The sequence below is a fragment of the Salmo salar genome, chromosome 16 (genome assembly GCF_965601325.2).
Source record: "Salmo salar chromosome 16, fSalSal1, whole genome shotgun sequence".
In the NCBI taxonomy this organism is placed as follows: domain Eukaryota; kingdom Metazoa; phylum Chordata; class Actinopteri; order Salmoniformes; family Salmonidae; genus Salmo; species Salmo salar.
The window spans coordinates 53,247,736-53,358,966 of record NC_138306.1 but is presented as its reverse complement, the minus strand read 5'-3'; the positions used below and the strand labels follow the sequence as shown (position 1 = coordinate 53,358,966).

General features: G+C 41.6%; 4 protein-coding genes across 8 annotated transcripts; 3 read left to right on the top strand and 1 right to left on the bottom strand.

Moving 5' to 3' along the window:
* Positions 1 to 38,587: 38,587 nt before the first annotated feature.
* On the bottom strand, positions 38,588 to 96,064 carry dynlt2b (dynein light chain Tctex-type 2B). Of its 5 annotated transcripts, none has more exons than XM_082962334.1 (5): positions 95,762 to 96,064; positions 47,519 to 47,652; positions 44,410 to 44,479; positions 39,332 to 39,435; positions 38,588 to 39,248 (listed from the first exon to the last, which is right to left on the bottom strand). In XM_082962334.1, exons 1-4 carry the CDS (start codon positions 95,965 to 95,967, stop codon positions 39,366 to 39,368), a joined length of 480 nt encoding a protein of 159 aa, XP_082818460.1. In that variant the 5' UTR covers positions 95,968 to 96,064; the 3' UTR covers positions 38,588 to 39,248; positions 39,332 to 39,365.
* LOC106574172 (uncharacterized) lies at positions 59,494 to 72,801 on the top strand. Its single transcript, XM_014149841.3, has 5 exons — positions 59,494 to 59,710; positions 63,112 to 63,447; positions 63,803 to 63,967; positions 69,634 to 69,671; positions 69,889 to 72,801. Exons 1-5 carry the CDS (start codon positions 59,650 to 59,652, stop codon positions 70,084 to 70,086), a joined length of 798 nt encoding a protein of 265 aa, XP_014005316.1. The 5' UTR covers positions 59,494 to 59,649; the 3' UTR covers positions 70,087 to 72,801.
* rtp3 (Receptor-transporting protein 3) lies at positions 82,227 to 87,154 on the top strand. Its single transcript, NM_001141116.2, is given in 2 exon segments — positions 82,227 to 82,430; positions 86,145 to 87,154. Coding segments are annotated over 2 exon segments (498 nt in total). The 5' UTR covers positions 82,227 to 82,281; the 3' UTR covers positions 86,494 to 87,154.
* Positions 96,065 to 107,533: 11,469 nt separating the features above from the next.
* On the top strand, positions 107,534 to 109,427 carry LOC106574173 (receptor-transporting protein 2). The gene is made up of 2 exons (XM_014149842.3): positions 107,534 to 107,826; positions 108,745 to 109,427. The coding sequence occupies exons 1-2, from the start codon at positions 107,672 to 107,674 to the stop codon at positions 109,091 to 109,093; spliced, it is 504 nt and encodes a 167-aa protein (XP_014005317.1). The 5' UTR covers positions 107,534 to 107,671; the 3' UTR covers positions 109,094 to 109,427.
* Positions 109,428 to 111,231: the final 1,804 nt, after the last annotated feature.

Sequence of the window (111,231 nt, the reverse complement as noted above, 5' to 3'; positions counted from 1 at the left end):
TGACTGAGTGCGGTCTTAGTGCCAGCATCTGTCTGTGGTGGTAAATAAACAGCCACGAAAGTATAGCTGAAAACTCTCTAGGCAAGTAGTGTGGCCTGCAATTATTCACAATATGCTCCACTTCAGGCGAGCAAAATCTAGAGACTTCCTTAGATTTCATGCACCAGCTGTTGTTTACAAATATGCACAGACCGCCCCCCATCGTCTTACTGGAGTGTGCTGTTCTATCTTACCGGTGCAGCATATATCCCGCTAGCAGAATATCCATGTCGTCATTCAGCCATGATTCTGTGAAACATGGGATATTACAGTTTTTGATGTCCCGTTGGTAGGATTTTCGTGATCGTACCTCATCTAATTTATTGTCCAATGATTGTACGTTGGCGAGTAGTAATGATGGTAATGGCAGCTTTCCCACTCGCCTTCTCCGGGTCCTGACCAGGCATCCGGCTCTTTGTCATCTGTACCTGCCTCGCTTCCTCTTGCAAATAACAGGGATGTCGGCCCTGTGGGGTGCTTGGAGAATGTGAATGCGTTCCTCCTTGTTGAAGAATAAATCTTCGTCTAATCTGAGGTGAGTGATCGCTGCCCTGATGTCCAGAAGCTCTTTTTTGCCATCAGATACGGTTGCAGAAACATTATTACAAAGTAAGTTACAAATAACGCAAAAAAACCCACATAATAGCACAATTGGTTGGGCACCTGTAAAATTGCTGCCATTTCTTCCAGCGCCATTTTATCATTATTTTTTAAAGAAAGCAATTGTCCATTAAAATAACAGGAAAATGATCAGAAATACAGTGTAGACATTGTTAATGTTGTAAATGACTATTGTAGCTGGAAATGGCTGATTTTGAATGGAATATCTACATAGGCGTACAGGGGCCCATTATCAGCAACCATCACTCCTGTGTTCCAATGGCACGTTATGTTAGCTAATCCAAGTTTATCATTTCAAAAGGCTAATTGATCATTAGAAAACCCTTTGCAATTAAGTGGGAAAAGAAAAAGCCATATCTCAGACTGGCAAAAAAAGAAAAGATTAAGATGGGCAAAAGAACACAGACACTGGATAGAGAGTCTGAGATATGGCTTTTTCTTTGCAACTCTGCCTAGAAGGCCAGCATCCCGGAGTCGCCTCTTCACTGTTGACGTTGAGACTGGTGTTTTGCGGGTACTATTTAATGAAGCTGCAGTTGAGGACTTGTGAGGCGTCTGCTTCTCAAACTAGACAATCTAATATTTCTGATTTGTTTAACACTTGTTTGGTTACTACATGATTCCATATGTGTTATTTCATAGTCTTGATGTCTTCACTATTATTCTACAATGTAGAAAATAGAAAATAATAAAGAAAAACCCTTGAATGAATACATGTTCTAAAACGTTTGACCGGTAGTGTATATAAATAAATAAAAAATGGCTTAAAAATGGCAAATAGTTAAAATGGTAAAAACAAGGACTAAAAGATGAAGACCAAGAATAAAATAATAATCTTCGCTGTTCTAGCCCTGCTTTTTTTTATGTACAGGCACCAATACATCTTCTCCTTGACACAGTCAAATTTATATTAAGGGTCTTTATCCGGGAGTTTAAAATACAGATTATTCTTCAAATTCTCATCATTACTATGAGTTGTGTTAATGTGTTGTGTTATTAATGTGTTGTGTTAATGAGTCGTGTTAATGAGTCGTGTTAATGAGTTGTGTTAATGAGTCGTGTTCTGTTTTATTGTATGTAACTGCCTTGGCAGGAGTTAATGGGGATCCGTAATAAAATACAAATTACAATGACAGCATTCCCCATGTGAGAGTTGTCTTAATTGCGCTGCCCTTCAATCAAATAACTGTCCTTATACAGTTCCTGACGTACAGATCTCCTATCTTAATTGGATAACTGCAGTGTATTCGAGGTTTAAAAAGGCTTGCAATTTAATATTTCAGACATGATTTTCCCTAATGAAAAATCTATCAACCCCTGCAAAAAATGTCCATTAATTACGATCCACATAATAATTCACATTTCCTGTTGCTGCAGATTTATTTTCGGGCTGTGAGAAACTGGTCTAATTAAGATAGGATATCGGTAGGTTTGTCCGCGCAGAATTGAGGCTCTGATCTTGTGTATTACTTCAAAGGCTTGACCTCTTGGCCTCTTTATCTAACCGCCCCAACATTCACCCCCTCAAAACTATGTCAACCATGTCAACTGTTCGTGTCTCAGTGAGAGATTAGATACAAAGTTGGCATCTATACTTTCTCCAAGGACCGGGACTGTCATTAAGAGGCCTTTATCGCCCTATGACATCAGATCGTTCACTCACGACTGCATGGTCAGGCACGACTCCAACACCATCATTAAGTTTGCCGATGACACAACAGTGGTAGGCCTGATCACCGACAATGACGAGACAGCCAATAGGGAGGAGGTCAGAGACCTGACCGTGTGGTGCAAGGACAACAACCTCTCCCTCAACGTGATCAAGACAAAGGAGATGATTGTGGACTACAGGAAAAGGAGGACCGAGCACGCCCCCATTCTCATCGACGGGGATGTAGCGGAGCAGGTGGAGAGGTTCAAGTTCCTTGGCGTCCACATCACCAACAAACTAACATGGGCCAAACACACCAGACAGTCGTGAAGAGGCCACGACAAAACCTATTCCCCCTCAGGAGACTGAAAAGATTTGGCTTTGGTCCTCAGATCCTGAAAAGGTTTTACAGATGCACCATCGAGAGCATCCTGACTTGTTGCATCACTGCTTGGTATGGCAACTGCTCGGCCTCCGACCACAAGGCACTACAGAGGGTACTGTGTACGACCCTGTACATCACCGGGTACAAGCTTTGTGCCATCCAGAACCTCTATACCAGGCGGTGTCAGAGGAAGGCCCTAAAAATTGTCAAAGAGTCCAGCCACCCTAGTCATAGACTGTTCTCTCTGCTACCGCATCTCAAGCAGTACCGGAGTGCCAAGTCTAGGTCAAGAGACTCCTAAATAGCTTCTACCCCCAAGCCATAAGACTCCTGAACAGCTAATCAAATGGCTACAAAAACTATTTGCATTGCACCCCCACGCGAACGCTGCTGCTACTCTCTGTTATTATCAATAACTATATTACCTCATTTACCTCGACTAACCGGTGCCCCCGCACATTGACTCTGTACCGGTACATCCTGTATATAGCCTCCGCTGCTCTTTAATCATTTGTGATTCTCATCTTTTACCTTTTTTTGTTGTTGGTATTTTCTTAAAACGGCATTGTTGGTTAAGGTCTTGTAAGTAAGCATTTCACTGTAAGGTCTACACCTGTTGTATTCGCCACATGTGACAAATACAATTTGATATCGGGGACGATCATCAGCAGCTCAGAGGATCATCTGGGATGACAACCTACAGCCTTTGACAGAGACTTAGGAGCTTCAGCCAGGTCAACCTTCACCAAACATTCTCTGCTGTCACTGCAGAATCTATTCTTACCTCCCTGAGCGTATTAAAGGTTTCTGCCCCCTAACTGGAGAAAACTATGCAACTATGCCCTCTTGAATGCAGACACACAGTGCTGAATGGGATCCGTCAGTAAACATTAAAAAAAAAAATGCGTAACAATATTAGGATTTGGGACGCTAGTGACAGCCATCTTCCAGAAATCTCCGGAGTGCAACTGCAAAAGTATACAAACCATGTTTGTTTACCTGCTGGAAAACGCTGTGGTCTAAAAATGTACCAAAAACGTTCTGTTTTATGAATGAATTACACACAGCTGTCTGTTTATTTATATACACATTGGCCACTGACTTTCCAAATAAATACCAATATGTTGTTATCATTGAGCTCAGACTACTTATATATCGTAGAATACCTTACTCTGGGAAAAATGTATTTGCTATAGGCCACAATTCATACATTTTATTTACATTGAGGTGCAGCATGTTTCAGTGTGAAGTTGGGAGTAAGTAAAAACTACAGAGGGCTGGGTGAGTCCAAAGGGGAATTAAATAAAAAGTGACACAGGTGAGGTCACCACATGAGTGGTTTCCGATTCGGCCCAGCAAAAAAAATGTGCTAACAATCTGCCAACACAATTGAGACACCCTGATGAAGGCATAATCCTGGTGTATTTTAATCAGGTCTTAGCCCGTACATGAAATGCTTTTTAACTTTCAAACCCAAAAGAGCACCTGGACTTGGATTTGTTATGCCACTTTTTGTAGTTTGAATTTTTCTGCTTTTCAATTCTGATTGCCCTCCAGGAGCACCTGTGGTTGTTTTGGAATGAATGAAGCACCCCTCTGCTATTTATTTTCTTCAAGAATCTGGCAACACAATTGGCCACATACACCAGCCATCTGGATAAAAAGAAACACCAAAATTTCCATCATCAAAGGGGCATGCTTCAGAAACAAACAAGTTGATTAAACCTTGTGCCTTGTGTACTTCGGCACCATGGTGATTTATTAGGGAGCCACTACAATGCAGTCCCCTGTGGCCCCAAGAGGTCTATTCAGTACATTGGGCTACATTGTTCTGTGTAGCAATGCTTTGTCTCTGCTCCTAGAAAGGTTGACTCACATCTATATAAATTAAAATGCACCCTACCAATGACACACCCTGTTTAACAACGACATGTTAGACAAATATAGAAGGACAGAGGTCTCTGAGCTCCTTTGACTCAAACGCTGCCAGTGCCTGCTTGGACAAACTCTTACGGAACCATAAGAAAATGACAGCAGGGCGGACTGGGCATCGGGTATATTGGGAAAATGCCAGATGGGCAAGTAAATGTTTAGTCCTGTGGGCCTGTCTAACAAATGATAATTTTCTGCCTCATAATGGAGGCCTCAAGGGGGGGGAAATGGTTGATGTATGGGCCTCCAATTTTTTTTTTTAAGTGTCTGGTCCCAGTCCGCCCCTGTCATGGTGTATTTGTCATCATCATCACACCATGGAGGTTACATGTGGGGCCAACTGTGATAAAGAGACAGCAATCTATCCCAATGCAGAGGCTTAGAGGATAGCGGGTGGTGATGTTTGTTGCAAATGATCAGAATGAGTTAAGTGTGCGCCAGAAGCTAGACTGAAAAAAAATAAAAGGTTAGCTCTTAAGGTTCTTAAGAGGACTCTTGCCTGATAAATAACCTTTGAGCTAAGCGTGTAGTTCTTGACATTACATGGCATCTATGGTTCTTTAGAATTCTAAAAGGTTCTGGAAGTCTGCCGATGTGTCCCTTTCATAGCACACAGCAAAATGGCCAGTGTTAACTAGTGTTGATTTTTCAGTGTAACATTTCTAGTGTTGATTCAAGAGTTAAATTAACACTGTAAAGAGTTCAATTAACACCCAGTGGTGTAAAAAAAAAACCAGTGTTGGTGTTAATAACCAAAGTTGAACCAAAACCATGCCCATCATATTTCCCAGCATGCTCTATTGCAGGTAGATTTTTTTGGGAATTGCTTGTTTCAATATCTGTGTGTTTGCATGTACATTGATTGATTAATTAATCTTATGCAACTCAAAAATAAATAACATATTTTTCTAAACTATTCCAATGTTACTTGGACTTATTGCATCCGCTACTGAACTGGTTGGTCCAGTTTAGATGTTTAAGGTAGTCTTAAATCGTAATCTTCCCAATCCTGGCAGTAATTATAAATGCACCTTGCGGGTGAATAAAACATTTTAAATGTTTATTACGCTCACTCCAGCTGGATTCTAATTGGAATTATTACACATCACTTTACAAACCAGCAGAATGTGCTTTGCAGGACTGATGTGGCCTGTAAACTATGACTTTCAGGGCCACTGTATTAGGTAAAAACTAGTAGTGATGGGAATTTATTTTCACTTGTTCAGTCAAAATAATTAATCTTTCAACTAATTTACTTTATTTGAGTCAGTAATGCCCAGAGCATGCAGCACCGCCTACCGGCAAACGATGAACTGAAAACTCAAAATAGTCATGATTCTACCAGTAGCGGCGTATGGGTAAAATCCCTTAGGAAGCCAAGCCAGTAATAATAAAGCCATATTACAACATATGTTGTGTTGTTTGCTCTATAATCCATTCATTTATTTTTATTTAACTAGGCAAGTCAGTTAAGAACAAATTCTTATTTACAATGACGTCCTACTCCGGCCAAACCCTAACCCGGACGACACTGGGCACCGCCTTATGGGACTCCCAATCATGGCCGGTTGTGATACAGCCTGGAATTAAACCAAGGACTGTAGTGACACCTCTAGCACTGAGATGCAGTGTCGTAGACCGCTGCACCACGTTCATACACCGTGATATACAATAAGGCCCGTGACAACAAAAAGACAACTGTCACGCAGTGGTGGAATAAAATCAACAACACATGTTTGTTTCATCACATTGTTAGTGTCAGCTATATATAGTACTCTGCATTTGTGTAAAGGTTAGGTTACTCGGTCCAACACTCAAGGGTGGGGGGTCGACCAGCCTCATTATTGCAATAATTAATCGATACTAAATAAAGATGATTGGCTGAAGAAATGACCAAATCTCTCTCTGTACTGAACTTCCACGACACACCCAAAGGACATCCAGCCAACTTGACACAATTGTGGGATGCATTAGAGTCAACATGGGCCACTATCGCCGTGGAACATTTTAGACACCTTGCCTAGACGAATTGAGGCTGTTCTGAGGGCAAAAGGCGGGGTGCAACTCAATATTTGGTAGGTGTTCCTAATGTTTTGTACATTGTATATAAACTCAGCAAAAAAAGAAACGTCTTCTCACTGTCAACTGCGTTTATTTTCAGCAAACTTAAAATATGTAAATATTTCTATGAACATAACAAGATTCACAACTGAGACATAAACTGAACAAGTTCCACAGACATGTGACTAACAGAAATTGAATAATGTGTCCCTGAACAAAAGGGGGGTCAAAAGTAACAGTCAGTATCTGGTGTGGCCACCAGCTGCATTAAGTACTGCAGTGCATCTCCTCCTCATAGACTGCACCAGATTTGCCAGTTCTTGCTGTGAGATGTTACCCCACTCTTCCACCAAGGCACTTGCAAGTTCCCGGACATTTCTGGGGGGAATGGCCCTAGCCCTCACCCTCCGATCCAACAGGTCCCAGACGTGCTAATTGGGATTGAGATCCGGGCTCTTCGCAAGTCGTCAGTGAAGAGCACTTTTTGCCAGGCCTGTCTGGTCCAGCGGCGGTGTGTTTGTGTCCATAGGCAACGTTGTTGCCAGTGATGTCTGGTGAGGACCTGCCTTACAACAGACCTACAAGCCCTCAGTCCAGCCTCTCTCAGCCTATTGCAGACAGTCTGACACTGATGGAGGGATTGTGCTTTCCTGGTGTAACTCGGGCAGTTGTTGTTGCCATCCTGTACCTTTCCCACAGGTGTGATGTTCGGATGTACCGATCCTGTGCAGGTGTTGTTACACGTCGTCTCCCACTGCGAGGACGATCAGCTGTCCGTCCTGTCTCCCTGTTGCGCTGTCTTAGGCGTCTCACAGTACGGACATTGCAATTTATTTCCCTGACCACATCTGCAATCCTCATGCCTCCTTTCATCATGCCTAAGGCACATTCACACAGATGAGCAGCGACCCTGGGCATCTTTCTTTTGGTGTTCTTCAGAGTCAGTAGAAAGGCCTCTTTAGTGTCCTAAGTTTTCATAACTGTGACCTTAATTCCCTACCATCTGTAAGCTGTTTAATGTCTTAACGACCGTTCCACAGGTACATTATCATTAATTGTTTATCGTTCATTGAACAAGCATGGGAAACAGTGTTTAAACCCTTTACAATGAAGATCTGTGAAGTTATTTGGATTTTTACGAATTATTTTTGAAAGACATTGTCCTGAAAAAGGGACGTTTCTTTTTCTTGCTGAGTTTATGCTTTGGTTAATACACTGAAAACAAACTTAAAGATACCAAAAACTGTTTAGTCCAATCAATGTTGCTAAAGGTTGTTATTACTGGCTGTGTGTGCGCGTGCAAGTAAAAAACCTTTTGGGGACTTGCAGACTAGTTGATCGCCAATGCTATTCTCCTCTCTTTCATGTTGGCAAAACGGTCTGTGGCTCTGTCATACGTTTTTAGTTTTTGTTGTCATAGGCTACCTAGCTAAAATGCTTGCTAGCTTAACTTTTTCGCATGGGCAACAATGAACCAACTAAGCTAGCTAGCTAGTTAACGTGAGCTTACTAGGCTACATCTAGGCTACATATTGAACTTCAATCGTCTCAGGACAGTGGCACAATATGTGAATTGATGGTTAGATCAGAATCGCCGTCATAATCATTGGCCTGTACAGAGAATTAATTCATAATCCCCATCTCCATCCATGGCTTAGGAAAGGATTGATTTAGCAAGTTAGCTACTGCTGCGCCAGGACAACACACAATTGAGCTCAGCTCAACACTGATTGGCTAATTATTTCATTATTCATTATTCATTATTTCATTGTATCAAGGGAGGCCAAAAGCTTGCTGGCATCAATCAATCAAATGCTATGGCGGCAACATGTCCAACGCTTTTGTTCCAGACAGTATCAGATACATGGTCTACCTATAATGAGACAGAGGGGCGCTGTTTCCCTCGCTCAGATGATTTCTCCGGTGAGATTCAACCACTGAAAATTTACGGAAAATTATAAAAACACAGACGGACAAAAGATACATTATTTAATCAATTGTTATTTTTTGAATTGGTCAAATATTTGGGGGAGCCTGGCTTCCCTTGTCATCCATGAATACACGCCACTGGATTCTACAAGCCTCTCATTCACGTCTATCACCATAAAGAGCTCATTGGAGTAATTTGTGACTGCGACTTACAAAAGCGTTCTTTAAACAATGTTGATTGTTTAAATTGCTAGGCATACAAATAATATTATTTCTTGTACATTTGAAACGATGTCTAGTTGTGGCCGCAACTGGACCAGATTGTGAACGATTCTTGGAGGGATGCATTGCTTGACTGCCGTGAGGGTGGTAAGCACAATATCATTCCAACTGCAGCACTCCAAATTATTCCTTCTGGAGTTTGAGTTTGTTGAGCAGTGGCTGTGTATGTTTTGGTTCTACAAAGCTGTGTACATCATAACATTCAATGTTCTGATGGCTGTATATCTATCTGTACAGGGCCGGCTCCAGGCATAGGCGACATAAGCGGTCGCTTAGGGCCCCTGGCCGCTAGGGAACTCAGTTGGAACTTACTGTTGAGAGTTACAATAGTAGAATACACAAGATGCGAGTTTGAAATTTGGTTGTGCGTAAGTCACTGACTGTCAGTCACTGACAGTCACTCAATTAACCATGTCAGCTAAACATTTTTAGATTGGTAAGTTAGTCTTGCCAGCTATCTAAACTCGTTGTAATCATAGCTGAATACCGACCGGGGGGTCCTGACCTCCAGGGGGCTCCCATTGATTTTGTTAGTCACTCTCTCAGATATCATTAACATGGCACTAGTCATGGCAAAATTTGTAGAATTGCAGGAAATTAGCTTTAAAACTGAAAAGATATTCTCTGCCCCATGGCAAAATTAGTAGAACTGCAGAAAATGTACATTAAAATGTAAACATTTTCTCTACGCCACATGGCAAAAAGTGTAGAATTGCAGGAAATGTACTTTAACATTTTTCTCTCCACCATCAAGAGGGGGGCCACCAAAAAATTTGGTATATCTGTACATTATAGTATTATCACAAAATTTCTAAACCTAGAGACGCAACATTGCGAGACTTCCAGGAACGCTTGCGAAGCAGACTAAGGGTGTGTTCGTCAATTGCCACCAGCGTGTCAGAGTGGCCATTTGTAAATTCAGAGTGTTCTCTCGGAGCGTTCAGAGCGCACACTGGACGCTTTGGTCGAGGAGTAGGGTTTATCCGAGGGTTCTGACCTCATCAGGGGTGATTTTAGCATGTAGGGTTGATCCGAGGGTTCTGACCTCATCAGGGGTGATTTTAGCATGTAAATCTTGGTGCGGAAAACCAAAAAAGAAAATGTGGGATGCATGCCAGCAAAGCCATTACACAACACAACACTAAACAATACATGAATTGCACTATGACGGTCAACAAACGGTGCCCACAAACTGTTAGGGCCTACATAAAGCTGTACCAACAGCAGAATCCCAACAGCAGCAAGGCTCCGCTCATTCAGCCTCATTTACTGCCTTTTTAAAAAAACATAGTTGATATGGCTGACTTGCTTAAAACAAAATGTGGTTTCTACTGACAATTGAGATGTACAAACTATGGCATAAGGGGACGACAAGCGGATAAGAGGCAATCCGTAATTTCGATTAAGACATTAATGAGCGAGCTAGGATGGACAAGGTCAGCTATCTGTTCAGCACTTTTGAAATGGACAGCGACAGAATTCATAACATTGGCCGTCCTTACAGTGTTCTCCCTGTACACCAAGTCAGAACCGTAGGATAAATAAATCAGACAATGAAAGCTCTTACAATATTTGATGATTACATTTCTCTAAAACAGGTTATAGGCTACATGTGCACCACCAACTCAGAACAATAGGCAAAATTAAGAGGGAAAAATAGACCAAATTATTAGGGTGAGGCACATGGGCTACTAACAGCTTACTAGACAACATACACTTAGTATGACTTTCTTAGCTACAGTATACATATCTCCCTGGCATATTACATCATTAATACAGCAGCATACAATACATTTTTGGACTCACCTTGTTGTGCTGTGCTCACTTGAACAGGAAGGTGTCGCAGCGATCCTTCGTGGGCAAATTTTGCCATCAAACTTTGTCGTCAAAGTCTGGCATTCTCTGGATTTATGGTGCTTTCAAGACGACTGTGAACTCTGAAAAATACAAGGTTGAATCATGATGATGTCAGTGATCTTTAGGTCGCAGCTCTAGAAAGAGGCCTGAGGTCCCAATTTACAATTCCGATTTGGATGGCCGCTCAAAACGTATTTTCCCAGGCTGAAACACCTGCATTTTGGAGCTGCCTTACTCAGGAAAGCAAAAAAGACATGTTTGTATGCGGCATTATTAACCGAATGACGGGTCGCCACTGGACCTCACAATAGCTGTCAAGCACCCAAGCTAACTGGCTAAAGTTGGCAAGCTAGCTATCTATTACCAGACACAAATTTGAGAACACCTCACTGACCATTTTACTCACCCTAGCAGAGCTGTTTAGACTGTGTTCATGTACGTTAGTGACTAACTGTACTGCTAGGAAAAATTTAATTCAATTTTTTTGCAGACCTTCACTAACTGACACCTGCCATATTCAATGGGGGTTGAGCAATCTTAAATTCATCAGTTTTCTGCGATCTGCTCTGAAATAGACGTAGATAGCCAGGCCGGGTTTTGGGGTTTGAGAAGTCAATGAGAGAAGTGACAAATTCTTCCTTAGTTGTTCATTTTCTCCAAATCTAAAGGCACAACCTAGATTTGAGCCAATGTCTTAAGTATTTCAACATGTTATTACTCCTACTTCGTGAAAATGACACCGACACCGATGGTAGCTAAATGTATGGAGTCATGCTATTCTTTATTCGTATGCATTTGTGAATGAATGTATGCATAACATTTTGGACACAACATTCTCTTTTCTGTATTTTACAACAAAAAATAATATCTCACAAAAGATTCAATACAATACTCCTGGTCTTTATTGGGAGTTGTAAACTGTCTGCCAAGCTTTATACTTACGGTACACATATTGAGGGCAGAATTCAATAATCAATTCATTCTTGCACCATGAGATCAATTATCAGTTCTAAACATGTCGATTTCTTCTCTACGTTGCCTGCAGCATGATCTATTTTGCATGCACGCATATGCAGTATGACAGACAGCACGTCTTCGCAGGCACTGGAGGAGTGCGTATTAAACCTACTGTAGAATTCATTGCGGCCAGCAGGTCAAACAAATGACTAAAATGAACAAGTGACTCTGGAGAAACAAAATCATGACTCGAGTCAGTAAAAAGTAAAAAAAGAATGAATCGTTGGCGAACTGCACAACACTAAAAACTAGGCCCTCAAAATGAGGCCTTCTAAAATGTATTGTTAATCATTTTATTTGAATGACAACATATACGCTTTGGCTCTCACTTGGTGAAGGCCACAGGACTGAAAATTAACCATGTCTCTGTCGTTAGCAAACAGTCACGGGTGGTACTGGTAACTCCCCATAAAAATCACTTGAAAGGCACCCTGGGAAATATGCAAATAAGGTTTAAAACCCTACAGCAGGGCTTTTCAATTCCAGTCCTGGAGGGCCGTAACATTTATGGGTTTGGATTTTTCTTTCTTTCTTCAAAGAACCATTCCATTTATGTCTCTTCAGAGACCATAAAATGATACCCTTACGGCATCGCTCCCAAGAAACTTATTTGGATCCAACTTGCACCTTTATTTTTAAGAGTCTACAGTAAACCTGCAAAACAAAAGAAGTGAAAAGTGTACAGAATGGATGTTTGTGTGTGCATATATATGGATTCAGGTTTATTTGTGCATACATGTGTTTTTGATTGGAGGAGGGAGATAAGCAGCTGTGCTGTAACTTGTCTGTGGATGTGTAAACCTGAAGCCAGGAGGTGTGTGGGCATGGATGGGAGGATACTGAATGACCGTGCAGGGACACCTGGACCCAGCCACTCAGTAGTCAGAGAACAAGAGCCCACTTGTTCCCAGTGGCAGAATTTCAAAAAACACATTACAGTGCTCCTCAGTCTCAAAGTGATGCTTCCACCCACTCTGCTGGAACGGAATGGCAGAGGAGGGAGGTGTCATTAAGAATATCTTTAATCCATAAGGATTATCAGACTGCACGGGGAGCAGGAGAATTGATGGATTATTAGACAAACTTCATAACAGCGTTTGGCCCACATGAAAAAATGCTACAGTTTACTATAGAATACTAAAGTACTTACTTTACAGTTCTCTAGTAAACTGTAGTATACTCTACTACACACTGTAGCGTGTAGAACACTACAGTAAATACTACAGTATACTACAGACAGCAAAAACACTACAGTAAATACTACAGACAGCAAAAACACTACAGTAAATACTACAGACAGCAAAAACACTACAGTAAATATTAGACAGCAAAAACACTACAGTAAATACTACAGTACACTACAGACAGCAAAAACACTACAGTAAATACTACGGTAATGTCCTCAAAAAAACACTACAGTAATTACAATACTATATACTACAGTATTCAATTTGCATATAACCTGTCCATTCCCCTCCACCATATCCCAAATTGGGCCACCCATAAGTGAGAAACCTACAGTGCCTTCAGAAAGTATTCACACCTCTTGACTTTATCCACATTTTGTTGTTAGAGACTGAATTTAAAATTGATTAAATTAAGATTTATTTTGTCAATGGCCTACAAACAATACAACATGATGTCAAAATTTAAATAGGGTTTTTGCTTCTTTTTTTAAACAAATTAATTCAAAATGAAAAGCTGAAATGTCTTGAGTCAATAGGTATTCAACCCCTTTGTTATGGCAAGCCTAAATAAATTCAGGAGTAAAAATGCTGCTTAACAAGTCACATAATAAGTTGCATGGACTCACTCTATGTGCATTAATAGTGTTTAACATGATTTTTGAATGACTACCTCATCTCTGTACCCCACACATACAATTATCTGTAAGGACCCTCAGTCAAGGTTCAACCACAAAGACCAGGGAAGTTTCCCAATGCCTCTCCTACTTTAAAATTTTTTTTTTACCATGTACCAATATGTGCATTCCTTGCAACATATATTGAATATCCCTTTGAGCATGGTGAAGTTATTAATTACACTTTGAATGGTGGGGGGGGGGGAATGGAGTTAAGCACAGGCAAAATCGAGTTACAGTTTGGAGTTACTTAAAAATCTATGGCAAGACCTTAAAATGGTTGTCTAGCAATGATCAACAACCAATTTGACAGAGCTTGAAGAATTTTGAAAATAATCATGGGAAATGTTGCAGAATCCAGGTGTGGAAAGCTCTTAGAGACTTACCCAGAAAGACTCACAGCTGTAATCACTGCCAAATGTGCTTCAACAAAGTAGTGACTCTAACATGTATTAACCCAGGGGGTTGAATACTTGCATTACAGAGTATTTTGTGTAGATCGTTGACAACAAGAAGACAATTAAATAAATTTTATCCCACTTTGTAACACAACAAAATGTGGAAACAGTCAAGGTGTAAATACTTTTGGAAGGCACTGTAATTGTATATGTGGGCTACAGAGATGAGGTAGTCATTTGAAAATCATGTTAAACACTATTATTGCACACAAAGTCCAAGCGACTTGTTATGCACGTTTTTACCCAAAAAAGGGGTTGAATACTTATTGACTCAAGACATTTCAGCTTTTCATTTTTTATTAATTTGTAAAAACGTCTGAAACTATAAATCCACGGGTATTGTGTGTATGTTGCACAATCCAATTGTGGAAAGCTCTAAGAGACTTACCCAGAAAGACTCACATGTGAATGTGAATCAGTGGAGGCAGCTGAGTGCCCAAGAACACAAAGGTAACCTGCCTAAATGACTACCGATCAATAGCACTCACGTCTGTAGCCATGAAGTGCTTTGAAAGGCTGGTCATGGCTCACATCAACACCATTATCCCAGAAACCCTAGACCCACTCCAATTTGCATACCGCCCTAACAGATGCACAGATGATGCAATCTCTATTGCACTCCACACTGCCCTTTCCAACCTAGACAAAAGGAATACCTATGTGAGAAAGCTATTCATTGACTACAGCTCAGCATTCAACACCATAGTGCCCTCAAAACTCATCAATATTTTTTTTGTTTAACCTTTATTTAACAAGGCAAGTCAGTTAAGAACAAATTCTTATTTACAATGACAGCCTACTGGGGATAAGTGGGTTAACTGCCTTGTTCAGGGGCAGAATCCAGGTGTGGAAAGCTCTTAGAGACTTACCGAAAAAGACTCGATTCGATCCAGCAACCTTTCAATTACTGGCCCAACGCTTTAACCACTAGGCTACCTGCTGCCCAAATAAGCTAAGGACCCTGGGACTAAACACCTCCCTCTGCAACTGGATCCTGGAATTCCTGACAGGCTGCCCCCAGGTGGTAAGGGTAGGTAACAACACATGCAGATCCTCAACACAGTGTTCCCTCAGGGGTGCATGCTCAGTCCCCTCCTGTACTCCCTGTTCACTCATGACTGCACGGCCAGGCACAACTCCAACACCATCATTAAGTTTGCCGATGACACAACAGTGGTAGGCCTGATCACCGACAACGATGAGACAGTCTTTACAGAGGAGGTCAGAGACCTGGCCATGCGGTGCCAGGACAACAACCTCTCCCTCAACGTGATCAAGACAAAGGAGATGATTGTGGACTACAGGAAAAGGAGGACCGAGCACGCCCCCATTCTCATCAAGTTCCTTAGTGTCCACATCACCATCAAACTAACATTGTCCAAGCACACCAAGACAGTCGTGAAGAGGGCACGACAAAACCTACTTCCCCTCAAGATCATGAAAAGATTTGGCATGGGTCCTCAGATCCTCTAAAGGTTCTACAGCTGCACCATCGAGAGCACCCTGACAGGTTGCATCACTGCCTGGTATGGCAACTGCTTGGCCTCCAACCGCAAGGCACTACAGAGGGTAGTGCGAACGATCCAGTACATCACTGGGGCCAAACTTCCTGCCATCCAGGACCTCTATCCCAGGCGGCCCTAAAAATTGTCAGACTCCAGCCACCCTAGTCATAGACTGTTCTCTCTGCTACCACACGGTAAGTGGTACCGGAGCGCCAAGTCTAGGTCCAAGAGGCTTCTAAACAGCTTCTACCACCAGGCCATAAAACTCCAGAACTTGTAATAAAATGTCTACCAAGACCCCCCCCCCCCCCCCCCCCTATTCTACGCCACTGCTACTCTCTGTTATTATCTATGCATAGTTTAATAACTCTACCTACATGTACATATTACCTCAATTACCTCGACTAACCGGTGCCCCCGCACATTGACTCTGTACCGGTACCGCTGTATATAGCCTCACTGTAGTTATTTTACTGCTGCTCTTTAACTACTTGTTACTTTTATTTCTTATTGTTATTTGTATTTTTTAAACTGCACTGTTGGTTAGGGGCTTGTCAGTAAGCATTTCACTGTAAGGTCTACATCTGTTGTATTCGGCGCATGTGACTAACAACATTTTATTTGACGGGAGAATGGCTCATAATAATGGCTGTAAATTAGCGAATGAATGGCATCAAACACATTGAAGCCATCCATGTGTTTGATATTTGATACCATTCCACTTATTCCGCTCTAGCTATTACCACGAGCCTGTCCTCCCAAATTAAGTAGACACCAACCTCCTGGGGTATGAATACCTATGTAAATGAGATTCTGTTTTTAATTTTCAATAAATCTGCAAAACATTCTGAACACATGTTTTCATTATGGGGTATTGTGTGTAGATGGTTGAGAAAAAGAAAATAAATATATATTCCATTTTGAATTCAGGCTGTAACAACAAAATGTGGATTAAGTCAAGGGGGCTGAACTCTCTGTTCAGCCCTCAGTCCTACTGGTCAATTTTCATTTTTTACATTTCTCCAGTAGGTTTCAATTTAAGAAGAAAGCCCCTACTACTATGTCAAAGATAATAAAACACTACATTGAACGCAACAGTATACTACAGTCCACAAAAACACTACAGTAAATACTACAGTCTGCAAAAACATCAATAATTACTGTAGTATATACACTAGTTTTTTTAATACGGTATTTATACTATAGTAAACTGTAAATACTACAGTCATATCCGCAACACAACAGTCAATACTACAGAATTGACTGTAGTGTTTTGCGGACTTCAGTCCACAAAAACACTACAGTGAATACTAGAGTATTTATATTATAACATTTCTTTCATGTGGTGGGGCGATAATGTATTCTCTTCGCATACCATTTCACCAATAGCACGATTTCCATCAGACATGGGAGAGAGTTCAGCTAGTTTGATGATGCTAATAGTGACAATGGCAAGGGGGTTAGTATTTTTATCTTTACATCCCAGCAGCCTCCTGAAATTGCGATGTTCTACTGTTTCTCCTACCTCCTGCGATGTTGTTCTGTCTCTCCAACACTGCTAAAAATGTCCTCTGGCCTTTGAAATCCTTTCTACTGTGAATCGAGTTCTCCCAAAATCAAGAGGAGTTACAGAGCCAACTTGTGATAAGGGCATACAATTGACAAAATGCCAGAATGAAGTAAACAGACGACTTGGCTTCTTCAGTTTAAATGCCACATTAAGAATATCTTACTTTGAAAAGCTGGTTTACATATCATCTTGAGGGAAAGTGTCTGCCATTTTAGTTATTTGAGAGGAATTTCATGGACCTCAGTGGGGACTGTGTGCGTTAAGTAAATAATGCCAAGCAAGGTCCCCATTCATCAACTAACAAATATTTAGATAACCTGGTTAGTGACAGCCAATTTAAATTTTTCCAACCTTTTTATGCGAGTAAAGCACACTACATGACCAAAAGTATGTGGACACCTGCTCGTCAAACATCTCATTTCAAAATCATAGGCATTAATATGGAGTTGGTGCCCCTTTGCTGGTATAAAAGCCTCCACTCTTCTGGGAAGGCTTTCCACTAGATGTTAGAACATTGCTGCAGGGGATTAGGCCTGGTTTGCAGTCAGCGTTCCAATTCAAAGGTGTTTGATGGGGTTGAGGTCAGGGCTCTGTGTAGGCCAGTCAAGGTCTTCCACACCGATCTCGACAAACCATTTCTGTATTGACCTCGTTTTGTGCATGGGGGCATTGTCATGCTAAACAGGAAAGGGAGGAAAAAAATTAAAAATAAAATGCCACAAAGTTGAAAGCACAGAATTGTCTAGAATGTCATTGTATGCCTTAAGATTTCCCTTCACTGGAAATAAGGGGCCTACCCCGAACAATGAAAAACAGCCCCAAACCATTATTCCTCCTCCACCAAACTTTACAGTTGGCACTATGCATTGGGGCCTGTAGTGTTCTCCTGGCATCCTGCGAACCCAGATTTGTCCGTCAGACTACCAGATGGTGAAGCGTGATTCATCACTCCAGAGAATGCGTGTCCACTGCTCCAGAGTCTACTGGCGGCGAGGTTTACACCACTCCAGCCTACGCTTGGCATTACGCGTGGTGACGAACAGTTCTTGTGCTGACGTTGCTTCCAGTGGCAGTTTGGAACTGGGTAGTGACTGTTGCAACAGAGAACATATTATTTGTATGTGCTACTCGCTTCAGCACTTGGCGGTCCCGTTCTGTAAGCTTGAGTGGCCTACCACTTTGCAGCTGAGCTGTTGTTGCTTCTAGACATTTCCATTTCACAATAACAACACTTACAGTTGACCGGAGCAGCTCTAGCAGGGCAGAAATTTGACAAACTGACTTCTTGGATAGGTGGCATCCTATGATGGTGCCACATTAAGCACTTCAGTAAGGCCATTCTTCTGCAAATGTTTGTCTTTGGAGATTGCATGGCTGTGGGCTCGATTTTATATACCTGTCAGCAACGGGTGAGGCTGAAATAGCCGAATCCACTAACTTGAAGGGGTGTCCACATACTTTGTATATACAGTTGAAGTCGGAAGTTTACATTCACTTAGGTTGGAGTCATTAAAACTCGTTTTTCAACCACTCCACAAATTTCTTGCTAACAAACTATAGTTTTGGCAAGTCGGTTAGGACATCTACTTTGTGCATGACACAAGTAATTTTTCCAACAATTGTTGACAGACAGATTATTTAACTTATAATTATCACAATTCCAGTGGGTCAGAAGTTTACATACACTAAGTTGACTGTGCCATTAAACAGCTTGGAAAACTCAAGAAAATTATGTCATGTCTTTAGAAGCTTCTGATAGGCTAATTGACATAATTTGAGTCAATTGGAGGTGTACCTGTGGTTGTATTTCAAGGCCTACCTTAAACCCAGTGCCTCTTTGCTTGACATCATGGGGAAATCAAAAGAAATCAGCCAAGACCTCAGAAAAAAGATTGTAGACCTCCACAAGTCTGGTTCATCCTTGGGAGCAATTTCCAAATGCCTGAAGGTACCACGCTCATCTATACAAACAATAGTACGCAAGTATAAACACCATGGGACCACACAGCCGTCATACCGCTCAGGAAGGAGATGAGTTCTGTCTCCTAGAGATGAACGTACTTTGGTGCGAAAAGTGCAAATCAATCCCAGAACAACAGCAAAGGACCTTGTGAAGATGCTGGAGGAAACAGGTACAAAAGTATCTATATCCACAGTAAAACAAGTCCTATATCGACATAACCTGAAAGGCCGCTCAGCAAGGAAGAAGCCACTGCTCCAAAACCGCCAGTTTATTAGGCTACAGATGAAATATGTTATGATGAACTTCACATGGTGGTGAAAGCGCACGGTGACGAGCTTGATGCCGCTTTCCCATAAATAGGGTCTTATTCTGGTGACATGATGATCGATGCTGCTGTTTGACAAATAAAAATAATCTAGCTCTTTTGTCCATAATAGTTATGTCATGGTATACGTAGCCTTCCTGCACTGTCTGCGAGCTGTTGGCTAGAACAGGGTTTCCTAGGGGCAGGACCGAGTTTGGGAAAACCTTGGGCTAGAGCGCATGTGCAAAGACCATTCACTTGTTACAAAACCATCAGTAGAGTGTAAAATTCGATGGAAACACATTTACTTGTTTGTTTTTTTATTCGGTACATGGGAATTTAATCGCAAACGTTATTTTCATGTGCATAACGTCATCACACACTGCTTGTTATCCGCAACAAGTACATTTTATGGAAAATGTGCATATTGTTTTTATGCAGATTTTTTTCATAATTCTCATGAAAATCTGTCACCAATTGGATGGAAACCAACAAACAAGTGAGTGTATTTTGTAATGGTTTCTCCATTCATCATATTAAATATTTGTTCATACAGCCAGCACTCCGTCTCAGCCCATTCTCTGCCATAGTCCAGACTTTCTCTGTGGCATCAAGATACAGTAGAACCAAACAGTGTGCTTGTCCCTATTTTTCAATTGTTCTTTTCCTCCAGATAGTGTCAGGGCAATACTTTTCAACCAGAAATCCAACTTACTGATTGCCTTTTTAACTATCTAAGGCTTTACATGCTTGTGGGAAATAAGAAACTGGGAACTGTAAAGTCTGACATGATTGTGTTCAAGTGCTTTTTGAACTCGGAACAATTATTCAACCAATAGGATTTTAGCTAGCTTGATAAGCTTGCTAACATTGCTAATAATAAAGTTAGCTAGGTTGCTTAACATTGACAATATGGTCAGACCTAGCTACATCATCCATAATGATAAGGTTGTAATTGTCAAAAATGTATTTGTCATCTTTAGGTTGAAAAGGTAAAAAATAAAATAAAAGGTCAATGGTGAAATATCACAGCTCGGCAAATCGGTAACAACATTTTCTCTGAGTTCCCCCACTTGTAATTACAACTTTGAGGGTCATTCAAGTGAAATAACCCACTGGGAACTAGGAGCTTCTGATATCTCTGATTAGCATGTGAATGCAGCATTACACTTCTACTCTCTACTCCAGTGTTTCCCAACTCCAGTACTCGACTACCCCCCCAACAATACATATTTTTGTTGTGGCTCCGGACAAGAACACCTAATTCTACTTGTCAACTAATCATCAAGCCCTTGACAAGTTGAATCAGGTGTTTTTGTCTGGGGATACAACAATAATGTGTGCTGTTGGGGGAATTTATAAAATGTTTATTTAACCTTTATTTAACTAGGCAAGTGAGTTTGGAACAAATTCTTATTTACAATGACGGCCTACCAAAAGGCCTCCTGCGGGGACAGGGGCCTGGGATTAAAAATAAAAAATAAATACAATATAAACATAGGACAAAACACACATCACAATGAGACAACACTACATAAAGAGAGACCTAAGACAACAACATAGCAAGGAAGCAACACATGACAACACAGCATGGTAGCAACAAAACATAACAACATGGTACAAACATTATTGGGCACAGACAACAGCACAAAGGGCAAGAAGGTAGAGACAACAATACATCACTCAAAGCAGCCACAACTGTCAGCATGAGTGTCCATGATTGTCTCTTTGAATGAAGAGATTGAGATAAAACTGTCCAGTTTGAGTGTTTGTTGCAACTCATTCCAGTCAATAGCTGCAGTGAACTGAAAAGACGAGTGACCCAGGGATGTGTGTGCTTTGCGGACCTTTAACAGAATGTGACTGGCAGAACGGGTGTTTTATGTGGAGGAGGAGGGAGTGAGACCTAAGAGGGTTTTATAAATAAGCATCAACCAGTGACTGGCAGAACGGGTGTTGTATGCCGTCTTGCGACGGGTATACAGAGATGACCAGTGTACAGAGGAGTATAGAGTGCAGTGATGTGTCCTATAAGGAGCATTGGTGGCAAATCTGATGGCCGAATGGTAAAGGACATCTGGGTAGTGGAGCACCGGAGTTGGGAAACACTGCTCAACTCAATAGCTCAACAACTATCTGTGTCCAGACCTATAATGCATCCTGTGTAGAGAATGTCACCATCCTTTTTGTCAAAGCAAGAATTATGAAACAACAGCTCCTTGGGCTGTATAATCTCTCCGTGCAGAAAAAGCTTTTGATAGACTAGAATGGTGATACAGTGAGCTCCAAAAGTATTAGGACAGTGGCAAATGTTTTGTTGTTTTGTAATTGTACAGTCAGCTTTAATTTCAGGGTATTTCATCCATATCGGGTGAACCATTTAGAAAATCACAGCAGTTTGGGTTCCCCCCATTTTAGGGGACCAAAAATATTGGGACAAATTCACATGTGATTTAAAGTATTGAAAAGTTGTTTTATTTGTTTATTTTACAACAAATGTGTCACTGTCCCAATACTTTCAGCTCACTGGATCTCTGGTCTGTCTTGGAATATATGGGAATTGTCTCCAATTTAATTAATATGATTAAAATACTATATGCCAATCGCTCAGCCAAAATTATAACAGGCAACTCCATTCAGAATCACTAGAAGCAGAGAATCTAGACAATGTATCAATCGCTCCCAAACGCAATGAACATCGTAGATAAATGCAGCTTTATCTCAAGTTATAAAATGAATCTAACCAAATCAGCTCTACTGCCTCTCAAGACCCCGATGGAGGACTTCATCTCTACTTATGGAATCATAATTGTTTCCCCATTTTAAATATTTGGGAGTAGATTCTCCTTCTTTACATAAAACCTTTGCAAGAAACTTTAACAGAACGCTCAAATCATTTCAATCCAACCTCAGTAAATGGATTAATATCCAGTTGTTTTAACCCGGCACAATATCTATTGTCAAAATGAATATATTGCCAAGGCTGAATTTCAGTATTTCAATGCTTCCCATGGCTACCCCTTCAGGCTGTTGGGAATGCATACGCAAGGTAAACGATCCCAGATAAAATGTATGCATTTCTAAAAAGGGAAAGACATAGGAGGACTATCGGTACTGATGGATTCTGGGTACTAACTCCTCAACTAGGGATAGGGTTAATGATCAGATATCCTGTTGAAATATTGAGTGCTTAGGTTTAGAGGGTCTACACCAGAAGTTAATGGTTATCTGTAGGAGGAAGGTATATGGTGGGTGAAATTAAGCCTGGTATATGCTGAGTGCAGGGAAAGTGATCATGTGGCAGGCAGGGATAAAGGGAGAGAGCCATGGATTAGTGAGGTCAGGTCACATTAAGAGAGAAAGAAAAGTTTATGGCCATATCACTTAGTTTCCTGCCTAGCAGTAAAGATATGTTTGTTCAGATGTGTAGGAGGAGACTCAGCCTAAGAGAAAGGGTTTTAAATATCAGTGCTTGTGTGAACAATATCATTGTCTAATGCAGCTGTATTGATCCTCTGGGAAGAATAAACTTGGTTTAAGCTTTCATAGTCTCCGTCAAGTTTTTACTCTGAGAATTAGAACCTAACCGTACCAAACTTTAAATTGTATTTCCAGGCGCTAGCGTTTCCAGTAGCGGTGCGTGCAGCACTGGCAGGCAGGACTGCTGCAAATGTTTTGGTGGGACTAAGATGGCGACCACCTCACTCTCTCCCATTTAACCAGTGGATACAGTTACTGTTAGAAGCTCTAACATCAGAACTATCGACAGTGAGAATGAATGGTGCCAGTCAAGGAACAATTGAGGCCTGGACAAATATACTTGACTCTGTAAAAAACATTCTCAAGCCCCCTCCCCCACACACACACACAGTACCAGTCAAAAGTTTTAGAACACCTACTCATTCAAGGGTTTTTCTTTATTTTTACTATTTTCTACATTGTAGAATAATAGTGAAGACATCAAAACTATGAAATAATAACACATTCTTCAAAGTAGCCACCCTTTGTCTTGATGACAGCTTTGCACACTCTTTGCATTCTCTGAACCAGCTTCATGAGGAATGCTTTTCCAACAGTTTTGAAGGAGTTCCCACATATGCTGAGCACTTGTTGGCTGCTTTTCCTTCACTCTGCGGGCCAACTCATCCCAAACCATCTCAACTGGGTTGAAGACGGGTGATTGTGGAAGCCAGGTCATCTGATGCAGCACTCCATCCCTCTCCTTCTTGGTCAAATAGCCCTTATACATTTACATTTACATTTACGTGATTTAGCAGACGCTCTTATCCAGAGCGACTTACAAATTGGTGCATTCACCTTATGATATCCAGTGGAACAACCACTTTACAATAGTACATCTATATCTTTTTGGGGGGGAGGGGGTTAGAAGGATTAATTAATCCTATCCCAGGTATTCCTTAAAGAGGTGCGGTTTCAGGTGTCTCCGGAAGGTGGTCTTTGTGGCTCAGTTGGTAGAGCATGGTGTTTGCAACGCCAGCATGGTGTGTGCAACGCCAGGGTTGTGGGTTTGATTCCCACAGGGGGCCAGTACAAAAACAAACAAAAAAAATATATATTTTTTTATTTTTTAAATGCATGAAATGTATGCATTCACTACTGTAAGTCGCTCTGGATAAGAGTGTCTGCTAAATGACTAAAATGTCAAAATTTGGTGATTGACTCCGCTGTCCTGGCGTTGTGAGAGAGCTTGTTCCACCATTGGGGTGCCAGAGCAGCGAACAGTTTTGACTGGGCTGAGCGGGAACTGTGCTTCAGCAGAGGTAGGGGGGCCAGCAGGCTAGAGGTGGATGAACGCAGTGCCCTTGTTTGGGTGTAGGGCCTGATCAGAGCCTGAAGGTACGGAGGTGCCGTTCCCCTCACAGCTCCGTAGGCAAGCACCATGGTCTTGTAGCAGATGCGAGCTTCAACTGGAAGCCAGCGGAGTGTGCGGAGGAGCGGGGTGACGTGAGAGAACTTGGGAAGGTTGAACACCAGACGGGCTGTGGCGTTCTGGATGAGTTGTAGGGGTTTAATGGCGCAGGCAGGGAGCCCCGCCAACAGTGAGTTGCAGTAATCTTATGATAGACCCACAAAGCGCTAGCAAGATAGGATGGCGTATTGCTGCAGAATGCTGTGGTAGCCATGCTGGTTAAGTGTGCCTTGAATTCTAAATAAATCACCAACAGTGTCATCAGCAAAGCACCATCACACCTCATCATCCGTTAACCTACTCTGCGTCTCACAAAGACACGGCGGTTGGAACAAAAAATTCTCAAATTTGGACTCATCAGACCAAAGGAAAGATTTCCACCAGTCTAATGTCCGTTGCTTGGGTTTCTTGGTCCAAGCAAGTCTCTTCTTCTTATTGGTGTCCTTTAGCAGTGGTTTCTTTGCAGCAATTTGACCATGAAGGCCTGGTTCACAAAGTATTTTCTAAACAGTTGATGTTGAGATGTGTCTGTTATTTGAACTGTGATGCATTTATTTGGGCTGCAATTTCTGAGGCTGGTAACTCTAATGAACTTATCCTCTGCAGCAGAGGTAACTCTGGGTCTTCCTTTCCTGTGGCGGTCCTCATGAGAGCCAGTTTCATCATAGCACTTGATGGTTTTGATACTGCACTTGAAGAAACTTTCAAAGTTCTTGAAATCTTCCGGATTGACTGACCTTCATGTCTTAAAGTAATTATGGACTGTCGTTTCTCTTTGCTTCTTTGAGCTGTTTTTGCCATAAAATGGATTTGGCCTTTTACAAAATAGGACTATCTTCTGTATACCACCCCTACCTTGTCACAACACAACTGATTGGCTCAAACCCATTAAGGAAATAAATTCCACAAATTAACTTTTAACAAGGCACACCTGTTAATTGAAATGCATTCCAAGTGACTACCTCATAAAGCTGGTTGAGAGAATGCCAAGAGTATGCAAAGCTGTCATCAAGGCAAAGGGTGGCTACTTTGAAGTATATAAAATATATTTTGATTTGTTTAACCCTTTTTTGTTACATGATTCCATATGTGTTATTTCATAGTTTTGATGTCTTCACTATTATTCTACAATGTAGAAAAAAATTAAAATAAAGAAAAACCCTTGAATGACTAGATGTGTCCAAACTTTTGACTGGTACTATATATACACACACTGAGTGGACAAAACATTTGGAACACCTTGCTAATGTTGAGATGCACCCCCCAATTCGTCGGGACTCCACAAGGTGTCGAAAGCTCATGTTGACGCATATAGGCCTTGTCAGTATTAGATAGAATGTTGCGACCCTGCCTAACTGTGGGGAGAACAACCTGTGGTTACAACAAAAACGTAACCTTTTTCAAACAACATTTTCTTGTTGTCTGCTTGTTATAGTCATTTACAAAACTACATAAGGAAAGTACAACATGTCTAAAGATGACTTTTTAATATTGCCTGCTCCCTAGCGTTCTCACTACTTAGAAAACATCGTATTGTAGGGCTTCCCTCATGCCCCTTTTCATGACGATGCTAGCAGCCACTTGAGTGCTAGCTAGCTACTGACCAGAACATTAGGCTAGCCAAGACCAACATCACTTACAAACGGGCTATACAGCTACAAGTAGTGAGTGGAGTTCCACATACATAGCTACGTGTAGTCTACTTGGACACCGGGTCCCCCCATTTCGCATTTTGAATAGCCTGTAGCCACAGGGCTCTTCTCGCAAGCTCCATATCCCTACGTGGGAGCGTTGAGAACCGTAGGTTGGGATTTTTGACCTGGCTACATATACATTGAACACCACGGCAGCTTTTCGGCATGTTTTTCTATATAACAAAACATTTTTTATTGACAACGAAGTTGCCTCTATTACAATGGGGGTCAATAGAAAACAGTGTTGGTTTACCCCAATTTGTGAGCGTGGTCGAGGGGAATTGCTTATTATTACGTGAATATCGACTGGGACTATGCTTCCCACAGTTGTGTCAAGTTGGCTGGATGTCTTTTGGATGGTTGGCCATTCTTGATACACACTTGAAACTTTTTTTGAGTGTGAAAAAGCCAGCATCGTTGCAGTTCTTGACACACTCTAACCGGTGCGCCTGGTAACTACTACCATACCCCGTTCAAACGCACTTTAATATTTTCTCTTGCCCATTCACACTCTAAATGGCACACATCAACAATGATTTAAGTTGATTTAACAAAGTGATATCAATAAGGGATCTTCGCTTTGAGCTGGAATCACCTGGTCAGTCTATGTCATGAAAACACAATGTTCTGTATACTCAGTATTTTACTTTTATTTTATACTTTTTTTGTTGTTTTTCTTAAAACCGCATTGTTGGTTAAGGGCTTGTAAGTAATCATTTCACTGTAAGGTCTACACCTGTTGTATTTGGCGCATGTGACAAATACAATTGAATTTGATTTGTGTCTGGATTCACCTGGTCAGTCTATAGAAACACAATGTTTTCAATACTCTGTGAATTTAGACTTCTGCTACTTTCTTTCCTTCCACCTGGAAGGGGCAGTATGGGGGGGGGGGGTCTAACGGAGACTCAGGGAATGGATGGCTGGGAGTGGGACTGATAAACAACCTCAGTTGCTGGGTGGGTGTGTGTAAATTCAAAGCTGAGCTTCTGTTGTCATGGCAAACTGCCAGTTGCCTTACTGCCTCCCTGGCAAGAGTGGCCTTTGAATGATTAGCTTGGTCAAAATACGTGCAATGTGAACTGAATAAGCAGAGTTTCAACAATGGAAGAGGTCATGGGGTGTTTTGTCTTATTGGAAAAGCCATGATTCATATTTTGAATTTCAATGATTTTCCCCTCTAGTGGCATTAAGGCCAGACTTTTGAATATTGAATGATCTCTGATTTTCATTCAGCTAGATTTAAGGCCTTGTGAGTTTTGAAAATGGATTTAATTTCACATGGAAGTTATGTAAAGATATTTTCTAAAGGAAAAGGGAATTACATTGACCATCTCAGTTAAAAACCGATGCCCTTGTCTACAAAAAATAAATACAAAAATTATATTATTTACATTTATTCTAAAGCTCCTGGAAACAACAGGTGTGGATTATGAGAGAAATCCAACCCAGTGTCAGTAATCCACATTAATAATGTTTACATACTGCGTTACTTATTTCATATCTACAGTACATTCCGAAAGTATTCAGACCCCTTGACTTTTTCCACATTTTGTTGCGTTACAGCCTTATTCTAAAATTGATCAAATTATCCCCCCCCCCCCCTCAATCTACACACAATACCCCACAATGACAGCGAAATCAGGTTTTGACATTTTTGTAGATGTATTACAAATAACAGAAAAACCTTATTTATATAAGTATTCAGACCCTTTGCTATGAGACTCGAAATTGAGCTCAGGTGCATCCTGTTTCCATTGATCATCTTGGAGATGTTTCTACAACTTGATTAGAGTCCACCTGTGGTAAATTAAATTGATTGGACATGATTTGGAATGGCACACGTCTGTCTATACAAGGTCCCACAGTTGACAGTACATGTCAGAGCAAAAACCAAGCCATGAGGGTCGAAGGAATTGTCCGTAGAGCTCCAAGATCGGATTGCGTCGAGGCACAGATATGGGGAAGGGTGCCAAAATTTTCTGCAGCATTGAAGGTCCCCAAGAAAACAGTGAACTCCATCATTCATGAATGGAAGAAGTTTGGAACCACCAAAAGTGTTCTTAGAGATGGCCGCCCAGCCAAACTGAGCAATCGGGGGAGAAGGGTCTTGGTCGGGGAGGTGACCCGATGGTCACTCTGACAGAGCTCCAGATTTCCTCTGTGGAGATGGGAGAACCTTCCAGAAGCACCACCATCTGTGCAGAACTCCACCAATCAGGCCTTTATGGTAGAGTGGCCAGATGGAAGCCACTCCTCAGTAAAAGGCACCACTGCCCACTTGGAGTTTGCCAAAAGGCACCTAAAGGACTCTCAGACCATGAGAAACATGATTCTCTGGTCTGATGTAACCAAGATTGTACTCTTTGGCCTGAATGCCAAGTGTCACTTCTGTCAGAAACTTGGCACCATCCCTACGGTGAAGCATGGTGGTGGCAGAATCCTGCTGTGGGGATGTTTTTCAGCGGCTGGGACTGGGAGACTAATCAGGATCAAGTGAAAGATGAACAAAGCAAAGTCCTTGATGAAAACCTGCTCCAGAGCTCTCAGGACCTCAGACTGGGGCATAAGTTCACCTTCCAACAGGACAATGACCCTAAGCACACAGCCAAGACAACGCAGGAGTGGCTTCGGGACAAGTCTCTGAATGTCCTTGAGTAGCCTAGCCAGAGCCAGGACATGAACCCGATCTAACATCCTGAAAATAGCAGAGCAGAGATGCTCCCCATCCAACCTGACAGAGCTTGAGAGGGTCTGCATAGAAGAATGGGAAAAACTCCCCAAATACAGGTGTGCCAAGCTTATAGCGTCATATTCAAGACGACTCGAGACTAATCGCTGTCAAAGGTGCTTCAACAAAGTACTGAGTAAAGGGTCTGAATACTTACGTAAATGTGATTTTAGTGTATTTTTTTATACATCTGCAAAAATGTATAAAAACCTATAATAAGAAATGGCATTGGTCTATTGCTGGGAACATGTCGGTTGAACCTTTACTATTTGGACATTTGAGATTAAAGAGGGCAGGATTTTGCTTGGTTGAACCTTTACCATTTGAACAGTAGTGATTAAAGAGGGCAGGATTTTGCTTGGTTGAACCTTTACCATTTGAACAGTAGTGATTAAAGAGGGCAGGATTTTGCTTGGTTGAACCTTTACCATTTGGACATTAGAGATTTAAGGATGGGGAAGATTTTGGGACAGCTAGCTAATTTTAAAAAAAGCAGTTGTAGTGTTCAATCTCACATTGTGTCAGGTATCCTGCTAATACTTGCCAATTACCTATGCCAGAAATAAAACTATACTGTCACATTGTATTTACACTACATTGCTCAGGACATCTCACAAAAGTGTAGCTATTGGTTAAGTTAAAGTGTGCAGAAATGTGCATATTAAATGAGCAGTGGGTGATTGAGCTAGCTCTGTTCTCTGAAGCTTCCATAAATTGGTTAGTCAGCACTGCCTAGTGAACCATCACAGACCTGAACCGAGGAGACAGTTTCATAGAATTTTCAAGGGCCCTGCGTTACGGAGAATTCCCTTAACACATAAGGTCTTCAGAAGGTGAGTCCTTACAGGATAGAATGCATTTAGGGTCACATAGTAGAACTCACAATCCATATGGCCATACAAGGGCAACACAATAGGTAACACACTTCAATCTAGGGGGAATGAGATCACTGAACCCAGTGTTCTGTTACAGATACAGATTAGGTCAAATGTATTGATACTCTTGCACTTGTGCATTGGAGCAGAATGCTCTGTTTTTCCGATTTAAAAGTTGAATGTATTGGGGTTTTTTTACCCTGTAGACCCTGCTGCAACTTTGCACAGGTGAAATAAATTACACAGTTAACCAGTATCATTGCCTCCAACCAAATTCATCTGAATTTTAAATAATTTAGTCCAGGCCATTTAGCTTTTTTTATATATATTCTTAGTGCTGTGCAATACACATGTAAACACAAAAGGTTTTTTCCAATTTCAACTTATTTTAGAATAAATAGGGAATCATCAAGGATGCCTATATATTTGATCGCATCTGAAGGTAATTTAATCCTCAGAAAAAATCTGTGATGTAAGAGAGACATTTAGTGCTAAACACATTCACACTATTGACTACAACCGCACAGAGGCAGTGTTCCATTCCCAATTAGGACTATCACATGCATCAACGTCAAAATAGCTCCATTACGTGACAAATGTAAATACATTTTTTCTAAAAGAATAATAGTTTCCCAGAAAATAAGCTACAGAAGCACACCATAACGATACTAAAAATGTATGCACACGACTGTAAATTGTATTGGATAAAAGTTTCTGCTAAATGGCATATATTATTATGGAACATAAATAATAATTTATTTTTATTATAATGCATTATTATGATATTACAACCTTTGTTTAAACAATAATTGAAAGAAGGCTAAATAATTAGGCTACATTGATTTCTGTGTAAAAAGGGAAATGAAGGTGATTGGTAAAGGAAACATAAAACAGTTTACCTAATTGTGGTTCTGTGGTGGTGTGGGCGGGGCTTGAATTGAGATTCTTAGTCATGCATCAATCTCAGAATGAGTGCAAGAGATAGATGGGGAGATAAATGGAGACCAAACTGGAGGGTTGGAAAATGTCATCATAGAATCAATTTGACAGTGCTATGTGATGGTATTGCTCATCTGCATTGTAAATTCCCAATGAGAAACTCAAGGAGAGAGAGCTATGCATTTTGATTTAAGACTGAGTACGTGTCATTCTTTCCACCAAGGGAGATTAGCTCCTATTTTTTGAATTTGAAAATAAAACCACTGCCATCTGCCCTTAGGGTAATTGCTATTCAGTGAGACTATGATCTGTTTTCTGAAATGTTATTTATGACTAACTTGAGTTGTGTGCCAAAATTGTCAACCAAAATAAAAGTGCTTTTAGTAGTTACTTGGCATTTGCAGTACATCCAACAGCAATTTGTCTAATTGTCTTAAATGTCCTGCTCTTTAAAAGGAGCTTCCTTACGGCTCACCGTTACACCTTTTCTATCCGAGTCGTCTGACTTTCCAATTCCACCTAGAAATAACGGCAGTGTGAAACGTGTTATCGTCAGTCAGCAATTATAAAAAAGGCACAGAACTAGTTGGAGGATGACCTCGCTCATGATTGAGACAACGCTGAAATCATTGTCTATTTGAGAAACAAATGATATGGATGAAAGGATGCGCAATCCATTTGCAGAGAACATACTAGGTTTCATTTTATTTGTAATCAGAAAGAGATAGGTGCTAATGGTGTTTGCTCATGTGCAAATATTTTAACTATAGGATTTAACATTGTTATCAAATTAGAGTGCAAAATATTAAATCATCTGAACAGAGCAAGAGTGTTTCTTACATTGTCCTCCTTTACATGCCTCCTTTAGATACAACACTCAAAACCAATCCTCAAAAAGGCAGCCGTTTAAAAAAAAAACTCAGCACATTTTCACTTGACTAAGAAGAACACCACAAAAAAAAAACATATTCACCAAACTTGACCAGTGTTTGTTGAGATTGCGAACATACATTTTAATTCTGTTGTTCGCAAAGTATAAACATATAGCATGACAGAGGATGACTGTAATGCGCAATTATGATTAGGACTCTACTCTCTGATATTGACAAGAACAGATATGTACTGTATGTAACAAATGCATAATCCAAAATGAATTGCTGTGGGGGGGGGGGTTCTCTTCTGCTTTGCTAATATTCCATTGTCTAATAGATTACTGTAATACATTCCATTTACGTGAAAAATAACACTTGTATCCAAAGGGTAATCAACCCTGACATTGGCCATGCCAAAATATTTTTTCCCCAGGTGCATGAACATTGGATGAGAACCTCTGGCCAAATGCTAAACAGGCTTGATGCAAACTAGAACTTCCTAAACGTTCTATTTCTTTCATTTGATTACACTACACCTATGTTGTACTTATCTGAAAAATATATTATTTTCATCAATGATTGTGGAAGACGTCTTCAATGATCACACCTGGGATAGAAATGATGGAAATGTGATTCAATCAATTTTGATGGGTAGTGCAAAGGGTATAGCCTAATCTGAAAACAATTTAATGTACTATAATATACAGTACTTTGGCATATCACTTTCAGCACTTCAAAAGGGCAATTTTGAAACATGTATCTTGCATTTTTTGCTATTGGATTGTGTTTTGTTGATTAAACCAAAATGTTCTCATTATATTTCACAGTTAACTTGTATTTTTGATCAATGGTTGTGTGGTGAAAGATGTCTCCAAAGAAAAGGAATGCACAATGAAAAGTTTTGAATGTAAGACGCTACGTTACAAGAGAAACTGTAATAAGCTTAGAAACCACGAGGGTCACAATACATTAGTCTGCCATATACAGTTGCTTCCATTCTAATTAGTATGCAGCTGGTTCTCTACAGACGAGTGGTAGCTCCTACTGTTCCACACCAGCTCCAACCTACAAAAAAAAACTGACTTTTGAAACATTGAGGAATAATATTAAGCATTACTTATTTCTTTAAGGATCACACCCCACACACACGCCACTGTGTTCTTGGGGACCTTCAATGCTGCAGACATTTTTTGGTACCCTTCCCCAGATCTGTGCCTCGACACAATCCTGTCTCAGAGCTTTACAGACAATTCCTTCGACTTCATGGCTTGGTTTTTGCTCTGACATGACCTGTCAACTGTGGGACCTTATATAGACAGGTATGTGCCTTTCCAAATCTTGTCCAATCAATTGAATTTACCACAGGTGGACTCCAATCAAAGTTGTAGAAACATCTCAAGGATGATCAATGGAAACAGGATGCACCTGAGCTCAATTTTGAGTCTCAAAGCAAAGGGTCTGAATACTTGTGTAAATAAGCTATTTCTGTTTTTAATACATTTGCAAACGTTTCTAAAAAACTGTTTTCACTTTGTCATTATGGGGTATTGTGTGTAGATTTATGAGAAAAAAAGTATTTAATCCATTTCAGAATAAGGCTGTAATGTAACAAAATGTGGAAAAAGTCAATGGGTCTGAATACTTTCCGAATACACTGTACACTGTACACTGTACACACACACACACACACACACACACACACACACACACACACATAGTACCAGTCAACAGTTTTGACACACCTACTCATTCCAGGGTTTTTCTTTAGTTTGACTATTTTCTACATTGTAGAATAATAGTGACATCGAAACTATGAAATAACACATATGGAATCATGTAGTAACCAAAAAAGTGTTAAACAAATCAACATATATTTTATACTCTTCAAAGTAGCCACAGCTTTGCACACTCTTCGCATATATTGGAAAATAGTAAAAATAAAGAAAAACCCTTGAATGAGTAGGTGTGTCCAAACTTTTGACTGGTATTCATACAGTTGAAGTCGGAAGTTTACATAGACTTAGGTTGGAGTCATTAAAACTCATTTTCCAACCACTCCACAAATTTCTTGTTAACAAACTATAGTTTTGGCAAGTCGGTCAGGACATCTACCTTGCACATGACAAGTTATTTTTCCAACAATTGTTTACAAACAGATTAATTCACTGTATCACAATTCCAGTGGGTCAGAAGTTTACATACACTAAGTTGACTGTGCCTTTAAACAGCTTGGAAAATTCCAGAAAATGATGTCATGCCTTTAGAAGCTTCTGATGGGCTAATTGACATAATTTGAGTCAATTGGAGGTGTACCTGTGGATGTATTTCAAGCCCTACCTTCAAACTCAGTGCCTCTTTGCTTGACATCATGGGAAAATATAAAGAAATCAGCCAAGACCTCAGATAAAAAAAAATTGTAGAACTCCACAAGTCCAGTTCATCCTTGGGAGCAATTTCACCTGAAGGTACCACGTTCATCTGTACAAACAATAGACAATACAAACAGTACAAACTATACAAACAGTAAGCAAGTATAAACACCATGGGACCACAAAAGCCATCATACTGCTCAGGAAGGATTCTGTCTTCTAGAGATGAACGTAATTTGGTGCGAAAAGTGCAAATCAATCCCAGAACAACAGCAAAGGACCTTGTGAAGATGCTGGAGGAAACAGGTACAAAAGTATCTATATCCACAGTAAAACTATATCGACATAACCTTGAAGCAACATCTCAAAACATCAGTCAGGAAGTTAAAGCTTGGTCGCAAATGGGTCTTCCAAATGGACAATGACCCCAAGCATACTTCCAAAGTTGTGGCAAAATGGCTTAAGGACAACAAAGTCAAGGTATTGGGAGTGACCATCACAAAGCCCTGACCTCAATCACATAGAAAATGTGTGGGGAGAACTGAAAAAGTTTGTGTGTGCAAGGAGGCCTACAAACCTGACTCAATTATTCCCGCTCTGTCAGGAGGAATGGGCCAAAATTCACCCAACTTATTGTGGGAAGCTTGTGGAAGGCTACCTGAAATGTTTGACCCACGTTAAACAATTTAAAGGCAATGCTACCAAATACTAACTGAGTTTAAATGTATTTGGCTAAGGTGTATGTAAACGTCCAACTTCAACTGTACTGTATGCATGTATACACACACACACACACACACACACACACACACACACACACACACACACACACACACACACACACACACACACACACACACACACACACACACACACACACACACACACACACACACACACACACACACACACACACACACACACACACACACACCGCACACTAAAGTCTCTGAAACAGTTCTTTGCAACACAGTCCAACAGGATTCCACTGGCAACACACACAGATGAGATTCTGTCAATTGGCATATAATCTACAGATGGTATTGTTCCTGTACAAATCCATGTGTCAAGTCTTGGTGCAAAACAACAATTCACTTAGTGTATTTCAGCAAATGGTGACCTCAAATCAAGTTGCACTGAAATCCTCACTTATGGGTATACATTCCTTTTGTTTTGTTTTTTTACCTCTTTTTCTCCAATTGGTAGTTACAGTCTTGTCTTGACGCTGCAACTCCCGTATGAACTCGGGAGAGGGGAAGGTCGAGAGCCGTGCGTCCTCCGAAACACAACCCAGCCAAGCCGCACTGCTTCTTGACACAACGCCCGCTTAACCCAGAAGCCAGCCACACCAATGTGTCGGAGGAAACACCGTACACCTGGCGACCATGTCAGCGTGCATTGCACCCAGCCCGCCACAGGAGTCGCTAGTGCGCGATGGGACAAGAACATCCCTGCCGGCCAAAACCTACCCTAACCCGGACGACACTGGGCCAATTGTGCGCCACACCGTGAGTCTCCCGGTCGCGGCCGGCTGCGACAGAGCCTGGACTCGAACCAGGATCTCTAGTGGCACAGCTGGCACTGCGATGCAGTGCCTTAGACCACTGCGTCACTTGGGAGGACCATGGAAATACATTTCTATTAAACATCATTATGTGCAGTCAAATTGTTTTAAAAGTCCAAGACCAACTCACCAATATTGCAATCCTCATCCCCGATCATTTTCAGTTCCACATCCTCCTCATCTTCACGGTCATTCTCCTAGTGAACTGACGAAACCTCCTTTAATGGCAACTAGTTAGGGCTCATTTAGTCTAGACTAGAGCAAGTGCACCAAAGGGATTGCACACAGTTGAACTGACAGAAAAAGGTCAGACAAAAGTCCCCTTTTCAAAGACAAGCATGTCACACATTTACACAGGTGCAGTCATAATATAAATACATTTAACAAAACTGTTAAAAGAATTGTATATCTTGATGATAATAATCAATAATCAATAAGCCTTGACTAATTCCCAAAGTTTGTAAGACAATGGGTTAAATAATTAGGCAAGGACTCAGCTTTCTGCAAAAGGTTCATTCAGCTTTATTTAGAGAACGTTCTGAGGTCAAGATAACAAAACAGTCATTATATAGTTTCTTCCTTACTTATGCACATGCATTTACACAGAAACTGTTGGTGAACTGCATCCCCCTTTGACTTCCCACACTCTTTATCACTATCCAGCTCAGCCTGTTCCTTTCCCTCAAGGTTAGGAACCCCTTGACGTTTCTACTCCCTTTACCATCTGGCCCCTGCCCTCTTGGGCCCACTACATACTCACACACATTTCTCTCCCTCTCCAGCCTCTACTAGACTTTCTGGGACTAATCGATCATTACATTGATTATTCATTAAGCATGCTACATGACTTATAATTCATAATGGTTTATTGATTAATTTACCTTTATTAGATCATTCTCTTATCAAAAAAATAAATAAAATAAATAAATAAATTATCCAGTTTTTCCCCACAGCATAGACAGGTTAGCTGACAACGTCAATAAAACAATACCGAAGCTTAAAAAGTATGTGTGTTGTTGTGATTCTGGATGGCCAGATAGCTAGCAACAGTGACAAGAAACTGCCCTGATTCTGAATGGCCAGACAGCTAGCAACAATGACAAGAAACTGCCCTGATTCTGGATGGCCAGACAGCTAGCAACAATGACAAGAAACTGCCCTGATTCTGGATGGCCAGATAGCTAGCAACAATGACAAGAAACTGCCCTGATTCTGGATGGCCAGACAGCTAGCAACAATGACAAGAAACTGCCATGATTCTGGATGGCCAGACAGCTAGCAACAGTGACAAGAAGCTGCCATGATTCTGGATGGCCAGATAGCTAGCAACAATGACAAGAAACTGCCCTGATTCTGAATGGCCAGACAGCTAGCAACAATGACAAGAAACTGCCCTGATTCTGAATGGCCAGACAGCTAGCAACAATGACAAGAAACTGCCCTGATTCTGGATGGCCAGACAGCTAGCAACAATGACAAGAAACTGCCCTGATTCTGGATGGCCAGATAGCTAGCAACAATGACAAGAAACTGCCCTGATTCTGGATGGCCAGACAGCTAGCAACAATGACAATAAACTGCCCTGATTCTGGATGGCCAGATAGCTAGCAACAATGACAAGAAACTGCCATGATTCTGGATGGCCAGACAGCTAGCAACAATGACAAGAAACTGCCCTGATTCTGTATGGCCAGACAGCTAGCAACAATGACAAGAAACTGCCCTGATTCTGGATGGCCAGACAGCTAGCAACAATGACAAGAAGCTGCCATGATTCTGGATGGCCAGATAGCTAGCAACAATGACAAGAAACTGCCATGATTCTGGATGGCCAGATAGCTAGCAACAATGACAAGAAACTGCCCTGATTCTGAATGGCCAGACAGCTAGCAACAATGACAAGAAACTGCCCTGATTCTGGATGGCCAGATAGCTAGCAACAATGACAAGAAACTGCCATGATTCTGGATGGCCAGACAGCTAGCAACAATGACAAGAAACTGCCCTATGGGGATTCAGCTAGTTACATCTTGTTCTTGATAGCATGTTTTGAGGTGTTTTTCCTGATGTCACGTATATTCTAATATGGCTAAAATTCCATGTACTTGAGAGACAAGTGCTCATTGTACAAATGTATTTGTTTTCAATAAGAATTGGAGACAAACTATAGTTAATCTGTTGTCAACAATCTAAGCCAACCCCTTCTGTTTTGCCCCATAGTTGTGCATGCATAGGTTGTGTTGCTAAACAACCAACCCGTGTATGTGCCACTTTGTGTTTATACGTTTCCATTGGTGCACTTCCCACACCTGACACACCGGTCTCCTTTAAAGTCAGGTGTTCCAATGCATCACTCCACCACCTCATTCACAACCAACACAAATACTTAATCTTGTAAAGAACGGGCGAAAAAAACAAACATATTTGGGATGGGTTAAAAAGAGCCCAAACACATAACCTAATCGTTTCAACGGTGGTTTCTAGATGTGAAGCTACTATACAGTTTATTAGGTACACCACCACGAAAATGGTTCGCTCCTACAGTGAGTCACGTGGCCGTGGCTTGCTATATAAAGCAAGCAGACAGGCATTGAGGCATTCAGTTACTGTTCGATTGAACGTTAGAATGGACAAAACGACTGACCTAAGCAACTTTGAGCATGGTATGATCACCGGTGCCAGTATCTCAGAAACGGCCTCATGGGCTTTTCATGCAGTATCTAGGGTTTACCGAAAGATAAGAGCAACTCACCTGTGTTACTACATTTGAGACATTTAGCAGATGCTCTTCTCTAGAGTGACTTTCAGTAGTGAGTGGATAAATGTTTTTTTCCTATACTGGTCTCCCGTGGGAATCGAACCCACAATCCTGGTCTTGCAAGAACTGTGCTCTACCAACTGAGCCACACATCTGAGTGGTGAGAGAGAGACAATAATTCAAAGTCGAAAGTGTACTGAGGACCCAGCTGCAAAGTACGCTTCCAGGTAATTACCACAGAACATTTTCACTGGGGAACTAGCTGGATAACTGTAAACCTAGCTACATAAAGTGCATGCATCTATGGCTACAAGATAGGAAGTTAACAATTGCTCATTTGTGCCTTCCTCATTAGCAAGGACGTCTGTATAAAATTGGAGAGTCAATTACAGTACCCAATGACAAGTCAAATAGCCAATATATTTGAAATGAATTAAATTTAATAAACTAATCTTGTATACAAATAGCAATAAGGTTGATTGATGTAAAATGACATAGATTAGAAAGAAAACATTGGTAGACAGAATTTAACACCATGTTACAGCTACAGTCTGTGTGTAGGTTATGCATGTTTTATTGTCAGGTTGACCTGACATTAGTATGAATAAAACAGTGCCTGTCTCGTTGCAGTGAAGCATGGCCACAGTCCTCTTTCTGTCAGAGTATTTAACTGTAATTTGCTGCTACTTTCAAAAAAAAAACACAACAGAGATTGCACAGTGCATCTTCTCCGGGGAAAGGGCAAGTTCATGGCTAGAATCCACAAAGCATCTCAGTGTAGAAGTTCTGATCTAGGATCTGCCCATGTAATCCTATTCACTATGATCTAAAAAGGTTAAACCGATCCCGGATCATCACTTCTTCTCGGAGATGCTTTGTGGACCTTTTTCTGTCTTTGTGGATGTTTTATGTGGAGCACTCTCATTTTAAAGTTCTTGTGTCAAAGTAATTATGCAATTACTGAAGTCATGACTGCAAAAGTGCTTTTAAAAATAGCAAAGCTATTGCAACATCTTCCCATCTTTTTTTGTCCTCAGTAGAAATAACTGCCAAAAGCAGCCGCCACACAGAACAAACTGTCCTAGAGGAAGGAAAATAGTAATTATCACGGACTATCAAAAAAATTACAATTCCTCATAACAGACTGGAAGATAAAATGCTTACATTCATGAAAATGTCCTGAGCGTAGCTGTCTGTGTCAGCATCCCAGAAACACCTGGCAGCCATCCTGGTGAGACAGGAAGAAGTCATCAGATCCTTTTAATGAACTTTAACACAAAGAAAGAAGCTTTGGAAATCACAATACAACAACCACAGAGACCAACATAATGCATTTTGACATTAAAGCCACCACTAGGTGTCATGCACGCTCCCCGATAAAAAGGTACAGGACACAGAGCATAGTCCCTTACAGTCTAGTTATGTTTTAGCCTGTAAGGGTTCACCCCTTCCATTACAACTAAAAGCTTTAGGGTACCTTTGTTCACTCTAGTGCTCAACAATGTTTCTATGAGGATAAGTGGGGTCCATAAGACTTGTGAACTAAAAAGATGGTCAGAGATGGCCTTGAAATTGGGCACACAAATAGTAGCTTAGGAGAAAGGAAAACAGACATCCTCCGTGCATATTATGTAAACGGTATAGGAGCTAGTGCCACATCCTCCGTGCATATTATCTAAACGGTATAGGAGCTAGTGCCACATCCTCCGTGCATATTATCTAAACGGTATAGGAGCTAGTGACACATCCTCCGTGCATATTATCTAAACGGTATAGGAGCTAGTGACACATCCTCCGTGCATATTATCTAAACGGTATAGGAGCTAGTGCCACATCCTCCGTGCATATTATCTAAACGGTATAGGAGCTAGTGCCACATCCTCCGTGCATATTATCTAAACGGTATAGGAGCTAGTGCCACATCCTCCGTGCATATTATGTAAACGGTATAGGAGCTAGTGCCACATCCTCCGTGCATATTATCTAAACGGTATAGGAGCTAGTGCCACATCCTCCGTGCATATTATCTAAACGGTATAGGAGCTAGTGCCACATCCTCCGTGCATATTATCTAAACGGTATAGGAGCTAATGCCACATCCTCCGTGCATATTATCTAAATGGTATAGGAGCTAATGCCACATCCTCCGTGCATATTATCTAAACGGTATAGGAGCTAGTGACACATCCTCCGTGCATATTATCTAAACGGTATAGAAGCTAATGCCACATCCTCCGTGCATATTATCTAAACGGTATAGGAGCTAGTGACACATCCTCCGTGCATATTATCTAAACGGTATAGGAGCTAGTGACACATCCTCCGTGCATATTATCTAAACGGTATAGGAGCTAATGCCACATCCTCCGTGCATATTATCTAAACGGTATAGGAGCTAGTGCCACATCCTCCGTGCATATTATCTAAACGGTATAGGAGCTAGTGCCACATCCTCCGTGCATATTATGTAAACGGTATAGGAGCTAGTGCCACATCCTCCGTGCATATTATCTAAACGGTATAGGAGCTAGTGCCACATCCTCCGTGCATATTATCTAAACGGTATAGGAGCTAGTGCCACATCCTCCGTGCATATTATCTAAACGGTATAGGAGCTAATGCCACATCCTCCGTGCATATTATCTAAACGGTATAGGAGCTAATGCCACATCCTCCGTGCATATTATCTAAACGGTATAGGAGCTAGTGACACATCCTCCGTGCATATTATCTAAACGGTATAGGAGCTAATGCCACATCCTCCGTGCATATTATCTAAACGGTATAGGAGCTAGTGACACATCCTCCGTGCATATTATCTAAACGGTATAGGAGCTAGTGACACATCCTCCGTGCATATTATCTAAACGGTATAGGAGCTAATGCCACATCCTCCGTGCATATTATCTAAACGGTATAGGAGCTAGTGCCACATCCTCCGTGCATATTATCTAAACGGTATAGGAGCTAGTGCCACATCCTCCGTGCATATTATCTAAACGGTATAGGAGCTAGTGCCACATCCTCCGTGCATATTATCTAAACGGTATAGGAGCTAGTGCCACATCCTCCGTGCATATTATCTAAACGGTATAGGAGCTAGTGCCACATCCTCCGTGCATATTATCTAAACGGTATAGGAGCTAATGCCACATCCTCCGTGCATATTATCTAAACGGTATAGGAGCTAGTGCCACATCCTCCGTGCATATTATCTAAACGGTATAGGAGCTAGTGCCACATCCTCCGTGCATATTATCTAAACGGTATAGGAGCTAGTGCCACATCCTCCGTGCATATTATCTAAACGGTATAGGAGCTAATGCCACATCCTCCGTGCATATTATCTAAACGGTATAGGAGCTAATGCCACATCCTCCGTGCATATTATCTAAACGGTATAGGAGCTAGTGCCACATCCTCCGTGCATATTATCTAAACGGTATAGGAGCTAGTGCCACATCCTCCGTGCATATTATCTAAACGGTATAGGAGCTAATGCCACATCCTCCGTGCATATTATCTAAACGGTATAGGAGCTAGTGCCACATCCTCCGTGCATATTATCTAAACGGTATAGGAGCTAATGCCACATCCTCCGTGCATATTATCTAAACGGTATAGGAGCTAGTGCCACATCCTCCGTGCATATTATCTAAACGGTATAGGAGCTAATGCCACATCCTCCGTGCATATTATCTAAACGGTATAGGAGCTAGTGCCACATCCTCCGTGCATATTATCTAAACGGTATAGGAGCTAGTGCCACATCCTCCGTGCATATTATCTAAACGGTATAGGAGCTAGTGCCACATCCTCCGTGCATATTATCTAAACGGTATAGGAGCTAGTGCCACATCCTCCGTGCATATTATCTAAACGGTATAGGAGCTAGTGCCACATCCTCCGTGCATATTATCTAAACGGTATAGGAGCTAGTGCCACATCCTCCGTGCATATTATCTAAACGGTATAGGAGCTAATGCCACATCCTCCGTGCATATTATCTAAACGGTATAGGAGCTAGTGCCACATCCTCCGTGCATATTATCTAAACGGTATAGGAGCTAGTGCCACATCCTCCGTGCATATTATCTAAACGGTATAGGAGCTAGTGCCACATCCTCCGTGCATATTATCTAAACGGTATAGGAGCTAGTGCCACATCCTCCGTGCATATTATCTAAACGGTATAGGAGCTAGTGCCACATCCTCCGTGCATATTATCTAAACGGTATAGGAGCTAATGCCACATCCTCCGTGCATATTATCTAAACGGTATAGGAGCTAATGCCACATCCTCCGTGCATATTATCTAAACGGTATAGGAGCTAGTGCCACATCCTCCGTGCATATTATCTAAACGGTATAGGAGCTAGTGCCACATCCTCCGTGCATATTATCTAAACGGTATAGGAGCTAGTGCCACATCCTCCGTGCATATTATCTAAACGGTATAGGAGCTAATGCCACATCCTCCGTGCATATTATCTAAACGGTATAGGAGCTAATGCCACATCCTCCGTGCATATTATCTAAACGGTATAGGAGCTAGTGCCACATCCTCCGTGCATATTATCTAAACGGTATAGGAGCTAGTGCCACATCCTCCGTGCATATTATCTAAACGGTATAGGAGCTAATGCCACATCCTCCGTGCATATTATCTAAACGGTATAGGAGCTAGTGCCACATCCTCCGTGCATATTATCTAAACGGTATAGGAGCTAATGCCACATCCTCCGTGCATATTATCTAAACGGTATAGGAGCTAGTGCCACATCCTCCGTGCATATTATCTAAACGGTATAGGAGCTAATGCCACATCCTCCGTGCATATTATCTAAACGGTATAGGAGCTAGTGCCACATCCTCCGTGCATATTATCTAAACGGTATAGGAGCTAGTGCCACATCCTCCGTGCATATTATCTAAACGGTATAGGAGCTAGTGCCACATCCTCCGTGCATATTATCTAAACGGTATAGGAGCTAGTGCCACATCCTCCGTGCATATTATCTAAACGGTATAGGAGCTAGTGCCACATCCTCCGTGCATATTATCTAAACGGTATAGGAGCTAGTGCCACATCCTCCGTGCATATTATCTAAACGGTATAGGAGCTAATGCCACATCCTCCGTGCATATTATCTAAACGGTATAGGAGCTAGTGCCACATCCTCCGTGCATATTATCTAAACGGTATAGGAGCTAGTGCCACATCCTCCGTGCATATTATCTAAACGGTATAGGAGCTAGTGCCACATCCTCCGTGCATATTATCTAAACGGTATAGGAGCTAGTGCCACATCCTCCGTGCATATTATGTAAACGGTATAGGAGCTAGTGCCACATCCTCCGTGCATATTATCTAAACGGTATAGGAGCTAGTGCCACATCCTCCGTGCATATTATCTAAACGGTATAGGAGCTAGTGCCACATCCTCCGTGCATATTATCTAAACGGTATAGGAGCTAGTGACACATCCTCCGTGCATATTATCTAAACGGTATAGGAGCTAGTGCCACATCCTCCGTGCATATTATCTAAACGGTATAGGAGCTAATGCCACATCCTCCGTGCATATTATCTAAACGGTATAGGAGCTAGTGACACATCCTCCGTGCATATTATCTAAACGGTATAGGAGCTAGTGACACATCCTCCGTGCATATTATCTAAACGGTATAGGAGCTAATGCCACATCCTCCGTGCATATTATCTAAACGGTATAGGAGCTAGTGCCACATCCTCCGTGCATATTATCTAAACGGTATAGGAGCTAGTGACACATCCTCCGTGCATATTATCTAAACGGTATAGGAGCTAGTGACACATCCTCCGTGCATATTATCTAAACGGTATAGGAGCTAGTGACACATCCTCCGTGCATATTATCTAAACGGTATAGGAGCTAATGCCACATCCTCCGTGCATATTATCTAAACGGTATAGGAGCTAGTGACACATCCTCCGTGCATATTATCTAAACGGTATAGGAGCTAGTGCCACATCCTCCGTGCATATTATCTAAACGGTATAGGAGCTAGTGCCACATCCTCCGTGCATATTATCTAAACGGTATAGGAGCTAGTGACACATCCTCCGTGCATATTATCTAAACGGTATAGGAGCTAGTGCCACATCCTCCGTGCATATTATCTAAACGGTATAGGAGCTAGTGCCACATCCTCCGTGCATATTATCTAAACGGTATAGGAGCTAGTGACCGTTCACTCACTTGACACCTTCTCCTCGCTGCTCTCCAATTACCACTTGTACCACCAGCTTGTATCGATCAAAGCCCACATCTGTCATTGGAGAGAGAGAGACCATTATCATTAACTGTATTTGTTACAAGGTAAATTGAGAAAAATAAATAAAAAATAACAGCAAGATACAGGATTCTTACCGGGTCCAAGTTCAATGTCAAATTATTTTGTGTTTTTAATTAACCTTTATTTTGACAGGGAAAACATATTGAGACCTAGATCTCTTTTCCAAATGTGGAAAGGCACCAGACCATCAACATTAAATGTATTTTGAATTTTGTTCTAGCAACACTGTGCATTAAAACTAAAAGCAGATTTACCCAGCTCTGTGGAGACCCTAGGAACCTCAACAGTTAACCAATCCTGTGAACGGGTTAGGAACCTCAACAGTTAACTAATCCTGTGAACGGGTTAGGAACCTCAACAGTTAACTAATCCTGTGAACGGGTTAGGAACCTCAACAGTTAACCAATCCTGTGAACAGGTTAGGAACCTCAACAGTTAACCAATCCTGTGAACGGGTTAGGAACCTCAATAGTTAACCAATCCTGTGAACAGGTTAGGAACCTCAATAGTTAACTAATCCTGTGAACAGGTTAGGAAACTCAGGTGTCTATACTTCAAACAACAAAGTTAGATAAGACGGAAGTTTATGAAGGGCCTTGTAAACAAAAAGAAAGTAATGTAGAGATCTATGGGTTTTTAGTGAAGTCCAACCAACCTTTTGATACAGGATACAGTGATGAGTATCAAAACTGTCACATGTAACAAAATTACGGCCACTATGGGAGATGGCATCCAAAGGTTTAATTGTAGTAGCAGCTGCACTTCGATAAATAATATCACAATAATCAAGAACAGATAAAAAAAAAAAGGTTGACTGAATAATCTGCTTCCTACTGCTTAGAGAAAGGCACCATCTGTTTCTGTAGAAAAAGACAACTTTAAATCTTAGCTTCTCAACCAGCTCATCTATATATGTTTTTTAAACGTCAAATCCATATCAATCCAAAAGCCTAAGTATTTATATTCGGGAACACGTTCGATTGGAGAACCATCTAATGAGTGAACATGTAGTTCATCTGAAACATTCTTACGAGAGTTTAAAAACAACATGTATTTCGTTTTGCCCATACTAAGCACAAGTTTTAAAAATCAGCAAGGGATTTCTGCATAGATATAACATTTGACTGTAGTTTTGACAAAGCCAGATCAACAGTCAGGGTAACAGCATACATAATAGTATCATCCAAATATAGATGAAGTTTACTATTTTTCGCAGATAGACCAACGGTGTTTATATAAATAGTGAATAGGTCCCAAAATCGACCCCTGCGGTAGACCTTTATGTACTTCTAGACTTAACACCATCAATCACGATGGTCTGAGTTCTGTCACCAAGATAATCATGAAACCATGAACAGGTGTCAGAGCTCAGGTCTATCGAGGACAACTTATTCAATAAAATGGCATGATCAACTGTGTCAAAAGCTTTTGACAAGTCCACAAACAAAGCAGGACATTTAATTTAGTGTCTAAAGCATTGACAAGTTCATTGACAACTGTAGTGGTAGTTGTAATAGTACTATGTCCAGGACTAAACCCTGACTGTAGTGGTTGTTGTAATAGTACTAATGTCCAGGACTAAACCCTGACTGTAGTGGTTGTTGTAATAGTACTATGTCCAGGACTAAACCCTGACTGTAGTGGTTGCTGTAATAGTACTATGTCCAGGACTAAACCCTGACTGTAGTGGTTGTTGTAATAGTACTATGTCCAGGACTAAACCCTGACTGTAGTGGTTGTTGTAATAGTACTATGTCCAGGACTAAACCCTGACTGTAGTGGTTGTTGTAATAGTACTATGTCCAGGACTAAACCCTGACTGTAGTGGTTGTTGTAATAGTACTATGTCCAGGACTAAACCCTGACTGTAGTGGTTGTTGTAATAGTACTATGTCCAGGACTAAACCCTGACTGTAGTGGTTGTTGTAATAGTACTATGTCCAGGACTAAACCCTGACTGTAGTGGTTGTTGTAATAGTACTATATCCAGGACTAAACCCTGACTGTAGTGGTTGTTGTAATAGTACTATGTCCAGGACTAAACCCTGACTGTAGTGGTTGTTGTAATAGTACTATGTCCAGGACTAAACCCTGACTGTAGTGGTTGTTGTAATAGTACTATATCCAGGACTAAACCCCGACTGTAGTGGTTGTTGTAATAGTACTATGTCCAGGACTAAACCCTGACTGTAGTGGTTGTTGTAATAGTACTATGTCCAGGACTAAACCCTGATTGATTTATATTCATAATACATTAGTCAGAATGAAAGAAAAATAGCTGTACATTTACCAAGGATTCTAGAATCATAGACAAGGAAGCCTTGGAATGGGGTGATAGTTATTGAGATCACTACTTTCCCCGTCCTTACAGAGCGGCAGCACAAGAGCTGATTTCCATACTTTTGCCATATTTCCTGATAACAATGGTCAAACTAAAACGTGCGTTATTGAGCCAACAATGGCCGCTGCACATTTAAGCAGACCAGGATCCAATTTGTCGGCCCCTATGGATTTCTTGTTGTCTACTGATAGCAAAGCATCCAGGACTTCTTTTAAACTGATGCATGCTTAATATATGGTTTAAGGCCAAACAACACTGCTATAAATGCAAGGTAAGAAAAGTTGTGTTTAATGTCAAACGATTTTGGACAAATCTGTCAAGACACCAACCATGAGAAAGGGTTAAACATAGTTTCTAAATCAACTCGTGAATTGTATTAAATGTAGCCATGTTTTCCCCTTATATCTTAAAATAATGGCAAAATAGACGGCAAAAAAATGTGGCAGAATATTATCAATGACTTAACAGCTGTAACAAGTTGTCCACCGCAGGAAATCCTCACTGACGCCCAGGTTTATAGACAGATCTATAAGTTATTTAAGATTGAGTTGGGAGGGGTGAGAGAGACAAAGACACTCATTACTATACATTTACTAATCTTATTAGGATAAGAGTTGCTTCACAACGTCAGCCGCAGTTAGAGGCTTTGTAACGGCTGAGTAGTTTCTCACCCTTTAGTTTGTCCTTTATGCAATCTGCTAATGAACGGGACAGAACGCCGACCTCATCCGGATCATACTGCACCCCAGACAGTTGTTCTCTCAGGATATCACGAATGCATTCCTTCACAACAGCTGCTTTGAACCTGAAATAAAAACAAAATGATAGATAGAGAGGGAAAGACAGAGAGACACACCAGGCTGCCCTGCTAACTAACGTTAGCTAGCTAGATATTAGATAGCCAACTAATTTTGTTTCATAGCTAGCTATATATCTAGTCTACATAACAGTAAATTGTGCAACAAAATGTCTTGAACGTTGACTGGTGCAGCAGCATAGCTAAAGACTGTATATTATATTGGCAAGATATTTGAGTGACTGCTCTAACAATGTGAAATATGTACTCAAATATGGAAGGCAGGTGGGAGGCGAGATCCGATAGGACAATTCTAGCCAATGAGAGGGCAGATACGCATGTAAACTGCAGGCCATAGGCATAGATAGAGGAATCATCTGTGTAGCTGTACCATTATAGCGTCTGTGACAGTATGGGCAGCACCATTAAGGCTATCGCCATTTTAAAGTAGTCAATTGTATTCTAATTCATTGGCTGATTGCTCCCAACTCATGAATCCCCACACAGTTGACTACTTTAAAATGGTGGAAGCCCTCAATGGCGATGCTAAAATGGGTTATATCCATGATGAGTCATCTATCAGATCTCTATGACAACAGGAACAACTCCAATACAAAGTCGTTTTTGGGGTAAGTTGCCGAAATGCCACGTGCATCCACTTATCTCAGTAACAACCTAACCATTACCAAACTTCTATTTGATAAAATAAGCCTCATGTACTGAATTAGCAATTCAGTGTTTTTGGTGACCTATTTTGACACGCTCTCATTGACCGCCAAAGAAAAAGGTGACTCTTCATCAAATTATTTTAGAGTAGCAGGTAGCCTAGAGATTAGAGCCGAACGGTCGCTGGTTCCATTACTGGAGCTGACAAAGTGCATTCCACCACCTACTGTGTGGGTGAATAATAAGGATCCCAAAAAAGGAAATGATGTAAGTTTAAAAAAAATCTAATATCATACAAACTATCAAAAAACAGATTAACAATAAAAAATAAAAAAATGTATACAAATAAAATCAGGTCCCTACAAAGGCTCAATGGACTCCTGTGAGGGCAGAACATTTCCTAGCAACAATAGTCCTTGCAGTGCTTCTGTCGTTTAGTCTTGGAGCCCCAAAAACTTCTCGGCTGCAGATATAATCATGTCCAGCTTCTTGGACTTCTTTGACAATTGTGCTGTACAATTAATCACTGTGGATAAACTCTTCACAATGAGTGAATCCAGATCACCCAATTGACTTAAAACAACTGGTTGCAATACATCCACCACCATATCTTCAACACTATTGCCTCTTGCTCCTTCGACTCTCTTCACCGCCTCCACATAAGAGATCTGCTGTATAGCCCTGACACCTCAACCTCCTTCACCCTAACAGGATACTCAGAGAAGGAAGTCCAGAGTATGATCCCACCACAGTTGCAATGTTTTCCCATTGACAGATTCTTCAATACTATACTTCTCCTGTCTGAAAACATTTGACACGTGACCATATCCTTTACAATTCCCGCATTGTAATGTTTGGACACAAATGCTCTCACTGCATACCTCTCATTAGGTAGAGGTCTCCTCAAACGGTGGGTATACTTTGTGGAACGTTCCAACAGGAATCTGTTCCAAAAACTTCGTAAAGTACAAGAATGCTAACAAACAATGCATACAAAGTAGCATGATCAATTCAACTAGCTGACGAATAGGCATCAATTTACCACGTAGCTTATTCTTAATGTTTGTCCATAGGCTACCAGAGTGAGGGCAGACATATTCCAGAATAAAAGTGGTGAGTGAAAACCTTAATTAAATAGCCGACTCCCTACCTGGTATCTTATTCTGCCGCTATACAACTTTGTATGCGTTGTTTGTTGACAACCTTGTCGTTTACAAAGTTTTTGGAACAGATTCCTTTTGGAACGTTCCACAAATTATATCCACCCTCCTCAAACAACAATAACATCGATAGGCTTTTCTCCTTCCTTCTATTTACCATACTGGTCAGACGACGTACACTGACCACTCCTCGGATTTTCTGACTAATGTATTCGTCATCTATATCCAACGAGACTCCAGCTATAACTCATTTGGCAGGCGCCCTACTCCGAAGATCAATACATGTTACTTCTGACGTGGACAGCTTAACCAGGTCCAGTGCACACTTCTTCGGTTCTTCATCAACACAATTAACCAAAACTCGGCCGCTTCTAGTCACCTTGATTCAATCCACATTTCTTCAGTCCTATAACGTTATATTACAAATGGAGTTCCCAAATGAATCTCCTAACGCAGTGCATTATTGGACCGGTCCTTGTCTTCTACCACAACTTTTTCTCGTTTTGTTCCATTCTTTGATTTCACTATTTTACATTCATTGTCACACACTTCACTTTTGGACACTTTCAGATTCAAACAGTCGCCATTTCCTCCCAACCACTACTACCGTACTCCTTCGAACCTCCAACGACCATCCAAATTATTTTCGTGGGCGCAGTAAAACCTCTCACTTTGCCTCTTACTCTCTTGAATAGCTAACGTTAGCTAGCTAACTTTACCGCTAGCATTGAGTGTGGCAACTTACTTGTGATGATAATTCGGTCTAATGAGGTAAGTATTTCCTCCGGTATCTGCTCCCTCCATTTTAACTGCGTATGTATTATGGTGCGTTGGATGGTAAGAAAACTAATTTAGCAAATAATACATAAAAACATGGAGCTTGAGATAAAGCCTCAAGAGGACAGATTAAACGTTTGCTTATGTTACCATAACAACATTTCCGCTTCCGGAAGTGTATCGAACCAAGCGTATCCTTCTCTCAACGATTGTTGGAACTTGGAAGATGTTGTCGTAACAACGTTCAACATTTGAAGTCTCGTTCAAGACTTCAAATGTTGAACGTTGTTACAACATCTTCCAAGAGCCAATTTGAGGTCAAAATAATCAGCCAAAAAGAAAAAAATACGTAAGTAATAGTATTTATATTGTAATCGACTGTGAAGTAATGCACATTGGGAGATTTTATTTTTTTTACAAAAAATTGTGATTTCAATTGTATGAAAAATGTTGAAACAATTCAGTTGATATTTGCATCCAATCTTTCTTTGGTCAAACAACTTATTTTCACAAGGTTCTTGTTCTTTTTTTCACCTTCAAATCATCTTTTCTCTCAATTTAGGATTGGTAGTTTTGACATGGAGGCGAGGTTAGGGGGGATGGGTAATAAAGGTCATGATGAGACTGAAATAACTTGTTCTTTAGTATCCTAAACAACAAGTTTCCATCCCCTACTTTCTATTTTTAATAAAGTTATTTACCCCTTCCCCCAACCCAAGTTCCTTTACCTTAAACCAGGTTTGTATCCTATTCACAACCCTTCCCTTTAAATGTAAACCCTTACCCTAAACCAGGTTCATATCCTCTACCCAACCCCTCCTCCTTTTATTATAATTTGTATTTATTTATTTTTACTTTAATTCTTTACATTTTAATTCCATAAAAGTTTGTTTTAATCAAATCAAACTGAGGAAGAAAAAATGGAGAACCACCCTGTCCCACTTGTACCTTGGTAAACCTGACCTTCACCAGACCGATACATTGAGAAGAGATTGGAAAACTCTAAACAAACAACAACACGAAGAGTTATCTATCCAAAACCGAAGCTGTATGGGTAAACCACTTCTCCAACTTTTTGGCTCTATAACAAAGAACAAACATCAAAAACATATACATGATCAAATAGAATCAACTATTAAAGACTACCAGAACCCACTGGATTCTCCAATTACATTGAATAAACTACAGGACAAAATAAAAAACCCTCCAACCCTAAAAAACCAGTGGGGTTGATGGTATCCTAAATTAAATGATAAAATATACAGACCACAAATTCCAATTGGCTATAGTTAAACTCTTTAACATCATCCTCAACTCTGGCATATTCTCCAATATTTGGAAGCAGAATACCTGGGTAGAGGATATGAACCTGGTTTAGGATAAGGGTACAGGTTGGAAATAGGATACAAACTTGGTTTAGAATACCTGACCACTGTGACTGACTCAAAATTAAGGAAATATTTGACTATGTACAGCCTTGCTATTGAGAAAGGCCGCTGAAAGCAGACCTGACTCTCAAGAGAAGACAGGCTATGTGCACACTGCCCACAAAATGAGGTGGAAACTGAGCTGCACTTTCTAGCCAAATGTATGACCATATTAGAGACACATATTTCTCTCAGATTACACAGAACCACAAAGAATTCAAAAACAAAACCAATTTTGATATATTCACATATCTATTTTAGTTTATTTAGCAGACATTCTTATCCAGAGTTAGAGTTAGATAAACTAATTAATGTTATACATTGCTACAGGACACGAGTCAACAACAGTCTATTGCATTATCAACTCTTACATATTTTATTACATATTTACCTTTAATGATATTATTACTATGATGAATAACTATAACTACATTATCCAGAGCGACTTACATACATTTCATTTTCATTTCATGCATTTTTTTAAATTATTTGTTTTGTACAGGCCCCCCGTGGGAATTGAACCCACAATCCTGGCGTTCCACACACCATGCTCTACCAACTGAGCCACAGGAAATAGGAAATACCACAGTGTGCAATCACAGCAGCAAGATTTGTGACCTGTTGCCACAAGAAAATGGCAACCAGTGAAGAACAAACACCATTGTAAATACAACCAATATTTATGTTTATTTATTTTCCCTTTTGTACTATTTGCACATCATTACAACACTATATATAGACATAATATGACATTTGAAATGTCTTTATTCTTTTGGAACTTTTGTAAGTGTAATGTTTACTGTAACATTTTTATTGTTTATTTCACTAAGTGTTTATTATAGAGTTCACTTGCTTTGGCAATGTTAACATGTGTTTCCCATGCCAAAAGCTCTTAAATTGAATTGAAATAGAAGAGGGCATGAAGTCCTGAGATGTCACTACCAGTCCCAAAGGTCGTCGTTGCTCAAATAAGAACTGAAACGCACTATGAGACCATCAGGACCCACGCCTCACCCCATTGGTCATTTAATAGCAAATGGGCTCTAAGCAACGCTTCCACCACCGTGTCCAAGGATAAGCTGTCCAAAGTGGCAAAGTAGTTAGCTAGCTAGCTAGGTACTGTCGACGTAGCAGAACTAGAAACAATTCAGCCAGCTGTGACTGACTGACAGATATCGAGCTATATACCATGCTGTATGTAAACTGAACAGGTTAGCTAATGCACTGCTCCAAAACCGCCAAAGAAAGTCACACTACAGTTTGCAACTGCACATGGGGACATAGATCGTACTTTTTGGAGAAATGTCCTCTGGTCTGATGAAACAAAAATAGAACTGTTTGGCCATAATGACCATCGTTATGTTTGGAGGAAAAGGGGGAGGCTTGCAAGCCAAAAAACACCATCCCAACCGTGAATCACGGGAGTGGCAGCATCATGTTGTGGGGGTGCTTTGATGCAGGAGGGACTGGTGCACTTCACAAAATAGACGGCATCATGAGGAAAGAAAATTATGTGGATATATTGAAGCAACATCTCAAGACGTCAGTCAGGAAGTTAAAGCTTGGTCGCAAACGGGTCTTCCAAATGGACAATGACCCAAAGCATAATTCAAAAGTTGTGGCAAAATGGCTTAAGGACAACAAAGTCAAGGTATTGGAGTGGCCATCACAAAGCCCTGACCTCAATCCCATTGAAAATTTGTGGGCAGAACTGAAAAAGTGTGTGCGAGCAAGGAGGCCTACAAACCTGACTCAGTTACAGCTGCTCTGTCAGGAGGAATGGGCCAAAATTCACCCAACTTTTTGTGGGAAGCTTGTGGAAGGCTACCCGAAACGTTTGACCCAAGTTAAGCAATTTAAAGGCAATGCTACCAAATACTAAGTGAGTGTATGTAAACTTCTGACCCACAGGGAATGTGATGAAAGAAATCAAAGCTGAAATAAATCATTCTCTCTACTATTATTCTGACATTTCACATTCTTAAAATAAAGTGGTGATCCTAACTGACCTAAGCCAGGGAATTTTTACTAAGATTAAATGTCAGAAAATGTGAAAAACTGAGTTTAATATTTGGCTAAGGTGCATGTAAACTTCCAACTTCAACTGTGTGTATATATATACTGCTCAAAAAATAAAGGGAACACTAAAATAACACATCCTAGATCTGAATGAATGAAATAATCTTATTAAATACTTTTTTCTTTACATAGTTGAATGTGCTGACAACAAAATCACACAAAAATAATCAATGGAAATCCAATTTATCAACCCATGGAGGTCTGGATTTGGAGTCACACTCAAAATGAAAGTGGAAAACCACACTACAGGCTGATCCAACTTTGATGTAATGTCTTTAAAACAAGTCAAAATGAGGCTCAGTAGTGTGTGTGGCCTCCACCTGCCTGTATGACCTCCCTACAATGCCTGGGCATGCTCCTGATGAGGTGGCGGATGGTCTCCTGAGGGATCTCCTCCCAGACCTGGACTAAAGCATCCGCCAACTCCTGGACAGTCTGTGGTGCAATGTGGCGTTGGTGGATGGAGCGAGACATGATGTCCCAGATGTGCTCAATTGGATTCAGGTCTGGGGAACGGGCGGGCCAGTCCATAGCATCAATGCCTTCCTCTTGCGGGAACTGCTGACACACTCCAGCCACATGAGGTCTTGCATTAGGAGGAACCCAGGGCCAACCGCACCAGCATATGGTCTCACAAGGGGTCTGAGGATCTCATCTCGGTACCTAATGGCAGTCAGGCTACCTCTGGCGAGCACATGGAGAGCTGTGCGGCCCCCCAAAGAAATGCCACCCCACACCATGACTGACCCACTGCCAAACCGGTCATGCTGGAGGATGTTGCAGGCAGCAGAACGTTCTCCACGGCGTTTTCAGACTCTGTCACGTCTGTCACGTGCTCAGTGTGAACCTGCTTTCATCTGTGAAGTGCACAGGGCGCCAGTGGCGAATTTGCCAATCTTGGTGTTCTCTGGCAAATGCCAAACGTCCTGCACGGTGTTGGGCTGTAAGCACAACCCCCACCTGTGGACGTCGGGCCCTCATACCACCCTCATGGAGTCTGTTTCTGACCGTTTGAGCAGACACATGCACATTTGTGGCCTGCTGGAGGTCATTTTGCAGGGCTCTGGCAGTGCTCCTCCTGCTCCTCCTTGCACAAAAGCGGAGGTAGCGGTCCTGCTGCTGGGTTGTTGCCCTCCTACAGCCTCCTCCACGTCTCCTGATGTACTGGCCTGTTTCCTGGTAGCGCCTCCATGCTCTGGACACTACTGACAGACACAGCAAACCTTCTTGCCACAGCTCGCATTGATTTGCCATCCTGGATGAGCTGCACTACCTGAGCCACTTGTGTGGGTTGTAGACTCCGTCTCATGCTACCACTAGAGTGAAAGCACCGCCAGCATTCAAAAGTGACCAAAACATCAGCCAGGAAGCATAGGAACTGAGAAGTGGTCTGTGGTCCCCACCTGCAGAACCACTCCTTTATTGGTGGTGTCTTGCTAATTGCCTATAATTTCCACCTGTTGTCTATTCCATTTGAACAACAGCATGTGAAATGTATTGTCAATCAGTGTTGCTTCCTAAGTGGACAGTTTGATTTTACAGAAGTGTGATTGACTTGGAGTTACATTGTGTTGTTTAAGTGTTCCCTTTATTTTTTTGAGCAGTGTATGTATATATATATATATATATATATATATATATATATATATATATATCATCCGATTAATTGGTACCGGGGGTTTTTTTTGTCCTTTTTGGTCCTCCAATAATCGGTATCGGTGTTGAAAAATCATAAATCGGCCGACCTCAAATATACACTGTACAAAAGTACTATGGACACTCTTTCAAATAAGTGGATTCTGCTATTTCAGTCACACCCGTGGCTGACAGGTGTATAAAATCGAGCACACGGCCCTGCAATCTCCATTGACAAACATTGGCAGTAGAATGGCCTTACTGAATAGCTCAGTGACTTTCAATTTGGCACCGTCATAGGGTGCCACCTTTCCAGCAAGTCAGTTCGTCAACTTTCTGTCCTGCTAGATCTTCCCTGGTCAACTGTAAGTGCTGTTATTTTGAAGTGGAAACGTCTAGGAGCAACAACGGCTCAGCCACGAAGTGGTAGGCCTCACAAGCTCACAGAAGGGACCGCCCAGTGCTGAAGCACGTAGTGTGTAAACATCGTCTGCCTTCGGTGGCAACACTCACTAACGAGTTCTAAACTGGCTCTGGAAGCAACAGCAGCACAAGAACTGTTCGTCAGGAGCTTCATGAAGTGGGTTTCCATAGCCGAGCAGCCTCACACAAGTCTAAGATCAATATGCGCAATGCCAAGCGTTGGCTGGAGTGGTGTAAACCTCGCCGCCATTGGACTCTTGAGCAGTAGAAACCTTTTTTATGGAGTGATGAATCATGCTTCACCATCTGGCAGTCCGACAGACAAATCGGGATTTGGCGGATGCCAGGAGAACACTACCTGCCCAAATGGGCTAGGCCCTTTAGTTCCAGTGAAGGGAAATCTTAACGCTATAGCATAAAATGACATTCTAGATGATTCTGTGCTTCCAACTTTGTGGCAAAGGTTTGGGGAAGGCCCTTTCCTGTTTCAGCATGACAATGCCCCCGTGCACAAAGCGAGGTCCATACAGAAATGGTTTGTCGAGATCGGTGTGGAAGAACTTGACTGGTTTGCACAGAGCCCTGACCTCAACCCCATCAAACACTTTTGGGATGAATTGGAACGCCGACTGCAAGCCAGGCCTAATCGCCCAACATCAATGCCTGACCTCACTAATGCTCTTGTGGCTGTATGGAAGCAAGTCCATGCGACAATGTTCCAACATCTAGTGGAAAGCCTTCCCAGAAGAGTGAAGGCTGTTATAGCAGCAAAGGGGGGACCAACTCCATATTAATGCCCATGATTTTGGAATGAGATGTAGTGTATTATTAAAAACATTGAGGAGTGTGAAATATGGCCTACTAAACCAAATGTCAAAGGTGTTTAGGCCTATGTGTTGTTGTTTAGGCCTATGTGTTGGTATAAGAGAAGAGCATAGCATACCAAATATTTTTAGGCAGTGGATACATACATTCTTTGTGAAGAAGAAACAATAGTGGAAGTGTTGTTTTGGTCAGTTTGATGTGGATGGATAGTCAGACTAGATCCCATCTGCACTGAGGGGGAACTTCAAGCCGGGGCGTGAAAAATAAACCTTCAAAGTAGGTATGTTTCCAGCGAGTGCATTTGTTACAGTCCAAAATGATAAAGAGACTGCTGATAAGTCAGTCAGTTAACAATTGTGGTCTCAGTTTAAAGTGACAAGAAGAAGGTAGGATTCACACAGCAGAAGGATGTCAGCAGGACCACAAAAAACAGCTGAAGAGGACGCCCTCCCAACGACCACAGATACCACAACAAAACCCTTTGTTTTGATTCCTCCACTACTGTAGACCACCGGCAACTCTCTCTCTCTGACATATTCTCATAGAACCCCCCTACATCCTCCAGTAAGCTTCAAACTGCTGTTTTGGCAACTGATTACCTCATCTAATGTCATACTTACTGTTTATGCAAATGGTACTCATGAAAATATATGTTTTGATTCTTGATTTCATGATCAGAGGAATCCCTCATCATTTGTTGCTGGTGAACCATATATACTCTCACTGTAACGGCTGTCGTATAGAAGGGACCAAGGCGCAGCGTGTTGAGTGCTCATAATTACGTTTAATTAAACTCAGAACATTAAAGAAAATAACAAAGAGAAAACGAACAGCTAACAGTTCTGTCAGGTACTTGAAGTCTACACAGAGCACAACTAAACAGAATACAACTGCCCACAAACACACTAGAAAAAACCCCCAACTTAAATATGATCTCCAATTAGAGACAACGTGAACCAGCTGCCTCTAATTGGAGATCATCCCAAAAACCTCCAACATAGAAATAGAATACTAGAACAAAACATAGAAAACATAGACAAACCACCCAAAACACGCCCTGACCTACTCTACTATAGAAAATTACATCTTACTAGGGTCAGGACGTGACAGTACCCCCCTCCAAAAGGTGCAGACTCCGAATGCAACTAAAAAAACAAAAACACAAAACAAAAAAGGGAGGGTTGGGAGTGTGACAATTGTCTATGGCGGCTATAGTGCAAGACCCAGAACCTTACTATCCAGCAGATCCTCCAGCAGCGGAGGCGGCTCCGGTTCGGGGCGTAACCCCCGCTCCGCCCGCAGATCCCTCTGCTTCTGTACCACCAGACCGTGGATCGTCGTCGGAGGAACCGGACTGTAGATCATCGCCGGAGGCTCCGGGCTGCAGGCCAACCTCAGGGGGTTCCGGGCTGCAGGCCGCCTCAGGGGGTTCCGGGCTGCAGGCCGCCTCAGGGGGTTCCGGGCTGCAGGCCGCCTCAGGGGGTTCCGGGCTGCAGGCCGCCTCAGGGGGTTCCGGGCTGCAGGCCGCCTCAGGGGGTTCCGGGCCGTGGACCGTCACTGGAGGCTTCGTGCCGTGGATCGTCTCTGGAGGCTTCGTGCCGTGGATCGTCTCTACAGGCTCCGGGCCATGGATCATCACTGGAGGCTTCTTTCGTGGAGCTGGAACAGGTCTCACCGGACTGGGGAGACGCACTAGAGACCGGGTGCGCAGAACTGGCACAGTGCGTACTGGGCTATGGAGGCGCACTGGAGGGAGAGTGCGAGGAGCAGGCACAGGACATACTGGGCTATGGGGGCGCACTGGAGGGAGAGTGCGAGAAGCAGGCACAGGACGTACTGGGCTATGGAGGCGCACTGGAGGGAGAGTGCGAGAGGCAGGCACATGCTCACCACGATAAACACAGGGAGTTGGCTCAGGTCTCACCCCTGACCCCGCCAAACTACCCGTGTGCCCCCCCAAAACATTTTTTGGGGGGCTGCCTCTCGTTCTTCCCCGGCAGGCGTCGATATCTGTCCAATACCTGGCCCCAAGTCCAATTTATCCTTTCTTTCCACTCCTCTATAGACCAGGTATCCATCTCCTCCCAGGCACGCTGCTTGATCCAATTGTGGTGGACAGTTCTGTAACGGCTGTCGTATAGAGGGGACCAAGGCGCAGCGTGTTGAGTGCTCATAATTACGTTTAATTAAACTCAGAACACTAAAGAAAATAACAAAGAGAAAACGAACAGCTTACAGTTCTGTCAGGTACTTGAAGTCTACACAGAGCACAACTAAACAGAATTCAACTGCCCACAAACACACTAGAAAAAAAACCCAACTTAAATATGATCTCCAATTAGAGACAACGCGAACCAGCTGCCTCTAATTGGAGATCATCCCAAAAACTTCCAACATAGAAATAGAATACTATAACAAAACATAGAAATAGAAAACATAGACAAACCACCCAAAACACCCCTTGTCACGCCCTGACCTACTCTACAATAGAAAATGACATCTTACTAGGGTCAGGACGTGACACTCACCCCAAATGTTTTTTTTTTATCTTGCCATATATTTTTATACATCAGAAGTGTCATGGAATAATTGTATTCTTTATTTCTTACAATTTGAGTGGCTCACAGGTGCTGTGGCATGGACCCAGCTTGGCTTTGGTTCCAAAACAGTTGTGAGGTATGACAATGTCTGACATAGGCTACTTTTCTTTTAAGGTGAACTTTCTCTTAACTGAAACATTATTCTGACTTTTATTGGCACGCTTGAGACACTCACAAGTCTGCACCACAAGTCCCAGAACCCCTTTGAAGCCTTTGTTCACAGGAGGTGCTTGTAGTTGCACATACATATGGGTTCAAGCTAGTTCCTGTCAGCATTTCTCTCTTTACTATGAGCTCAAGTTTGAGGGAAAGAAGAAACAGATCAGGTGTTAGACGAGTGGAGACAGACGGGGCAGACACATAATTTAAGCCAAGGATAGAAGCTCCATTCTTCTGATCCAGTCCTCGTGTATCATGTTCTACTACTCTAGATCAAAGCCTCTCTTACTGGTTGTCCTCATCGTGCTGTTCAACGGTAGGCCATCTTCCTCTGTCTATGTACTGTAGATGTAGCCTACTAGAATGGCAGTGACTGTGTATGTTCGGATCAAATGTTGAAGGATTATTATTTATAAAACATTCCTGATCTGTAAAGTTATGACTTAAGCTATAGGAAAAGGAACTTTAGTAACCCAACTCTTTTATCATCGAACTCACAAGTCAGAGGAGGTGATACTCAGTAGCACAGAGTATTTATGGTATGTCTCTGAACAACCAAGACTGTATTTTTATTTCATTTTTTTAATTTCACCTTTACTTAAGCTGGAAGGCCAGTTGAGAACAAGTTCTCATTTACAACTGCGACCTGGCCAAGGTAAAGCAAAGCAGTTCGACACATACAACAACACAGAGTTACACATGGAATAAACAAAACATACAGTCAATAATACAATAGAAAACATTTCTATATACAGTGTGTGCAAATGAGGTAGGATAAGGGAGGTAAGGCAATAAATAGGCCATAGTGGTGAAATGGGCTGTATAATTAATCCAAAGTTTTTGACTTTTTGCTTGTGGAATATGTGACAAGGTGACAAACGTTTTCCATAGCATTTATTTGAATTGGGGTACAGTAGGCCTATATACAGTGCCTTCAGAAAGTATTCACACCCCTTGACTTTTTCCACATTTTGTTGTATTACAGCCTGAATTTAAAATGGATTAAATTGAGATTTGTGTCACACACAATACCCGTGGATTTATATTTTTAGACATTTTTACAAATTAATGAAAAGCTGAAATGTCTTGAGTCAATAAGTATTCAACCCCTTTTTTGGGTAAAAACGTGCCTAACAAGTCGCTTGGACTCTGTGTGCAATAATAGTGTTTAACATGATTTTCAAATGACTACCTCATCTCTGTAGCCCACATATACAATTACAGTGCCTTCCAAAAGTATTTACACCTTGACTGTTTCCACATTTTGTTGTGTTGCAAAGTGGGATAACATTTATTTAATTGTCTTCTTGTTGTCAACGATCTACACAAAATACTCTGTAATGCAAGTATTCAACCCCCTGGGTTAATAAATGTTAGAGTCACTACTTTGTTGAAGCACATTTGGCAGTGATTACAACTGTGAGTCTTTCTGGGTAAGTCTTTAAGAGCTTTCCACACCTGGATTCTGCAACATTTCCCATGATTATTTTCAAAATTCTTCAAGCTCTGTCAAATTGGTTATTGATCATTGCTAGACAACCATTTTAAGGTCTTGCCATAGATTTTTAAGAAGATTTAATTCAAAACTGAAAATAGGCCACTCAGGAAGATTTACTGTCTTCTTGGTAAGAAACTCCAGTGTAGAGTTGGCCTTGTGTTTAAGGTTATTGTCCTGCTGAAAGGTGAATTCATCTCCCAGTGTCTGGTGAAACGCAGACTGAACCAGGTTTTCCTCTAGGATCTAGCCTGTGCTTAGCTCCATTCTGTTTCCCTATTTATCCTGAAAAATTCCCCAGTCCTTAACAATTACAAGCATACCCATATCATGAGGCAGCCACCTCTATACTTGAAAATAGGGAGAGTGGTACTCAGTAATGTGTTGTATTGGATTTGCCCCAAACGTAACACTTTGTATTCAGGACAAAAAGTGAATTGCTTTGCCACATTTTTTGGAGTATTACTTTAGTGCCTTGTTGCAAATATTCCTTTGAGCATGATGAAATTATGAATGACACTTTGGATGGTGTATCAATACACCCAGTCACTACAAAGATACAGGCATCCTTTCTAACTCAGTTCCAGAGAGGATGGAAACTGCTCAGGGATTTCACCATGAGGTCAATGGTGACAGTTACAGAGTTTAATGGTTGTGATAGGAGAAAACTGAGGATGGATCAACAACATTGTAGATACTCCACAATACTAACCTAATTGACAGAGTGAAAAGGAAGCTTTTACCAAACACAAATATTCTAAAACATGCATCCGGTTTGCAATAAGGCACTAAAGTAAAACTGCAAAAAAATGTGGCAAAGCAATTCACTTTATGTCCTGAATACAATGCGTTATTTTGGGGGAAAATCCAACATAACACATCATTGAGTAGTACCACTTCATATTTTCAGGCATGGTGGTGGCTGCATCATGTTATGAGTATGCTTGTCATCAGGAGTTTTTTGATGGGTAAAAAGAAACGAAATAGAGCTAAGCACAGGTCAAACCTGATTCAGTCTCCTTTCCAACAGACACTGGGAGACAAAGGCACCTTTCAGCAGGACAATAAGCTAAAACACAAAGCCAAATGTACACTGGAGTTGCTTACCAAGATGACATTGAATGTTCCTGAGTGGCCTAATTACAGTTTTGACTAAATCGGCTTGAAAATCTATGGCAATACTAGGAAATGGCTGTCTAGCAATGATCAACAACCAACTCGACAGAGCTTGAAGAATTAAAAAAAATAACGATGTGCAAATATTGTACAATCCAGGTGTGCAAAGCTTTTAGAGACTTACCCAGACAGACCACAGCTGTAATCGCTGCCAAATGGGATTCTGACATGGATTAACTCAAGGGTGTGAATACTTACGTAAAGTAGATATTTCTGTATTTAATTTTAAATACATTTGCCAACATTTCTAAAAGCATGTTTTTACTTTGTCATTTCAGGGTATGGTTGAGAAAAAAATAAATTCAATACATTTTGAATTCAGGCTGTAACACAACAGAATGTGGAATAAGTCAAGGGGTATGAATACTTTCTGAAAGCACTCTCATACCTTCTAAAAGGCATTCTAATTTTTGTAATATTTTTATTCCACTTTGATCATAAAATATTTTTGTATTGCTTTGTTTATTTCTTCTATATCCCTATGAATACATTTTTGTCCAAGGAATATTTGTGGATCATATCTCTAGTCAATGAAAACTGGTAACTGGGTTCCTGGGATAAGACAAATATACCTGAAATATAAACAATACTGTATGCACAGTGATGAAAATATACACAACACTGTGTATATTTGATGACGTATATTTTACTTCTCTTTTCCTACTAGCACTGACTTTGCTGATAACTTCTTAATTAAAGGAAAAATGTACTTACTACGACTGTGATATGTGGTTGTCTCAACTAGCTATCTTAAGATGAATGTAAGTTGCTCTGGATAAGAGTGTCTGCTAAATGACTAAAATATGAATTATATTAATAATATTAAAATAAATATAAATGTAATATTAGTAATATAGAACATCGTTTTTTTTGTTGTTGATTAAAAGGTAAAAGATGTTAAAGGTCCATTACAATATTAATTTACAATATGTGTGTGTTATGCTACAGGTGAAGGTAGAAGTCATAGGACAAAAAAACAACATCTTGTGTACCTAAATCATCAGGTCATGTCCTAACTTGTTGACAACTTCCTCTCTCTTTTTCAGGACACAACTGGGCAGATAAAGTGGTAGGAATCATTGGTCATGAGATCACCATCCCCTTCTCATTTCATAACATGTCCAAAGCATCTGGTAATGTGCAAATTGGTCTTTACAAAAATTCTAAAAAGATCAGTGAATGTAATAATGATGTGCACAGCTGTTGCTCACAAAGCCACCTCTGCTTCTCTGGGAAGAAAGTGGCCTCTTTCTTCATCCGAAATCTGACATCAGTTGACAACGGAACATATTGGATCACGTTGTTCCAAACCAGTAGAGATCCTCCCATGCTACAAAGCAATGAGGTGACGCTTATCCTTCAATCGGATGGTAACACCACAGGTAGGCTATAAGATCGCTCTCTTCACAGTATAATGTATATAACTATTCAAAGTCAATGTCTAGCACAAGGGTTTTCATGATACGTCACATTATGTTTTTTATTTATCTATAAGTAGTGTCCGTCCAGCCTGTATTGAACCCAGCTAAATGTACAACCTTTTTACAAGTACTATCCGTTAACAATTCAAAACCAACACAAGCCACCGTTTTAAATGAGCTAACTATGGACCTTTAAAGCCTTTGGTCAAGATTGTGGTCCTTGAAGATTGACGTTCTAGACAGCATGACCCTACTCTGCTTTACCTTAATTCACTGTCTCATCTAGTTTCACCTAAGGAGCCATTTTCTATTCCAGAATCCCCATCATGCACCTCTAACGCCGAAGATGATGATATCAGCGACAGTGGAAAGGCCAACAATGTCTATGTCCTGATCATCTTTGCTGTTTTGGGGGTATCCATCATAGCTCTGTTAATCGGACTGCTTGGTTGGTTCTGCTGGACCTACAACAGGAGCCCAGGTATTGAAGGGGCCTATCATTATCCCTAACCATACATATCATAAGCAGGTGGTTGGTGGCACCTTAATTAGGGAGGAAGGGCATGTGGTAATGCTGGAGCGGAATTTGTGGAAAGGTATCAACAACATCAAACACATGGTTTCCATAACGCCATTCCATTTGCTTATGTTCCAGCCATTATTATGAGCCGTCCTCCCCTCACCAGCCTCCACTGATACCATAGTATCTCTTGTAGTTGTAATTCTATGCAATCCAGTTAGATTAAGGCCTTGGTTCTTGTCCATCAACTTCTTTCCTGCACTTAATGTCGACACCTGGACCAAAGATATGTCTTTATTATCTGAAACTTAGCTTTACAGTCTTAAATCAGTCAAATAATTTTTCTTGATCAAACTGACAAATGGAGAAATTCTTAAGGGAGCTGAAATCAATAGCGTTTTTTTTTTGTTGGGGGGGGGGGGGGGGGCATCAGCAGTTCGGTTTCCATCCAATTGGTGATAGATTTGAAATGCAAATATTCTAAAATCCGCATTAAAAAAGTATGCGCATTTTCCCATCAGAGATGTGTTTCCATCCAATTGACTTTTTGCAGATAAAACGCTGTGCGTAATCAAATTAACCAAAAGTAAAATTATCTGGTGTAAGTTTGTCATTTCCTGTTTTACTTCTGGGGGAAATGCTGTTAACAATTGTGATTACCTTTGTGCAAAGGAAAAAAGTGAAGACTCCTCCCTCGCAAACGGAAACTCTCTGCAAAACCTCTCCCTTCCGCTAATTTCACCAGTTTTTATCATGGCCAAAAAGGACATTTTTGTTTTCATGAATTTTTACGATATAGACAATTTTGACTTTGTGGCTGTAAAATCTAGTGAAAACCGTTTATCATCTGCACAAAGGCTTGAAAATCACCACCCAAGTTTAAGAACCGCCTTCGCCCAATCCTGATTCGTCCAAATAATCAATGACGAAAACCCAAAACCAGGAACTACTGCTGCTTGTAATCACATAATTCTACTTGTGCCTTGACAGATTCTCACTGTTTCATCTATCCACGAGAATCTGTCCACGAGTGATTAGACTGTGCATGATGATGTAGTGCACATAAAAATAACTTTGCAATTAAATTCCCATGTGTCAAATAAAAAATACAAGTTAAATTAGTTTCCATCATATTTTCAACTCTACTGATGCTTTTGTAAAACAAATGCCTCATTATATATACTGCTCAAAACAATAAAGGGAACACTTAAACAACACATCCTAGATCTAAATGAAAGAAATAATCTTGTTAATTACTTTTTTCTTTACATAGTTGAATGTGCTGACAACAAAATCACACAAAAATAATCAATGGAAATCCAATTTATCAACCCATGGAGGTCTGGATTTGGAGTCACACTCAAAATTAAAGTGGAAAACCACACTACAGGCTGATCCAACTTTGATGTAATGTCCTTAAAACAAGTCAAAATGAGGCTCAGTAGTGTGTGTGGCCTCCACGTGCCTGTATGACCTCCCTACAACGCCTGGGCATGCTCCTGATGAGGTGGCGGATGGTCTCCTGAGGGATCTCCTCCCAGACCTGGACTAAAGCATCCGCCAACTCCTGGACAGTCTGTGGTGCAACGTGGCGTTGGTGGATGGAGCGAGACATGATGTCCCAGATGTGCTCAATTGGATTCAGGTCTGGGGAACGGGTGGGCCAGTCCATAGCATCAATGCCTTCCTCTTGCAGGAACTGCTGACACACTCCAGCCACATGAGGTCTAGCATTGTCTTGCATTAGGAGGAACCCAGGGCCAACCACACCAGCATATGGTCTCACAAGGGGTCTGAGGATCTCATCTCGGTACCTAATGGCAGTCAGGCTACCTCTGGCGAGCACATGGAGGGCTGTGCAGCCCCCCAAAGAAATGCCACCCCACACCATGACTGACCCACCGCCAAACCGGTCATGCTGGAGGATGTTGCAGGCAGCAGAACGTTCTCCACGGCGTCTCCAGACTCTGTCACGTCTGTCACGTGCTTAGTGTGAACCTACTTTCATCTGTGAAGAGCACAGGGCGCCAGTGGCGAATTTGCCAATCTTGGTGTTCTCTGGCAAATGCCAAACGTCCTGCACGGTGTTGGGCTGTAAGCACAACCCCCACCTGTGGACGTCGGGCCCTCATACCACCCTCTGACCGTTTGAGCAGACACATGCACATTTTTGGCCTGCTGGAGGTCATTTTGCAGGGCTCTGGCAGTGCTTCTCCTGCTCCTCCTTGCACAAAGGCGGAGGTAGCGGTCCTGCTGCTGGGTTGTTGCCCTCCTATGGCCTCCTCCACGTCTCCTGATGTACTGGACTGTCTCCTGGTAGCGCCTCCATGCTCTGGACACTACGCTGACAGACACAGCAAACCTTCTTGCCACAGCTCGCATTGATGTGCCATCCTGGATGAGCTGCACTACCTGAGCCACTTGTGTGGGTTGTAGACTCCGTCTCATGCTACCACTAGAGTGAAAGCACCGCCAGCATTCAAAAGTGACCAAAACATCAGCCAGGAAGCATAGGAACTGAGAAGGGGTCTGTGGTCCCCACCTGCAGAACCACTCCTTTATTGGGGGTGTCTTGCTAATTGCCTATAATTTCCACCTGTTGTCTATTCCATTTGCACAACAGCATATTAAATTTATTGTCAATCAGTGTTGCTTCCTAAGTGGACAGTTTGATTTCACAGAAGTGTGATTGACTTGGAGTTACATTGTGTTGTTTAAGTGGTCCCTTTATTTTTTTGAGCAGTGTATATAGATTATTATGGACCAACGAGCGAGATAATTTTTATTTGTCAAACGGAAGCCAAGTATCGATCATCATGTCACCAGAATAACAATTGAAGACCCTCAATATTTATTTGAAAGGAGCATCAACCTCATCATTGTGCACTGTCACCACCCTGTGAAGTTCATAATTTATTTCATCTGTAGCCTAATCCTTAAGAAGAGTCTTTTGATGCACCCGTGCTTCAATCTAAGTAACATAATTAAAGAAAATCCCCATAGGGCCTACTGAGTGGCGCAGCGGTCTAAGGCAATGCATCACAAGGCTAGAGGCGTCACTACAGACCCGGGTTCGACCCCGGGCTGTATCACAACCGGCTGTGATTGGGAGTCCCATAAGGCAGCACACAATTGGCCCAGCGTCATCCGGGTTAGGGGAGGGTTTTGCCGCGTGGGGGGCTTTACTTGGCTCATCGCGCTCTAGTGACTCCTTGTGGCAGGCCGGGTACCTGCAGGCTGACTCCGGTCATCAGTTGAATAACGTTTCCTTCGACACGTTGGTGCGGCTGGCTTCCGGGTTAATCAGGCGGGTGTTAAGGAGCCATGAAACATCCTAAAAATCTGTCTCCTCACAAAAAACATCTGTAGCGTCTGAGCTACAAACTAATGCGACCACACTGTGGAAAGGGAAGACTCTCACGAAAGTGATGGTGTTCTTCATTTTTCTCTACGACCCCCACAAGTTTCATGGGAATCGTCTGAAGGTAACCCATCCAAATGAATGGAAGTAGTGTATGGAGATAGTTTTGTATCGTAGTAATGGCGAATTTCCATAGATTTTGTTATACCTAATGGAGTACTACATTTCAAAATATAATAGCCAAATGATCCCACTGGTAGTGGGAGGACCACACAACATATCATTGTGTGACTCAAAGTTTTCTTCAATATGATGGTTATTATATCAACACTGCCATTTTTTGCATAATACATTTTACAGACACAAAAAGATCCCACCATATGTAGCGTATTTTGTATTGTCGACATTTGAAAAACTGACAAATTTGCTCTTTCCATCAGGCCTGTCGTGACATTTTTTATCAGACATGTACTTTACTTGCATGAAAATGCTGGATGGAAACCTTGTTAGTGAGATGAATACATCCCTTCGAATGAGCCACTGTTGCAGTTTCATATGCATGACTCACGCTCATTGATATGAGCCTTCTTTAACCAGAGGAAATAACCACCTACACAGAGAATTCAAATTAGCACAGAGACGGGGAGAAAAAGTGCAAACTGTTTGTTTTCACAAATGCTGTCTCAAACTCTCATTTTCTTCTCTCCTGACCCACTTCAGAACAGAGCATCATGTTTCTTTGATGTGTTTTTTGGTATCCCCCCACATGTCATGTTTTGTACCTCTTGAACAAATGCCTTCTCAAGCACTACTATGTACCAGTAGAAAAGGCTATCTTTCCATCCAGCGACTTCATCTGACTTTGAGGAAAATGTCACTGACTCAGGTTGATTGCAGATACAAACAGCACAACACTGTAAAGATGATCTGGACTACTAAAATCCTTGGATATGAATAGAATAACTTTTCCCATCTTCAACCCCTAATACTATAGGCCATGATCTTATATCATCTTGTATCAGTGGCGGTTGGTGCCGTTTAAGATGAGGGAGGATGTTGTTGTTTTTTTCTTCTTGAACACTGGCCTTATTTCTATTTCAGCATATCAGATGACTCCCATTCAAATTCCATTCACCCAGTTCAATGTAACATTGATAGATTTAGGCTACTACATGATACTCTAATTTTCCCTATGCCCCATCATATGAGGTTGCTACAACCTAGGCTATAAATGAAAGTTTACAACGTAAGTGCACACAGGTCAAGAGACAAATTTGATGTGACAGACAGTGACAGACTTGCCTGCATGTAGCTGATATAGGGTGTAATCATTAGTCCAACAGTTGCAAACAAGAGTTTTTATTGGATAAATTCAGGTATGTTTAGCCCCGTTTTGTTCCATTTGCTTCCGTTTCAGAAACCTTTTTCAACAGAATCTGATGAATGAGTACACCCCTGATCACACGTAAACACAGTTCACTTTCATGGAAGCCACATCCTATGCGCTCTCCTTCTCTCACCTCTTCCCTTCGCTTGTGGATTTCAATGCACAACACATCAGCTGTATGTGACCAGGCCAAAATAACTTTCCAAGTCAAACCACTACACACAGCCTACATTGTCACCATATTAGCTAAAGTAATGTCATAGTCAGCATAGCTAATAGAACTAACGTGTCAGTAAACCCGCTACAATCATGCAGTAACGTTAGTGTACAGTCAGTAAGCAGTTACATCAGCTGCAATAAATTAGTTATACCAAAAGCTGACCTTGACTTCCAGTGCTGTGTAGCCAGCTAGCTAACATAGCATACCTCTGTTTGTGCAGGGTGTTTCAGTAGGCTGAAAGTGAAAAAAATGACTCTCTCTCTCTCCATTTCTCTTTCTTCTCCTTCATTTTGGAAATGTATTTGTTCAAAACTGTTAAACTATTGGCTTTCTTTATCTTTGAGTCAACTACTCACCACATTTTATACACTGCAGTGCTAGCTAGCTGTAGCTTATGCTTTCAGTACTAGATTAATTATCTGATCCTTTGATTGGGTGGACAACACTTCAGCTCATGCTGCAAGAGCTCTGATAGGCTGGAGGACGTCCTCCGGAAGTTGTCATAATTACTGTGTAAGTCTATGGAAGGGGCTGAGAACCACGAGCCTCCTAGGTTTTGTGTTGAAGTCAATGTACCCAGAGGAGTTTAAGATAAGTGACAAAATGCAGGATCATTTGTCTATGATTAACACATAATAAAATCTTTATCTTGTGTCCAGAAGGGGACCAGCAAGAGAACCTCAAGGCCAAGCAACAGGTAAGATCACACTCTATTGGTGTCACTCAGAGTCCTGGCCATTCTTTGGTTTGTTAGAATTTTGACACATTTGCTTAGCAACAACCACAAGACAAATTCCTAATACAAAGTTTAAAAAATAATGCTTAAATGTTTGTATTTTGACAGATTTATTAGATCAAATCCAATAAATTGCACAGGTTCTGTTTTATAAAATGCATACTGTATACATTTTCAGGGGTCAAGAGAGGCGTCCACCTCAATGTCTGTGTATTCTGTAGAATACGGCGTGCTGGACTTCAACCGTAGACCCAGTGGAGAAGAGGGGAACAGGCATGGGAGGGAGAGGGAGGGAGGAGTGGTGAGGTCTGCAGAGACAGTGGAATATGCTGCAATCACCTTTCCCCCACAACAAAGGGTGTCATATGGGAGATAGTGAGTCAACTGAAACTCTATTAAATACAAACAGCATTGGCTGATTTGAACTGGATTCTATCAACATATGGAACAGTTGCTGAGAGAAGGATGCTGAAAACGGTTGATGTGTCACTCTGAGGTGATAGATACCGTAAGAATGGAAATACTGAAGAAAGGTGTTGAATCACGTAGTCACGTATTAATAAAAACAACCTCCCTGTGTGGCTATGCGTGACTGTACCCTACTGGAAATACAACAACAACAAACAACACAAATACGTTGTAGATACAATAACCCATTTGACTGTAACACAAATTGAATTTTAACATGCTTTTTAAAATGTTATTTTTATAAAGTCATGGAACATTAAATTGTGTGTAAAATTTCCGGTAGGGTTTGCACAGATAAATACACCTTTTATAGGGTTTTTCTTTTTCACAAAGTGTCATGTTGTTTATTTACTCTGACACTATTTGGATTACCAGAAGTATCTGGGGGGATTTTTACAAAATAATTAGCATGGTCCTCTGCAATCCAACTAAGTTCTCATTAAACACAGTTTACTTGACAGATGTTTTATTTTCATCCCTCAATGGTTTGAAATTCACAATGATTGACATACATGTATACTGGGAAAATCAAGTTTCAAATAAATTATTTTGCATAATAGGTGATAATTAGGTGATTACATTCTGATCTAATTGAGCTCTTTCACGGATGTTGTTTTTAGACTTTCAATGGCTCTAATTTTAACAGCTTTACAGACAAATGCAGTGCATCAAGTGCTGTAATCTTGACACGATCGGTCTAGCTGACGCCTCGAAGCATGGAGGATTTGAAGGATTTTCATTTGGATGTATCATTGGCAATTGCTATTAGGCAATGTTTGTGCAGAGTTACTCTGTCCAGTGTCTGTGTTCTTTTGCCCATCTTAATCTTTTCTTTTTATTGGCCAGTCTGAGATATGGCGTTTTCTTTGCAACTCTGCCTAGAAGACCAGCATTCCGGAGTCGCCTCTTCACTGTTCATGTTGAGACTGGTGTTTTGCGGGTACTATTTAATGAAGCTGTCAGTTGAGGACTTGTGAGACATCTGTTTCTCAACTAGACACTCTAATGTACTTGTCCTCTTGCTCAGTTGTGCACCGGGGCCTCCCACTATTTCTTGCATGGGATAGCCTTCATTTCTCAGAACAAAAATAGACTGACAGATGCTCCAGATACTCAACTAGTCTAAAGAAGGCCAGTTTTATAGCTTCTTTAATCAGAACAACAGTTTTCAGCTGTGCTAACATCATTGCAAAAGGGTTTTCTAATGATCAATTAGTCTTTTAAAATTATAAACTTGGATTAGCTAACACAACTTGCCATTGGAACACAGGAGTCATGGTTGCTGATAATGGGCCTCTGTACGCCTATGTAGATATTCCATAAAAAATCATCCATTTCCAGCTACAATAGCCATTTACAACATTAACAATGTTTACACTGTATTTCTGATCAATTTGATGTTATTTTAATGGACAATTTTTTTTGCTTTTCTTTCAAAAACAAGGACATTTTTAAGTGACCCCAAACCTTTGAACGGTAGTGTATTTTAATAGCACTCAACACAAATCGCATTTCATAAATCTTTTGTTCATCTCATGATCTTAACCCACTTAACCCCAAAATGTCTCCAAGTTTTCACCATCATTGTGAAGCTCTAGTTATTTTGTTGCTTTGACGAAGTCATTTCTGAAGATTTTATTTATTTAATGTGATTAGTGATTCATTTACGTCTGTCCCTCATTTTAAGGTCAACCCTGTTGAACTGAACCCTCATTTTATTATGGTGAAACTATTCCCTTTTTCTTTTAAAATCTAAACAAAGAAATATCTAATAGTCCAATCACAGTGTAAAAGCAGGTGAGCTGGTTCTTCTCGTTGTGTCCATTTTCTGGTGTTTTGTGGTGGAAAACTAAGCGTGTCTACCCATAGATAGACAGATTATAAGTTTTTGTGAAGTTTGCATTAAATTGCCACTTCCTCATAGCAAATGCTCCAGTGTTAAATCAACACTGAGTGTTAAATTTAACACTGTTCCAGTGTCCATACGAGTACACACTTTCAGTGTTAAATTAACACACTCCTTATTGTAAAGCCTTATTTGCATATTTCCCAGAGGGCATTTTAAAGAATTGTAGTTACCACCCATGACTGTATTTGCTACACGGAACCCAAAACGGCTGCATGCGTGTGCCATCGTGCGCTATCGTGCATAAATGTATTTTGTCCCCCTACACCAAACGCGATCACGACACGCAGGTTAAAATATCAAAACAAACTCTGAACCAATGACAATAATTTGGGGACAGGTCGAAAAGCATTAAACATGTATGGCAATTTAGCTAGTTAGCTTGCACTTGCTAGCTAATTTGTCCTATTTAGCTATCTTGCTGTTGCTAGCTAATTTGTCCTGGGATATAAACATTCAGTTGTTATTTTACCTGAAATGCACAAGGTCCCCTACTCCGACAATTAATCCAAACATAAAACGGCCAACCAAATCGTTTCTAGTCATCTCTCCTCCTTCCAGGCTTTTTAATCTTTGAAATTATATGGTGATCGGCATCTACACTTTTACCACAACAACCGGCAAAACAGTTCGTCTTTCAATCACCCTCGTGGGTATAACCAATGAGGAGATGGCACGTGGGTACCTGCTTCTATAAACCAATGAGGCGATGGGAGAGGCAGGACTTGCAGCGCGATCTGCGTCAGAAATAGAAAGGAGTTTTATTTTAGCCCTTGGCATCGCAGACGCTCGTTGGCGCGCGAGAGCAGTGTGGGTGCAATAATTGAATAACATGGATTTCTACATTTATTTTGCGGCGCACGTGACATGTCCGGTCTGGTCAGCATGTTAGTTCTTGCATTCATTCAATTTCAGGGTGTGTGGCCTTCACCAAGTGAGTTCCTCTTATCTCAGGACTAGCAGCCTGTCCATGAGGTGTACTTGTACATCAAGCTACCTTGCGCTACAGAAACAGGATTTAAGCTCCTGTCCCGACCATTCTGGCTCAAAGAAGGCTTAAGATAGATTTACTGTATCTCAGTATTTAATTTATACAGTATGGGCGTTATTTTAATCCGGTGGGCATAAACATAACATCATGTCAGCATATTACCAGTCAGATAGAAGGGCAATAAAGACAATAGTAGGCACAAAGATAATAGGAGAGAGTGAAAGGGGGTTTCTTGCTTTCATACACAATGTGTGGTCAATGTCATTGTGTAAAATTACCACTGGAGACTAGCAGTAGATTACAGTATGGCTCTAGCTACGGTGCCTTGGGAAAGTATTCAGACCCTTTACTCAGTACTTTTGTTGAAGCGCATTTGGCAGCTATTACAGCCTCAATTCTTCTTGGGTATGACACTGCAAGCTTGGCACACCTGTATTTGGGGAGTTTCTCACATTATTTTCTGCAGATTCTGTCAAGCTCTTTCAGGTTGGATTGGGAGCGTAGCTGCACAGCTATTTCAGGTCTCTCCAGAGATGTTTGATTTGGTTCAAGTCCGCGCTCTGGCTGGGCCACTCAAGGACATTCAGAGACTTGTCCCGAAGCCACTCCTGCGTTGTCTTGGCTGTGTGCTTAGGGTCGGTGTCCTGTTGAAAGGTGAACCTTCGCCACAGTCTGAGGTCCTGAGCGCTCTGGAGTAGGTTTTCATCAAGGATCTCTCTGTTCTTTGCGCCGTTCATCTTTCCCTCGATCCTGACTAGACTCCCAGTCCCTGCCGCTGAAAAACATCCCCACATCAAGATGCTTCCACCACCATGCTTCACCATAGGTATGGTGCCCAGTTTCCTTGAGACATGACGCTTGGCATTCAGGCCAAAGAGTTCAATCTTGTTGTTTCTCAGGGCGTGAGAGTCTTTAGGTGCCTTTTGGCAAACTCCAAGCCGGCTGTCATGTGCCTTTTTACTGAGTGGCATCCGTCTGGCCCACTCTACCATAAAGGCCTAATTGGTGGAGTGCTGCAGAGATGGTTGGCCTTCTGGAAGGTTCTCCCATCCCCACAGAAGAACTCTAGAGCTCTGTCAGAGTGACCATCAGGTTCTTGCTCACCTCCCTGACCAAGGCCCTTCTCCCCTGATTGCTCAGTTTGGCCGGGCAGCCAGCTCTATTAAGAGTCTTGGTGGTTCCGAACCTCTTCCATTTAAGAATGATGGGGATCACTGTGTTCTTGGGGACCTTCAATGCTGCAGAAATGTTTTGGTACCCTTCCCACAGTTCTGTGCCTCACCACAATCCTGTCTTGGAGCTCTACGGACAATTCCTTCGACTTCATGGCTTGGTTTTTTGCTCTGACATGACCTGTCAACTGTGGGACCTTATAGACTGGTGTGTGCCTTTCCAAATCATGTCCAATCAATTGAATTTACGACAGGTGGACTCCAATCAAGTTCTAGAAACATCTCAAGGATGATCAATGGACACAGGATGCACCTGAGCTCAATTTCGAGTCTCATAGCAAAGGGACTGAATACTTATGTAAATTAGATATTTCTGTATTTTGTTTTTAATACATTTGCAAAAATTCTACAAACCTGTTTACGCTTTGTCATTTATGGGGTGTAGATTGCAGAGTATTTTTATTTATTGAATACATTTTAGAATAAGGCTGTAACATAACATAATGTGGAAAAAGTCAAGGGTTGTGAATGCTTTCCAAAGGCACTGTAAATAGCACCCATCCTTTTGTTTCCCTACCAAGTTCTATATTTCCATCACCTTCATGAGGGGTGTTACCAAGTGTTTGTCGCTCGCAGCTTGTGATGCTTACTGAAGCGTTAAAAACCACCACCTCTGGCTCTGCACAAGATCTCAGGCGTGCAGATTGCATATCTCTTTGACAAGAAACTGTTGCCCCATCAACCCACAATCTAACCACACCAGACTCCATAGCTGTATTGTCAGTATGTTTACCACAAGATTTTTTCTCTCTTACTGTTAGCATTAGCAAACAGGTCTAATTTTCCTAATACAAACCTGACCTTGATAACTACAGAGTATGCTGAGATGGCATGGCAGCGAACTAGTTGAGGTCAACATAAAGCATCTGAATTTCCAATTGGCGTCACCAGAAAATGCAGAGCAACACAACACAGAGCAATATAGTACAAGTTGGGAACTTTTCATTAGTCATTTCAGTACGGTCTGATCATGTGTTGATCAGAGTGTTGATCAGAGTGTTGTACACCACAGACTACAAAATAAAAAAAATAAAAATGTAATATCAGATGACAAGATGGCGCCGACAGAGATGGTCGCCTCACTTCAGGTCCTTACGAAACTATGCAGTAATTTGTTTTTTATGTTTTATTTCTTACATTGTTAGCCCAGAAAAGCTGAAGTGTTATTACATACAGCCGGAAAGAACAATTGGATATAAAAGCGACGTCAATTTACCAACATTACGACCAACAATACGACTTTCCCGAAGCGGATCCTTTGTTCGGACCTCCACCCTGGACATGGGATCTAATCCCAGAGGCCGACCCAAAACAATGCCGTCGCCGCAGTTCGAGGCAGACGGAGCGGCCTACTGGTCAGACTTAGAAGGCGAGCCCACCATCCACCACTTCCGAGCATATTACTCGCCAATGTCCAATCTCTAGACAACAAGGTGGACGAAATTAGCGCACAAGTTGCATTCCAGAGAGACATCAGAGATTGTAACATTCTCTGTTTCACGGAAACATGGCTCACTTGGGATATGTTGTCAGAGTCGGTCGGACAGCCACCTGGTTTCTTCATGCATCGCACTGACAGAAACAAGCATCTCTCTGGTAAGAAGAAGGGCGGGGGTGTATGCCTTATGATTAACGACTCATGGTGTAATCATAACAACATACAGGAACTCAAGTCCTTTTTTTCACCTGACCTAGAGTTCCTTACAATCAAATGCCGACCGCATTATCACACAAGAGAATTCTCTTCGATTATAGTCACAGCCGTGTATATCCAGCCGTGTATATTGTCATGCTGGAATACCCATCCACGACCCATTTTCAATGCCCTGGCTGAGGGAAGGAGGTTCTCACCCAAGATTTGACGGTACATGGCCCCGTCCATCGTCCCTTTGATCTGGTGAAGTTGTCCTGTCCCCTTAACAGAAAAACACCCCAAAAGCATAATGTTTCCACCTCCATGTTTGACGGTGGAGATGGTGTTCTTGGGGTCATAGGCAGCATTCCTCCTCCTCCAAACACGGCGAGTTGAGTTGTCAAAGAGCTCCGTTTTGGTCTCATCTGACCACAACACTTTCACCAGTTGTCCTCTGAGTCATTCAGATGTTAGTTGGCAAACTTCAAACGGGCATGTATATGTATTCTTGAGCAGGGGGACCTTGCGGGCACTGCAGGATTTCAGTCCTAAACAGCGTAGTGTGTTACCAATTGTTTTCTTGGTGACTATGGTCCCAGCTGCCTTGAGATCATTGACAAGATCCTCCCGTGTAGTTCTGGGCTGATTCCTCACCGTTCTCATGATCATTGCAACTCCACGAGGTGAGGTCTTGCATGGAGCCCCAGGCCGAGGGATATTGACAGTTCTTTTGTGTTTCTTCCATTTGCGAATAATCGCACCAAATGTTGTCACCTTCTCACCAAGCTGCTTGGCGATGGTCCTGTAGCCCATTCCAGCCTTGTGTAGGTCTACAATCTTGTCCCTGACATCCTTGAAGAGCTCTTTGGTCTTGGCCATGGTGGAGAGTTTGGAATCTGATTGATTGATTGCTTTTGTTCTGCCTGCGGCTATGGAACCCTGACCTGTTCACCGGACGTGCTTGTTGCACCCTCGACAACTACTATGATTATTATTATTTGACCATGCTGGTCATTTATGAACATTTTAACATTTTGACCATGTTCTGTTTTAATATCCACCCTGCACAGCCAGAAGAGGACTGGCCACCCCTCATAGCCTGGTTCCTCTCTAGGTTTCTTCCTAGGTTTTTGGCCTTTCTAGGGAGTTTTTCCTAGGGAGTTTTTCCTAGCCACCGTGCTTCTTTCACATGCTTTGCTTGCTGTTTGGGGTTTTAGGCTGGGTTTCTGTACAGCACTTTGAGAATATCAGCTGATGTACGAAGGGCTATATAAAAATAAATTTGATTTGATTTGATTTGATTCTGTGGACAGGTGTCTTTTTTACAGGTAACAAGCTGTGGTTAGGAGCACTCCCTTTAAGAGTGTGCTCCTAATCTCAGCTCGTTACCTGTATAAAAGACACCTGGGAGCCAGAAATCTTTTTGATTGAGAGGGGGTCAAATACTTATTTCCCGCATTAAAATGCAAATCAATTTATAACATTTTTGAAATGCGTTTTTCTGGATATTTTTGTTGTTATTCTGTCTCTCACTGTTCAAATAAACCTACCATTACAATTATAGACTGATCCTTTCTTTGTCAGTGGGCAAACGTACAAAATCAGCAGGGGATCAAATACTTTTTTCCCCCCACTGTAAACATTGAGTTGTTATTTTACCTGAAATGCACAAGCTCCTCTCGCCAATTAATCCACACATAAAACGGCCAACCGAATCGTTTCTAGTCATCTCTCTTCCTTCCAGACTTTTTCATCTTTGAACTTATATTGTGATTGGCATCTAAACTTTCAATGTATTACCACGACTACTGGCAAAACAGTTCGTCTTTCAATCACCCACGTGAATATAACCAATGAGGAGATGGCACGTGGGTACCTGCTTTTATAAACCAATGAGGAGATGGGAGAGGCGGGACTTGCAGCGCGATCTGCGTCAGAAATAGAAAGGAGTTCTATTTTAGCCCTTGGCATCGCAGACGCTCGTTGGCGCGCGCGAGCAGTGTGCGTGCAATAATTGAATAACGTACTGCCAAATTCTTTAAAATGACGTTGAAGGCGGCTTATGGTCGAGAAATGAACATACATTTTTTTGGCAATAGCTCTGGTGGACATTCCTGCAATCAGCATGCCAATTGCATGCTCCCTCAAAACCTGAGACATCTGTGGCATTGTGTTGTGTGACAAAACTATACATTTTAGAGTGACCTTTTATTGTCTCCAGCACAAGGTGCATCTGTGTAATGATCATGCTGTTTAATCAGCTTCTTGATATGCCACACCTGTCAGGTGGATGGATTATCTTGACAAAGGATAAAATGCTCACTAACAGGGATGTAAACAAATTTGTGCACACATTTTGAGAGAAATAAGCTTTTTGTGCATTTGGAACATTTCTCGTATCTTTGATTTCATCTCATGAAACATGGTACCAACACTTTACATGTTGCGTTTATATTTTTGTTCAGTGTATAAACCATTATTCAGCCAAGCTTAATCAGCGTACAATTTGGCAAGCACGAATGACTATCTCATAATTTTAACCATAGCTGTTTATTTTAATGTGTCTAAAAATGTTTCATTGATGGTTAAAGAAATTGACCCAAAGTGACGTTTGTAAGGTTTTTTTGTTGATGTGAACAGTTTGTGAACCCATTTTGACACTGTGCTTGGGCATGAGACCCCAGATTTTTATTGCAGAGTTGTGTCAATGAGGTGGTAGGTTTTCAATTGGCTAACACTTATCAGTGTAACTTTAACATTTGTAACAAGCACGGTAACAAGCATTCGTTGTTACACCCCTGTAATTTCAGACTGCAATTACCACCAGTTACATGTTATTACAGTGTAACTATGAATTGTTACAATTAATTACAATACTTGTTACAGTGTAATTACATTTGTAATTACAATGTAATCAGGACCCCTTATAAATTAAGTGTTACCAAGAGTTTATATTTTGCAATCATATCACACAAAGGATGACTTGAAAATTGACCTGACATGTTGACCATGTTGCTCTGCAAAGACTCCAGTAGGTGGCAGCATGACCTTTAGCACAAATTTCTATCATTCTGGGTGAGTTTTATTTTTTTCAGGTCTCAAATGTCACTACAGTGAAATGCCTTTCTTGCAAACTCAAAACCCAACAATGCAATAATCAATAACAATGTATTACTAGAAAAAAAGCACATGAGAAATAAGAATAAAAAATATGAAATACACAATAAAGTAAGTAAGTAATGTTTTAAGAAGTCTGTTCCAATACCATATGTACGATGTGCAGGGATACTGGAGTGATAGAGGTAGATATGTATAGGGGTAAGGTGACTAGGCAACAGGATATAAGATAAACAGAGTAGCAGCAGCTTGTATGTGATTGGGTGTGCGGGTGTGTAGAGTCAGTATAAATGTATGTGCATATTATGTGTGATCGAAAAAATGACGGAGTGTGTGTGTGTGTGTGTGTTGGAGTGACAGTGTGTGTGAGTGTGTAGGGCCCTGTGAGCGTGCATAGAGACAGTGCAAATACTGAAATAAAAGGTCAATAAAGATACGGGGTAAACTCAGTCCATGTACTGTAGCTATTTTGTTAGCTATATATCAGTCGTATTACTGGGGATAGAAGCTGTTCCTGAGCCTGTTGGTGTCAGACTTGATGCACCGGTACATCTTGCCATGCAGCAGCAGAGTAATGGCTTGGGTGGTTGGGGTCTTTGTCGATATTCCGGGCCTTCTTTTCACATCCCCTAATATATTTCAGCGACTGTCTGCATCTTGAGAGCTTTTTATTGTGTAAGCTAGATAAAGAAGGCCCTATTCACCTTCATCTGATTGCCAGCAGACATTAGCCCCGTTGATACCTAGTGCTAACATGAGTCATTTGTCCTGATCTTGTCTACATTCTGATTATGCCCACATTTCCTGAAATATCTCAACACATGTCTCTGATCTGCTGTTGCATCTACACATGGTAGTAAACTGTGTCTCTTATCCGTCCACTTTGTCTGCATTGTGACCATATTTTCTGGTCCGTCCCTTTATTCAAATAATTTCACAGCTATTCTTTCAAAATATTATTTCTTTATTGTTAAACACATATTTGTCACGGCTTCCGCCGAAGTCGGTTCCTCTCCTTGTTTGGGCGACATTCGGTGGTCGACGTCACCGGTTTTCTAGCCATCGCCGATCCACCTTTCATTTTCCATTTGTCTTGTTTTCCCACTCACCTGGTTTACATTCCCTCATTACTTGACGTGTATATAACCCTCTTTTCCCCCCATGTCTGTGTGTGGAATTGTTTGTTGTGAAGTGTATGTGCACTTCAGACTGGTTTGCGACGGGTTATTTCAACCCATATTTTGTTGTTCTGGGTGATTTTGCCTCATTAAACTGCTCTGGTTATTACCCAGTTCTGCTCTCCTGCGCCTGACTTCCCTGCAGCCAGTTACGCACCTCTTACAATATTGATGTAATCACTCACCTATCAATGATTTTATAGGGCGGAATAATTATCATTTAAAATGGTTTCCCTGTCCAGATCTGTCTACACTGCTTGTTGCTTCCTGACGACCTACCCACCGAGCCATAAGACTCCTGAACAGGAATGGCTACTTGGACTATTTGCATTGTGTGCCCCCAACCCCTCTTTTACGCTGCTGCTACTCTCTGTTTATCATATATGCATAGTCCCTTTAACTATACATTCATGTACATACTACCTCAATTGGCCCGACCAACCAGTGCTGCCGCACATTGGCTAGCCGGGCTATCTGCATTGTGTCCCACCACCTGCCAACCTCTCTTTTACGCTACTGCTACTCTCTGTTCATCATATATGCATAGTCACTTTAACCATATCTACATGTACATACTACCTCAATCGGCCTGACTAACCGGTGTATATAGCCTCGCTACTGTATATAGCCTCGCTACTGTATATAGCCTCGCTACTGTTATAGCCTCGCTACTGTATATAGCCTCGCTACTGTATATAGCCTCGCTACTGTATATAGCCTCGCTACTGTTTTAGCCTCGCTACTGTATGTAGCCTCGCTACTGTATATAGCCTCGCTACTGTATATAGCCTCGCTACTGTTATTTTTCACTGTCTTTTTACTGTTGTTTTATTTCTTTACTTACCTATTGTTCACCTAATACATTTTTTACACTATTGGTTAGAGCCTGTAAATAAGCATTTCACTGTAAGGTCTACCTACACCTGTTGTATTCGGCACACGTGACAAATACACTTTGATTTGATTTGATCCCCTGAACGCAGCTCACTCTCCAGATCCCAATCACCTGAATTCTGATCACCTGTTCACACACCTGTATGTCATTTACACACACTATTTAATTCAGTTCATTGCACCCCATCATTGTGAGGTATTGTTTATTTTTGTACACATTCTATTAGGAGTACTGTTAATTTCCATATTAGTCCTCCCGTGTACCGTAGTTTTTTTGCATATTCCCTGCCTGTACTTTTGCCTATCAGTTTTCCTGTCATCAACCTCTTGCCTGATCTCCAGGACTACATTATTAGCCTTTTCCCTGGCTGAACTGTTGCCTTTTTGGATTCCCTGTGTATGACCTTCTGCCTGCCCCTGGATCCAGCTACCTGCCTCCTCCTGTGTATGACCTTCTGCCTGCCCCTGGATCCAGCTACCTGCCTCCTCCTGTGTATGACCTTCTGCCTGCCCCTGGACCCAGCTACCTGCCTCCTCCTGTGTATGACCTTCTGCCTGCCCCTGGACCCAGCTACCTGCCTCCTCCTGTGTATGACCTTCTGCCTGCCCCTGGACCCAGCTACCTGCCTCCTCATGTGGTCCTTTTCTAAATAAACACCTACTGCGCCCTGCGCTTGAAACCAGCACTGTCTCCCATCATACTCAATACAGATAGCTTGCCATCGTCCATGTAAGATGCTGGGGAAAGGAAATTGAAAGTTTACGCCATAGCACATACAGTATTCATATTTGGTAGTTGAGCAGTGCCGTTATCACATTGTACATGCCGGATTATTGCGCTGGACTTTGTAGAGACATGTCATAATGAAAGTAATTTCAGCAGCAAATCGAAACTTAACGGAAAACAGAGAGCAAGCTTTCAGTTTCATTTCTCTCTTCTTTTTGTATCTCTAGCAACAGAGGTATTGATGTCAGTTGTCCAAATGCAGAGCCAATCAACAATCAGCTGTGATGATTGACAGCCCAGTCATTGTAGATAGCATATATAAAGCCCAGTGAGTAGACACAATCTCAACAGACAGACATACGTTTCGAAAAGCTACAGCTAAACTGTCCGTTTCGGAAAGCTACTACTTCCTCTGCTCAGAAGCAATGGATCTTCAGGAATGGGCCAGCATTCTCCAGAACACGATTGAGGAGCATGACATAGAGGACACCTGGAGCATTGAATTTGATAACACCATCATTCCTGATTGCCCAGCGAGAGGTTGGCAGAAGTACATCAGTGGGGCATTTGCAAGGTAGGCTCTTTGAATAAAGTGTAAATAGGCGTATATCAATTCAGAACATAGAAATGTGTTTACAAATGTACATTAATCGTTGTAGGTGGACCAAAATGCAGCGGGTATATTTATCATCTTCTTACTTTATTTAAGAAAAACCACTTCAACAAAACAAACGCCGAAAACAGTCCCGTAAGGTGCACAGACTATACAGGAGACAACCACCCACAAACACAAGAGAAAACTAACCCACTTAAATATGGCCTCCAATTAGAGGCAACGACAACCAGCTGGCTCTAATTGGAGGTCGGTCCAAAACCCCAACATAGAAATATAAAAACTAGATAAACACATAGAAATAGAAAATATAGAACATAAACCAAAAACCCAGAAACACACAAACCAAACACCCCCTGCCACGCCCTGACCAAACTACAATAACAAATAACCCCTTTTACTGTTCAGGACGTGACAATTAAACCTGATTAAATGTTAAATTACTGTATTGAAACGGATAGGGACTTAATAGATTACATTCAGAATTAAGACATGAAATATACTTATTACTGAAATTAGATATTTACATACAGTTGAAGTTGGAAGTTTACATACACTTAGGTTAGAGTCATTCACTCGTTTTTCAACCACTCCACAAATTTCTAGTTAACAAACTATAGTTTTGGCAAATCGGTTAGGACATCTACTTTGTGCATGACACAAGTAATTTTTCCAACATTTGTTTACAGACAGATCATTTCACTTATAACTCACTGTATCACAATTCCAGTAGGTCAGAAGTTTACATACACTAAGTTGACTGTGCCTTTAAACAGTTTGGAAAATTCCAGAAAATGTCATCGCTTTAGAAGCCTTTGATAGGCTAATTGACATAATTTGAGTCAATTGGAGGTGTACCTGTGGATGTATTTCAAGGCCGACCTTCAAACTCAATGCCTCTTTGCTTGACATCATGGAAAAATCTAAAGAAATCAGCCAAGACCTCAGAAAAACAATTGTAAACCTCCACAAGTCTGGATCATCCTCAGGAGCCAAATGCCCAAAGGTACCACATTCATCTATACAAACAATAGTACGCAAGTATAAACACCATGGGACCACGCAGCTATCATACCGCTCAGGAAGGAGACACGTTCTGTCTCGTAGAGATGAACGTACTTTGGTGCGAAAAGTGCAAATCAATCCCAGAACAACAGCAAAGGACCTTGTGAAGATGCTGGAGGAAACAGGTACAAAAGTATCTATATCCACAGTAAAACTAGTTTTATATCGACATAACCTGAAAGGCCGCTCAGCAAGGAAGAAGCCACTGCTCCAAAACAGCCATAAAAAAGCCAGACTACGGTTTGCAACTGCACATGGGGACAAAGATTGTACTTTTTGGAGAAATGTCCTCTGGTCTGATGAAACAAAAATAGAACTGTTTGGCCATAATGACCATCGTTATGTTTGGAGGATAAGGGGGAGGCTTGCAAGCCAAAGAACACCATCCCAACCATGAAGCATGGGGGTGGCAGCATCATGTTGTGGGAGTGCTTTGCTGCAGGAGGGACTGGTGCACTTCACAAAATAGATGGCATCACGAGGGAGGAAAATGATGTGGATATATTGAAGCAACATCTCAAGACATCCGTCAGGAAGTTAAAGCTTGGTCACAAATGGGTCTTCCAAATGGACAATGACCCCAAGCATACTTCCAAAGTTGTGGCAAAATGGCTTAAGTACAACAAAATGGCTTAACCTTTCCGGCGCAGGCATTCCGCTAGCGACCCACCTCGACAACATCTTGTGAAATTGCAGAGCGCCAAATTCAAAATACAGAAATAGTCATAATAAACATTCATAAAAAATACAAGTGTTATACATCGGCTTAAAGATGAACTTCTTGTTATTCCAGCCGTTTTGTCAGATTTCAAAAAGGCTTTACGGCAAAAGCATACCATGCGATTATCTGAGGATAGCGCCCCGCTTACAAAAGCATACAAACATTTTACAACCAAGTAAAGGAATTACAGAAGTCAGAAATAGCGATAAAATTAATCACCTACCTTTGAAGATCTTCATATGGTTGCAGTCACAAGAGCTACACAATAAATGTTCATTTTGTTTGATAAAGTCCCTCTTTATATCCCAAAAACAGTTTTGTTGGCGCGTTTTCAGTAATCCACTGGCTCAAAGGCGGTCAAAACATGCAGATGAATACATCCTAATTGTCACGTTCTGACCAGTAAAGGGGTTATTTGTTATTGTAGTTTGGTCAGGATGTGGCAGAGGGTGTTTGTTTAATGTGGTTCGGGGTTTGTTGGGCCATAGCCCAACAATGTAAGAGGGGTGTTTGTTTAGAGTGTTTCGGGGTTTGTTGGGCTATGTTCTTGTTAGTTTATTTCTATGTTAGTCTAGTCTTTCTATTTCTATGTTTAGTTTATGGGGTTGACCTTCAATTGGAAGCAGCTGCTCCTCGTTGCTTCTAATTGAAGGTCTTATTTAAGAGGGGTGTTTTTTCTATGGGATTTGTGGGTAGTTATTTCCTGTTTAGTGTATGTTGCACCTGACGGGACTGTTTAGTGTCGTTCGTTTGTTTTGTATACGTGATTTGTTTTCCTTCTTCACATAAAAAAAAGAAGATGCGTATACACGTTCCCGCTGCGTTTTGGTCTGATCATTACGACACCCGTTACACTAATAGTACCGGTAAAGTTTGTCGAAACATGTCAAACGATGTTTATAATTAATCCTCAGGTTGTCAATTGTCTAAATAATCGATAATATTTCAACCGGACAATAGCGTATTCAATAGAAAGGAAAAACAACGAAGGGCGCGCACTTGGTCACGCGCAAAACCAGCACTGCATGATTCTACAGTCCACTGAGAGAAAGGTCTCATTCGTCTTTATTTTTCAGAAAACAAGCCTGAAACAATGTCTAAAGACTGTTGACATCTAGTGGAAGCCATAGGAACTGCAATCGGGGTCGTAACCCATTAGATACCCTATAGACATTCAATTGAAAATAACCACATCAAAAAAATCCCACTTCCTGGATGGATTTTCCTCAGGTTTTTGCCTGCCGTATCAGTTCTGTTATACTCACAGACATTATTTTAACAGTTGGAAATGTTAGTGTTTTCTATCTGAATCTATATGCATATCCTAGCTTCTGGGCCTGAGTAACAGGCAGTTTACTTTGGGCACGCTTCTCATCCAGACATCGAAATACTGCCCCCAAGCCATATTAAGGACAACAAAGTCAAGGTATTGGAGTGGCCATCACAAAGCCTGACCTCAATCCTATAGAACATTTGTGGGCAGAACTGAAAAAGTGTGTGCGAGCAAGGAGGCCTTCAAACCTGACAGTTACACCAGCTCTGTCAGGAGGAATGGGCCAAAATTCACCCAACTTATTGTGGGAAGGTTGTGGAAGGCTACCAGAAACGTTTGACCCAAGTTAAACAATTTAAAGGCAATGCTAACAAATACTAATTGAGTGTATGTAAACTTCTGACCCACTAGGAATGTGATGAAAGAAATAAAAGCTGAAATAAATCATTCTCTCTACTATTATTCTGACATTTCACATTCTTAAAATAAAGACCTAAGACTTGGAATTTTTACAAGGATTAAATGTCAGGAATTGTGAAAAACTGAGTTTAAATGTATTTGGCTAAGGTGTATGTAAACTTCCGACTTCAAATGTATCACTTATCTCTCCCTGCAGGTTCATGTGTTCAAAGTGTAGAAGGACCTGGCCTTCGAAAAGAGTTCTGGTGGTGTTTCACATGCGTCTGTTGGAAGACAAGGGGATGGTTAAAGTGAAACGCTACAGACAGGAGTGCAAGAAGTGTGTACAGAGTACAATGGAGGAGCCTCATTTTAAGACAGACAACATTGAGGTGCTGCTGGAGAAGCTTGTCGAGAAGATCCTCGTCAAGTGCTACAATAAGGACGCAGGTGAAAAGAATATCCCATTCCATTTGGATGGGAGGAGTGATGGACCCCATGAGGCTGCCCATTGTGAAGCCTGTAAACATGGCATCTGCAGACAGGTGACCACAAAAGAAACATAGAAGGGAAAATATGGAAACATCTGGGAAATGTTTAATTCCTATATGTATTGTATAATCAATGAACAATTTTGAGGAGAGTTGGATGTGGAACTGGATATAATAATGTAGAGAGAATTTGATTTCCTGAAAGCTATATCCTCTGAATCAAGATGTGGGGAAAAAAGAAGCCAGTAACTGAATTGTCCACCATTTAATCCAGACAAAATGTACTTGTTTTTTTTATACAAAAGTTGATATTTGATTGAGAAAGTAGTTTCCGATCTGCATTAAAATCTCTTACTCTTAAAAAGAGTTCAAGGAATTTCTTCTCAACAGATGTCCTCACCTGACATGGGATATGATTTGTACATCACCTTTTATGGTGCTACAACTCCAGCTAATACAATGCAAATGCATACAAGCAAGGCAACATTGCTTTAGAAACCCATTTGCATCGATTACAAATATTTGTGGGACTTTACACAGACCTTTGTCTGCAAAACGTGACAATTTTTTAAAATAATATTCAGTGTGTGTGTGTGTGTGTGTGTGTGTGTGTGTGTGTGTGTGTGTGTGTGTGTGTGTGTTCTTCTCTTTGCATATGGCGTCAGCAGGGAGTAAAACACCCTTTTATGATGTTTAACTTTGAGTCAAATGTCCTGACCTGCTATAAAACTGCTTTAAAAATCTAATTTCACTGTTGTCGAGTTACTTCATCAGAAAAACACATAGAAACAATGACTACGTACAACCAGGGGTTAAATTGGACCAGGTCCCACCCGGTCCGAGACCCTGTACCTATGATCCAAATGAGTGCCAGGCGGAGCTGAGATCCGGTACCTTTCGTTAGCCTATTTGAATTATGTAATTTAAAAAAAATGGTTATCCACGTTTTAAATTTTCCACAGTCAACAACATGAGTGGGAGTGGGAAAAAAGGTGCTTGTGGTTGTGCATTGATAAGCATTACTAATAACAGTACTAGAAGAAACCATGAACAGGATACAGTACGACAAGAAGCAGAGCCCTGCCTAACCAGAGTACAGGAGGTCTCTAATGTAAACTGGATCTCTTTCCTCCATTGGAAAAGCCTATAAGACTGTCCCACTTTAGCTACTCCATGCTGTCCTACTCCAGCTAGCTGTGGTTGGTGAAATGAGACAACAAATTACAGAATTACAACATTTTAACATAATATTGGCAACTTTTTATGTATTTTAATGCACAAGTACAAGGTACGCAGATTTATATCACAGTTTGGCACTGTGCGTTATTTATGACAGTTTTATAATCTTAACATCAAAACAGAAGAAAAACGATGTCACTGATATTATTGTGTCCTTCACGGGGTGAGCTTCTTGTTTGAAGCTTGCTTTGCCCGCCTCTCTGATGTCACAGTCTTATAGGCTTTTCCAATGGAGGGAAGACATGTAATCAATAGCGTTTTTTAACCGTGGGTTTGAGCCCACCTTGCATCAAGCTTTTTTTGTTGTTGAGGAAAAAAACAATTCAATTTTGGTCATTGATGCTCGATTCAAAACGCATGTGACGAAGTGGATTATTATAATAATGTATAAACTGTAAAACATTGTAGTCCTGCATGTAAGTGTAGCCTTCATAAGAATATACTAATGACAGCCAACTGTCTTCCTGAGGAGTATGTATTCTTTTTTTAGTTTTGCTCAATCTGATTGGGTGGGCCTGGCAGGGCCTGGCTCCCCAGTAAGTGTGCCCTAGACCCCACAGTCCCACCCATGCCTACCAGAGGAGGCTGGTGGGAGAAGCTATGAGGACATGCCTATTGTAATGGCTAGAATGAAATAAATGGAATGGAGTCAAAAGTGGTTTCCAGACATGTCGCCCACCAGCCTCCTCTGATGCCTTCGCCCCTGGTACCGGTACCTATTTTACTACACACTAACACAATAAATATACATCTACATTTCAAATCCACTTTTGAGTCAACTGTAAATATATAACATTATTCATGAACAAAACACTGTGGATATGACTTTTGTACTTAAAGTAATATAACTTTTCCCGAAGACGACAGAAAAAGAGTTCCTACTTCTCCTAGTGCATCAAATTGATTTGAGCACGGCATAAATGCTCGCTCCCCTATTCCCCAGGATTCAGGCATGCATAATAACAAATCAACATGCTATATTAATATATGAACCTAGTGAAATTCACAAAATATTTGAATAACTGTTACATTTACCCCTCCTGAATTTCACCAACCAAAAATAATCTACCAGGCTCAAGGCATCATTCTGAACTCAGCTCAAAGCTACCCATAGGGTTCAGGGCAAGTGATGGTTGATCAGGCCTTCAACTGCCCCAAGATGCATAGGGCCTCTTACACTATATCTTCCTTCTTAGCAGTTTAAGAAACAAACAAACATTTTTTACTAAGTCTCTGTATTATTTCAGCACTATGTTAAACTTGCACCTTCTGGGGGATTGAATTAGTCTCTTGTTTTAGTCTCACTGGTTTATCTACCCTCCACGACGTTGCGCAATCATCTGCCACTGGGCTGCTTTCATCAGGTGCATTACATTAGACTGGGCTAGGGGCCATGGTGACTAATAGTGGTGCTGGCCTTAGATCAGTGATCAGGGGACAGTTTGAACGAATCAGCTTCAGGATTTCAGAGGTGCTTCCGAAGTCATTTTCCTCAGGGAGGTTGTTCTGGTTCTGTCTATCAGGATTTCAGAGGTGCTTTCCAAGTCATTTTCCTCAGGGAGGTTCTTCTGGTTCTGTCTTTCCATCCGATGTCCAGAGCTCAGAGCAATTGCTTGAATCCTCTGCCATCCAAAATGCACTTTCCTCCCCAGAGTCCTCCATGTCTTTCCTGTCCAGTCCATCGCCGGAGTGCGTGGCCTCTCCTGCATCTACATTGATCGAAGGTCCTGCAGCATCACTGTCATTGAAGTGCTCTGAATCACATTTACATTTACATTTAAGTCATTTAGCAGACGCTCTTATCCAGAGCGACTTACAAAATGGTGCATTCACCTTATGATATCCAGTGGAACAACCACTTTACAATAGTGCATCTAAATCTTTTAAGGGGGGGGGGGGGGGGGGTTAGAAGGATTACTTTATCCTATCCTAGGTATTCCTTAAAGAGGTGGGGTTTCAGGTGTCTCCGGAAGGTGGTGATTGACTCCGCTGTCCTGGCGTCGTGAGGGAGCTTGTTCCACCATTGGGGTGCCAGAGCAGCGAACAGTTTTGACTGGGCTGAGCGGGAACTGTGCTTCCTCAGAGGTAGGGGGGCCAGCAGGCCAGTGGTGGATGAACGCAGTGCCCTTGTTTGGGTGTAGGGCCTGATCAGAGCCTGAAGGTATGGAGGTGCCGTTCCCTTCACAGCTCCGTAGGCAATCACCATGGTCTTGTAGCGGATGCGAGCTTCAACTGGAAGCCAGTGGAGAGAGCGGAGGAGCGGGGTGACGTGAGAGAACTTGGGAAGGTTGAACATACATATATAATCACCATAGCAGCACCCACCTGTAGTACGCGGTCCAGCAGGTATATCTCTCTGGTCACCCCCATAGCCAATTACGCCTTTGGCCGTCTCTCCTTCCACTTCTCTGCTGCCAATGACTGGAACGAACTACAAAAATCTCTGAAACTGGAAACACTTATCTCCCTCACTAGCTTTAAGCACCAGCTGTCAGAGCAGCTCACAGATCACTGCTCCTGTACATAGTCCATCTATAATTTAGCCCAAACAACTACCTCTTCCCCTACTGTATTTATTTATTTATTTATTTATTTTGCTCCTTTGCACCCCATTATTTCTATTTCTACTTTCTTCCACTACAAATCTACCATTCCAGTGTTTTACTTGCTATATTGTATTTACTTTGCCACCATGGCGTTTTTTGCCTTTACCTCCCTTATCTCACCTCATTTGCTCACATTGTATATAGACTTATTTTTCTACTGTATTATTGACTGTATGTTTGTTTTTACTCCATGTGAAACTCTGTGTTGTTGTATGTGTCGAACTGCTTTGCTTTATCTTGGCCAGGTCGCAATTGTAAATGAGAACTTGTTCTCAACTAGTCTACCTGGTTAAATAAAGGTGAAATAAAAAATAAATAAAAATGTAAAAATCATCGATTTCAAATGGAAAGAAGTTGACCTGCAACAATAGATTTCTGTGAACCACCTTTTCTCTGCCGTCGCGGTCTTGGATTCTGTACGTGTGAGTTTGTGGATTGACTGAAGTCACTGTGAAAACCTTGGGATTATGCTTGTCAGCCAACTTGCAGTGGCCCCTTTCGCCCTTGTTGGCAATTAGGACACGATTCCCCCTTTTGTCATACTTTCAACCTTGTTGTCTCTGTTGCTTGTCTTTGGGAAAAACTCATAACTTCCTTTAGCCCAGTGAGCAAAGTCTTGACATACTTGTTGTAATCCACAACACTGGAGTCGTCCACGACATTGTGGAACATCACATCCACTGGTAGCTGAGGGACCCTACCAAACATGAGAAAGAATGGAGCATAGCCCGTAGTCTCGTGAACAGTGGCGTTGTAGGCGAATGTCAAATGACTGGATTTGATCATGCCAATGTATTTTGGTTTTCAGGGGTAGACTACTGAGCATGCTGACTAAAGTCCTGTTGAAGTGTTCAGTCTCTCCATTCGTCATTGAGTGATACGCCGTGGTTCTTGGCTTTTGGACACCGGCGAGCTTAAGCAGTTCTGCTATTAGCTCGCTCTCTAAATTTTCACCCTGACCAGCATGGATCCTTGCAGCAAATCCTTAGACACAGAAGACATGATCCCACACTTTACGAGCTACTTGCTTGGCTGTCTGGTTTCTGCATGGCCATGCCTGGGAAAGTTTAGTGACGTGGTCAGTCACCTACTAGAACTTCAATTGAGTTCTTATTAGTGTCTTCCTTTGTCCAAAAATCCAAACATACCAACTACATGGGAGAGCAATTTTTGATGCTCTCTAACGGGGCTCTAGCAGCTGGCTCTGGAGTCTTTGCTAGAACACATCTCTGGCAGCAGCGTACATACTCCTTGATGTCTCCCTCCAGTGCAGGCCAGAAAAACGTCTGTCTGGCCAGTGCTAGAGTTCTAGCTTGGCCTTGATGTCCTGCAAGGTCGTGAATGCCAGTCATTACTTTGAGTCTCAACACCTCTAGTAAGACGTACTGGAACGTTCTCTGGTTTGTGTGACTCTCCTTAATGACATGATACAGAACTCCGTCTTTTAGGATCAAGCGCTCCCACAGCTTGATCAGCAACAACACTTTAGAAGAAACAGCATATCGGTGTTGTCTAGTGGGCCGTTTCTTTTTGAAGATGAAAGGGATAACCTTGGAAATAACAGAGTCCTGCAGCTGGAGATCTCAATGTTCTTCACGCGATAGTTCAGGCAAAGTGTCAATACCAGGAGAAAACAGCTGTTGGAACTGGAACTGTGTACGAAATGTTTGATGTATTATAATAATTGTTTGATGTATTATAATAATTGATTATGCTTATGTTGTATTGACATTTGCCTACAATGCCACTATTCACGAGACTACAGGCTATGCTCCATTCTTTCTCATGTTGTGATTCTTTCTCCAGTGTTACATTTCTAGGGTCCTAGACTTCAGTTTCACAATATATATACACTGCTCAAAAAAATAAAGGGAACACTTAAACAACACAATGTAACTCCAAGTCAATCACACTTCTGTGAAATCAAACTGTCCACTTAGGAAGCAACACTGATTGACAATACATTTCACATGCTGTTGTGCAAATGGAATAGACAACAGGTGGAAATTATAGGCAATTAGCAAGACACCCCCAATAAAGGAGTGGTTCTGCAGGTGGTGACCACAGACCACTTCTCAGTTCCTATGCTTCCTGGCTGATGTTTTGGTCACTTTTGAATGCTGGCGGTGCTTTCACTCTAGTGGTAGCATGAGACGGAGTCTACAACACACACAAGTGGCTCAGGTAGTGCAGCTCATCCAGGATGGCACATCAATGCGAGCTGTGGCAAGAAGGTTTGCTGTGTCTGTCAGCGTAGTGTCCAGAGCATGGAGGCGCTACCAGGAGACAGGCCAGTACATCAGGAGACGTGGAGGAGGCCGTAGGAGGGCAACAACCCAGCAGCAGGACCACTACCTCCGCCTTTGTGCAAGGAGGAGCAGGAGGAGCACTGCCAGAGCCCTGCAAAATGACCTCCAGCAGGCCACAAATGTGCATGTGTCTGCTCAAACGGTCAGAAACAGACTCCATGAGGGTGGTATGAGGGCCCGACGTCCACAGGTGGGGGTTGTGCTTACAGCCCAACACCGTGCAGGACATTTGGCATTTGCCAGAGAACACCAAGATTGGCAAATTCGCCACTGGCGCCCTGTGCTCTTCACAGATGAAAGCAGGTTCACACTGAGCACGTGACAGACGTGACAGAGTCTGGAGACACCATGGAGAACGTTCTGCTGCCTGCAACATCCTCCAGCATGACCGGTTTGGTGGTGGGTCAGTCATGCTGTGGGGTGGCATTTCTTTGGGGGGCCGCACAGCCCTCCATGTGCTTGCCAGAGGTAGCCTGACTGCCATTAGATACCGAGATGAGATCCTCAGACCCCTTGTGAGACCATATGCTGGTGTGGTTTGCCCTGGGTTCCTCCTAATGCAAGACAATGCTAGACCTCATGTGGCTGGAGTGTGTCAGCAGTTCCTGCAAGAGGAAGGCATTGATGCTATGGACAGGCCCGTCCATTCCCCAGACCTGATTCCAATTGAGCACATCTGGGACATCATGTCTCGCTCCATTCACCAACGCCACGTTGCACCACAGGTCCAGGAGTTGGCGGATGCTTTAGTCCAGGTCTGGGAGGAGATCCCTCAGGAGACCATCCGCCACCTCATCAGGAGCATGCCCAGGTGTTGTAGGGAGGTCATACAGGCACGTGGAGGCCACACACACTACTGAGCCTCATTTTGACTTGTTTTAAGGACATTACATCAAAGTTGGATCAGCCTGTAGTGTGGTTTTCCACTTTCATTTTGAGTGTGACTCCAAATCCAGACCTCCATGGGTTGATAAATTGGATTTCCATTGATTATTTTTGTGTGATTTTGTTGTCAGCACATTCAACTATGTAAAGAAAAAAGTATTTAATAAGATTATTTCTTTCATTCAGATCTAGGATGTGTTGTTTAAGTGTTCCCTTTATTTTTTTGAGCAGTATATATTCATTATAAAGGTTTAATATTGTTCCGCAGTCTTTTCTAGTCTCTGCCTCTTATAAAGAAACGGTCTGAGAAATGTGTGACAGTGAGACAGAACTCTGCAGGGGAGTGTAAGAGATAAGAGTCTAGTCAGACATCCCACTACAAATCACCTTGGGGAGTGGACATTCACTGCTGAGCCTTTAGATAACACTGAAACTCTTGTTTACATAGCTGTGTAGGCATGGGTTTGGTCTCATGAGTAGAAGGTAATGATGTAGGCAGTGACATCACTGAGATATGTGACTCCAGGCACAATAAAACAACTCGGACCCTTTTCTATTTTGCAGAACTTACTCGGAAACGTGCGTGCTATGTTCCTGTTGTAAACTTCTGTCTGCAATTGCATTAATAAAGGTTTTTGATTGATTTAACCTCTCTAGGCTAGGCGGGACGAATTCGTCCCACCTACGTAACAGCCACGGCTATCCTGTGGCGCGATTTTCAAAACCTTAAAAATCCTATTACTTCAATTTCTCAAACATATGACTATTTTACAGCCATTTAAAGATAAGACTCTCGTTAATCTAACCACACTGTCCGATTTCAAAAAGGCTTTACAACGAAAGCAAAACATTAGATTATGTCAGCAGAGTACCAAGCCAGAAATAATCAGACACCCATTTTTCAAGCCAGCATATAATGTCACCAAAACCCAGAAGACAGCTAAATGCAGCACTCACCTTTGATGATCTTCATCAGATGACAACCCTAGGACATTATGTTATACAATACATGCATGTTTTGTTCAATCAAGTTCATATTTATATCAAAAACCAGCTTTTTACATTAGCATGTGACGTTCAGAACTAGCATACCCCCCGCAAACTTCCGGGGAATTCGCTAACATTTTACTAAATTACTCACGATAAACGTTCACAAAAAGCATAACAATTATTTTAAGAATTATAGATACAGACCTCCTCTATGCACTCGATATGTCCGATTTTAAAATAGCTTTTTGGTGAAAGCACATTTTGCAATATTCTAAGTACATAGCCCAGGCATCACGGGCTCGCTATTTAGACACCCGGCAAGTTTAGCACTCACCATAATCATATTTACTATTATAAAAATGTCATTACCTTTTGTTGTCTTCGTCAGAATACACACCCAGGACAGCTACTTCAATAACAAATGTTGGTTTGGTCCAAAATAATCCATCGTTATATCCGAATAGCGGCGTTTTGTTCGTGCGTTCCAGACACTATCCGAAATAGTAAAGAAGTGTCACGCGCTTGGCGCAATTCGTGACAATAAAATTCGAAGTATTCCATTACCGTACGTCGAAGCATGTCAACCGCTGTTTAAAATCAATTTTTACGACATTTTTCTCGTAGAAAAGCGATAATATTCCGACAGGGAATCTCCTTTTCGGCAAACAGAGGAAAAAATCCCAAAGGCGGGGGCGGTCGGGGTCACGCGCATAAGCTAGTGTCTCTTGATGGGCCACTTGAGAAAGGCGATAATGTGTTTCAGCCTGGGGCTGGAATGACGACATTCTGTTTTTTCCCGGGCTCTGAGAGCCTATGGAAGACGTGGGAAGTGTCACGTTAGAGCAGAGATCCTTAGTAAATGATAGAGATGGAAAAGAAGTTCAACAAATGGTCAGACAGGCCACTTCCTGTAAAGGAATCTCTCAGGTTTTGACCTGCCATTTGAGTTCTGTTATACTCACAGACACCAATCAAACAGTTTTAGAAAATTTAGGGTGTTTTCTATCCATATGTAATAAGTATATGCATATTCTAGTTACTGAGTAGGAGTGGTAACCAGATTAAATCGGGTATGTTTTTTATCCAGCCGTGTCAATGCTGCCCCCTAGCCCTAACAGGTTAATTAAAGATATTGTCTGAATGCTAATTTCACCAATGAGCCAATGATTGACAAGGAACAAGGAACGAACCCCAACAGAACCAAGCTGGATTGCTTGCATCTCAGTTAAACTTTCCCAGTCGATATGAAGCTGACATATGGCTTTCACTTCAGCAGTGGTCAAGGAGGTTATGTCCTGGGGATAAGAAGCCCACCTGGAACGATCTTGGACATCATCATTCACCATCCCAACAGCCTCAGACAGAAGTGCTTGGTAGGACTCCCTCATCAGTCTCTGCTTGACAGTCACTGTGAAGGAGTCACGGCTCAGTGCATCTGATACTGTATTCTTGCTGCCTGGGTTACGCTTTTGTTGGGTCGCGTCAATTCGAATCTGGTGTCGGAACAAAATAGTCAGCATAGAGTAACTTCTGATTTCTTTGTACTTTAATTAATGCAAACACTTGAGTGGTAAGTATGTTGTTCGTATATACGGGCTCACTGAAACACCACGCAAGGCAGACAGAGAACTGAAATGTCATCACAAGTTCTTCTTTAAATACTTCTTGACAGACGTAGTTCCCAGTCCTTGCTGGGCCTGTCAGTGTAGAGACTGGGTGTGGTTTAGACTTACTTCAGCCTATCGTTGGCGTGCAGGTTGGTCCCAACCTCTTGACGCATCACATGTTGCCAGGCGTTGGATCTTATCTTCTTAGTGTATACTCAAGAGTCAGCAACCACTCAATTTCCAGTGATTTACTTATACTGTTGTTTCTCCACTCTACCTGTTCCTCACATGCTCCCCTTGTGATGGGTTTCACAACCTCCTATCACTAAGTCAGCTGCCTACACCCTGTTACACAATGCACAGTTCTCTAAAACCCCTACATTGCACCCATTATCTTGTTATTGCTGTTGTTCAGCAAAAAGCTCTTGCAAAACCCTGTTTTAAAGCATCATCATTCTGGCCACATGACCCACCATCACATGAGCCACTTTCTCTAAGATATAGCAGTGTTCAATTATCTATAGTTTATATACTTAATATTGTGGCATAGCTTCTCTGTTATTTTATATAGGTTATGCTAACAAATAGTTGATTAACCTCTTACATCTAGACGTTCCGCTAGCGGAACACCTGCTCCAATATCCAATGATAGGCGTGGCGCGAATTACAAATTCCTCAAAAATACATTTATAATCCGGGAGACAGAGTCTGGCTCTCGACCCGGAACCTGCCCCTCCGCCTGCCCTGCCGGAAGCTGGGTCCGCGATTTGTGGGGCCGTTCAAAGTCCTGAGGAGAATAAACGAGGTGTGTTATAGGTTGCAACTCCCATCATACTACCGTATTAAACCCTAACACTTTGAATCAAAGTTGTACAGTTTCAGCCCCGAGACCATCCAAAGAAGCTACAGTGAAGAGAATGAATGACCTCAGTTCAAAAGACACAGTTCAGAAGAGCATACTTCAGCTTCTGGAATGCAACAACACACTCCTCAGTCAAATCCAATAGCGTCTGCTTCCGGAAAATCCCACTGTTGCCCTTCTTCTTCCCATCTCTTCCCCTTCTCTTTTGACCCCCGGTGAGTGCAAGCAAAAGCTTGGTTATGGCGGAACAGTCAGGATTGAGGTGCTGGTAATATAATACCATACCCAAGAAAGATTTTAGCCTCTGAGCAGAGGGAGTGCTTCCATCTGCCTACATCAGCTGAGCTTGGCTCATCTTGGCAATGGACTCCACCTTATCAGCGTCTACTGACACACCGTTATCTTTAATTATATGTCCGAGGAATTTCACTGTTCTTTGTAGGAAGTGACATTTCTTGGGTGCTAGTTTGATGTTGTTGGCACTTAGACGGCTAGTCACAACTTCAAGTCGCTACAGAGCCAGGTAACAAAGGAGATTTTTCTTCCATACCATGACTAAAGGGGAGGCATACTCACTAACCGACTTCCGTATAAGGCCTACTTCCTCCATATCTGTTAACACCTTCCTCAGCTTCAGGTAATGAGCAGGCGGAACCCTTCTGTATGGTAGTTGGAAGGGATTGTCATCAACCAGGTGGATACTGTGAACGTAACCCCTGGCTTCTCCGCAGTCCAGGTTATCTTTTGAGAAGATGTCTTCATATTTTGTGATGGAATTCACAAGCGTCCAATGGTCAGTCACTTGGCATCACAAGCTTCTCCGTCCACTGGTCAGTCACTTGGCATCCATCAATGTCTCCTAGTCCTAGATAACACAGTCTTTGTTTCAGGTTGTGGCAGGTCTTTGTTTCAGGTTGTTGCACCAATTGTCATCCTGCTTCTGTTCCATTGGGGTTTTCTCCCACCTCGTGAAGGCCCTGAAAGATTGTTGCATCCTCAACAGCCAAGCATGTAGACACGTCAGCCAGCTTCATATTATGTCTTAATGTGAGCTGTTTATCTGAACAGTTTACTTCCTTTAAAGGGACCCAGCCATCTCCCCACATGGAAGTAATACAGTGCATTCGGAAAGTATTCCGACCCCTTGACTTTTTCCACATTTTGTAACGTTACAGCCTTATTCTAAAATTGATTAATAGTTTTCCCCCCTCATCAATCTACACACAATACCCCACAATGACAAAGCAAAAATAGGTTTTTAGAATTGTTGGCAAATTTATAAAAAATAAATAAAGGAAATATTACATTTACAGAAGTCTTCTTAGATATAACGCTACAAGCTTGGCAAACCTGTATTTGGGGAATTTCTCTCATTTTTCTCTGCAGATCCTGTCAAGCTCTGTCAGGTTGGATGGGGAGCGTCACTGCACAGCTATTTTCAGGTCTCTCCAGAGATGTTCGATTGGGTTCAAGTCTGGGCTCTGGCTGGGCCACTCAAGGACATTCAGAGACTTGTCCCGAAGCCACTCCTGCGTTGTCTTGGTTGTGTGCTTAGGGTCGTTTGGAAAACTGAGGAGTGGCCTGAATGGTGGAGTGCTGCAGAGAGGGTTGTCCTTCTGGAAGGTTCTCCATCTCCACAGAGGATCTCTGGAGCTCTGTCAGAGTGACCATCGGGTTCTTGGTCACATCCCTGACCAAGGCCCTTCTCCTCCGATTGCTCAGGAGGCCAGCTCTAGGAAGAGTCTTGGTGATTTCAAACTTCTTCCATTTATGAATGATGGAGGCCACTGTGTTCTTGGGGACCTTCAATGCTGCAGAAATGTTTTGGTATCCTTCCCCAGATCTCTGCCTCAACACAATCCTGCCTCGGAGCTCTAAGGACAATTCCTTTGACCTCATGACTTGGTTTTTGCTCTGACATGCATTGTCAAATGTTGGACCTTATATAGACCGGTGTGTTTCTTTCCAAATCATATCTAATAAATGTAATTTACCACAGGTCAACTCCAATCAAGTTGTGGAAACATCTCAAGGATGATCAATGGAAACAGGATGCACCTGAGCTCAATTTCGAGTCTCATAGCAAAGGGTCTGAATACTTGTGTAAATAAGTTCTTTCTGTTTTCGATTTTTTTATAAATTAGCCAAAAAAATCCCCAAAACTGTTTTTGCTTTGTCTTTATGGGGTATTGTTTGTAGATTGATGAGGATTTTTTAAATCCATTTTAGAATAAGGGGAGCGAGTCTGAATACTTTCCAAATGCACTGTAACTCTACCCACAAGTATGTTTCTGAGCATGACCTTTGACCTGGTAGGCTCGAATATTGCAGTGCTTCCTGGAGACAATGCCACATTTTTAGGAAATGTACCGCAAAGTAAGTGTTCAGTCTTGCGAAAAGGAGTCACAGCTTGAGTGAGCTTCACGGTTCCAATCTTGCCATCAACTTCCTGTCCCTTCCATCTTGTGACACTTGTCATCATCTGTAGAAACTCCTCACCCTCTGGTGAGTGAGTCTGGCCTTCCATGTTGTTGACTAGCTTCCAGTATTCGTCAGTGCCCTTCATCTCATGCAATAGATGTTTAATTACATTCGATCCCAGGATGAGATCATCCCGCTGTCCAGGAACAACTAGGGTGGGCACTTTAACATCAATCCCATAGATTTACATCTCCAAGTCATAGAAACACTTTGGTGAAGCCTTCTTCCCCACCACAACCCACTAACACTAATTCTTTAGGAGGGCTGATAATGCTGAGGAAGGGCAGCTGCTTCCAAAACTGTCTGCAAAGGATGCTTAGTCAATGTACAGGCCATAGACCCAATGTCAAGCATGTCCTTAAGCTGCACTTTCTCATGTGCAGACAGAGAGGTGTAAATCAAATTTATTTTTTCAAATTTATTTTTATATAGCCCTTCATACATCAGCTGATATCTCAAAGTGCTGTACAGAAACCCAGCCTAAAACCCCAAACAGCAAGCAAAGGATGTGGCTAGGAAAAACTCCCTAGGAAAAACTCCCTAGAAAGGCCAAAAACCTAGGAAGAAACCTAGAGAGGAACCAGGCTATGAGGGGTGGCCATTCCTCTTCTGGCTGTGCAGGGTGGATATTATAACAGAACATGGTCAAGATGTTAAAATGTTAAAATGTTCATAAATGACCAGCATGGTCAAATAATAATAATCATAGTAGTTGTCGAGGGTGCAACAAGCACGTCCGGTGAACAGGTCAGGGTTCCATAGCCGCAGGCAGAACAGTTGAAACTGGAGCAGCAGCACGGCCAGGTGGACTGGGGACAGCAAGGAGTCATCATACCAGGTAGTCCTGAGGCATGGTCCTAGGGCTCAGGTCCTCCGAGAGAAAGACAGAAAGAGAGAAAGAGAGAATTAGAGAGAGCATATTTAAATTCACACAGGACACCGGATAAGACAAGAGAAATACTCCAGATGTAACAGACTGACCCTAGCCCCCCGACACATAAACTACTGCAGCATAAATACTGGAGGCTGAGACAGGAGGGATCAGAAGACACTGTGGCCCCATCCGATGATACCCCCGGACAGGGCCAAACAGGCAGGATATAACCCCACCCACTTTGCCAAAGCACAGCCCCCACACCACTAGAGGGATGTCTCCAACCACCAACTTACCGTCCTAAGACAAGGCCGAGTATAGCCCACAACGATCTCCGCCATGGCACAACCCAAGGGGGGGGGGCGCCAACCCAGACAGGAAGACCACGTCAGTGACTCAACCCACTCAAGTGACGCACACCTCCCATGGACGGCATGGAAGAACACCAGTAAGCCAGTGACTCAGCCCCTGTAAAAGGGGCTGAGAGAATCCCAGTGGAAAGAGGGGAACCGGCAAGGCAGAGACAGCAAGGGCGGTTCATTGCTCCAGCCTTTCCGTTCACCTTCACACTCCTGGGCCAGACTATACTTAATCATAGGACCTACTGAAGAGATAAGTCTTCAGTAAAGACTTAAAGGTTGAGACTGAGTCTGCGTCTCTCACATTGGTAGGCAGACCATTCCATAAAAATGGAGCTCTATAGGAGAAAGCCCTACCTCCAGCCGTTTGCTTAGAAATTCTAGGGACAATTAGGAGGCCTGCGTCTTGTGACCGTAGCGTACGTGTAGGTATGTACGGCAGGACCAAATCGGAAAGATAGGTAGGAGCAAGCCCATGTAATGCTTTTTAGGTTAGCAGTAAAACCTTGAAATCAGCCCTTGCCTTAACAGGAAGCCAGTGTAGGGAGGCTAGCACTGGAGTAATATGATCAAATTTTTTGGTTCTAGTCAGGATTCTAGCAGCCGTATTTAGCACTAACTGAAGTTTATTTAGTGCTTTATCCGGGTAGCCGGAAAGTAGAGCATTGCAGTAGTCCAGCCTAGAAGTAACAAAAGCATGGATTAATTTTTCTGCGTCATTTTTGGACAGAAAGTTTCTGATTTTTGCAATGTTACGTAGATGGAAAAAAGCTGTCCTTGAAACAGTCTTGATATGTTCTTCAAAAGAGAGATCAGGGTCCAGAGTAACGCCGAGGTCCTTCACAGTTTTATTTGAGACGACTGTACAACCATCCAGATTAATTGTCAGATTCAACAGAAGATCTCTTTGTTTCTTGGGACCTAGAACAAGCATCTCTGTTTTGTCCGAGTTTAAAAGTAGAAAGTTTGCAGCCATCCACTTCTTTATGTCTGAAACACAGGCTTCTAGCGAGGGCAATTTTGGGGCTTCACCATGTTTCATTGAAATATACAGCTGTGTGTCGTCCGCATAGCAGTGAAATTTAACATTATGTTTTCGAATGACATCCCCAAGAGGTAAAATATATAGTGAAAACAATAGTGGTCCTAAAACGGAACCTTGAGGAACACCGAAATTTACAATTGATTTGTCAGAGGACAAACCATTCACAGAGACAAACTGATATCTTTCCGACAGATAAGATCTAAACCAGGCCAGAACTTGTCCATGTAGACCAATTTGGGTTTCCAATCTCTCCAAAAGAATGTGGTGATCGATGGTATCAAAAGCGGCACTAAGATCTAGGAGCACGAGGACAGATGCAGAGCCTCGGTCTGACGTCATTAAAAGGTCATTTACCACCTTCACAAGTGCAGTCTCAGTGCTATGATGGGGTCTAAAACAAACCTGAAAAAGCCTCAACCTAACATAACAATTGTCTCTACTTCTTTTGCAGCAGAGCACAACATTTCATGTTTTCTCGAGATCATCAGATTCTTTCTTGGGGGCAGACAGTTGAACATTGGAATTGGAATACTGCTGCCAGTTTAGGGGTCAGGGCAGTAGGTTCCAAACATCATGATCTTCTCTTCTCTGCATTAAAGTGCTGGACCTGCCAATCTGTATTTCTTCCCTAATGGAGTTGCCTATTTCCAGGGCTAGCTGAGGGACCAGCTCAGCTAAACCATCTACAGGAGAATTTTGATTAACACTAGATGACGGGTAGAAAGAGGAGGAAGAAAAGCGCTACTAAGGTACACACTAGTCAATTTTGGTAGACAGAAGGTGCTCTTTGGTAAAAGGGGTGAATTGGTCATCAAAAATAAAGGAGGACCAAGGCACTCTTCATATAATTCATTAAAATGCCTTTATTAGTATGGCATGTTCAATAGAAACAAGGTTTTAAAAATCCGACGCGTTTCTGCTGCATGGCCTTCGTCAGGGAGAACAAAGAAATAATACAATGTCCTCTTTTGAACAGCTTTTCCAATTAGCCCTAATTTGAAGAGGGAGTGGTTACTAAATTGATTGGACACACCTAGTAAGCAATACTATACACATTAAAAAGTGAAATACTGTAGCTACAGTGAGGGAAAAAAGTATTTGATCCCCTGCTGATTTTGTACGTTTGCCACTGACAAAGAAATGATCAGTCTATAATTTTAATGGAAGGTTTATTTGAACAGTGAGAGACAGAATAACAACCAAAAAATCCAGAAAAACACATGTCAAAAATGTTATGAATTGATTTACATTTTAATGAGGGAAATACGTATTGTCATTTAGGGTAGGACGTCTCTTAAAGCTTATGACTGGTGGCTCAGGAAAGACTTGTCGTAGTAGCGTATCTATCACTTTGGATGATTCCCCAATTATTTTGAATGATTCTTTTAATGTTCTCTGCTTTAGTGCTGTATTTTGTAACAAAATACACTCTCTCTGATGTAGCACGAGGCACTCCCCTTCGCAACAAGTTCTCTCTGTCAAGTAATCCAGCCCTTATACCTGCATCTTTCAGGACCTGAACGCTGTAGCCCCGATTCAAGAAGCAATTCTCCAATTCAGCAGATTTGACACTGTAGTCTGTTTCCTGATCGCAAATTCTGCGGACTCTTTGGAATTAGCCATATGGAATGTTCTCTTTTAGCCTTTTGGGGTGAAAGCTGTCTGCCCTCAGAATGTTATTCCCATCTTTAGGCTTCCTAAAGATTGATGTGTGCAAACAACCTTTGTCATGATATAATATGATTAAGAGTCCATTCAGTCAGTGAGACAATGAATTCTGTAGGAGGCATCTCAGTTTCAGGTCAGGTACTCAAGAAATGGTGCATAGCTGCCAAACCTTGTTCATGTTCAATGGTGGTGTATAGAGATTCCACATCCATGGAGACTAAAAAGGAAGCTGTACCTATATTGTTCAATTCCTTAATTTTGTTCAACACATCTGTGGTATTGTAACGGCTGTCTATGGAAGAAGTGGACCAAAATGCGGCGGAGTTAGGGTTCGTCATATTTAATGTCACGAACACTATGCATTTACAAAAACAACAAAAACTGACAGCCAACACAGTCCTGTCAGGTACTACCACATTGACAAGCACAATTACCCACGAAACACAAAGGAAACGTAGGCAACTTATGTGTGACTCCCAATCAACCACAACCCTCTACAGCTGTGCTTGATTGGAAGTCACAAGGCCAAAATCAATGAAACAATAAAAAACACACACTCCCTTCTGCCACGTCCTGACCCAACTACACCCTCTACTGGTCAGGACGTGACAGGTATCTTGAAGATAGGCTGGGAGTGACGGCTTTCTTCAGTATTTTGTTTGTGGAGCAAAACATGGGGGAACCTACTGCACCTGCATGCCTTACAGGGGTTTGATCAGGGTATGAGAAAAACCTCCCCATCCCAGCAGTGAATGGGTTCATCATCAACCATTATAAGATGCCATGTCACTAAACCACTAATGTTATATTCAAATGTCTGTTTTTATGTTAGTTAACCATAAACAGCACTCTCAATACAGAGTTTTCAGAAAAAAAATGAACAGGAAAGAAAATAGTCGACAGGAGTACCTCAATGATGTAAACATAGTCTCTAGAGCAGCAGCGCCGCGGCGATTGAACTGACGTCAATCAACGATGAATCCGGGTCCAGAAGGCACCAATGTAACCGTGGCTGTACTGCACCGCTGTAGCTCTGTGTTGTGTGTGTGTTTGAGACTAAAGACGTGGACTTTGGATAGCAGGTTGTTTTAAAGTATCAGAGTTCTCTCCTGAATCCAAAAGAAGAAAAAAATACATTTGTAGACCACAAATATGTTCTGCCAATCATTGCCTCTCTCATCCACTTATGAGTAAACTCTAAATATACAACATTATTCATGAACAAATCACTGTGTGTATGACTTTGTACTTAAAGCAATGTAACTTTTTCAAAGACGACAGAAAAAGAGTTCCTAGTGCATCAAATTGATTTGAGCACGACATAAATACTCGCTCCCCTATTCCCCAGGATTCAGGCATGCATAATAACAAATCAACATGCTATATTAATATATGAACCTGGTGAAATTCACAAAGTATTATTAACAGCTGTTACATTCTGACAACCATATGTTTCTTTGAGCTTGGTGAGAGCATGGTTGGCCTATTATTTTGCATACAACCTTCAATCAACATTCTGGGAATGCCTCAGGATACCCAGCTAGCACATAATGTTCTGAGAACCATATGTTTCTTACTGTCACGCCCTGACCTTAGAGATCCTTATTATTCTCTATGTTTGGTTAGGTCAGGGTGTGACTCGGGTGGGAAAGTCTATGTTTTCTATTTCTTTGTTTTTGGCCAGCGTGGTTCCCAATCAGAGGCAGCTGTCTATCGTTGTCTCTGATTGGGGATCATATATAAGTTGTCATTTTCGATTTTGGGTTTTGTGGGATCATGTTTTCTGTTTAGTGTCTGTGCCTGACAGAACTGTGCGCTTTCGTTTTTGCCTTTTGGTATTTTTGTTTGAGTGTTTTGTGAATAAAAGAATCATGAACACTTTCCACGCTGCACTTTGGTCTACTCTTCCTACCACCAACGACAGCCGTTACACTTATATGAGAATTTCAGTACTTCAGCATAACATTTTCTGCAGGTTTCCTCATGGTTCTATTTAAAGTCATGTTCTCAGAACGATAAGAAAACTTTCCATAAAAACCACAAGAAAACATTAATAATATTCAAAGAACGTTGTAAGAAAGGTATTTAAAAACATTCTGTTCTCAGCATCTAAAAAAACTCTAGCATCTATCTCGTTAAGTGTGTCCAGGTGTGTTGGCCGCCCCCACTAATTGGCCATACCTGGTCTTAATGAGTGCTTGTTTCCTTTGAAATGGGGTTTATTTGAATAGACTAAAATGAACAGCTTTGTATGAGTAAAAAAACATGCCATACTAGCTCCATCCTGATGGGGCATTGGACTAATTCCATGGATAGAGAACAGAATATCATAGGCTTGAATACCAGTGACGCTGTGCCACAAGGAAAAAAATGACGTGTTTGCATGATTAATGCCTAAACAAATAATGTGTCCTATCTGTGTTTGGAGTTCAAAACAGTTAACTTTAGCTAGCAGTGTTATTAAACGTGTTATTGAAACATGTTCTCATAATGTAATTACCTTCAAATTACCTTTCATTTCCATTCTCAGAACCTTTAAACCCCCAGGGAAGCATAATAAAACATTCTCAGAACCTTTAAAGCCCCAGGGAAGCATAATAAAACATTCTCAGAACCTTTAAAGCCCCAGGGAAGCATAATAAAACATTCTCAGAACCTTTAAGCCCCCAGGGAAGCATAATAAAACATTCTCAGAACCTTTAAAGCCCCAGGGAAGCATAGTAAAACATTCTCAGAACCTTTAAAGCCCCAGGGAAGCATAATAAAACATTCTCAGAACCTTTAAAGCCCCAGGGAAGCATAGTAAAACATTCTCAGAACCTTTAAACCCCCAGGGAAGCATAGTAAAACATTCTCACAACCTTTAAACCCCCAGGGAAGCATAATAAAACATTCTCAGAACCTTTAAACCCCCAGGGAAGCATAATAAAACATTCTCAGAACCTTTAAACCCCCAGGGAAGCATAATAAAACATTCTCAGAACCTTTAAAGCCCCAGGGAAGCATAATAAAACATTCTCAGAACCTTTAAACCCCCAGGGAAGCATAGTAAAACATTCTCAGAACCTTTAAACCCCCAGGGAAGCATAATAAAACATTCTCAGAACCTTTAAACCCCCAGGGAAGCATAGTAAAACATTCTCAGAACCTTTAAACCCCCAGGGAAGCATAATAAAACATTCTCAGAACCTTTAAAGCCCCAGGGAAGCATAATAAAACATTCTCAGAACCTTTAAACCCCCAGGGAAGCATAGTAAAACATTCTCAGAACCTTTAAACCCCCAGGGAAGCATAATAAAACATTCTCAGAACCTTTAAACCCCCAGGGAAGCATAATAAAACATTCTCAGAACCTTTAAACCCCCAGGGAAGCATAGTAAAACATTCTCAGAACCTTTAAACCCCCAGGGAAGCATAATAAAACATTCTCAGAACCTTTAAAGCCCCAGGGAAGCATAATAAAACATTCTCAGAACCTTTAAACCCCCAGGGAAGCATAATAAAACATTCTCAGAACCTTTAAAGCCCCAGGGAAGCATAATAAAACATTCTCAGAACCTTTAAAGCCCCAGGGAAGCATAATAAAACATTCTCAGAACCTTTAAAGCCCCAGGGAAGCATAATAAAACATTCTCAGAACCTTTAAAGCCCCAGGGAAGCATAATAAAACATTCTCAGAACCTTTAAACCCCCAGGGAAGCATAGTAAAACATTCTCAGAACCTTTAAAGCCCCAGGGAAGCATAATAAAACATTCTCAGAACCTTTAAAGCCCCAGGGAAGCATAATAAAACATTCTCAGAACCTTTAAAGCCCCAGGGAAGCATAATAAAACATTCTCAGAACCTTTAAACCCCCAGGGAAGCATAATAAAACATTCTCAGAACCTCGCTGCAATCTAAAAAATTAAGGTTCCCAGAACAGGAGAAATGTATACTTCTTGTTGTCAGAACCTTTAAATAAGGTTGAGTTTTACCAGTCAGGAAATGTATGGCTTTGTTCCCAGAACCTATGGGAAACAAAAAAATGTACATTCCCACAACTTCCAAGGAAACAAATGTGCTAGCTGGGCCAGGACAATCAGTTGAAATAGAAACCTAACAGCCCAAGGAAACAAAGGTGCTAGCTGGGCCAGGACAATCAATTGAAATAGAAACCTAACAGCACACTTAAGTTTCACTTTCCCCATAGCATTCCTGTTGAAGGCAACAGTTTTAAGAAAGCTATTTGCATAACTGCCAGGTCATTCTTAGCTACAGTATAAGTGGGTGTGAAGAAGAAGGATAACAACAACAAGTCAAAGTGTTTGTCTACTTCACCAATAGAGCAATGACTAACCAAGAATGGATTAGGATTTTTCAGTCAAAGGTCAATAATCTGAAGAGGAATAAGAGCGACCGCTGGCGTATCGAGTTTGATGATTCCATTAAGGCAGACAGTGTGAAATCAGGCTGGCATCAGTACATCAGTGGGGCATTTGGAAGGTAGGAGTCCTTTGATATTGTTGCACTGTGTGTGTTACCTGTTAGGTGCTAACATAGACAACCAAAAACAGGTAATTGTGTGTATCTGATAAATCAAATACATTAGACTAATAGTTGACATTGAAGTTTTAATTTAAAGGGTAAATGCTGTAAAATGTTTTAAACTATAGTAGATATATATATTTAAACTGTATGCTGAACAAAAATATAAAAGCAACATGCAATAATTTCAACGATTTTACGGAGTTACAGTTCATACAAGGAAATCAGTCAATTGAAATAAATGTATTAAGCCCTGACTTCTCTACCTCTGCACCCCTGCCCAGTCATGTGAAATCCATAGAGTAGGGCTTTTATTGGTCTTTTATTGTCCCCAGTCTTTTATTGGTATTTTATTGTCCCCAGCACAAGATGCACCTGTGTAATGATCATGCTGTTTAATCAGCTTCTTGATATGCCACACCTGTCAGGTGGATAGATTATCTTGGCAAAGGAGAAATGTTCACTAACAGGGATGTAGACAAATTTGTGCACAAAATTTGAGAGAAATAAGCTTCTTGTACGTATGGAAACGTTTGGGGATATTTTATTTCAGCTCATGGAACAAGGGACCAACACTTTACATGTTGTGTTTATATTTTTGTTCAGTATATTTCTCTAGCTTTCATGTAGCCCTCTCAAAAAGTATGTTTGAATGCAATTCTTTGTAATTCAACACCGGGTAAAGACTGAATTATTTGTAATTCAACACCAGGTAAAGACTGTGCCTGGTGTTGAATTACAAAGAATACTTGCACAAAGGATAACACAAGTTGATTACAACACAACAGCACCGTAGTGGATTTCAACAATTGCTCTGTTAAAAACTGCTTGTGTCTGAAACCCACTTCCCCTTATTTCTCCAATTTCCACATGAAGGTTCAGGTGCTCCAAGTGTAACAGAAGTTGGTCCTCTGGCCGGGTGAATGTGGTGTTTCACATGCATCTATCGTCAGGGCAGGGAATGGTGAAAGTGCGATGCTTGCGTCAAGAATGCAGGCAATGTGACGGCGCTCTTATGGAGGAGGCCAGTTTCGATAAGGAGAAACTCGAAGTCCTACTGGAGAAACTGATGGAGAAGATTCGTGTCAAGTGCTACCACGAGAACTTGGGCAAGAGAAACAGACGTCATTTTGATGACGAAGATGATGAAGGTCCCCCCCATGAGAGTGCCCATTGTGAAGCCTGCAGTATTGGCCTTTGCACAAAGCGTTTCAAAGCCCGGTAGAATATGGTAGAATTAGACTGGTATACGCCCTAATACACTTTTGATAATATTTCTCTTTGTTTACTTGTCTATATCTAGTGGTCATTGGGTACACCCTAATGTCTGATTGCTAAAGCTATTTGTTGATTAAATGAATGCAGTGAGACACTGGTGGAACTGGTGTAAGATAGGTGTGGCTGCACAGGGCACAACAAAAGTGGAATAAGAGCCTCAGCAACGTGAGGCTCGAGAGGTAGAGAAGGTTCCTCAGCTATGTGAGGTTAGAGAGGTAGAGAAGGTTTCTCAGCTATGTGAGGTTCGAGAGGTAGAGAAGGTTCCTCTACAATGTGAGGTCAGAGAGATAGAGAAGGTTCCTCAGCTATGTGAGGTTCGAGAGGTAGAGAAGGTTCCCCTACAATGTGAGGTTAGAGAGGTAGAGAAGGTTCCTCAGCTATGTGAGGTTCGAGAGGTAGAGAAGGTTCCTCTACAATGTGAGGTTAGAGAGGTAGAGAAGGTTCCTCAGCTATGTGAGGTTAGAGAGGTAGAGAAGGTTCCTCTACAATGTGAGGTCAGAGAGGTAGAGAAGGTTCCTCAGCTATGTGAGGTTAGAGAGGTAGAGAAGGTTTCTCAGCTATGTGAGGTTAGAGAGGTAGAGAAGGTTTCTCAGCAATGTGAGGTTAGAGAGGTAGAGAAGGTTCCTCAGCTATCTGAGGTTAGAGGTAGAGAAGGTTCCTCAGCTATCTGAGGTTAGAGAGGTAGAGAAGGGTCCTCAGCTATGTGAGGTTAGAGAGGTAGAGAAGGTTCCTCAGCTATATGAGGTTGGGGAGGTAGAGAAGGTTCCTCAGCTATGTGTAGTTAGAGAGGTAGAGAAGGTTCCTCAGCTATGTGATTCCTTTGAAGAAGAAATGGATTGCCTGTATTTTGCAGCTTTTCCAGTGTGTGTACAAACAAAGCTTTATTACTGTCATTGAATTATTCTGCTGGTACACCAACAATACTGTTGGGTCTGTGTATTTCCTGTCTTACACCACAGTGTGTCTATTTGTAATTGTAATCCAATCTAATGAAGGCGAAACAAGTTTTATTGCACAAGACATTTGTTGATGATGGGGTGTGATATTAGGCGTGAACTACTACAAGAATAATGTTCTCTCAGTGTGCAAGACACAACATGTCACTCTTTTGTATTCTTACATGGATGTTTATTACCCAGAACCAAAATAAACAAACCACATAGCTGAGGTAACAGTGACAGGCCTGCACTGGCCACAACATCCCCCTTTGTCAAAGACAATGCAAATACACACAATACAAATAAAATGCCTTTATGAACTCATTTGCATTTCTTCCAAATCATTGTGTGAATCGAATGTATTATTGGCAGCGTGATGATAAAGTTAAAAAGGTTGAACTGTATTTTAGTCCAGTTTCCTCCATGCAGGTTTAGCCACTCCTAACGATAATTATTGGAATGTTCACCTTTACACGATGCTGATGTTTACAGAGACATTAGCACTTGATTTCTGATATCTACAGGTGAAGTCGGAAGTTTACATACACCTTAGCCAAATATATTTAAACTCAGTTTTTCACAATTCCTGACATTTAATCCTAGTAAAAATTCCAAGTCTTAGGTCAGTTAGGATCACCACTTTATTTTAAGAATATAAAATGTCAGAATAATAGTAGAGAGAATGATTTATTTCAGCTTTTATTTTCCTTCATCACATTGCTAGTGGGTCAGAAGTTTACATACACTCAATTAGTATTTGTAAGCATTGCTTTAAATTGTTTAACTTGGGTCAAACGTTTCTGGTAGCCTTCCACAACCTTCCCACAATAAGTTGGGTGAATTTTGGCCCATAATTATTGGAATGTTCATCTTAACGAGATGCTGATGTTTAGAGACATTACTACTTGATTGCAGATATCTACAAATAAAAAGGTCTCCATAAGTCATGAACTAATTCCAGGACTCATATTATCACCCGTCTAGAATTAAATTATCAGCCTCTATATTGTATCAGACACGAGATAAAGAATAAACATGACCAAACATTTCATAACACAAGTTATGTAACAAATGATTTGGGTGGGAGAGCTGAATGGGGGGACGTTGGGACACCTGTTCCTTTGTGTGCTGAGGTGAACCCCCAGCT

Bases quoted from the DNA above. Each gene is read 5' to 3' on its own strand.
- LOC106574172 (XM_014149841.3), top strand. From the start codon at position 59,650: ATGTTCTACTACTCTAGATCAAAGCCTCTCTTACTGGTTGTCCTCATC. The intron at 63,448-63,802 runs GTAGGCTATAAG...TTTCTATTCCAG, and splicing joins ATCGGATGGTAACACCACAG to AATCCCCATCATGCACCTCT. The intron at 63,968-69,633 runs GTATTGAAGGGG...TCTTGTGTCCAG, and splicing joins GACCTACAACAGGAGCCCAG to AAGGGGACCAGCAAGAGAAC.
- dynlt2b (XM_082962332.1), bottom strand. From the start codon at position 95,967: ATGCTGACTATTTTGTTCCGACACCAGATTCGAATTGACGCGACCCAA. The intron at 47,653-95,761 runs GTGGGCTTCTTA...TTTTTATTTCAG, and splicing joins GATGTCCAAGATCGTTCCAG to GTTCAAAGCAGCTGTTGTGA. The intron at 44,480-47,518 runs GTGAGAAACTAC...CTCCAATGACAG, and splicing joins CATAAAGGACAAACTAAAGG to ATGTGGGCTTTGATCGATAC.
- LOC106574173 (XM_014149842.3), top strand. From the start codon at position 107,672: ATGACTAACCAAGAATGGATTAGGATTTTTCAGTCAAAGGTCAATAAT. The intron at 107,827-108,744 runs GTAGGAGTCCTT...TTCCACATGAAG, and splicing joins ATCAGTGGGGCATTTGGAAG to GTTCAGGTGCTCCAAGTGTA.